Below are 143,517 nucleotides of genomic sequence, written 5' to 3' on the forward strand. Positions count from 1 at the left end.
GTAGTTTCTTTTTTCCTCCCTCTCTCCGCCTGCAAAGGCTGAAGGAAAAAAGGGGGCGGGGCTTCTTTTTTCCCTCCCTCTCTCTGCCTGCAATGGCTGAAGGAAGAAAAGGGGCGGGGGAGTAGTTTCTTTTTTTTTTCCCCTCTCCTTGCCCGCAGTGGCTGAAGAGGGAAAGGGGGCAGGGCGTAGAGTGACAGCGAGGGGGGCGGTTTGCGACGCGGAGGGAGGGAGACGCTTTACGGCGGCGCTTAGCAACCGAGGGAAGGATGAGGCGGTCGCGACAGGTAAGGGCGCGGAGTGGCGTCAGCGGCGACGTCGGGCTACGCAGGGTGGCCCTGAGGGGAATTTTTATGGATAATATTTAAAAACAAAAAACGGAAAAAATGAGGAGGGGGAGATGAGGGTGGCGATCCCCCTCCCCCCCCCAAAAAAAATCGCCCTCAGCTCTGGGCTTTCTGTGCTAGGCCGGCGCTGGCCGAGCTCCTCCCTTCAGACTGCGAAAGGACCGAGGGGAGCGGAAGGGAGAAACGTCTTTTCCCGCTTAAATTCTGTGAGTGGCCTATTAAGAGCATAAGAAAGGCCATGGTGGGCCCATCAAGTCCAGCCGTCTGTTCACGTAGTGGCCAACCTCTAGGAAGCCCCCAAACAAGACGGCTGCAGCAGCACCTAATAGGCATGCTCATCTCATCCTGGAGAGAACAGGGATGCATCATGACCAGTATCCATTTTGACTAGTAGCCATAGATAGCCCTCTCCTCCATGAACATGTCTACTCATAAGAATATAAAAGCCCTACTGGATCAGACCGAGGCCCACCAAGTCCAGCAGTCCGTTCACACAGCGGCCAACCAGGGGCCTCCAGGAAGTCCCCAAACAAGACGGCTGCAGCAGCACCATCCTGCCTGTGTTCCACAGCACCTAATATAATAGGCCTGATCCTCTGATCCTGGAGAGAATAAGTCTGCATCATGACTAGCATCCATTTTCACTAGTAGCCATGAATAGCCCTCTCTTCCATGAACATGTCCACTCCCCTCTTCAAGCCTTCCAAGTTGGCAGCTGTCACCACATCCTGGGGCTCTTTTTAGCAGACAACGGGTAGGAAGTGAAAGGGCTAAGAATCACAAGAAATATAAGAAAAGCCCTGCTGGATCAGACCAAGGCCGATCACATCCAGCAGTCCAACCAGGTTCCTCTAGGGAGCCCCCAAACAAGACGACTGCAGCAGCACCATCCTGCCTGTGTTCCACTGCCCCTAATTTAATAGGCCTGCTCCTCTGATCCTGAAGAGAATAGTTGTATAATTATACTATGTATAAAAAATGTTAGTTTGGCCATAGTTGCGTATTAATTGTGACACAAGTTTTTTTTTTTTTTTTTTTTTGTGGTGCCCACTTATTGAAGACTCGTCCTTAGTTGGAAGATTTATCTTCCCTTATTTATAGTGCTTGACATGTGTGTCACATTTCACCATGTCCTTGACGTGTGTGTCACATTTCACCATGTCCTTGACGTGTGTGTCACATTTCACCATGTTTTTCCTGTGAGGATCACAGGGTATTGTATGTTGTCCTCCCGACTCCTTTTTATCCCCGTGATAACCCTGTGAGGTAGATTAGGCTGAGAGATAGTAGTTTGCCTGGGGTTATTCATTAAGGCAAGTAAGTCTTCTGAACCAGGTCTTCCTTGTCAGACTCTAACCATACAAGGTTGGTTCATGAGCGTGGGTGGGTGTTTGTGAATGAGACAAAGATTTAGGTATGGAGATAAAATAGGGTGGGGGGAATCTTTGGAATGCAAGGAATAACAGCCAAGAAATGTCACAGGCGGGAACTTTCCCACTTCATGGACTTTTGTTCCTATTGTCTGCATTTTCTCTCTCCACCTCTATATATCTGTATATATATCTTCAAACAGAGGATCCACTTCATGTACTCTGGACCCCAAAAATGTTTATACTACAATGAACACATTCATCTAGAAGGAGCCATTAGATTAGTTTTTGGAGTAATTCTCTCTCTGGAGTCCGAATGCAGTTAGATATGGCTAAGCCACTTCATACAAGATTTGCAAGGCAGAAGTTACCCTCAGTACTTGCAGAGTATCTCCGTTTCTTGCCAATGGATAGCATGTTCTTATTTCCTTAGGAATAAAACCTTTGGACGCATTTTATAAAGCATACCTTGATAAAAAAAATTGCTAGGAGCCCAATCAAGTAGCTTCTGAATGGGCTACCTTACGGCTGTCTCTGCTTCAGAGTACTGAGGCCCTCCAGCCGGAATTGTCTCCTTTTTATACCCCTGGCAATGCTCCAGTGTCATGAATAACTTCAGGACAGGTATCTGTCCAACAGGTTCATGCCTCCTTAACGTGGAGACGCAGGAACGACACCAGCTACACAGCACGCTCCCGTTTATGGCCAACTCTGTTGTCCCTCCTACTTTTCTCTTGAGCTGGAGGAAAAGAACAGATGGTGTTTCATGTAATTGGCCCCCTTAGACAATCACAGCTCACCTGTTCATCTGGCAACGGCTGTTTCAAGATGGGGTCCAACTGCAAACCACAAGCCCTCCAAGCAAGGACCTTCCCCACTTTCCTGAAAGATAGTGCAGGTGACACATTGGGGAACTGTGCTCAGAAAAGCCACATGTGGTTCCTGAGCCATTGAGGAAGTATCACCGAAATAAACCGGAAAGGGCCAGCGTGGTGTAGTGGTTAGGAGAGGTGGGCGCTAATCTGGAAAACCAGGTTTGCTTCCCCACTCCTACACATGAAGCCAGCTGAATGACCCTGGGTTAGTCACAGCTCTCTTAGAGTGTCTGTTGCAGGGAGGGGAAGGGAAGGTGATTGGAAGCCGGTTTGATTCTTCCTTAACTGGTAGAGAAAGTTGGCATAAACATAAGAACATAAGAAAGGCCCTGCTGGATCAGACCAAGGCCCATCAAGTCCAGCAGTCTGTTCACACAGTGAACAATCAAGACGACTGCAGCAGCACCATCCTGCCTGTGTTCCACCGCACCCAAAATAATAGGCATGCTCCTCTGATACTAGAGAGAATAGGTATGCAGCATGACTAGTATCCCTTCTAACTAATAGCCATGAATACCCCTCTCCTCCATGAATATATCCACTCCCTTCTTAAAGCCCTCCAAGCTGGCAGTTGTAAAAACCAACTCTTCTAAACTATTCTGATTGCCTATGCCCTTTCTGAGTAGAATCGTTATGTGTTCATTACGTTCATAGTGCTTGTGAAACAAGAACTGAAAGTCCCCCCCTTCCTAATAGGAAGTTTCAAAACAGCTTTGCTTTGCTGTGGGGAAGAAGTAATCCATACAGGAGGCTGCTAGTGACTGGATCTTGGCCATAAGAACATAAGAAAGAACATAAGAAAGGCCCTGCTGGATCAGGCCAAGGCCCATCAAGTCCAGCAGTCTGTTCACACAGCGGCCAACCAGGTGCCTCTAGGAAGCCCCCAAACAAGAGGACTGCAGCACCATCCTGCCTATGTTCCACAGCACCCAAAATAATAGGCATGCTCCTCTGATACTAGAGAGAATAGGTATGCAGCATGACTAGTATCCCTTCTAACTAATAGCCATGAATACCCCTCTCCTCCATGAATATATCCACTCCCTTCTTAAAGCCCTCCAAGCTGGCAGTTGTAAAAACCAACTCTTCTTCTAAACTATTCTGATTGCCTATGCCCTTTCTGAGTAGAATCGTTATGTGTTCATTACGTTCATAGTGCTTGTGAAACAAGAACTGAAAGTCCCCCCCTTCCTAATAGGAAGTTTCAAAACAGCTTTGCTTTGCTGTGGGGAAGAAGTAATCCATACAGGAGGCTGCTAGTGACTGGATCTTGGCCAAAAGCCAAAAAACAGTAACAGCAACCCAATGGCTGAGAGTTGCAGGGAAATTAAGAAAGTGCAGGGGGTGAGGTTCCGTCTGCAGCTATTAATCTGGGCAAGACCTGAATGGTAAGATTTTCCACTGTGGTCTAAAAGGACAGGAACCGATTGCTGGTGCACCGGATCGGCACCGTAATCTCAAGAAGTCAAAGCCACATGTTCCCTTCAAGATAGTCATGTACATGAACAAATAGTAACCGGAAATTCTGTACCCGTGGAGACGGAGCATGCTGGTTGCTGTTTCTCTGGGCAAGGACCAGGGTAACAGGTTGCGTCTGAGCAGAGAGTCGGCTGCGGCTTTTGTTCTGCCTCTGGATTTTCAAGTATCATTCAGGGTCTCTCAACACCAAGGCCCAGTTCTGGAGCTTATCACGTCAGTAAAGTTTGTGCCTTTTGAGTCGAGCGAGGATAGCTTTTCCTTTCCAAGCAGCTCCCTCAGATCTGGGGCTAGTGCTAAGGGCTTCAAACATGTACCCTCGTGCCTTATTTTCTGTTACCATTAGGAAAATGTGATATGACTTTGAAACAATCATGTAGTGGTGGAGCTGGCTGGTTTTCTCCCACCGTTGGTGAATGAAATTCATGGCATCTGAGGGAATCGAACCTGAGGACAGGAAATGGGAGACTTGGCTAAAGAGTGTTGCCCAGTGTCAAGTTTGGGGGGGGGGATAGACTCTTTGGGTAAAAGGTTTGTCTGTTCAGTGTTCTCAAAATCCTATACATCACAACAGTTCCGAACTCCAGTATCAGATCCCAAAATTGCCTACAAACTCGATACAAAGATAACCCGCTGGCACAAAAATGTGGGTGTAGTGGCAAGAGTAGGGAGACCGAGATCTAAATCCCCACTCAGCTGTGAAGCTCACTGGGTGACCTGTGTACCCTACCTCACAGGATCGTTGAGAGGCTAAAATGAAGTGCTGAAAAATTGAAACTGACTTATGGCAACCCTAGCAAGGGGCTTTCAAGGCAAGTGAGAAACAGAGGTGGTTTGCCATTGCCTTTCTCTGCAGAGCCTTTCTTGGTGGCCCCCCACCCAAGTATCAACCCCACTTAACTTTTGAGATCAGCCTATACCATGCCACCTTCCCTCCCGAGGATAAAACAGCAGACAAGATCTGTCTCCCCTGAACACCACGGGGGGGGGGGAGATAAGATACAAATGTGCTAGTTAAAGTACATGCAGCAATAAGAATTGCTTACGACGGAGTCCTCCTGCGGCTTGAAAACACCAGAACCAGCCCTGGCTTCTCCCTTAATCAATCCCAAGTATGATTAGCGGTTGGTTGACTGTAAAGCAGATTATGTCCAGATAACTAAACAACTGAGGGAATCGTAGCTGCCCCCCTTCCATTCGAATGATTGTGGTGGTTTGTTCTTTGTAGGGATAATCAGTCCCATGTGTTTCGGATCATAAGATATTTCATGTCGACATATAAGGAGACTCCTGAATGCAGAAGAGGGGAGAAAAGGCCTGTCTTCATCGCAGAAGTTCCTCCTGATGCTATACGTTTCACACGTGTCGTTTTAGTTCCCTTTATCATACTTTACATCAGTGTTGCTTCATTTTTTACAAGCTTGACACTGCTCACCGGGGTACGCCTGACCTGGGAAAGTGTCTGTGTTTGCTTTGTGCTGTGTTTGTTCAGATATAAATTCAGGGCCGCTCCTTCCTGAAAACTAAAAAAAACCAGCACATGTGAGGGTTATTTTTAAAATGCTGCACTGGATGGGAGCTGCCTTGCTTGCACAGAGTCTAACATGAGTGAGAACATAAGAAAGGCCATGCTGGATCAGACCAAGGTCCATCAAGTCCAGCAGTCTGTTCACACAGTGGCCAACCAGGGGCCTCTAGGAAGCCCCCAAACAAGACGACTGCAGGAGCATTATCCTGCCTGTGTTCCACAGCACCTAATATAATAGGCATGCTCCTCTGATCCTGGAGAGAACAGGTATGCATCATGACTAGTATCCAGTTTGTAAGCTAGTTTGATTCTTCCTTAAGTGGCAGAGAAAGTCGGCATGTAAAAACCAACTCTTCTTCTTCTGGTAGGGGCAGAAAAGCAAGGGGAAATGGTGCATGTGAGAATTCCTAAATGTTGCTGATGACTCCAGATAGGACCGCCGCATTCAGCAACAGTCCTGCCTCCAGCATACAGCCTAGTTCCACCACGGAGGCAGGCTCTGAAAAAAGTTTATTGAGTCCAAGAGAAGGCGGCTGTGGAATTTCCCCCCTCCTTCTGCCGTGGGTTTTCCTAGAAGAAAGACAGTTCTTTAGAACTGCTCGGAAAAGAATCCTGATACGTCACCACTTGCTGGGGGTACATTTCTCTAGCACGTTTGTTATCTGCCAGCTCAGCTTTTAAAAATGTCCTTGATTATTAAAGAGGCCAGGGGATTCTTGAAGAGCCGTCCCTTATGCCCAGGCTTATTTGGGGGGTGCGATGCAGACGTTCGTCATGAATTTGATCTACTTTTCTCCTTAGATGGAGGAAAAGAACAGATGGTGTTTCTGGTTCTTGGGCCCCCTTAGACCATCACAGCCTTACAGATTCACGCAACGGCATAAACTCTGAGATCCGTCAACACCTGCTATTGGCTGTAACTTTCGGCATTTGTGTGGTGTGCTGCCATAGAAAAAACTTTATAGAGCTTTATTTATGCTTTATAGAGCCATTATTCTAATCATATTTCTGTCCATAACACTGGCCCCTCTGGGAGAGGTCATCGCAGGCTCTAAGTGAACAACCCAGTTCTCGGTACTTGTAGGCTATCCGGGCTGTGTGACCGTGGTCTTGGTAGGGACAGCCCAGATAGCCTACAAGAACCGATTAACTTTGACTGTGAAAGCCTTCGACAAACCCAGTTCTCCTTTGAAAATAAATAAAGTCAGCGAGACGCGAGTCTAGCAGCACCTTAAAGTCCATCAAGGTTTGGGGGGGGGGTGTCTCTCCCTGATTTAAATAATTGGCTTGATAAGGTTAAAGAAACCTATGCTTTAATTAAGTTGACGTATTATAACAATGACAACAATACGGAAGAATTGGACACTCGCTGGAATTTTAACAATTTCAAGGATGGAAAAAACAGCGCGGTGTAGTGGTTAAGAGTGGAGGTTTGGAGCGGTTGGAATCTGATCTGGAGAACCGGGTCCGATTCTCCACTCCTCCACGCGAGCAGCGGAGGCTAATCTGGAGAACCGGGTTGGTTTCCCCAGTCCTACACACAAAGCCAGCTGGGTGACCTTGGGCAAGTCACAGCTCTGTTAGAGCTCTCTCAGCCCCACCTACCTCACAGGGTGTCTGTTGTGGTGAGGGAAAGGGAAGGTGATTGTAAGCTGGTTTGAGTCTTCCTTAAGTTGTAGAGAAGGTCGACATATAAAAACCAACTCTTCTTTCTTCACTCTCGATCGTTTTAGGCATTGGCCCCTCCCTCGCTCCGGTGACTCCGCCTGCGTAGAATGGACCCTGTCGTCCTCAGCTACATGGACAGCTTGCTGAGACAATCAGATGTCTCGTTGCTGGACCCTCCCTGCTGGCTCAACGACCAGATCATCGGCTTCGCCTTTGAGTACTTCGCTGCCGAGCAGTTCCGGGACTTCTCTGACCAAGTGTGCTTCGTCGGGCCTGAGGTGGCCCAGTTCATCAAGTGCGCCGCCAGCCAGGAGGAAACGGGCCTGTTCTTGGAGCCCCTGAAGCTGCCCCAGAAGAAAGCCGTGTTCCTGGCCATCAACGACAACTCCAGCCAGGCGGCGGGGGGCACCCACTGGAGCCTCCTGGTTTACATCCGGGACAAGAACTGCTTTGCCCACTACGATTCCCATGCCAGGATCAACTCCGTCCACGCCAGGCAGGTCGCGGGGAAGCTGGAAGCCTTTCTGGGCAAGAGAGGCAGAATCGCCTTTGTTGAGGAGAAGGCCCCTGCCCAGCAGAACAGCTACGACTGCGGGATGTACGTCATCTGCAACACAGAGGCCCTGTCTCGGGCTTACTTCCAGGCACGGCAGGAGCCGAGCCTTCAGCTCCTGACTCCTTCCTATATAACACAGAAGAGGAAAGAATGGAAGGATCTCATTGCTATGCTCTCTAAGAAGTGACTGGCCCTTGCCACCTCGGTGCCTGAGGAAGGGGCTCAAGCTCAGGGTTGCCCTGCAGAGAGATTGCCTTTGCATTTTTACTCCGCCACGCTCTGTTGCCGGTCAGAATAAAGTAGGAAACGTAAATGTCCTCTCTCAGGTGGACAGTAATAGCTTAGGTCGTTTTTTAAATTGCCCATAGCCAGAAAGGCTTCCCGGAACTTCTGTTTCTCTATATGCCTTGTGCAGTCTGTTTTCAGCAGACACGGCAACACCAGAGTATATTTCCGCTTGTACTGAACGGTGAGCAAGGTTTTTAGCGGCCCTCTTCCGAAATCACACCTGAACCTCTGGAAGCGAGATAAGGTGGTGCAGCACTACGCCATCGCAATTAAGCTTGCCTGGAAAAATCACCAACTGAATGACAATTCTTATTGCTCCCCCCCCCCTTCCCCGGAGGATCACAAGAAAAAGGGCCACTTGGTTGTATATAGCGCTTTGGCTGCCTTGCAAAACTGTGCTGATTGCAGAAGGCATGATGCAGCGGAACTTTGGTCAACGTAACGCTCAACAGCCAAGAAAATGTTGCTTTCTGCTTTAGCTGTAGCAGCTTCCTGTTTCTGCTTATTTAACCATCGATGGATTCCAGCACCTCTTCGTAGAGACTGTGATGGAACTCGCAGGGTGGGGTGGGGGGAGAGACAGGCTTTTCACTCCGGTATGTAGAATGGGAAGAAGCAGGAATCTGTACAGGCTGATTAGGTGTGTTTTTCTCTGTACGTCACTCCAAGCACCTTTGGGCTGGGAAAGTGGCTATAACGCGCACTAAATACACGATTCATCCGGAATGCATTGTGTGAGAAGCGAGTCCTCCTAAAAGTGCCTGTGATCACGTTGATAAGCTTTTTTGCCTGTGCTTAGAAAGCAAGAGGACACTTTTGTTCCGTATGCCACTGTTTGGTATGGGCAGGGCTTGATTTAAGTCTTTCGTGGGAACTGCAGGTACACAGCTCTTCGTTCTCGGTGGTTCAGTTCTGCCTCGGTTGTTTCTGGAAGCCATTTGGAGTCCGGACACAGCCACTTAAACAGAAACCTGATTTTAAATGTGATGCGTATAGGCAAGAACGTTCCCATGTGACCTTGTGTGCACGTGCGCATCCTCTTAAAGTGGGCCCTCAGACACTGGTAGGTTTGCTAACCTCCAGGTACCAGCTGGAGATCTCCTGCTATTATAACTGATCTCCACCGATAGAGATCAGTTCACCTGGAGAAGATGGCCACTTTGGCCATTGGACTCTATGGCATTTAAGTCCCTCCCCTCCCCAAACCTTGCCCTCCTCAGGCTCCACACCAAAAACTTCCTGTTGGTGTCAAAGAGGGACCTAGCAACCCTAGAATGGGTGTGCAGTGTTCACAGGCCACAGATCCAAATTATGCCAGCACAACATCCGCCTGACCTAAACCTTGCCCTCTCAGTGGGACTGCATGCACAGTGGCCTGGTTTGAACAGGAAGACATGCGCAGAGGCACATGGCTAAATTCTGCCTAACCTGTGTCCCATTTCAAGGGGACCTTCGATAAGCTGTGGAGCAACCCCAAAAGGAGGCCCCGAGCTCATCAGAATTCTCCTTTTCCCAACCCATCTTCCCTGCTGATCCATTCTTCATATGCTGGATAACACAGGGCTTCTTCCTTTTCGCGAACTGTGTGGTTCTGCCAAAGAAAGTAGCCAGTCCTGTTGGGCAGCATACCACCCCGGGGGGGGGGGGAAGCTGGACCACTTGTTTTTCCAGCTGGCCCCAGTGCATGGTCCCTGTCATCGCTCAGGGATGGCCTCTTAGCCCCACAACCCTCTTCTTAGCACTGGACAAGAAATACATCCAGTGTCCTTTCAGTAGCAAGCAAATCAATCCTAGGCTGTTTTAGCACCATATTAGGCCAGAAGAGCTTTGGTTGTGTTCTCCTTCGCATAGGGCGGGGACATGCATATGTCTTCAAACCTCTTCAGTCCTCCATAGGTCTGCTAAATCCACTCCCACTGCTCAGAGATGTAATGTACTTAGGAGCAAGTAAAACGGGATTGCCCTTACCTGTAACCGTTGTTCCTCAGGTGGTCTTCTGTGCAGGCGCACACAGGACTGTGTGGCTAAGAGTCCCATGTGGGACTGCACAGAAGCCACGAAGATGTAGTGCATTTACAGTCCAACTTAGCATCTGGGAAAGAGGTGCAAGTGAAAGACAGAGAATGCCAATTTAAATCTAATTTGGTTAGAGAATGCCAATTTAAATCTAATTTGGTTTTGTTTTTAAATGAAGAAGAGTTGGTTTTTATATGCCGACTTTCTCTCCCACTTAAGGCAGAATCAAACTGGCTTACAATTGCCTTCCTTTCCCCTCCCCACAACAGACACCCTGTGAGGTAGGTGGGGCTGAGAGAGCTCAAAGAGAGCTGTGACTTGCCCAAGGTCACCCAGCTGGCTTCGTGTGTAGGAGCAGGGAAACAAATCCGGTTCACCAGATTAGCCTCCACAGCTCACGTGGAGGAGTGGGGGATCAAACCCGGTTCTCTAGATCAGAGTCCACTGCTCCAAACCACCGCTCTTAACCATTACACCACACCCTAATTCTGAAATAATTAGCATTGCTGTCTGGCAAGAAGAGAACTAAATCTTCCTCTGAGCCACAGGAAAGAGAATCTTTTAGACAAACCCACATAGGTTAGAGTCCTAAGAACAGTTTCCTGGGAGTAAGCCCTATTGGCTAGAAAGGGGTGTGCTTCTGAGTAGACCTGCTTAGGGTTGCTCCCTCGTGTCCAGACTGGTGGTGATAAACTGTCCAAGTCCCAGCAAAACTATTCACTCAGCAGTAATTTCCAAGTGATTAAGTATAGCTAAGATGGCGGCCTCGAACCGGAGAAGGCAGAATAGCCTGCGGGTGAAATGACTTCATTATCTATCGAGAAAAGCAAGCCACTGCAGAGGCCAGGGCAATAACCTCGTACAGTGTGTGAATCTCATTTTCTATAATGTCTTAGCTGCCCCCCCCCCACTTTAAATTATTCTTCATAAATGTATGTCTACCTACCGGCTTTATCTAGTCTAAGCTTGCAGGAACATGACAGCGGTGCCGAGTGACGTCATTCCCGTAGCGCTTTTAGCTCACTGAGCAGTTTTCAACTCCGCCTTGCTATAAATTGACAGACAACAGTGGCAGAATTCAGTGCTGCTGTGGTTCTCAACGCCTCCCAGTCCAAATTCTCACCCCAGTTTAAACAGTTTAAAAGGGACCATGTCAGAGCTCCGTATCTGGTCAGTATCCCCTTCCATAACCTCACAATAGCTTTGACCTCCCTCCGGTTTCAAACCATGCCGTAAGAACATAAGAAAGGCCCTGCTGGATCAGACCAAGGCCCATCAAGTCCAGTAGTCTGTTCACACAGCGGCCAACCAGGTGCCTCTAAGAAGACCACAAACAAGATGACTACGGCAGCACCATCCTGCCTGTGTTCCACAGCACCTAATATAATAGACATGCTCCTCTGATACTAGAGAGAATAGGCATGCAGCATGACTAGTATCCATTTTAACTAACAGCCATGAATATCCCTCTCCTCCACGAACATGTCCACTCCCCTCTTAAAGCCTTCCAAGTTGGCAGCCATCACCACATCCTGGGGGAGGGAGTTCCACAATTTAACTATGCGTTGTGTGAAAAAATACTTCCTTTTATCTGTTTTGAATTTGTCACCCTCCAGCTTCAACAGATGACCTTGTGATATTGTCGAAGGCTTTCACGGTCAGAGTTCATTGGTTCTTGTAGGTTATCCGGGCTGTGTAACCGTGGTCTTGGAATTTTCTTTCCTGACGTTTCGCCAGCAACTGTGGCAGGCATCTTCAGAGTAGTAACACTGAAGGACAGTGTCTCTGTCCTTCAGTGTTACTACTCTGAAGATGCCTGCCACAGTTGCTGGCGAAACGTCAGGAAAGAAAATTCAAAGACCACGGTTACACAGCCCGGATAACATACAAGAACCAGATGACCTTGTGTTCTAGTATTATGGGAGAGGGAGAAAAACTATCAACGGCTTTGATAACTGGACATTACTCCTGGCCTCCGGTCTATGCATTTGTGGAGCCGTGCCAGAGGACCGAATTCATTACACCTTATTCTGTCCTCACTACACAGCCCAGATCTAAATTTCTCGGAGCGCTTTTAAAGGGCCAAAATCTTTTTTCGGATTCAGAGAAGCTGCTCTTTCTCCTATCAGACGCCAACCCTGATGTTTCCCACAAAGCGTCACTCTTCGCTTTAGCAGCCAAGGAAATCTGAGCTAAAACTCTTTTTTAATCAGGGAGTTTAATGTATTTAATTACTAGCTCCTTGGTGGTTCTAAACGCGGCAGCATTGGACCTGATCCGGGCAACCATGGAGGCGTTGCACAAGCTGGCCCGAACGCCCAAAGGCAGAGCTGTCTCCCGGATTGTATTCTTGTCTAAAAGCATGGAGTATACACTGAAGAATGCAGGCTGAAAGCCATGGGGCGGAAAGTCGCTCCCATTCTCAAGCACATTTATGCATGAGGTCGAACTCTTCGGTGACGATTGTGACGATTGTGCACCAGCCCTCGGAAATTGACTTCTGCACCCGGGGGTCTCTGCCAGGGCGCATGAATGCGTGACGAGTGCCATCTGATGCTTGTCAAACAAGCTACAGGTGGTGAGTGGGACGGGGAGGGGGGAAGAGATTAAGTCTGCATTCCAGCTGAAACTGCTGCTTGCACAGCGTAGCCTGCTGGAAGAGGCCTGAAGGCTGGGAACTTCCCCACCTCGTCGAGCCATTCAGCAGTGGGAAAAGTTGCTCAGGGCAGCTGTGGGATCTCTGGAGGCGTCTGAAGTGAAACTCACAAGCTCCTGGGCAAGCAGAAGCCACAAGCAATGCTTCACTGTTCCAAGAAGCCTAATTTGAACACATGAAGCTGCCTTATACTGAGTCAGACCCTTGGTCCATCAAAGTCAGTATTGTCTACTCAGACCAGCAGCGGCTCTCCAGGGTCTGAGGCGGAGGTCTTTCACATCACCTACTTGCCTGGTCCCTTTAACTGGAGATGCCGGGGATTGAACCTGGGACCTTCTGCATGCCAAGCAGATGCTCTACCAGTGAGCCACATTCCACCGGCTAGGACTCAGACAGGGTCTCCCTTCACATACAAAGCTGGAGAGGTGGTGGATCAAAGAGAAGGCCAGCATGCCTGCACTTACTTCAAATCCCTCCCAGATCTTCTGGGCATGGAGTATGGGTCACTGGGGGTGTGGGGGGGGAGGTCGTTGTGAATTTCCTGCATCGTACAAGGGGTTGGACTAGATGACCCTGGTGGTCCCTTCCAACTCTATGATTCTATTATTCCTAACTCGCATTCCTGACTCTGCACCCCTTGCTCATCTCTGGGGCGTGCCAGCCGGCTCCTCTTGTGCAGCAGCAGGTTGATTGAGAGGAGTTTGCTTTCAGGAAGCTGGCGGAGCAGCCGTCCTCGTCCTCCCGCCCCTTCCACTTTTGTGAATGGATTGTCAAAGCCTCCTCTGTAAACACCGTAAACCCTTGCATGGTGCTTTCGATAGCCTCGCACATTTAACAGCGACCTGTGCTACCAGAAGAACCTGCTGTGTTCTGCCCTGGAGGACAGCTACCATCGCTGAGGCAGCAACGCTCGCTGGGATACGGCTGCAGCCAGAAGGGGCATCTCACACTATTTACACAGAGGCTAAGGAGAGGGGAGAGTGTGGGCCAGGACGGTGTGGTTGTTGGTGAAAGGGAGGAGCCGTAGGGTTGCCACCCTCTAGGTACTAGCTGGAGATCTTCTGCTATCACAACTGATCTCCAGCCGACAGAGATCAGCTCACCCGGAGAAAATGGCCGCTTTGGCAATTGGACTCTATGGCACTGAAGTCCCTCCCCAAACCCAGTCATCTTCAGACTCCACCCCAAAAACCTCCCGCTGGTGGCAAAGAGGGACCTGGCAACCCCAAGGAGCGGGCATCAGCCTGAAAGTGATCGATTAGAGGGCTCCATTTCTCTCTTCCTTTGATTCGGCCAGGGCAGCTTTGCTAGGTGGTGACCGTCGGCAGGGCTGCAGTCAACAGCAGCTTTTCTGCAGGGCGTCCCCAAGTGCAGTTTGGTCGTTGGCCAAAACGAGCAGAAGACATCCTGCTCTTTGTAGCTCCGGAAAGCAAGCTGGATCGACGCTGCGCCGACTGCCAGAAGGTTTAGAGGATGTCGGCAGTTGTGGGTAGATACTGACAAGCCCAGATTGACACAATTAGTGTCAGAAATTGTGTTTTCCCTGCTGTGGAGGATACACTGGCAAATGTTGACAGCTGCATTTAGGTGACTGTCAGGTTTCACCACCTCTGCATTTTGGGGTGTTTGCAAGGTTTGTCTGAGATTGTCGGCATTCGCGTGCAGCATTCACAGTAACAGCCCAGCCAGTCAGCTTTCTCGGTTCAGTCGCATGGGACCGACAAGGAGCCCTTTAAAAAACATGAACACATGAAGCTGCCTTGGTCCAGCAAAGTCAGTATTGTCTACTCAGACTGGCAGCGGCTCTCCAGGGTCTCAGGCAGAGGTCTTTCACATCACCTACCTGCCTAGTCCCTTTTAACTGGAGATGCCGGGGATTGAACCTGGGACCTTCTGCATGCCAAGCAGATGCTCTGCCACTGAGCCATTCCTGCTGGGCTCCCATAGGAAGGTAGGTGTAGCAGTAAGCTTCTGCAGCCTCTGTAAACATACAACCCAACCATTTAATTAATTTATTTTTTTGTCGATGTAATTGCTGTTGCTACAGATGATTCGAGTGTTTTGGGGCAGCGGCAATAGTAAATTGGGGATCGCAATAGAGAACCTCTGAAGGGGAAGAAGGGGAGGGGGAAATGTCAACCCCCCAGCAGGCAGGTAACAGAAGAAGTTCATTGAAATCAGTTGATAATACAATGGTATGTTTCGATCTCATTGATTTCAGCGCCATTTGTGACCCATCTGGGTTTTTTTGGTGTAGGAGCCAGCGTGGTGTAGTGGTTAAGAGCAGTGGTTTGGAGCAGTGGACTCTGATCTGGAGAACCGGGTTTGATTCCCCACCTCTCCACATGAGCGGCGGAGGCTACTCTGGTGAACCGGGTTGGTTTCCCCACTCCTGCACACAAAGCCAGCTGGGCGACCTTGGGCTAGTCACAGCTCTCTTAGAACTCTCTCAGCCCCCCCCTACCTCACAGGGTGTCTGTTGTGGGGAGGGGAAGGGAAGGCGATTGCAAACCGGTTTGAGTCTTCCTTAAATGGGAGAGGAAGTCGGCACATAAAAACCAGCTCTTCTTCTTTTTCGGGCTCTTGTACTTTTGAGTTTAGTTTTTCACAAGGACAGTTCACGTTTTGTGACCTGGGTGCCGTCATTTAACGGCACAAGCACAGCTCCCCCCCCCCCTACCCCCTTTGGGACATGTTCTCCAGCTGTTACCTGAACAACCAGGGCTTTCTTTACTTTCCACCGCAGTCAAGCAGCTTCCAAGCTAGGGGAGGCTGTCTGGACTGCAGATCCGCCCTTTAAGCCCCTTTCCCCTTGCCCACCGCTGTATGCTGCTGCCCTCTAGTGTGCGCCAAAGGGATGACGCGCCTTTTCTATTTAATCGCTTAATCCAGGGATTCAAATTTAAGTCTCCCCTGTCCCAGACAGCCGCCCAACCCGCTATCCCACGCCGGCCTGGTAGCAGATGTAGGCATATGCAAATCGAAAAACCTAATGCCAAAGCTTTGTTTTTCACACGCGCAGCAGGTTCGAAGCAACGGAGCGCAGCCAACTTGCCAGTTTTCTGGCACAGTTGCAAGTATGAGCGAGCAGGAGAAGTCCTGGGGGAAAGACAGCGCCGGTTCGCTCCCTCCTGGGAAGTCAGTCTTGCCATCCCACAAAGGGCTAGACAGGATCAGGACTGGCAGATGTCAACATCTAAGAGGTCCAAAGCAGCGGAGATGCCTCACATCTTGCTGATCCACCACCAGAATACACCACGTTCGTTGCAAGGGTTGCTAACAGGCCTGGAGAAAAATATCCTGTGCCTTTAACAGAATGTGGAGGATTGGGCAGTTGAAGCTTTTCATGGAATGGAGCTGAATAACACCCACCTGTTCAATAATGTCCAATTAAAGCCTTTATTAAGAGGACAGGACTATTTTTTTCTCTCTCCAGGCAGTTAGCAACCCTGGTTACAATAGGTAGGGAAGGTGATCAAAGGAACTCAACCAAACTGCAGACCTTTTAAAGGTGCTGACGTAACCTCCAAGTCAGTCCCTGGCCACCGCATATGTGCTGGAGCACCCCAAACATTTGTGATGAACACATACGAGAGCCAGCGTGGTGTAGCGGATAAGAGCGGTGGTTTGGAGTGGTGGACTCTGATCTGGAGAGAACCGGGTTCAATTCCCCACTCCTCCACACGAGCGGCGGAGGCTAATCTGGTGAACTGGATTTGTTTCCCCACTCCTCCACACGAAGCCAGCTGGGTGACCTTGGGCTAGTCACAGCTCTCTCAGTCCCACCTACCTCACAGGATGTCTGTTGTGGGGAGGGGAAGGGAAGGTGATTGTAAGCCGGTTTGAGTCTTGTTAAGTGGTAGAGAAAGTTGGCATATAAAAACCAACTCTTCCTTCTTCTAACAGTGCTTTAAATGAGAGCAGCCCACCCGCCCCCTCCCTGCATCGCCTCCATAATAATGGGCACACTCGCTCCAGGGCACGATTTATTTCCTCTGGCACCCCAGGTATGGACTGGAGCAGCCTGAATAAAACGATTTTCTCCCCCGACTCTTACTGCTGGACCAGCGTCCCAGAGCCGCTTAACCTCTTTAGCAGCGCTTTTTTTTTTTATGAACGGATGGATTCAGCTGGTTGGTTGTACTGCAGTGGCCATCCGTGGAATGCCCGAGGGGTGGACGGGGTGTGGAAATCTGTGCTTCCGCTAGGATAACCCCTCCCTCACTTCCCTAAGCATGAGTCCCTTACTGGACCGAGGCAGAACATAATGATTTTTGTCAGTATCCTGAACAGTCTTGTCCTTTAAGGGGAGAAAAAGAAGAAGCGGGACTCATGGATCACAACGTTAACGATAATACTTAGTATTTATATAGCGCTTTCCCAAAGTGTGCAAAGCACTTCACGTACAGTATTTCAGCGATCCTTACAACAACCCTGTAAGGTAGGCCGGTACGTATCCCCATATCACAGACGGAGGACCCCCTGCCCCTGACTGAGGGTCAGTGGCTCACCAAAGGCCAACCAGTAAATCCATGGCTGTGCCAAGATTTGAACTGGGGGGAGCTTTGGCTCATAGCTCACGTCCTACGCCAGAGCACAAGCTCCCGGGAGTTACAGAAAAATGCTCCGAAGAGCCATCTTAGTGTCAGGTTCTCTTGGCACTTCCGGGAACGGTTGGCTTTCCCCCCACCCTCATTTACCCTGAACCTCTCCCTCCAGGGACCTGCGACCAAACTGTCAAGACAACTCACCAGTAAACAGAGGACTTTGTCTTAGCCATGTTTCCCCCCCGCAAAAAAACAAACCGGCGACAAATATCACATTTACCCCTCCAACACACACACATACACACAACGTGGGAGGCCTGAAAAGACAGACATAGAACACCTGAGACGTTATTGCTAAACACGAAGTCAACCGGGCCGGCCTGCAGCCCGGCAGACCCTCGGCATGGGCAGGGGAAAACAGAAAAGACCCTCGGGCGGGGTAACTTGTTCAGAACGACTCTTCCGTGCGCAACTGGCCTGAATCGCTCAACGCCCCCTCGCGCAAGGCTCGGTCTCTGTCGCTCGGCAGGGGTCAGACTGTTGTTGAGGAGCCCTGCGAGGCCTCCAATATTCGAACGGGGAGTCCGGACGAGGGTGGAAAAGCCTACCAGAAAAGACAGCCGGGTTGCTGCTGCTGGTCTTCCCCGGCAGACAAAGGGGAGCGTGGGGACACATTTCTGGGTGTCCTCCCAGTTCGTGCGGGACAATCGCCAGGCCCCGCAACCCGCACGAGGCTTTAGGTACTTGCCTGCCTTGGCACATGCTGCAGGATTCTTCTGCGCCGCACAAGCGATGCCGAAGTAGTACAGGGGGTGTAAGTCAATGCAGAAATAAAAGAGTTTCTTGAAGGTAGAAAGTTTTTTTTTTGGTTGGGGGGGGGGAGAAACAACTGCTCTGTTTCCAAGAGGATCCCACCCCAAAACCCAAGCCCCCCCCCCCCAGCCTTGGTTCGGTTGTCCCCCAAAGGACCAATCCCAAGATGATGGGCAAAGATGTGAGAGGGTGTTCACCATTCTCTGGAGGGCCCGCGACCATAAACAGACACACGAAACTGCCTCACTGATTCGGACCGCCGGCCCATGTAGCTCGAGATTGTCTACTCTGACCGGCAGCAGCTCTCCGAGGCCTCGGGCAGAGAAATGTTTTCCCCTGCACCCCAGCTACCCAAGATCCTTTGAGCAGGAGTGCCAGAACAGAAGCTGGGGGGCTTCAAAGTGCAAACCGTGCGCTCCACCAATGGACCGTGGCCCCTCTCCCCACCCTTAAGTCATGCCTTAAGACCTTTCATTCTGACGTCTTTAGTTCCCCGCAGCAATGCTCACAGATATCGGCTTGTCGACGAAGTCTTCTCCCTCCCCCCGGCGGGGGGCCCAGCACCGGCTCTCTAAACCAGCCCAGCAGGAATTTTAGGAGCCCCCCTCAAAAGCTGGTTATTAGCAGCCGCACAAGGACCCTCTGGTTCGGGCGCTGAGGGCAGGTGGATCCTGCCGGCTGGAGTGTCCTCCCTTGCTCCTGACACCGCACAGAGCGATGTGTGGCTCACAGAAACTGGGCCTCGTTCCCTCGCTTTCCTTCTCCTGCGTTGCCTTTCGCCTTCGCTTCAGGGCATCCGGCAGCTTCCTGGAATAAAATGTTCCATAGCAATCGGTTTATATACTCCCTGCCTTGGTTTTCGGGATCTAGCACCAGGCTGCGCTGCCCCTCGGGCAACGGGGACAGACCCACGGAAAGTGCTTGAGTACGTGCAGTTGTAACTTCCTCCCGCGAGAGCCCGCGGGAAGGTTCTGATCCAGAGTGAGTCCACTCTTCCGTTCTCCGGCAAGTCCCAATCCATGAGAGCTCAGGCCCGCCTGGCGACTCCCAGGAACCCCACGCTGAACGTTGCTAAAACTATGGTAACTTGGGGGGGAGGAAAGGACAGTCAGCCCAACGGCATTTCTTAGTCCTACACCGAGCAGGGAACGGGAATCCTGTTAGTGCAAGAAGATTGTTCCCGATGGAAACAATTTCATTCTGTCGGGAAGGGGCAGATTCCAGCTGGCGCCTCCGTCCTTGGCAAAACTGCTCTGTGCTTCATTTATTGGCATTTTGCACCAAAACAAAGATCCAGGGTTTTTCTTCTTCTTTTTTAATAAATCAGGTGGTGAATAAGAATAGCAGTTTGAATAGGAAATGCCCCTAGAACGCAGCTATGGCTCTGGAACTGAGTAAACTCGGGCCCTAGCCACAAGATGGTTTTGCTCATAACGACAGTTTCTCTTCTGGAGCATGGAACCAGGAAGAAGCTGCCGTCCTGGAATACCTTTGGACGCCTCAAAAGAAACACTGTACCCCTCCTTTCGGCGCTCCAAAAGGCAAGCGACGCCCATGTCTTCAGGGGCTGAAAGGGCCTTGAAGGATGTAGCTAGGGGACACCATCCCTGGACAGCCTAGCTCTTGGCAACAACCGCAAGCACCCTTGCGGTCTGGAAGAAGTTGCTGCAGAGTTTGCATCCCAGACTAAGCCCAGGGACTCAGACAGAGACTCTTCTAAGTTTGACTGCTGGAAGCAAAGAACTTTGGTCCAGGAGTGTTGCAGGCGAGGAATCTGCCTTCCCTGTACTCACGGCAGCCAGGTTAGCTAGTTGGATGTGGCAAGGATCCAAAGCCCAAGGCGCCATTTTCTCCATCACCGCCCCACGTGGGACCACAGTCACCTGGAAACAGAGAAGGCTCCAGTTAGCAGGATGTAGACCAATCCCATGGGGAAATCTGACTTCCCCATACATTCCTCTCTGGTCCAGGTGCACATTTAAATGCAGCCTAAAATGCAGGCTCTCCTAGCTCTTTTTCTTTTAAAAGACCCTCCCAAAAAATGGATGGAGTAATTTATCAATAAAGTTGAGAAATTCCTTTGCCCTCAATAGTTTAAGAGTCTTGTCCCACCCCGATCCGTGAAAGAATGAGACATTTAGAAGCAGAATTCGACCTTGCAAATTAAGTAAATTCCTAGCAATGTGCTTAACCCACTACACATGGTCCATCAAAGTCAGTATTTATTGTCTGCTCAGACCAGCAGCAGCTCTCCGGGGACTCAGGCAGAGGTCTTTCACATCACCTACTTGCCTGGTCCCTTTAACTGGAGATGCCGGGGATTGAACCTGGGACCTTCTGCATGCCAAGCAAATGCTCTACTACTGAGCCACAGCCTCTCACTAACAGAATTTTAATCTCAAAGGGACCTTTCACGATCCATGTCCCTGCTAAGTCCAATTCCAGGTGACTAAAGGAAAGAAGGGCAGTGGTGTAGCAGCAGAGCACACACCCTCATATAGAAGGTCCTGGCACCTCTAATCTCAGGCAGCAGATCTCAGGAAAGGCCCTTCTCTGCCTCAGACCGCAGAGAGCTGCTGCCAGTCAGAACAGGATGAGGGGCCGTGACTCAGTGGTAGAGCATCTGCTTGGCATGCAGAAGGTCCCAGGTTCAGTCCCCGGCATCTCCAGTTAAAGGGACTGGGCAATATAGGTGATGTGAAAGACCCCTGCCTGAGACCCTGGAGAGCCACCGCCAGTATGAGTAGACAGTAGTGACTTTGATGGACCCAGGGCCTGGTTCAGTAGAAGGCAGGTTCATGTGTTCATGATGAGCTAGATGGCTTAAAGCAGCTTCACAGGACCAGTCAGGTCACTGACGCAACGCGGCAACGAAGCCAGCGTCTTAGCCCACGTTGCCTCCCTCCCGAACAAGCGAGGGCCATTTCAGTAGCAGCAGCACGGCAAGCGCCACCAACTCCCCGGTTCCCGGGCACCGAGAACAGGGTTCCCGAAGGCGTTTCAGCGTCTCCCTACCTCCGGGGCACGCGGGAGAGATAATCCCGATTCAAGGAGCAGAGCTGCTGTTCCAGGCGGAAGATGCGGAACGCCAGGTAGGAGGATGACACCACCAGGAGGCAGATTCTGAGAATGAAGGCAGAAAGATGCTGTTTCGGTAAAAGCCAAGAAGGAATTTAAAAAGACACTCACACCAGGTGGGGACAGAGGGGGGAGAATAATTTCCCAGCATCAGACTAGAGAATCCAGTACTGGCGTAAAAGCAGACACCTTCTTCGATTGCAGTGGGCTCCACTTCACAAATGGTTTACGTTTAGTTTTCTTTTTGTGTTTTTAGGTGCAGGTGTTGACTGACCTGCACCTGGGTCATTCTTCACCTAGGTCAAACTGGGTCAGTTTTCTCTAACGTTACCCTCGGAAACAGGGAATGGGACGCCCAACTTACAACACGAGGAAGACTTTCAGCAACTGGTAATCCGAGGGCCTCAGCTCGGCTCTGTAGCTCTGCTCCACCTCCAGCTCCTCCTCTTCGGTGTTTATTGCACTTTCTGGAACGAAAGCAGAGGCAGGAACATTATAGGCATACAGCACTGGCAGAGAGATCAACGGCACAAGAAAGATAAGGACGTTTTGTACCCTGTAAAGTTTGTTACTCAACAAGAGGCATATTCATGTTTCACCCAGGCATGCATCTGGGGAGTCTCGGGACCATTCCATTTGTATACCGAACTGGCATTCAAAACCAGGATCCTAAAGCTTCCCCAGTCATTGACTGGGTAAAAGATGCACGCCCCATGAATAAGTTGATTCCTATAGTAGGAGAGAAGGAGGGAAGGGCTGTGGCTCAATGGAAGAGCCTCTGCCTTGCACGCAGAAGGTCCCAGGTTCAATTCCCGGCATCTCCAGTTAAAAAAATACCAGGCAGTAGGTGATGTGAAAGACCCTCTACCAAACCGAGTAGACAACACCGAGCTTGCATGCCGGATGGTCTGATTCAGTATAAGGTAGCTTCAAAAGGAAGGGGCATTAAATCAGATTACATCCTTTATTTCAGGCTGGAACTTATGCATCGCTTCTTTGTCTCCAGCCCTTCCTCCAAGGATATCTGGACAGCGCACGTGATTCTTTCCTCCTCCGTTTGGTCATCACAGCAGTCTTGCAAGGTGGGCCATGCTAAGTGGCAGTAACTGGCCCCAGGGCACCCAGTGAGTTTCATGGCTGAGTCAGGGTTTGAAGGCGGGTCCCCTCCATGGTCTCAGTCCAAAACTCTTAACCACACTGGCACTCTGATTATTTATACCACACTGGAATATAATACACAATCAAAATGGATCTGTTGACATTTTTAAATTTCCTTGTCGGGACACACCCTCCTTGAAATGAGCAGTTAATACTTCCGTAAATGTCAACTGGAAAAAAAAGATAGCGGCAGTTGTTTGACTTGGCTCCCTGGATGCAGGCACTCCCCATTCCAAGACTGGAAAAAACTCAAACCCGCTGCTAGAACTGCGCAGCTAGACGTCTGCCACATCCGAACTGGCTTCATTGTAATCGGCGCCGTCCGCGCTTAGCCTGTCCCCCGGCGCAAGCAAAGAGCCTCTGATGAATCAGAACCACAGGCTGTGACTCCGTGCACCTGCGACAGGAAGCAGAAGCTGGGGTTGGAGGCACTCACAGCCCCGTGCGGCTTGCCCAGTGATTGCTGATTTGTCATTCTCAACCTAACCTACCTCGCAGGACTGGTGTGAGGACAAGGGGGTGGGGGAGAGCCATGTACACTGCCCCTGAGCTCCCTGGAGAAAGGGTGAGATGAAAAAACTGCGACAGTCAGCCAGATGGATCATGAAGAACTGTACCGGCTCAAGAAGCCCATGTAAAACAGACCAATGGATTGATGCTTGTGCAGACAGCCTCCAAGAAAGAAGAAGGAGAAGAGCTGGTTTTTATATGCCGACTTTCTCTACCACTTAAGGGAGACTCAAACCGGCTTACAATCCCCTTCCCCACAACAGACACCCTGTGAGGTAGGTGGGGCTAAGAGAGCTCTAAGAGCTGTGACTAGCCCAAGGTCACCCGGCTGGCTTCATGTGGAGGAGTGGGGAAACCAATCCAGTTCACCAGATTTGCCTCCGCCACTCATGTGGGGGAGCGGGGAATCAAACCTGGTTCTCCAGATCAGACTCCACCGCTCCAAACCACAGCTCTTAACCACCACACCACACTGGCACCAGTGACGTCTTTCCCCAGAGGTAGATGGCTGCTTCGCTGGTTGTAAAAAACTCAAAACCTTCAGAATATATGGTTGGATGTATTGACCCTGATGTCCAATGGAATCTAGTTTTGGCCAATTGGGGGGGAAACTGTATATGCCAGCAACTCCTCTCCTGGAAACAAAGCTCCATAAAACCTTTCCTGAAAGAAAATGCTGTTTATCATACCAGGGGCACTTGAGGAACCCCTTCAACGGAGGGCATTTATGCTCGCCAGGCTTAATGCTCTTCCTTCAGAGGTATTAAATGGTAGGTTTAAAAAATATTCCCTTTGAGAAAAGACTATGCGTATGTGGCTTGAGTCAACACGATACACTACAGCATATCATCTTAAATTGTCACCTGCACGATGGCCCTTGTAAGAAAACAATTCTACCCTTGATCGATAAAATGAAATCTATCCAAGAATCCTCCGTATGCCGGTTTTTGTTGAACGATTGTATTCCTGAAGTCACTTCAAAGGTGGCAGAATTTCTGACGGAAGTCGCCAAAACCAGGACCAAAGTTTAAACTGTATTTAAATTGAAAATGTATGGACAGAGAATTTTGTGCACTGTTTATGCTACGTCTCTGAGTATATGCCTTTAAAGGTTGATTGATCGATTGATTGATCATACCAGGGGTGCACCAACTATGCCAAATTTTACTACAAACCCTCAACTGCAGCTTACGAATCTACTCTCCGCGGGCAGCCTGCAACTGTGCAGTTCCCATGCGTGCCCGCACAGAAACCACAACGTTGAACAGGTCGTTCCTCCCTAGGGCCTTCCGCTCAGGGCAAAACAGTGTTTTCCCACAACCTCCAAATGGAGATTATGACCACCTGAGCATAGAAGATACCACAGTGTTGTCAGGAGGTATGCGATGCGCCAGCAAGAATTGTGGAGATTGGCTCAACGGGGACTGGACCGACACCCTGGGTAGGGCCAAACCATCTGCACCGCTGCCGGCACTGCTGTTTATCAGCCTGAAAATGCCATCAAGAGTGGTCAGCCAGAGGAATGCTAGTGGATACCATAGGGCAGTTCCCAGCCAAGGGTTCTAAAAGTCCTGGTCGTACACATACACACGAATACACATCAGGCTGCCTTATACTGAATCAGACCCTTGGTCCATCAAGGTCAGTATTGACTACTCAGACTGGCAGCAGCTCTCCAGGGTCTCAGACAGCGGCCTTCCACATCACCTACCCGCCTAGTCCCTTTAACTGGAGATGCCGGAGATTGAACCTGGGACCTTCTGCATGCAGAGTAGGTGCTCCATCACTGAGCCACAGCCCCTCCCCCTGCCTCCCCCTGCCCCCTACCTGATATCAGAGGCTCCTCTGAGTTGCACGAACTCTCCTTGGTGCTGAGGCTGCTGATGGAAGCCCGGTGGATGCACTGGAAGCCCGCATCCGGGAGGGCCAGGGAGAGCGACGCGGGCGACCCCTTCCTCCACTTCACTTCGGGGACAATCACCTCCTGGGAAAGCACAGGGTGCGAGTCACCGGCCGCAGAAAGTGACGAGGCTTTGACCAGACCACCAACCCGCAGGCGGAACGTAACAGCAGGATAGTCACTAGTATAGCTTGCGGGGCACCCGTCCTCGTGGTTCTCCCCTCCTGCCACAACGCTGTGCCCGGTCTTGGGAAAAAAGCAAAGCCAGTCACTCTCCAGTACTTTGAGAGGGGAGTGGACATATTCATGGAGGAAAGGGGTATTCATGGCTATTAGTTAAAATAGATACTGGTCATGCTGCATACCTATTCTCTCTAGTATCAGAGGAGCATGCCTATTATTTTGGGTGCTGTGGAACATAGGCAGGATGGTGCTGCAGTCCTCTTGTTTGGGGGCTTCCTAGAGGCACCTGGTTGGCCGCTGTGTGAACAGACTGCTGGACTTGATGGGCCTTGGCCTGATCCAGCAGGGCCTTTCTTATGTTCTTTCTTATGTTCTTATGATCCAAAACTATTAGAGCAGGTGTCCCCGGCGTGATGACGATCAACATATGTCCTGGCGCCAGCCAAGTGTTTTCAGACAGCGAGCAGGGCCACATGGGGCTCTGATTGGCTGGGCAGATGCTTTAAAAATGTTGCTTTGGCGGAAGTTGTTACCACTGGGGTCCCCTTTTCCGAGCGACTTTGTGATTGTGGATCAGGGAGTTTGGACATTGTTTGGCATTTTTTTGTAGACTGTAAAAAGCATGATCTCGCCAGGGTCAAATGGATCACAATATACATTCAGAGGTGGGGACCTGCCCTAAAGCAAGATATAGTTGCAAAGTTATTGGCTGATACTGACCTAAATATACCCCTCGCTTTGGCGAACATTTTATCTATTGTTTTTAGTGATACCTCTTCTTAACTCACAGTGGGTAGCCATGTTAGTCTGTCTGCAGTAGTAGAAAAGGGCAAGAGTCCAGTAGCACCTTAAAGACTAACAAGAATATTTTCTGGTAGGGTATAAGCTTTCGTGAGCCACAGCTCACTTCTTCAGATATCTTAACTGTACTGTTTAGATATTATATTTTTGCATGTTTGGTTATTTATATATTACGGAATGTATTGAATTTGTTTTGCTTATGGCCTGTTGGTCCACAAGCATAAAGAATGGAATAAAGGAAAGGAATAAAGGAATCTGCACAAGGATCTTCACTATCTGACTGAATAAAATATTTTAACACAGTATGTTTATTGATTGCTTGATTGATTTGTAGACCGCCCTCTATCCTGGGCCAAGGCAGCTTGCCTCAAGCAAGCAAATTTTTACAATAAATACAAAAAGGTCTAATCCCAGTTAAAATCGCTAACTTCAATCTAAAACAATTTAAAACAATTCAAGCAATTAAAACATTTTTTTAAACAACTTAAATGGTTCTTCCGCCAACAGAAGAGCCACTTAAGAGGAAGGGAAGTTTCAAATTTTGCTCAAATGGAATTGGTGGAGAGGGGTGAGGGATCCATTCCATGGCAGCTGACGGTGGAAATTGGGGTAGTCTGGTTTTCACACGCGGGAATCTGGGTCTTACCAGCGACACCGTATCCGGCTCTTCCGTCAGCTCTTTCAAGCTCAAACTCTTTTTGCTCGAGACCTGCCGAGGAAAGATGCGAAATGTCACAGCCTGGGCATGACAAAGACGGGTGCTCTGAGGACCGAAAGGCCTGCAGGAGGTTTCTGCCAAGCCAGAAGCGACTCCCAAGTTGGGGGTCTCAGTTGTGTAGCAAACACAGGCTCATTTGGCTCATGTTCAGCAGAGGCGCCTGACTGGGTCATTCACAGCGGATGAATGCTTTGTGCCCCCACATGGTTATAGTGTCAGACTGCCAGGTTCGAATCCCCAGCGTGGTGTAGTGGCTAAGAGCGGTGGTTTGGAGCAGTAGACTCTGATCTGGAGAACCGGGTTCGATTCCCCACTCCTCCGCACGAGCAGTAGAGGCTAATCTGGTGAACTGGGTTGGTTTCTGCACTCCTCCACATGAAACCAGTTGGGTGACCTTGGGCTAGTCACAGATCTCTTAGAGCTCTCTCAGCCCCACCTCCCTCACAGGGTGTCTGTTGTAGGGAGGGGAAGGTGATTGTAAGCCGGTTTAAGTCTCCCTTAAGTGATAGAGAAAGTCAGCAAATAAAAACCAACTCTTCTTCTTGCCTGGAAGCTTGCTGGGTGACCTTTGGCCAATCGCTCCCTCTCCGTCCAACCTACCTCACAGGGTTGTCGAGAGGATAAAACGGAAGAGAGGAGAAGCACGAACGCCACTTTGGGTCCCGAATGGGGAGGAAGGTGGGGTATAAATGAAGTAAATAAATAATTCCTGGTTCCTTCCTAAGGCCCTCTTGACCCTGTCCTCCCTCAAGGTCTCGAAACCCAATGCGATTTGGCCCCAGGGCTCACTACAACAATCCTGTCTTCACAGCAATAAGAATGGTGAGATTCTCACACTGGGTCATGCATGGTTTTGTCACAATTCGGCACGCTACACCTGTTAGCCTCTAAGACCCAGCTGGTGTGCAGAAACATACATTTTAAAAATACTAACTACACTTTTCTTTAGCCCCAGATGTAGGTCAAGGTTATGCTCCATCCTTAATCTACGTAAAAAAGGTGGTTTTTCTGGGTGACAGAATTGGAAATAACAGGGCTACTTTCATTTATCACCAACAAAGCATGCCTAATGGCTTCCCCTTTCCACAAGGGTTCTTTTTTAAACGTGGCATTTATCCCAGAGTCCAAAAGGCTCGACACAGAAGCCTCCTTATGCCAAAACTTTAAGTGTTGCCATGGTGAACTTATAAATAATATCCAGGCACGCCATTCGGGCCCATAAATTCCAATCAGGTCGACTTCACTTCATCAGGGATGACAAATGGTTCCCCATCACGAAGCGGAGCCAGAATCTATTTATCTACGGAAGTTTGGCTGGGCTTTTAAGAAAGCCGGGAAGAGTCTCACGGCCCCTGAAAGGAACAAGGGCCAACAGCTCGGTAGGAAAGCGCACGTTTTGCACGCAGAAGGTGGCTGGTTTGAGCCCCAGCAGGGTTGGAAAAAGTTCTTAATGTCTGGCCACTTGGACTGGTAGTTTCATTCCGTATGCGGCAACTCCTTATAGGCAACACAGGCAAAAATGGTTACATTCATTTATTTTGTCCAGGAAAATGTATATGCCGTATCTTCAGAGACCTGCACAAGGCGCTTCACCGGCAAAACCAATAGAATAAAATTGTTTCCAGGGAGACCTGATGAATTTTATTTTTCCCTCCTCCTTTCAGATTGTTCTAACAAAACCACTTAGTCGGAAGCGACTTGACGGCACTTAACACAATACTTTTTCTCTACCTTTAAGGAGTCTAAGCATCTTACAATCGTCTTCCCCTCCCCTCCCCGCAACAGACACCTTGTGAGGTTGGTGGGGCTGAGAGAGTTCGGAGGGAACTGTGACTGGCCAGAGGTCACCCAGCAGGGTTCATGTGTTGGAGTGGGGAAACCAACCCTGTTCACCAGATTAGAGTCCTCTGCTCATGTGGAGGAGTGGGGAATCAAACCTGGTTCTCCAGATTAGAGTCGGCTGCTCTTAACCACTCTGCCACGCTGATGTAGTTTTGGGGGCTAGGACCTCTGTCTACGGGGCGGGGAGTTACCTGCAGGTGGGTGCAGACTCTCCGCAGCACATCGTACACGCTGTCTCGTGAAATCAGGGACACAAAGATGTACTGGAAATAAAAAAGAAAGCCAGGGTTAAGTAACCACGGTCCAGGAAGGGAGAAGCTGGCAGCTGCTTCCTCATGGTGGCATTCAGCGATGCACCCACCGAAGTTCGGCGCCCCCTCTTCTGAAGGCAAAGTAATAACAAGTTGTTCAGTCAGCAGGGGGAGGGAAGGAGGCGTGGTATAGCCCGATCTTGTCAGATCTCAGAATCAGATCTCAGAATCAGATCTCAGGGTGCCGGCAGAAAAGTTCAGGATCTACTGCAACTATTAACCATTGGGAATTTTTGCCCTGGTGGTTTTTCAGCTTCTTTCTGCTTTTATTTTGTTTTCGTATGCTCTGCCGCCACATAGGTATTTACTGCTTCCCCCCGGTTTTACTAATATTTTTTTAATGTTTTGCTTTTATGCTATAATTTTTGTTTTTATGCCATGACTATTCATTGTTGGTTTTAGGGAGGGGCCGTGGCTCAGTGGAAGAGCCTCTGCTTGGCATGCAGAAGGTCCCAGGTTCAATCCCGGCATCTCTACTTAAAGGGACCAGGCAAGCAGGTGATGCAAAAGGCCTCTGCCTGAGACCCTGGAGACCTGCTGCCGGTCTGAGTAGACAATACTGACTTTGATGGGCCAAGGGTCTGATTCAGTATAAGGCAGCTTCATGTGTTCATGTGTTACCCCTCCTGATTTTTTTACTCGGCTAGTTTCCACACTAGAGTCGGTTTCCATCGTCGCAAGCGGCCTCGATCCTGTCAAGGGGACTGCAGGCAGCAGCCGGATGACAAGTCTATGGCCCGGCACTGGGAAGAGGGCCAGAACCATCTGTTAGGGGGCCAACACCGCAGGGCTGGCATCCAGGAAACTCTGGCTTGGGAAGACTCCTCCCCCCGCCCCAAAATACAGCATTAACCGCCAAAGGCTCTGATTTGGAGAAAAAGGCAGAATTACCGGAGTCAGACAGTCTTTCCTAGACAGATGTTCACAGGCACCCATACCAAGTATAGCCCACACTGCGCACCCCATGCGAGATCAGCTCCTCACCTCCACCCCAGTGCAAGCCAGTTTGAGCCCCGGTAGGGCTGAGTTTCCAGTTCTATCCCTCCCATCTGTGGAGGTGGCTGGAAACCGTCTGGAAAGTTTTATGGGTTTCAGTTTCAGAAAGCCATGAAAGGGGAAAAAAGAGAGTTTGTAGGACAGGAGCCAACCAAAACACAACACTAAGTTTACGGAGCCACCGGTGCCGCGAGTGTGAAAAACCATATTCCATGTTGCTCACCTTTCTGCTCGCGCTGGTGGTGATGGCCAGTCCATTGGGCAACAGCCGGGCCGTTTTGTGCTTTTTGATCAGTTGCACAGAGATGACGGGAATGACCACCTGAAATGTAAAAGAAAAATAATGTTTGATAAGTACACCATGGGTATGTATAGGCGCAACAGTGTAATTGCAAACATTTATTACAGCTGAACAAAAATCGCAATCCCAGGAGAAGAAGAAGAAGAGTATGCCGACTTTCTCTCCCACTTAAGAGAGACTCAAACCGGCTTACAATCACCTTCCCTTCCCCCTCCCCACCACAGACACCCCGTGAGGTAGGTGGGGCTGAGAGAGCTCTAAGAGAGCTGTGACTGGCCCAAGGTCACCCAGCTGGCTTCGTGTGGAGGAGTGGGGAAACACATTCAGTTCACCAGATTAGCCTCCGCTGCTCATGTGGAGGAGGGGGGAATCGAACCCGGTTCTCCAGATCAGAGTAAGAACATAAGAAAAGCCCTGCTGGATCAGACCCAGGCTCATCAAGTCCCGCAGTCTGTTCACACAGTGGCCAACCAGGGGCCTCTAGGAAGCCCCCAAACAAGACAGCTGCAGCAGCATTATCCACCGCTCCAAACCACTGCTGTTAACCACTACACCAAGGCCTTGTGGTAAAACAGAGATCTGTTTCTGAACGCAGCATTACATCAAGGTATACTTCCACAATAGCTGAGTGTTTTGTTCAGCCTCGGATAAAGGAATCTAGCCAAACAAGGGCATTAACAGCCGGTGGCCAATTTATTCTTTCTGCCTGAAGTGGTTTTCCCAGGGGCAGCAGCTTCTCAACACCCTCACTTGCCTGGAGGAACCTGTTTTTCTAGATTCACTTAACTTGTGGGTCAGTCTAGGTCAGGGGTCCCCCACCTTTTTGAGCCTGTGGGCGCCTTTGGGATTCTGACACAGTGTGGTGGGCACAGGCGCAAAATGGCTGCCCCAAGATGGTTATCATATCCCCTCTCAGTCTTCTCCTCTAAACATGCCCAGCTCCGTCAACCTTTTGCTACATGAGGCAGAGCCAGCCGCCAAAAATGGCTGCTGCAGCTTACCTACAGACACGCAGTAAAGATCCTCGTGCTGCGGTGGCAGCTGATGTCCAAGCAACGTTTTTTAAAAACCAACACAGTCCATTAAATCTCCAGTGACCAGTCAGAAGCCTTGCTGGGCAAAAGCCTCACCTGGCCCTGCTCACTCTTTAAAAACACTTGGCGGGCATCAGGGGAGGTGTTGGGGGGACATCATGGGGCCCATGGGCACCACGTAGAATCATAGAATAACTGAGTTGGAAGGGACCACCAGGGTCATCTAGTCCAACCCCCTGCACAATGCAGGAAATTCACAACTACCTCCCCCACACACACCAACAGTGGCCCCTACTCCATGCCCAGAAGATGGCCAAGATGCCCTCCCTCTCATGATCTGCCTAAGGTCATAGAATCAGCATTGCTGACAGATGGCCATCTAGCCTCTGCTTAAAAACCTCCAGGGAAGGTGAGCTCACCACCTCCCGAGGAAGCCTGTTCCACTGAGGATCCGCTCTGTTAGAAAATCCTTCCTAATGTCTAGACGGAAACTCTTTTGATTTAATTTCAACCCGTTGTTTCTGGTCCGACCTTCTGGGGGAACAGAAAACAACTCAGCACCCTCCTCTACATGACAGCCCTTCAAGTCCTTGAAGATGGTTATCAGATCCCCTCTCAGACTTCTCCTCTGCAGGCAAAACATGCCCAGCTCCTTCAACCATTCCTCCTAGGACTTGGTCTCCAGACCTCTCACTGAATCAACTGGGCTGAGAGACGGAGGAGGTTGGGGACCCCTGGGCTAGGGGATGGCACTGACTGCTTCAGAGGCCTTGCGTCTATCCAGCCTGGCCCCGTGCTCTGCCTCATTACCAGGCTGTCAATTTCTGGGCCCCTCCTCGCCTCTATGACTGCAAATTCTACGCTCACTTAACTGCGAGCAAGTCCCACTCAACGCCACGGGAATTACTTCCCAGGAAACCCACCCAGGGTTTGGTGGCACGCCTCCCACACCATCCTTCCAAATTCACGCCCAGTTCCGTGACAAAACCTCCTTTTTCTTTGCCCAGCGCCCCCCGCCGCCAGCTTACCTTGATATCTTTCCCAAAAAGGTTTGCATAGAAACAGAGCCAGTTTGGGGAAATGTAGAGCCGGCCTTGGATGAGAATGTCTCTCTGGAGGGCGCAGGAGCAGACTGCAAGAAATAGAACAGTGGTTCCCAAACTTTCCGGGCCACCGCCCCCTTGGTTCCACAAACTCAACCCCAGCGCCCCCTACCCCTACCCTATAAAAAGCATTATTCAAAACAGGGCTTTGCATGGCTCACTAAAGAAGACAGTAACAATAAAATTTCAAAACAGTAACAATTAATTGCACATCTATTCAAAATCAAATTAAAACTTTTTAGCTGAAATTCATTCAACAGAACTGATGGACTTGATCCAGTGGTACCAGATGTTAAAAGTCTGGGGGGAAATTCGGATAAGTTTCCACCCAAATTTGCCAGCATGGTGCCATGGCTTGATCTATTGTAAATGAGTGAACAACACAGTTCAAGCCCCCCCCCCCCGCTGTCCCCTTGCCTCTTAGTGCCCCCTAGGTAATCCCCCCCAGGGGGTGGCACTGCCCACTTTGGGAACCACTGAAATAGAAGGATCGTGGCAGCCTCAGTCCCCAAACCGGACCCTAAATCCCAGACACAGACCAAAACAATTGCTCAGCTCAAACCGCAGGCTTTTGGGCATCCCCTTCAAGGAATGACTGCGGCCCAGCATCTCAAGCCCCTCATCCCCAGATCCTCCACCTGTCAGCACATGGGACAGGATAAATGCAAGCCCCCAGTGAGTCATTTGTCCACAGATGCATCATTACCTGTGGTGCGCACACCTAATGTAAAAGCCCTGCCGGATCAGACCAACGGTCCATCTACTCCAGCATCCTCTATCACAGCGGCTCAACCAGTGACTCAGAAGGGCCCAAGGTTCTTCCTGATGCTGCCCCTTGCCAATGGTATTTAGAGGTTTTCTGCCTCTGTATATGAAGGTTGCCTTTAGTCCTCTTGGCCAGTAGCTATTAACGGACCTTTCCCTCCACCAATAATCTGTTAAATCCTCTTTTAAAACCATCTGTGCTCATGAATTCCACAATGTAAATACTCGTGGAGTGTTAAAAATGAACTCAATGGATGAATTCAGGATAAAACGGCAACCTTTATATGATCACTACTTATGTGTCATGAATACTTATTTTTTTAAAAAAGAAAGGAATTTAGTGAATTACTCCAGTAACTATTTAACGAGTGGTTAAAGTAACGGTTATATGTTTAAGACGATTTAGATTTGACAATAGTTTAGACTGTGTAATGCTCGGGAGCAGAAATAGATTTGATCCTTCTCCCCCTATTCCCTCTCTGATTTTCTGTACCCCTTTATAAAAATAATAAAATATATTTATATTAAAAAAGCAAATACTCGTGGAGTAAAACAGTACCCAACTCGCTCTCATCTCTCCTCAAGGGTTTTTCTGGTTTCTTGGTGTGCTTTAAAAATCTGCAAAAACCCGTTTGCAGAGACATGACACAGGAAATAAGGGTGCGCGCGCTGGGAAGCAATGGCCATTTCCCATTCACCCCCTCTGAAAATTATCTCCGGCCCGGGGAATGGCTCTGAACACGCACCTTCCTCTCTTTGCCACAAGGGGGCATTCTCCGCTTCTTGTTCCTCCCGCCACCACCACCACTCACCTTTCAGCACGCTCTCCTCGGTGGGGATGTCCTTGAATAACTTGTGGTACTGGGAATTGTACTTATTCGGAGCCTAGAAATCAAACGAGAGACGAGGAGTCAGGAAGTCCCAGCGGTTCCCCCAAGGGTGCTGCCGGTACATGGACGTCAAATGATAGTCTGAGATATTGCTGTTTGAGTTCTTTTCTTCTACAGCAGACCAACACGGCTGCCCTCCGAGACTAACAGGTCTTAAGCAATCCTGAGAATGTGCTCTTACTGAAGAATGTAAGAAATCTCTTTCCCTGAGCCTGAACTCAGAAAGGGCCCCTTAGAGATACCAGCATCAGGCTACCCGATCACGTCGACTTTCGAACTAACTGTTGGAGTGAGAGCATGCCTGGACATTGGGGGTGGTGGTGCTGTGTGTGTGTGTGTGTGTTAAGTGCCGTCAAGTCGCTTCCGACTCATGGCGACCCTATGAATGAAAGTCCTCCAAAATGTCCTCTCTTTGACAGCCTTGTTCAGATCTTGCAAATTGAAGGCTATGGCTTTCTTTATTGAGTCGATCCATCTCTTGTTGGGTCTTCCTCTTTTCCTGCTGCTGGTGGGGGGTGCTAATTTACTCTAAATGGGTTATGGGCCCAGCACGCTTCCACTGCGCAACTCTGCTATATTAACCAAATATATACCCAATACAAACTCTCTAACCCAAGCCACATGATCTTGTCAGAGGCCGTAAATCTTACAAGAGGAGGTCGATCAGACCCGAATGCTAACAGCCTGAGGCCCAAAATCAAACCATCAATTTCCAAACAATCTGCCCTTTCTATGCAAGGATGGCTATTCTGTGGCTTTTCAGGAACTCGGCATCCGCTTGCAAATACATTTTAGTCCTTCCGCAGGAAAACCACATTCTGCCGCAGTAAAGCCGCTGACGCGTGTGGAGTGCTGGGGGGAAAGGTAAAAACGTAGCAGATGTCATGAAGCCGGCCCCCCACAAACATCCAGTCAAGGGCAGGAAGAGGAACAGCAGGAGAGGATATCAAGGTAGCTGCTTTTTGTACTGCAAGGCAGACGGCCTACAGAGGACAGGCACGTAGCAACCCTCCACTACCATATGGTGTTCCTGGAGGCTGCGAAAAGCAGCAGAGGGTCGAGATCCCCACTCCCCCAACTCACCACTTCTCGGTGACATTTCTTCAGCTCTTCCTCCTTGACAGCGTCACTCAAGTGCAGGCTGAAAGGCAAACGGAGATTCCCTTTGAAGCCTTTCTGGCTGCCCAGTAACTCAGAGCCGACCAATGATACTATGTAGGGTGTGTGTAGCCAGTGCCCAATCCATCGAAAGGCCCTGATCGACCTGCAGCCCAGCAACCCACCACAGGCAACCAAGAGTTTGAGGCTTTCAGCAGCAGAGGTTCTGTTCTCCGTGGACAGGGGAGAAAGGAATTCAGCGGCAAAACGTTAACTGTAACGTTAACACATGAACACATGAAGCTGCCTTATACTGAATGAGACCCTTGGTCCATCAAAGTCAGTGTTGTCCACTCAGACCGGCAGTGGCTCTCCAGGGTCTCAGGCGGGGGTCTCTCACCTCACCTACTTGCCTAGTCCCTTTAACTGGAGATGCCAGGGATTGAACCTGGGACCTTCTGCATGCCAAACAAATGCTCTACCACTGAGCCACAGCCCCTCTCCAAGGCTCTCCAGGGTCTCAGGCAGGGGTCTTTCCCTACTTGCCTAGTCCCTTTAACTGGGGATGCCGGGGATTGAACCTGGGACCTTCTGCATGCCAAGCAGATGCTCTACCACTGAGCCACAGCCCTTCCATAGCCCTCTTATGTACAGCTGCCCACTTTGGGCTGGGAAATTATTTTGAGATTTGGGTGGGCAGCCTGGGGGAGGGGAAGGTATCACGCCATAAAGTCCACCCTCCAAAGCAGCCATTTTCTCCAAGGCAGGTGATGCTTTCAGTCTGGAGATCAGTTGTGATTCCAAGAGATCTCCAGGCATCACCTGGAGATTGGCAACCCTATTCCTATATCCGACCCAGGCTACAAGAAGGGATGGGAACAAGGATGCATTTCAGGGACAGTTATTATAAAACAAATTTCTCTGTTAACCTCGTCCAGCTGGAGAACACCATTCAGGTGGCTAGTAAGATACGACCCTAGCAGCAAAGAGAAGGGGTGTGTGTTGAACTTTGGTCTCGAATTGGGTCCTTTGAGATCCAGCCCTTCACACTCACCTGCCGTTCGGAGAATCCAAGCCCTTTTCCTTGTGCAGTGCCTCCGGCTTGTCCGGGCTGTGCATGGGCCCAGTTTTCTCATGCATCGGTTTTGTGCTACAGGCAAACAGAAGGGGGAGAAGGTCAGATCGGCATTGGTTCACTAGGCGGATAAAAGGGCCGTTTGAAAAGGCCGATATCCAGGGTACAATCGCTGCCGCTGGAAACAGAAATTTGGTTCAGCAACAATGAAACTGCAGAGACTCATCTGCAGAAGCTTCCTGTAAGTGCCAAACCACAGATTTCTTGTTAAGTACTGGTACAGCACCTATGTTCACCTGGTGTACACTACGGGGGAGGAGTTTAATATGCAAGCTTTCTTTCTGAGAAACAGGAGTGACTTTCTCGCATAGGGCTAGGCTGATTTCCCCCTCTTATCCTACTGGAGTACAGTACACTCTGGTGCAACAGCATCCCGAGGAAACAAGATTGCTTTGGAAATGGCAAGCTATCAATGGGGGGGAAATGCATCCTCCCAGTCAAGAGCAATGGCATGGACACTAACCAATCAACACCTGCGACTTGGAAGAGAGCCCACCAAGAAAGCGGTGGCAGAGGCAGGCGATGGCAAACCACCTCTGTTTGTCTGTTGCCTTGAAAAACCCTACGGGGTTGCCATAAACTGGCTACGACTTGACAGTACTTTCCACCCCTTACCAAAAAGCGTAAGGACTGCATCAAACACTTGTGCATCAATGCGGGCACACCCAGCCACCATCGGCTGCAGTTTGCTGCTGAGTGCACACGCCAGGGCAAACCTGGTTTTGCTACCATGTAATGTGTGGAAGGGCCCTCGGAGTTTGAAATATTACAGACTTAAGTGGGAAGGGAGCAAGAGTTGGCTCTGAATGACGGCTTGCACTGCGAGGTGTCATGGTTAAGAGCGGTGGTTTGAAGTGGTGAACTCTAATCTGGAGAACCGGGTTGGATTCCCCACTCCTCCACATGAGCGGCGGAGGCTATTCCGGCGAACCGGGTTTGAGTCCCCACTGCTCCACATAAAGCCAGCTGGGTGACCTTGGGCTAGTCACAGCTCTCTTAGAGCTCTCTCAGCCCCACCTACCTCACAGGGTGCCTGTTGTGGGGAGGGGAAGGTGATTGTAAGCCAGTTTGATTCTTCCTTAAGCAGTAGAGAAAGTCGGTGTATAAAAACCACCTCTTCTTCTTTGGTTGTGTCAGAAGTACAGTAAGCATCTCCGTGAACACTTGTCCCTACCACGGAGGCACACCAGTGCGCCACGCAAAGAATAACCTCCGGGAGGCTCAACGGTTCCACCCGTGGGTCTTTTATCCAGCCCACAGCCTGGATTATCAGTTAACCAGCTCGGGCCGGCAGCTGATGGAAAACCCTGAGCAAACAGCGCTCGGGCCAAAAGGTTATCCTGTCGGGAGAGGGAGAGATCGACAAAGCCTTTGAAGGGCTGCCATCTAAGCCCCGGAGAGGGCAGGGAACAGCTCAGAATAGACAAGCCATTTGAGATAAGGGAGGCGAGAGAGCTAAAAGAGGCGCGAGGAACCAAACAACCAGGCTAACCGGAGATCTGGCAGGACTCCGAGGGAGGAGGGTGAGCCCTGCTGTTTGGGCCAGCGGAGTGCTTCCAACTCAGCAGCAAAAGCATCCGGCAGGTCAGACGAAGGAAGGATGGCCCTGGCTTTCTCCTCAGGCAGCTTTGGGGGGAGCAGAGCAATACCCCCCCCCCGTTCAGTGCCCCAGTTCTGCATTTCAGCACCACTTCCCCCATTTGGAGAGCAAAAAACAGACAGGAGTCTTGCAGCGTTAACCGGATTATATCCCGGCAAAAGGCTTTTATGGGCTTTGTCAGATGCAGGCAGCGGGGTCCGCTACAGGCATCTGATGAAGAAGTCTCTACACCCAAATTTGTGCTGGAATAAAATCTGGTTAGTCTTCATCTCCCCATACCTAATACCATTTGCCAGACCTAAATCAATCCCTCCCTGCAAATTGCTATTAGCCCCACTGGCAAAAAAAGAAAAGAATAATATGTATTCCTCCCCGTGCTTCCATCAAGTTAAAAAAGAAGAGGTTGCGAGTTCCAGTCACGGATCCACCATGTAATTTGTAGCTCAAGCCTTATATTTGGGAGGGGGGGAGAGATGACATCAAGATTAGCCAAGCAGTCCGAAACACTTCCCAAGGTCAAGGCATGAAAGAGAACAACATCTCATTGGACTCTGAGCCCCAACTCATAAGAACATAAGAAAAGCCCTGCTGGATCAGACCGATGCCCATCAAGTCCAGCAGTCTGTTCACACAGTGGCCAACCAGGGGCCTCAAGGAAGCCCCCAAGCAAGACGACTGCAGCAGCATTGCCCTGCCTGTCTTCCACAGCACCTAATATATTCGGCATGCTCCTCTGATCCTGGAGAGAATAGGTATGCACCATGACTAGTATCCATTTTGACTATTAACCATGGATAGCCCTCTCCTCCATGAACATGTCCACTCCCCTATTAAAGCCTTCCATGTTGGCAGCCATCACCACATCCTGGGGCAGGGAGTTCCACAATTTAACTATGCGTTGCGTGAAGAAATAAACCCGTCAAGATCCGTCAGGACAGCTCTTTCCTTCTGGGCCTGTTTTCTGGGGGAAATGTGGCCCTAGGAAGAGACAGCTGACCTGGGGTGATCACAGTGGTCTTCCCCACCCACAAAAGATAGGGTTCTGGGGACCAGCCCTCCTTCCCAACAATGGCGGGGTCAGAAAGGGAGGAGGGGGGAAAGGAGTTCAGAGCAGGACGCCAACCCCCACCCCATACACACAGAAGCAAAAGCAAGCTCAGCTGCTCACACAGGGCTACTTCTCTTCAGACGGAAGCATTTCATCCTGGGCAGAAAGGCAGCTCTTCAAGAAAGGCTCTCCATGGAGAACTTTTTAACTACTGACCTCTTTCCCCACCCAACGGCCAGGTTTGCTCTACCTTCTGTTGCTAGACAACAAATTGCTCCATAGAACACTTTCTTTTTCCTTCCCTCTTCTCCTCCCTGCACACAAGGAAGCGACACGCTACGGCTGCCATCCCCCAAGATGGGGCCTAGGGTTCTTCTGGAGTTATAACTGATCTTTGGACCATCGAGGTCAGCTCCCCTGGAGGAAATGTCAACTTCAGAGGGCGGACAGTACGGCGAACACCGCCCCAAAATCTCCAAGAATTTCCCAAGCTGGAGCTGGCAACCTTACCAAATACTATGTGGTTGAGTGGATTGACATCTTCAAAACTGCAGGAGAAGGAGGAGGAGGAGGAGGAGGAGGAGGAGGAGGAGGAGGAGGAGAAGAAGAGTTGGTTTCTATATGCCGACTTTCTCTACCACTAAAGGAAGAATCAAACCAGCTTACAATCACCTTCCCTTCCCCTCCCTACAACAGACACCCTGTGAAGTAGGTGGGGCTGAGAGAGAGTGACTAGCCTAAGGGCACCCAGCATGTGTAGGAGTGGGGAAACCAACCCGTTCACCAGATTAGCCTCCGCCGCTCATGTGGAGGAGTGGGGAATCAAACCCGGTTCTCCAGATCAAGAGTCCACCGCCCCAAACCACCACTCCACGCTGGCTCAGACTTGTTAAATGCTCCTGTTGTAATGCCTGAAATCATTATATGCTATGGGAAATGTATTGGAAATGTATGCTTTTATGCTCAGTCCACATCCTTGCATTTATAAAGATGCTAACCCCAGGATATAAGGGTTAGCATCTAGCACAATACCATCTTTTGCACACATATATAATGGCAATACCCATTGTATAAGGGGTCAAGTATTATTCTTTGGTTCAGATCCACTAGTGTGTGACCACTGGGTTAGCATAAGCTAGCAGCCATTATGAATCAGGTGCTAGTGAAATAATCCTTTCAGGCCTGGTACCGCCAGCCGCCTTAACAAGACCTAAAGCTCTGAATTAAGACACCAGGAGTGTCAGAAAGGAATGTTAAGTTTCGTTTCTCCGTTGCAGATCATGCAGCCACCTAAATCCACGCCTCAAAACCACACTGATAGGCCTATGCTAATCCAACTGTATCCATCATTGGGTCTTTGTGTCTCTACACAAGTGTAACATAAAGCTGCGTGGCGAGGGCGAGGCGACAAAACCGGCTTGGTTTATTCAAAACGGGACAAAATAGACATTTTAATTAAAAAGACCAGGAAATATGACAAGAACGGGACTGTCCCTTTCAAAACGGTACATGTGGTCAGCCTATCCTTAGGCCAGTGGTTCCCAACCTTTTTTTGACCAGGGACCACTAGGACTTTTTTGTTCGGTGCAGGGACCCCAAGGTTCAAAATAAAAATTCAGAGAATTTGAAAATAAACTTTAATCAGAACTGTTAGTGAAACATTAAACGTAGAATAATATTTGAATATATATTTTTATAATAGAGAACTTTTAATTGAAAATATTAATTTATTATGGGTTTATAACTTTGTTTCGCAGACCTTAATTTAGTTCTCGCGGACCCCTGGGGGTCCACGGACCCCCGGTTGGGAACCAGTGCCTTAGGCGGTAGAGAAAGTCAGCACATAAAAACCAACTCTTCTTCTTCTTCCACGGAAGTCAGAGCGGCAGACTTCAGATATGTAGACTGTCTCCTCCCACCCCTAACCAGGCACTGAGAAGTCCCACTCTTTGAACACATGAACACATGAAGCTGCCTTCTACTGAATCAGACCCTGGGTCCATCAAAGTCAGTACTGCCTACTCAGACTGGCAGCGGCTCTCCAGGGTCTCAGGCAGGGGTCTTTCACACCACCTACTTGCCTAGTCCCTTGAACTCAGTGGTTCCCAACCTTTTTTTGACCAGGGACCACTAGGACTTTTTTGTTTGGTGCAGGGACCCCAAGGTTCAAAATAAAAATTCCAAGAATTTGAAAATAAGCTTTAATCAGAACTGTTAGTTAAACATTAAACTTATAAAAATATAGATTCAAATATTATTCTAATAGAGAACTTTTAATTGAAAATATTAATTTATTATGGTTTATAACTTTGTTTCGTGGACCTTAATTTAATTCTCGCGGACCCCTGGGGGTCCACGGACCCCCGGTTGGGAACCAGTGCTTTAACTGGAGATGCCGGGGATCGAACCTGGGACCTCTTGCTAAAATGCAGCCCCAAAGTCTCCATCTGCAGCCCAGAGGCGCCCAGCCCCTTGGAAAGGAGAACACTGCAGCGTCTTCAAGCTGCATCTCTTGGCCCTTCTCTTCTCGCACACCTCCAGTCTAAAATAGGAAGTCCCCGGGGAGAAGCAAACGGGGGGGGGGGGGGGCCAGGGAACTAAAAATGGAAAGCTCAGCCAGAGAGAGTCCAAAGAATGCAAAAAAAAACAGCCGCTTGGCTCCCGGCACTGCCGTTCCGGCTCTCCGCAGAACGGGCGCCAGAAAATCCCTCTGCGAGAATGAAATGTCAACCGTTTTTATTGTACGGCGAAGGCATTTGCCTCGGGCGAGAGGTTGCTTCCAGCCTTGCGCTCAGTTATGGCTGGCCCACGGAGGGAGAGAATCAACCTTAACCCTAAAGCACTGCTACATTCATCTGTAGTCTTTTTTTTGGGGGGGGGGGGGATATCGACCGCACCGCACTAATGTGGCTGGCAGCCTTTAAGTGAAGACGCCGTCTACCTGTCTGGACTGCTAAGCTCCTACACCAGCATCTTTTAGCATAAAAGCCCGTCTTGACCAACAGAAGCAGGCTGTCTATAAAAAGGACCTCCCCTTATCTCCATCCTCTCTGCCAGGAACTGGTGCCCGTCAAATACAGAGCACCTTGTAAACAGATTCAAGATAAGAGATACGGCTGTAGGAAAAAGGCAGCTAGGCTTCTCTCCCTCCGCCTTCCTTCTTTTTTTTAGAAGGCACGGAACCGAATCAGCTCCGTCTCTCTGCTCGGAAAACGTCACGGGGGAAATCCTAGGGTCCTCAGGACATGGAAAGAAAACTAATTAGGCACTTCCATCTCGGCCCCATTTTTTTTTTTACTTCAGTGCAAAGGAAAACAGAGTCCTAGAATCATAGAGTTGGAAGGGACCACCAGGGTCATCTAGTCCAACCCCCTGCACAATGCAGGAAATTCACAACTACTCCCCCCCTACACACACACCCATTGACCCCCTACTTTATGCCCAGAAGATGGCCAAGATGCCCTTCCTCTTATCATCTGCTTAAGGTCATAGAATCAGCATTGCTGACAGATGGCCATCTAGCCTCGAGGGAAGGAGAGCTCACCACCTCCCAAGGAAGCCTGTTCCACTGAGGAACCGCTCTAACAGAAAATTCTTCCTAATGTCTAGACGGAAACTCTTTTGATTTAATTTCAACCTGTTGGCCCTGGTCCGACCTTCTGAGACAATGAACTATACCTATGGTTGCCATTGTCCAGGTAGGGCCTGGAGTTCTCCGGGAATTACCACTGCTCTCCAGGCTATAGAGAGATCTGGAGGAAATTGTAGCTTTGGAGGGTGGGTTCTACAGCATCGCCTCCCTGCTGAGCTCCCTCCCCAAACTCCCCCGTCCCCAGACTCTGCCCCCAAATCGCCAGAAATTTCCCTACCGGCAACCTGATCTTTACCCCTTTTCCTTCAGTCCTTTCCCCCTACTCTTACGGTGGACTCGGATCTGGAGAACCGGGTTCGATTCCCCGCTCCTCCACATGAGCAGCGGGAGGCTAATCTGGCGAAGTGGGTTGGTTTCCCCACTCCTGTACACAAAGCCAGCTGGGTGACCCTGGGCTAGTCACAGTTCTCTTAGAGCTCTCTCAGCCCCACCTCCCTCACAGGGTGTCTTGTCGTGGGGAGAAGAAGGGAAGGTGGTTGTAAGCCGGTTTGGTTCTTCCTTAAGTGGTAGAGAAAGTCGGCATATAAAAATCAACTCTTCTTCTTCTTCCAAATGGAACTCCAGATCCTTAAAACAATTTTTTAAAAAGCTAGACAGCTCATTAGGATACTGAGATCCAGCACACGTCGATTCGAGTCCAGTAGCACTTTAGAGACCTAGAAGATTTTCAGGGTATAAGCTTTCACAAGCCAAAGCTCCCTTCGTCAGATAAGATCCAGCACAGTATAGTACTAAGATTGTCAATTAGGATATCTTGGAACCCCGGGGTTTAAAAATCTCCACTCTGCCATCATAGCAGCCGACCTTGGGCCAGTCACATACACACTCACTCGGCCAGTTCTACTTCACAGGGTCGATGTTAGGATAAAATAGGGGAGGGAGAACCAGGTAGTCCTTTGGGCAGGGTGAAAATGTACTGCACTGATAGACCCTCCCCACTGGGAGCTGCGACTGCATTCAAATAGGAGAATGGGAATTGCTGTGTGAGAAATAGAACTGCCTCCCCAACCCCCAAGTTGTGCCGGCTGAAGTCATCTGCACATATACAGAGTTCGAAGGGCCAGGCACATGGTCTCATTGAGATGCGTTTCCCGTTAACACAGCTGCAGCGTAAGCCGGGAGGCAGGCTTGGACTTGCCGAGTATCACATGCTGCTCGCTTGCATTACCATGGGGACGCTTCAAGCTTGTTCTGGAGGGAACGGCTTGTGGAATGGACTGGCGGGTTGGCATTTTCCACTTGGATTTCTCTGTTCAGGTGACTGAAAGACAAACTAGAAAGACACAGCAAGCGTGCAAACAAAGCCCCGCGTGCGGACACTTTGTCAATGAAAAACAGTATTCTGAAGAAGAAGAAGAGTTGGTTTTTATATGCCGACTTTCTCTACCACTTAAGGGAGACTCAAACCGGCTTACGGTCACTTCCCCCTCCCCACAACCGACACCCTGTGAGGTAGGTGGGGCTGAGAGAGCGCTAAGAGAGCTGTGACTAGCCCAAGGTCACCCCGCTGGCTTCGTGTGTAGGAGTGGGGAAACAAATCCCGTTCCCCAGATTAGCCTCCGCCGCTCGTGTGGAGGAGGGGGGGATCAAACCCGGTTCTCCAGATCAGAGTCCACCACTTTAAACCACCGCTCTTAACCACGACACCCCGCTGGCTGGTTCTGGAGCAGCAAATGGTGGAAGGAGTTACTACACCGTTTTCCCCACCCGCCATTTCGCTGCTCAAAAGCTGCTTTTCCAGAGGTGCATTTCTGAGGTTATGTGCATATGTGCTCACACCTCTGGAACCCTAGTTGCGGGGAAGCGGCATACAAACAAGAAAGGTGGGAATCGCTGGAGTGAGAGAAGGATGAGGGACACGGGAGGCTTTTGGACGAGATCAGATATCACAAGCCCTTAACTTTCACGGTGGGAGGACCAGGAAGTGAAAGGCAAAGGTTAAAACAAAAAAGAAAGCAAGAAAAAACAGGAGGTGGGAAAGGCTGCCAAAGCTATTTGCAGTGCTTTCAGGTACACATGATGCCAGTCAGCTGATGCGGATATAGATCTTAGGTCCTACAGCAGCAATAATAAAAATAGATTGTTAAAACCTCCAGGGATTGCAGCTCACCCTTTTAGTCCCTTCCAGTTGCTCCTCCGACAGTGACGGACGTCCGGGGGGGTGGCGGGGAAGCAAACTTTTAGCGTGACCCATTAAATGATGCAAAACTACATGGCAGGCTCCCACCTGCGGCTAACTTGACACGGTATTATCGACCACAGTCCTCAATCATTTATCCAAGCAACTCTGCGAATCGTTTCGCGCAGTGCAATCCTACTGCCTGCGTAGAAAAGCCCTCTTGAACAGTTCAGTTTTGCAGAGGATCCGAGCCAGGCCCTGTGGGCTTCCCAAAGGGCTTTCGAGACAGAGAGAGAAAGGTCAAAAGACGTCTCCTCTCGAGCCCTGAGCGGTTTTCTTGGAGCTATTTCCGGACGAGCTTTGTCGCTACTTTTAGGTCACCCCCGTTGGCCGCGGTCCTGATCATCCCGGAAAGACCGCGGTTGGCAAAGGGTACCCTGGCTGGGCGTTCTCGCGTTCCTTCCCACCCATGAAGGCAAATCAAAGAAGAGCTCTTTCCCAAGACCGACGTGGTGAGGAGGGAGGAAGGAGAAGAGCCAGCGCTGGTTCCGATCCCCAGGCATCGGGTGTCACGTTCTGGAGTCAGTCGGCGAGGCAAGAACTTTTAGCTATTTCGGGAGGGCAGGTCCTGACAAAAGGTTCACAGGGTGAGCGGCCTTCTCCGGACTGGACAGGTGCAAGGGAGAGGGCCAAGACCCAGGGTGTGTCCCGACGCCCAAGACTTCTATTGGCTCCTAACATGAACACATGAAGCTGCCTTCTACTGAATCAGACCCTTGGTCAACCAAAGTCAGTACTGTCCACTCGGACCGGCAGCGGCTCTCCGGGGTCTCCGGCAGAGGTCTTTCACACCACCTACTTGCCTAGTCCTTTTAACTGGAGATGCCGGGGATTGAACTTGGGACTTACTGCATGCCAAGCAGATTCTTTACCTCTGAGCCATAACCCTTCCCAATCAGCACTGCCTACTCAGACTGGCTCTCCAGGGTCTTGGGCAGAGGTCTTTCACATCACCTACTTGCCTGGTCCCTTTACCTGGAGATGCCGGGGTTTGAACCTGGGACCTTCTGCATGTCAGGCAGAGGCTCTGCCACCAAGCCACAGCTCCTCCTCAAGGCTCTCTAGGGTCTCAGGCAGGGGTCTTTCACATCACCTACTGCCTACTCAGACTGGCAGTGGCTCTCCAGGGTCTTGGGCAGAAGTCTTTCACATCACCTACCTGCCTGGTCCCTTTCACTGGAGATGCCTGGGATTGAACCTGGGACCTTCTGCATGCCAAGCAGAGGCTCTACCACTGAGCCACGGCTCAACTCAAGTGGTCCAAATGTGCATTTTAAGTCAGACTACATGGAACATATTCTTCCTCTCTGCGGATATTTGTGAAGAGCCAGTGTGGTGTAGTGGTTAAGAGTGTCGGAGTAGTATCTGGGAGACCTGGGTTCAAATCCCCACTCGGCCATAGAAGCTCTCTGGGTGACCTTGGTCCAGTCACACTCTCTCAGCCTGCGCTCCTCACAGGGTGGTCGCGAGGATAAAATGGAGGAGAGGAGAATCATGTAAGCTGCTTTGGGTCCCCACTGGGGAGAAAAGCGGGGTATAAACGAATTAAATATATAATAAAAATATTTCCAGTTTCCCACCGAATGGGCACCTGTGGAAAACCATCACCTCTACCCATCACGGTTGCGTCCTGCGCTTCTTCCACGGAGCTGAGGGGGGTATACATGGTTCCTCCCTCCTTCCAATTTATCCTCACAACCACCCTGTGAGGTAGGGAAAGCAGAGAGAGACTGCCTCGAAGTCACCCAGGGAGCTTCCGCGGTGGAACGGGAGCAAAAACCCAAAGCAGCCTGCAGGGTGGGGGTGGTCTTGGACAAGCCCCTCTTTCTTAGCTATGGGGCCATGGTAAGGACAGTACTAAAGGAGGCTATTTCGTAACCTACTGGGAGAGTTCAGAAAAGACGTGTAAAGAAAGGGAGTCAAAAAGGGCTCCTGGGGAAGGGAGAGAGATCATTGTCTTTGCAGGGGGGCAGAGGCAACCTTTTCTATGCCGATTTCCTGGTCTTTGCATTTATTTTTGGAAGTGATGTTCGTCGCTCCAGCGTCAGCTAAGGAATGCGTTTCCAGGGAAGGAGCATTGTTGACAGCTACTTCCACCCAACGGAGGGGGCCTGCAGTCCCGTAAGTGCAAGTACATTCTCTTCCTGCCGCTCTGTTTTTTAAGGACACACAACGCACACAAACATCCTCCCCTTTACTCAGTTAACAACAGCCCAGACATTTAAGCTGATTTCATTGTTTCTCATGTTTTGCCACAGACACCCATGCTTAGAATCACAGAGTTGGAAAAGGGACCGCCAGGGTCATCTAGTCCAACCCCCTGCGCAATGCAGGAAATTCACAACTACCTCTCCCCCACACACACACCCAGTTACCCCCTACTCCACGCCCAGAAGATGGCCCAGATGCCCTCCCTCTCATCATCTGCTTAAGGTCACAGAATCAGCATTGCTGACCGATGGCTTGAGAAAAGCCATGCAACAGCTTCAAAAAGGATGCCTCAAGCAACCTGCCGTTTGCTAGTTTAATGTCGCAGGCGGAGCCTTTCACGTTCCCTGGCCTTTGGACCTTGCAGTTTACACAGTAGTTATTGTTCGTCCTTTAAAAACCATCCTCGTTCACACTCTCCGCTGAAATTTCTGGAGGTAGCTCCGTGGCGCAGAGTGGTAAGCTGCAGTCCTGCAGTCCAAGCTCTGCTCTCGACCTGAGTTCGATCCCGACGGGAGTCGGTTTCAGGTAGCCGGCTCGAGGTGGACTCCGCCTTCCATCCTTCCGAGGTCGGTCAAATGAGTCCCCAGCTTGCTGGGGGTAAAGCAGGGGTGGGGAACGTCAGGCCCGGGGCCCGTTTTAGGCCCTCAAAATCATTTGGTCTGGCCCTTCGTGGGTCCTGGCAGATCTCTAGCACAGAAGGATCTAAGACTGGCGATCCGCCCCCTCCCGCGGACAGGAATAGCCTCCATTCAATGCGGATGTGAGTTTGTTTTGCTGAGAAAAGGAAACTTTTTCCCCCCTTGCAGAAGAGTTGTTAGCTATGGAGCTGCTAGGACCATCCAAGAAACTGTATTAACCCTTATTCACCAGGGACGTGGAGAAATGTATTCCCTCTGTACTACAAGAGGGCTGGGGATGGAAGTGGCGACAATGGAGGGGTTAAAGGGGGCAGGGCCAGAATGTGCTGTGGGGGGAGTTCTTAGCTAGTGTGTCCTCATTTCATCCCTGCAGGCAGAGGTAGCAGGAGCCGGCTGTACAATCCGGCCCCGACCATGCGGAGTAGGAGCAACTCCGGCGTGTGGCTAGATGGCTACACCAGGCTGGTGCAACAGACCATCCTGTGCCACCAGGTGGGTGAATGCACCACCGGTTGGATGCCTGCCTGCTTGCCCATGCCGGGGGGGTCACCTGGGGCGGCTGCCTGATTAGAGCTTGATCAGCTGATTTTTAAGTTGATAATTTTGTATGGCCCGCGAATGATGTTATAAATATGCAAATGACCCTTGGCGGGGAAAAAGGTTCCCCCACCCCTGGGGTAAAGGGCAGATGACCGGGGAAGGCACTGGCAAATCACCTCGTAAATAAACAAAGTCTGCCTAGTAAACGTCGGGATGTGACGTCACCCCGTGGGTCAGGAATGACCCGGTGCTTGCACAGGGGACCTTTACCTTAACTTTTTAGCTTACAATTTAAAGCAAAAAAGCTTGTCAATAGCATTAAAAAAAACCAGCAGTTTAAACGGAGAAGTGTTAGGGTCTGGTACAGGGCTCCATAACAGGGTGCCAAAGGGCACCATGGCACCCACCAGTAATTTCCCTGGAACACGCCACACTTTTCAGACAGGGAGCAGGTCTGCTGTAAAGCAGGGCCCTGCAAGAGGCCAGACTCAAAGATGGAGAGGGGCTGTGGCTCAGTGGCAGAGCATCTGCTTGGCATGCAGAAGATCCCAGGTTCAATCCCCGGCATCTCCAGTTAACAGTGGTTCCCAACCTTTTTTTGACCAGGGACCACTAGGACTTTTTTGTTCAGTGCAGGGACCCCAAGGTTCAAAATAAAAATTCCGAGAATTTGAAAATAAACTTTAATCATAACTGTTAGTTAAACTTTAAACTTAGAATAATTTTTGAATATATATTTTTATAATAGAGAACTTATAATTGAAAATATTAATTTATTATGGGTTTATAACTTTGTTTCACGGACCTTAATTTAGTTCTCGCGGACCCCTGGGGGTCCACGGACCCCTGGTTGGGAACCAGTGAGTTAAAGGGACTAGGCAAGTAGGTGCTGTTTGGTTGTTCCCCAGGACAGTACAACCCCCCCTTCCTTTGCCACTACCAGCAATTGTACACACGGGATGGGGGGGTGGAAGAGAAGAAGCGGCAAGGCCTTAAGTGGATTTGCTGCCCGGATCAGGCAAAGCGGAGATTTGCTCAGACACATTTTAAGCCTGGATTTCTGAAGAGAGGATATAAGGGAAAGATTTGTCCATCTGGGCAAAGGTTGGATTCCACAGCTATAAGAGGGGGCTTCCCGACCAAAGCGACTACAGACCGGAGAGGGAAGGGCAGGATCAGACCTCTGTCTTCCTCGCCCTAATCCACAGCAGGGGGCAGGGGGGCGGGAGGGGTTCAAAGGCAGAATGAGCCCCACTGACCACAACCCACGCAAGGGAGAGCTGTAGGGTTGCCAGGTCCCTCTTCTCCACTGGCGGGAGGGTTTGGGGGAGGGAGACTCTTCAATGCCATAGAGTCCAATTGCCAAAGCGGCCACTTTTCTCCAGGTGAACTGTTCTCTATCGGCTGGAGATCAGTCGTAATAGAAGGAGATCTCCAGCTAGTACCTGGAGGTTAAGAAAATCAGTACAGGAGCGAATATTATTAGAAATCAACAATTTCTTATTGTGACTACAAACATATATTTTACAAAAATAGTCACGTTGACCATCAACATACAAACATACAAACGTAGAAAGATTATTGACTGAAGTGTACTCACCCTATTTATTACGCACCTTTTGCGTCTGATATATGTTGCTGTTGCTGTTTGTATGTTGATGGTCAACGTGACTATTTTTGTAAAATATATGTTTGTAGTCACAATAAGAAATTGTTGATTTCTAATAATATTCTAATAATACTCACTCCTGTACTGATTTTCTTATCCCCCTGATATTTGTACAGAGGTGTCTTTTTTCCTCCTCCTGTACCTGGAGGTTGGCAGCCCTAGCGAGCTGGTCCACCAGCTGCTCTGCGGGAGGCCCATTTTACACCGCTGCTTTTCCCTAGGGCTGCATTCACACATTGTTGGATATCGTACTGTAGTACGGTAGAAGCAATATTTCATTCGTATGGCGGTTTCCGTAGATTTAAAGCAATTCAATGAAAAGTCCGCTAAAAGTCACACCATCAACTAAGAGTTAACAAGTTATTTAACCATGGAGAGAGGAAAAAAGAAAGGGGACACAGGAGTATAAATCTGGGTGGGGATCAAGCCAGGAAGCCCTAACCAGACCAAAAAACAACATAAAACAGCCACTCTCACTATAGTTTAAACATGTTTTCACTCGCTATGTATGCATTTTTACATGTTTTTTAAAAAAGGACCCTGAACATTTGGTACCCAGTTGTTTTCTGTTGCCCCAGGAGGTCGGACCAGAACCAACGGGTTGAAATTAAATCAAAAGAGTTTCCGTCTAGACGTTAGGAACAATTTTCTAACAGAGCGGTTCCTCAGTGGAACAGGCTTCCTCGGGAGGTGGTGAGCTCTCCTTCCCTGGAGGTTTTTAAGCAGAGGCTAGATGGCCATCTGTCAGCAATGCTGATTCTATGACCTTAAGCAGATGAGGAGAGGGAGGGCATCTTGGCCATCTTCTGGTCACTGGGGTGTGTGTGTGGGGGGAGGTAGTTGTGAATTTCCTGCATTGTGCAGGGGGTTGGACTAGATGACCCTGGTGGTCCCTTCCAACTCTATGGTTCTCTATGATACTTTTTTTTCTTTTTGCAACCTTGGGGCCAAGCACCCTAAAAAAAATCACATTGCATCATTGCCCCTCCAGCCAATCAGAAAACCTCAGCGCTTCTGAAACACGGTCCCAATGTCCAACCTGCTCCCTTCCTCTCCATTATGCATGACGCTGAAATGTGGAAGGCAGAAAAATGCCCCGCCGGGGAGCATCCTGAGGAGCTCTGCTTACCTGCCCCACGCCGACACCTGATCCATGGCCCTCCCGCGCTCGCCTGATTCAGCAAAGCTTCAGCCGGCACCCCAAATCGGTCACGCAAGAAGAAAGTCTTTGAAGCAGGAAGCTGGGGCTATTAAAACAGAGCGTTCCTGGCAGGTCAGCATTCACCGCTAACAGCCCCCGAGGTGACCTCTTTAAGCGGCTCTCAACCAGGCAGAAGAGTTCCCGTCCCTTTGGAGGGAAGAAAGCGCCAGATCCCTGAACAGAAGGCGAAGAACAGACACTCTGGGAGGCGGAGTAATTTTCCCTCTTGGTATGGAAGAGGCAGAAAGGATCAAGGGAACCAATGAACGACTGCTGGGATGGCTGATCCCAGGCTAATGCTCCCGCCCGGACGTCCTAATCCCCTGCGGGTCGCAGATCTCCAGCTGGTAAGGACTCCCCTAGCCCGAGATTCAGACTGGTACGCTCACCGGCCAGCGACCCCACAAAAGACGCTAGGCCCACAAACTGCGGCCGTTGCCAAGTCTGAGGCCGCCACAAGAAGTAGGTAAGCGCTAGAGTGGCGATGACTCGAACCCTCGCCCTAACTTGCAACGGACTCGCCGGCCACTACTGCTTGTGCCACAGAGTCGGCCGGCAATGAGCACGAATTAATGAAAACGACAGAGGGTTCGCAGTAGGGAATGAAATCAGGGACCTCTGCCAGTTTTTTACAGCTGCACGGGCCCCCGATTTGGATCAGGACCACGCAAGGAGGAGCCAGCATGGTGTAGTGGTTAAGAGCGGTGGTTTGGAGCGTGGGCTCAGATCTGGAAAACCGGGTTTGATTCCCCCGCTCCTCCACGTGAGCGGCGGAGACTAATCTGGTGAACTGGATTTGTTTCTCCTCTCCTACACACAAAGCCGGCTGGGTGACCTTGGGCTAATCACAGCTCTCTTAGAGCTCTCTCAGCCCCACCGACCTCACAGGGTGTTTGCTGTAGGGAAGGGAAGGTGATTGTAAGCCAGTTTGATTCGTCCTTAAGTGGTAGAGAAAGTCGGCATATAAAAACCAACGCTTCGTCTTCTTCTAGGTGGGATTGATCCCTTCCATCCCTGCATAGTTTTACTAATCAAAACTGCGCTCCCTCCTCCAGTGCTGATACCAGCCTCTCAAAGGGGGGGGGGGAGAAGAGGCAGATACCTGTCCTTTTTCTTTAAGGGGATGTAACAGCACAAGGATGAGCCTGGTTGCAGTTTGTGAAAGGGTGCAGGGCGATGCTGAAACGCACGCTGCCTGAATCAGGGCAAGTGCAACTAAGCGTTAAAAAAGCCACTAGGAAGATCTGTTTAAGGATCTCCCAGCATCTGTTGTAAGGGAGAGATGCTGATCTACGGCTCACAGAAGCGGGGGGCGGGGGAGAATATCGAGGGGAGCAGATTGCTACTAATTTTAATTTGTAGTCATGCCACCCGGAAAGTCAACACCACCTGTTGCCGGAGGTTGCCTGTTCTCAGCCCGTGCCCAACTTCTACTGCAGTCCCATCTGCTAAATTCCCTCTTCCCCGCCCAAAGCATTGCAAAGTCCAGATTGTGTTTGTGGTGGATGCTCCGGCAAGCAGCAGTCCCAACAAACGCCACCTTCGTAGCCAGCCATGCGACAACTTCTTTGGATACACAAGAGCCCCGCATTCTGGTGGGTGACGAGAAGAGAAATTCGGTGAGGGATGCGGTCCCCAAAGGGGATAAGCAGAGGCTTCCTGGGCTTATTTCAAGGTCAGGGAACCAGAGAAGGTCCAGACCCCCTTTCCCAGTGGTCCTGATCCTACCTTAGGACTTCCCCAGGAGACGATACGAACCAGCAGCCTGACTGGGGATACGGCAGTGACGTATCCTCAAAACAAAGAAAGCCTTCCGGCAATGTGTGTGTGTGTGTAAAGTGCCTTCAAGTCGCAGCCGACTTATGGCGACCCTTTTTTTGGGGGGGGGGGGTTCATGGCAAGAGACTAACAGAGGTTGTTTGCCAGTGCCTTCCTCTGCACAGCAACCCTGGTCTTCCTTGGTGGTCTCCCATCCAAATACTAACCAGGGCTGACCCTGCTTGGCTTCTGAGATCTGACGAGATCAGGCTAGCCTGGCCATCTGGAAATAAGACTTAATAAATTGACAGGGTTTCAACAGGATTAGGCAGGAGTAACTTTGCAAAGGACTGTGATGTGGAATTGATCGGGTATCGGAAGGATCGGAGGGGATACTTTCGAAGAAGCATGTGGGAACTCAAGGAGCAGAGAGCCAGCCGTTTTCTTCACTCCCAGACATCATCAGCCTGACATGGGAACGCCCCACAAGGATACCTGTACCACTCAGAGACAACTGCTTGAGTGGCAGAAGAGGAAAATTAATATCCATTTCCTCCTTCCCATTCAATATGGGGGCAAAAAGAATTAAACAATTGACAACTGGTTACTTTTTAATGGTAACCCAGAACTTGAACACATGAACACATGAAGCTGCCTTCTACTGAATCAGACCCTTGGTCCATCAAAGTCAGTATTGTCTACTCAGACTGGCAGCGGCTCTCCAGGGTCTCAGACAGGGGTCTTTCCCATCACCTACTTGCCTAGTCCCCTACAACTGGAGATTCCTGGGTTTGAACCTGGGACCTTCTGCATACCAAGCAGATGCTCTACCACTGAGCCACGGCCCCTCCCCAAGGAGTGCAAGAGAAAGAGTGGCTATGCTGGATCAGGCCATCTAGTCCTGCCTTCTGTTTCCCGCAGGGGCCGACCCCCGGAAGGCCTAAAAGTAGGGCACAGAGAGCAAAGCCTCCTCCGCCAGAGCTGGCATTCAAAGGCACCTTGCCTCTGAACATGGAAGCTCCACCTCCCCCACCACGACCCTGCCTTCTCTAACAGTATGGTCAGTCCTGGTATCACGCCACCTCCTCCCTCCTCCCCAGCTATTTCAGCCAGCCGTCACGGCTGGGCCTCACATGAAGGAATCGACATAAAACCCTTTCAGCTCTCTGCGCCAGCAGTCTCACAGGATAAACCACGGGGGGGGGGGGGGGGAAACGACATATATAATAAATTGCTTCTTTTCTGCTGCTCAAAAGCCCAGAGCATATTGATATTGTTGGATGCCTTCCTAGTTCCTTGCATTTTTTTGGGGGGGGGAAGGTTAAACAGGACCCCACTCACTTTCGACGGCTTTTAGGTGGAGTCCGCGGGACACAGAAGGTTCATTCTCTCTTCCTGGGCAGGGAGCCAGAGACCAGGAGAGATCTGATGCCAGATTTCTACCCAAGCATAATCAGGGTGGCCATATAAATATTGCAGGGAGCCTGGCAGCGTTACCCAGGAGCCGGCGTTGATTCCGTTTGGGGCCGCCTGTGCTTGGCCATCTCTAGTTAAAGGGACTAGGCAAGTAGCTGATGTGAAAGACCCCTGCCTGAGACCCTACAGAGCCATGAGGAGGGGCTGTGGCTTGGTGGCAGAGCCTCTGCTTGGCATGCAGAAGGTCCCAGGTTCAATCCCTGGCATCTCCAGGTAAAGGGACCAGGCAAGTAGGTGATGTGAAAGACCTCCGCCTGAGACCCTGGAGACCCTTCCATACCCTAAGGGTTACTCAACTGGGAAGGGGCCATGGCTCAGCAGTAGAGCATCTGCTCTGCATGCAGAAGGTCCCAGGTTCAATCCCTGGCATCTCCAATTAAAGGGACTAGGCAAGGAGGTGATGTGAAAGACCTCTGCCTGAGACCCTGGAGAGCTGCTGCCAGTCTGAGTAGACAATACTGACTTTGATGGACCAAGGATCTGATTCAGTATAAGGCAACTTCGTGTGTTCATTTCATCCTCACAACAACCCTGTGAGGTAGGTTGGGCTGAGGCTTCCGTGGCAGAGTGGGGTTTCAAACTTGGGATCTTCTAGATCCTAGCCTGACGCTAGGATAGAGGATAATGTTTCTGCTGAGTAGGGCATGACTTCAGCACCCAGTGGGCTACCATCTTGTGGCATGATTGCCTATGCCAAAATTAGGGTTGCCAACCTCCAGGTACTAGCTGGAAATCTTCCTCCTATTACAACTGATCTCCAGCTGATAGAGAAGAGTTCACCTGGAGAAAATGGCCGCTTTGTGAATTGGACTCTATGGCATTGAAATCCCTCCCCTCCCCAAACCCTGCCCTCCTCAGGCTCCACCCCAAAAACCTCCCGCCAGTGGTGAAGAGGGACCTGGCACTCTGATCTGGAGAACCGGGTTTGATCCCCCACTCCTCCACATGAATGGTGGAGGCTAATCTGGTGAACTGGATTTGTTTCCCCGCTCCTCCACACGAAGCCAGCTGGGTAACCTTGGGCTAGTCACACTCTCTCAGCCCCACCTACCTCACAGGGTGTCTGTTGTGGGGGAAGGGAAGGGGGTTGTAAGCCGGTTTGATTCTCCCTTAAGTGGCAGAGAAAGTCGGCATATAAAAACCAACTCTTCTTCCTCATCGAGGGAAAGACGGGTTTGCAGTTGCATCTCAACTTCCGGCGTGCTTTTCGAGGTCACCCGTGAACACCAACGCTATCTCCAAAGCACATCGTGTTTTCCCGAATAAAGCTGCAGAGCTGTAATTGTTCAGGACGTTGCTCCCACACCACCTGAGTCAGATCGGGCCCAAGGATCGCGGACAACGATAATCGGCAGAGACAATATCAAAGCCATTTTCAAGGCCCAGCGGAGAGTACCACGATCATTTCCACGTCAACTCCCTCTGCGGTAGCCGCGACTGGAACGAGACATTACTCAGCGCAAGCACCCAGAAAAACGTCTCTGCTTGGCCTCATTAGCTGCCTACACTTGCATTTTTAGCAAAGGAGCTGCGTGGGTTTCCCAAACTGTCCCTCGCCTGTGCTACTTTTGAGTCCTGGTCTCATTTCACTTCCCAGAACCTTTTCCTTCTCATTGTGCACAGCAGCGCAATCGGCATTAGACTTCTCTGTTTTGGCCTCGCGCAGGTTCCTTCCCCCACGCCGCATATCTTTCGCTTCCCACCTGAGGCTTTTTCCTGCGACCTCTGTCCCGTGACGTCGTGCTTGTGCTACCCAAGACCACCGCTTCCCGCACGCCCACAAACGGATAGGCCTGCCTGTCTCGTGAAGACCCACAACTCTCGGCTCGGAGCCAGGGACGCCGCGAGCGTGCACCCGCGCATTTGTGATTCTGCTCTCCTCCGGTGCTCTTCCGTCTGGACATTATCTCAGACCTGGGCCGGCTGCCTCTGATGCAAGCCGACAGATATCTATCAGCCAGGGCGACATCAAGGGCATCCCACATCTCTCTCTGCCCCAGTTTCTCCATAATGCCAGTCAAGACTATTAAATAAAAGCATTTTAAAGGACATTTTAAAGCCCGGAACACTCACCCAGCAGCGTTCGCTACCCCTAAAACCACCCTAAGCCAAGCGTGACACGGTTACGTAACACAGCAGAGGGATACCGAGGCTTAGATTTACGCAGATATTCCCCCCCCCCTTTTTTTAGAAAACAAGATAATCTCAGTTAGGAGGGGAAACAGCTGTCGGCCTCATGACCGAGGAGGCTGCCGGCACGCACCTTGAACAGTCTGTAAGATGTCATAAACAGCCACCCTTACTGCATCCTCGTTCTCTACACCATAGGCAGTGTGCTGTAGTGGTCAGGGTGTTGGATTAGGACCGGGGAGACCCAGGTTCGAATCTTCACCCTGTTGTGGCAGCTTGCTAGGTGGGGAGGGGCTGTGGCTCAGTGGAAGAGCATCTGCTTGGCACACAGAAGGTCCCAGGCTCAATCCCCGGCATCTCTGGTTAAAGGGACTAGGCAAGGAGGGGATGTGAAAGACCCCTGCCTGAGACCCTAGAGAGCCACTGCCGGTCTGAGTAGACAATACTGACTTCGATGGACCAAGGGTCTGATTCAGTAGAAGGCAGCTTCATGTGTTCATGACCTGGGGCCTCCCAGCCTAACCCCCCTCATAGGTTTGTTGTGAGGATAAAACGGCGGAGTGGGGAATAGCTGTGGCACCCTGAGGACGGGCAGGATAAAATGTACTAAATAAACTCCACCTGCACAACACAGTTCCCTTCTAAGGCAGGGAAACTCAGCCAAACCCTCGCCATGTCTCCACATGGAGACTCAGGGTCCCAACAGAGGCTTGCCCACAGAAGGCCCATCCCAAACCCCAAGGGCTTCCAGTGCGAGACGCAGGCCCGATCCAACCGCAACGACCTCATTCCCTTGCGCCGGGTGCAGCTCCTTCGCCCAGCCTGCCATTCCATTCAGAAATGATTCACACAGGTTCAGAGAAAGCGGCTTAAGACGACACAGAGCGTGTGAGGTCAAGCCTTCGATGACGCCTGATCAGGCTGGCAGAAACTACCTCCCCGGTCACATGGAATTCTTCTTTGTGTGGCGGCAATTAAGACTACAAGTCTTTAGAACAAACAAAAAAATGATATTACGCCACCCCGTCTTTCCCATAACGTTAACAGGAAGTCGGAGGACCGCAAGGACAAAGAATAGATGACAGACAGACAGTGTGATAGAATGGGGGGGGGAGGAGGAGGAGGAGGAGAAGAGCTGGTTTTTATATGCCAACTTTCTCTACCACTTAAGGGAGACTCAAACCGGCTTACAGTCACCTTCCCTTCCCCTCCCCACAACGAACACCCTGTGAGGTAGGTGGGGCTGAGAGAGTGTGGCTTGCCCAATGTCACCCGGCTGGCTTCATGAGCGGGGAAACCAACCCAGTTCACCAGATTAGCCTCCGCTGCTCATGTGGAGGAGTAGGGGGTCAAACCCGGTTCTCCAGATCAGACTCCACCACTCCTAACCACTACACCACACTGGCTCTCTAGAGCTGGGGAGACCTGAGTTCAAATCCCTGCTTGCCAAACATACTGGGCGAGTCGTTCTTTCGCCGCCTAACCAACCTCACAAGGTTGCTGGGAGGATAAAATGGAGGAGAGGACATCCGGGTACGCCATTGCTGCGTTCCTTAGAAGGAGGGTGGGGTAAAAATACACACAATTTCTTAGTCCCCATTACTGGTGCTTCATTCACCGCCCCACAACCCTGCTCTCTCTCTTTTAAAGCCTTTCCCCGTGCATCTGCTTTGTGCAGCTACCACAGCCAGGGATGTAGCAATCGTTCTGAAATAAAGACCTTGCCTTTGGCAAGTCCTCTTCTGCCCTGCGCCATACAGGAAATACCTCCAAGCAAAAATGATGTCCACCTGGTTTCCTAGGTTATGCACAGTTCATTCATTCCACAGAGCAATGGGAACGGCTTCTCCGTAACTGCTTTCATGCCACTAGTGGTCACTCTGTAAACTATACAGAATGTAATGATGGAGCCTCATTGTTAGGCTTCTGCAGCATTCTCTTAGCCCCATCAGTAAATGCAGCAGTGAAATTAACTAGACCACATGGCAAAAGCTTTTGGTCCCGTCAATTTCATTTCTGGAAATTTTTGAAAAATGAAACAGGACGGCACTGTTGGTCAGCAGCCCCAGAATGCCTCACACGCTACTTTAAAAAGAAAATTATAAATGTGAAATAAACATTAAAAATATGGTCTTTGGAGAGCTAAGAGAGCCTTCCTCAGAACTCCATTAAAGAGTGGGATGGAGTAGGGTGGAAAGCAGGTATTAATCGTGGCAGAAAACCATCAGGAAACCGCAAGAGTCATGCCAAAAATATACATATCTGTTGCTGTTGTGCTCGATACACACCTGCGGGCTAGTTTTGGTCTGGCAGAAGTCTGCAAAACTACTCTGTGCATTATCTGTGAGCGACAAAGTTTCTGCAGTAACCACCAAACCCGCTGTGTGGTATTTTTATAGGTCTACATATAGATCTAGATCAATACAGACAGATATAAATATAGATGTATACACAGATAAAATGGCCAGCAGGAAACACTTGGTAAAAAAAAAAGCACTTTAGTGAAATCAGGGCCATTTAAAACAAAATATTAGGTTGGATCCAGCCACCTTTTTTGGCTTTGGCTTCCCCCAGTGCTTCTCCTAACCTCAGCCACCACAGAATCACAGAGTTAGAAGGGACCACCAGGGTCATCCAGTCCAACCGCCTGCACAATGCAGGAAATTCACAACAACCTGCCCCCCACACCATGCCCAGAAGATGGCCAAGATGCCCTCCCTCTCATGATCTGCCTAAGGTCATAGAATCAGCATTGCTGACAGATGGCCATCTAACCTCTGCTTAAAACCTCCAGGGAAGGAGAGCTCACCACCTCCCGAGGAAGCCTACTCCACTGAGGAACCGCTCTGTTAGAAAATTTCGTGTAGGTTTTATTTGTGCAGGTCCCATGATTCCCAGCATGGCTTTCAGAATGGTTAAAGGGCAGGGGGGCTTTCTTCCATCGTCACCTGCAGAAAAGTTGACTGCATCCCCCCACACACACATTTAGTACATAGTGGCCATTGTGTACCCTGAGTTTTGAGAGAAGGCAGCTTGGGGAGACATGATAGAGGTCTATAAAATTATGCATGGTTTGGAGAGAGTGGATGGAGAGAAGCTTTTCTCCCTCTCTCGTAATACTAGAATGCGAGGGGCATTTGCTGAAGCTGGAGAGTGAGAGATTCAAAACTGATAAAAGGAAATATTTCTTTATACAATGCATAGTTAAATTGTGGAACTCCCTGCCCCAGGATGTGGTGATGTGGCTGCCAACTTGGAAGGCTTTAAGATGGGAGTGGACATGTTCATGGAGGAGAGGGCTATCCATGGCTACTAGTAAAAATGGATACTAGTCACAATGCATACCTATTCTCTCCAGGTTCAGAGGAGCATGCCGAATATATTAAGTGCTGTGGAGCACAGACAGGAGAATGCTGCTGCAGTTGTCTTGTTTGGGAGCTTCCTAGAGGTACGTGGTTGGCCACTGTGTGAACAGACTGCTGGATTTGATGAGCCTTGGTCTGATCCAGCAGGGCCTCTTATGTTCTCTTTGGGGAGGGTCAGGAGAGATGCTGCCCATCTAAGCAGCAAAGGGGAGTCCCGTTCCAAGCTTCTGACCCAACGCCACGGAGGAGGCAGTTTCTTGACTCAGCCACGGGAGAAGGCACTATATTCAACGGCAAAAGCCTCAGCACGGTGTTTAGAAACATGCAGTCCGTTTGCAAAGCCGAACAATTCCCCCCTCCCCTTGCATAACATTCCCTGAACTTCAAGGTCATGTGATGCTCGTCTTTCTGCCTTTCTCATTTCCCGGCATCTGTCACTGCAAACACTTTCCATTCAGAAGAAACCACTCAGCAAGCATGGGGGAAAAAATAATTAACATGCCCAAATGTAGCAAATGAGAAAAAAAGGGAGGGAGGGGGGAATCAGACATTCTGTCCTAACTGGCAAAAACAGACGTGTACCAGGGCGACGCAAACAATGCCAGGCCTGTTAGAGGCGAGGGCCAGAGGCCTCCCAAAGACTTTCGCCCAAATAATCCCTCCCCATCCATAAGGCAGAGATTCTGGGCCTATGCAGCAAGGGGCTGGCCCCAGGAGCCGGGTGAATCTGCAGAACACTTCAAGAAGAGACAAACAGACCAAAAGAGAAAGGAGGCAGCCAGGAATCTCCAAATGCCAGCTGCAGGAGGGGGCAGAACGCCCCGCGCCGAATGCAAACTCAGAAGATTCACCCAACTCACCAGCTACAGTGCTTATAAAACTCCCACCTGGGAACCATTAACCTACAGGAGTCTGGAAGCGTCTGCAGCGAAGCGCAACTTGGCTCGTCTGCCGGGTCTCTCCCCGTTTGGCTCGGGAAGAATCAGAACACCAAGGTAGCAAAAACACAACAAAAGAATCTGGAGTAGGGGAAAAAACTTCAGCAACTCAGCAGCTGCTACAGCCAACAAAGCCGGGATTGTAATATGGAGAAATGTCAAGAAACCCACTGGTTCCGGATCTGCCATTCAACCCCTCCCTGCCAAAACGGAGCCGTATGACGCAATTTGAGGAATTGGAAAGGTGTGCGTTTTGACCGCGCGACACTGATCCTCGATCCTAGGTCTTCGGCGAAAGGGAGGAGATTCACGCCTGCAAGTCCCGCTCTCTTGCTTCCTAGGAAAAGCCATTTGCCCCAAGCTAAGCAGCTGAAACCCCATCAATATTTGCTAGTCTCTTCCGATGAGGCAACTGCACCGGAATCCGGACATCGGCTCATCTCTAGCAAAATCAATAAGCTCATCTCAATCCCGCAGGTTGTTCACCCACACATTCCCAACCTGTGCGATCCCCATCCAAATCCTCGAATCTATTGCATGACCTTGAGCGAGTTAGTCTCTTTCAGTCATGGGCAAAAGCAATTTAATGTTGGTATTCTGCATCAGGAGACTCAAAGCTGAAGAGGGAAGTAGAACTCTGGTCGCTTAAAAAAGATCAGTAGTCTGTTATGGCTTACTTTCACATTCTGTGAAATTAGGCATATCGTGAGAGGGAGGGCAAGAAGGGATGCGTCAGTGCTCAGCTCTCGTGGCCCTTTATTACATGCCTAGGGTTTGGCACTCTGGGGTCAGGAAGGGCTTTTCCTCCTGGTCAAACTGGTTTTTTGCAGGATTTACTGGGGGAGTCAACTGGGCTGTCATATAGAGGAGGGTGCCAAGTTGTTTTCTGTTGCCCCAGAAGGTTGGGCCAGAACCAACGGGTTGAAATTAAATCAAAAGAGTTTCCATCTAGACATCAGGAAGAATTTTCTAACAGCTACAGCGGTTCCTCAGTGGAACAGGCTTCCTCGGGAGGTGGTGGGCTCTCCTTCCCTGGAGGTTTTTAAGCAGAGGTTAGATGGCCATCTGTCAGCAATGCTGAGTCTATGACCTTAAGCAGATTATGAGAGGGAGGGCATCTTGGGCATCTTCTGGGCATGGAGTAGGGGTCACTGGGGGTGTGGGTGGGAGAGGTAGTTGTGAATTTCCTGCATTGTGCAGGAGGTTGGACTGGATGACCCTGGTGGTCCCTTCCAACTCTATGATTCTAAGCATAGGTGTCTGTAGCAAAACATAAGAAACAATGAAATCTATGAGTGGGGGAGGGGAAGGTAGTTGTGAATTGCCTGCATTACGCAGGAGGTTGGACTAAATGACCCTTGAGATCCCTTCCAGCTCTGTGTTTCAATGTTTCGGCCTTAGGTTCCCCATCAGTAACACAAGATTTTAAAAAAAGGAAACCTACCTCACAAAGTTCCCTGACCCGGATGGCCCAGGCTAGCCTGATCTCGTCAGATCTCAGAAGCTAAGCAGGGTCGGCCCTGGTTAGTATTTGGATGGGAGACCACCAAGGAAGTCCAGGGTTGCTGGGCAGAGGAAGGCACTGGCAAACCACCTCTGTTAGTCTCTTGCCATGAAAACCCCCAAAAAGGGATCGCCGTAAGTCAGCTGCGGCTTGACGGCACTTTACCCGCACACCTCACAAAGCAGTTATAGAAAAAGAGAAGACGTACAAAAAAAACCCTGAAATAATTCTGCTACCACCACCTCACCTGACAGACGTCTCTCCTGGGGCACAACTGAAGCAAACAGATGTTACAAGCCGTGTGCCAGTTCAGAAGACTTTCTCAGGGCAGTCCCACAGGAAGGCTTGCTTTGCAGCCGTTGGAAAGTGAAAAGAAAAGCACTGCTAGGTCGAAAGCTCAACAGAGTTAAGGGGGGGGCACCTACCCGGCAGGATTATCCTTGTCCTGTAGGCGCCAGGAATGTGCGCCATCCACGGTTCCCAGCAGTTGTCCTGAAAGGCCCGGGGGTTGCCGGCTTTTAATCCGGCCCCTGTAGGTGCGCCTTGACAAGCCGCAATCAGGGGAAAGTTTTGCTCCGGCGCACGGAAAACTTCAGGGGCGTTGAGCCTCTGCAAAAGGCAAACCAGGCTAGGACTGTTCCCAGTGGGTCGCCGTGCTAGTCTGTCTGCAGTAGTAGAAAAGGGCAAGAGTCCAGCAGCACCTTCAAGACTAACAACAATATTTTCTGGTAGGGTGTGAGCTTTGAAGCAGCTCTGGAGAAGGGAGCTGTGGCTCACGAAAGCTCATACCCTACCAGAAAATATTTTTAAGTCTTAAAGGTGCTACTGGACTCTTGCCCTTTTTCTACTACAGGCGAGGACTGGGGTGGTGGTGGTGGTCCCCCCTTCCCCAGCTAGTTGGCAACCCTACTGAGAAGATCCAGCCTGCCCACAGCACGTTGATGAGCGAGTGCCCACTGCAACCTCTGCCTGGCTGGGCAGTTATGCCACCCCGGTCAGGGGACGCAAGGGCAACGTGGGGGAGAGAAGGGGCTCCCTAGATTCCAGCACCGACCCCTCTGGTCCAGCAGCTGCCTCGTGCCCCTAAAGGGGACCCCCTGAGCCAGCCTCCCTGCCTCTGCCCCACAGCTCAGATCCAGGGGGGAAACCACGTGCCCTCCCCAGCCCAACAGGACCAGCAGCGGCCCCGATCCCTCCCTGGGTCTGCGCAAAGGCTGCACGCCTCGGTTCCTGGGGGGCGACAGGGACTCCCCCTCTTCCCCCTCCCAAACCTTGGAGCATCGTCCCCTCCCCCCGCCCGCGAACCACGCGTCCGCCCCGTTCCCACGTTCGCCCCGCGCACGGATGATGTAACCCGCGTACCTGCCCGGCGGTCCCGGCCAGCTCGCCCATCGCCCGGCACAAGCCCCGCCCACCCGCCGGCCTATCAGCGGCCGGGGCCGCCCCTTCCCCGGCGCACTATCCCGTCCGAGCGCTCCCATTGGCCGCTCCGGGGCCAGCCGCGCTCGGCTCTGGAGGGAGGCGGGGGCTGGGGAGATCCCAGGCCGCGCCTCTTAAAGGGGCCGCGTCTGCCAGGGCACCCCCCGCTGCCACCCGGAGGAAAACCCCTTCGCAGCCCTACCCGAGCGCTTCACAATGGGCACTTTCACACACGCCGAAGGATGCGCTTTCAGTCCACTGACAATGCGCCTTTAACGATCGCTTGCAATGGGGTTTTTGTTGGAATTGATCCAGGCCCAATGGATCGTGATTGCGGTTAGGGAAAATCAGGTCAAGCGCACAATAAAACAGAGTCAGAGACTTTTTCTCTTAATCAAACAAAAATCCTGTACTAAAAATCCTAAAATAGGGAGGGTTACATGGAGTAAAAACAAACAACAATCTGGTTCTTGTAGGTTATCCGGGCTGTGGGACCGTGGTCTTGGTATTTTCTTTCTTGTAGGTTATCCGGGCTGTGGGACCGTGGTCTTGGTATTTTCTTTCTTGTAGGTTATCCGGGCTGTGGGACCGTGGTCTTGGTATTTTCTTTCTTGTAGGTTATCCGGGCTGTGTGACCGTGGTCTTGGTATTTTCTTTCCTGACGTTTCGCCAGCAGCTGTGGCCGGCATCTTCAGAGGAGTAACACTGAAGGACAGTGACTCTCTAGTGTCAAGTGTGTAGGAAGAGTAATATATAGTCAGAAAGGGGGGGGGTTGAGCTGAATCATTGTCCTGCAAAAAGTATCAAAGGTAATGTGCTAATCATTTTGCAGGACAATGATTCAGCTCAACACCCCCCCCCTTTCTGACTATATATTACTCTTCCTACACACTTGACACTGAGAGACACTGTCCTTCAGTGTTACTCCTCTGAAGATGCCGGCCACAGCTGCGGGCGAAACGTCAGGAAAGAAAATACCAAGACCACGGCCCCACAGCCCGGATAACCTACAAGAACCAATGAACTCTGACCGTGAAAGACTTCGACAAAATAACAATCTTTCTGTCTAGTTCCCTATAAATCTTGCTAGGAATACTAGCAGGTACCAAGGCTTAAACCCCTTTTGTCTGTGTCTCAGCTCAGGAGAGCTGAGAGCAGGCATCTTGCTTCTGTGAGATTCAAAAGTAACTTAACTCATCCTGCCCCAAGTTTCACACCTTTAACAAAATAAACGATTCTGACTCCTTGCCTTTCTGCACGTTTGCAATGGCGATTCCCTAGGCAATAGAATACTTACATCTTGTCATTTCATCATCACCTTGAGACTATCTAAACTGCTGATATAAACAAGTTAACTCTTTAACTGCCCTGATAGAAATGGAACTCGCGTTGAATCCCTAACAATTTTGCCATTTTGCAGAGTAAAACCCAGCTGCAAAGTGCACTGAGAGTGGATTGAAAGTGCATTATTCGGCATGTGTGAAAGCGCCCTACCACTCATGCAGAGTCCAAAGGACTTGCTTCCCACTATAAGGATGGGGTCGCCATGGGTCGGAAGCGACTTGACGGCACTTAACACACACACCCATAAGGATGCACGGGAGACTGCAGCAGGGGAAACTGATTCAGTGCCTGTTGACTCCTAACTCCTACTTCAGGCTTACAGGTTTCTCCTCCCCAGGAAGTGCAGAGCCAGGCTGCCCGAGCATGTTTACTCAGACATATGTGGTCTGAGTTGTGTTAATCTCCCATGTGGGCATGCAGAAGTAAGCTTCACTGGGCTCCATGGGACCTGCTACCAGGTAAGCATCAATAGGCTTGTGATCTGGAATCAGAATCTGGGGGAAGGGCTGTGGCTCAGTGGTAGAGCCTCTGCTTGGCATGCAGGTCCCACGTTCAATCCCTGGCATCTCCAGTTAAAGGGACTAGGCAAGGAGGTGATGTGAAAGACCTCACCCTAGAGAGCCATGGAGAGGGGCTGTGGCTCAGTGGTAGAGCCTCTGCTTGGCATGCAGAAGGTCCCAAGTTCAATCCCCAGCATCTCCAGTTAAAGGGATTAGGCAAGTAGGTGATGTGAAAGATCTCTGCCTGAGACCCTGGGATAGCCGCTGCCAGTCTGAGCAGGCAATACTGACTTTGAAGGACCTTGATGGCCTGATTCAGTATAAGGCAGCTTCATATGTTCAACAGGCAGAACTCCAGCCTCCGTTGCAGCCAAGCAACCCCTGTCTATCGCAAGCCATGCCCCAGTCCCAAGCCCGTGTGTGGGTTCTGGCTCTGCTCTTCTCTGCACAAGTTCAACAGCATTCTTGCTGTTGTTGCCTCACAAACTGCAGTGCTCACCTAGGCGTTGCAAATTGATTTGGGAGCACCTGGTGCCATCAGTGCCAAAATTAAGCTCTGCCTTCCTCCTCCTATTTCTTGCCAGTCAGCCCCTCATCTCCTTCTCTCTCCCCCCCCCCCCCGGCAGAGTTCTTGAGCTTCTGACAACTGCATGGCAGGCAGAAACTCACCTGAGGAAGTTTCCCCTAATACCATTATGTCCATGCTGTAGAAAAGCTCTGCCTTTTTGAGTGGTAACCGCCCACGGTCCTAACCACCGCAGGAAGTAAACCCCAAGCCCGTCAAAAGGACGTTTGAGGACATTTCTATAGGATCACGGATTTTCTTTTAAATGTCTAGCTCGTTTTTTAGCCTTCCCACAACGCAGCTATTGATTGGTGGCCGATCCTGCGAAGGGGAAGAGGAGGCCTTCCTTACTATGCATGTGCATGCCTTGGCTTGACTAACCATTCCACCTGTGGCTACCAGCCAGGATCCACGCTCTCAACAAGGGCGGCGAGGTTTTCTCGTTCCTTCAACCTGTCATTATGCTATTTGTTTCCACTCCGTGAACATAAACAAGCACCCGGCCTGAGCATTGGGACACCTGCCATGGAAACTCACTTTCACAAGTCAGCGCTGCTGAGCCCACCCTGGCACAAAGTGGACCGACACACCCAGGCAACAAAATAACAGCCAAGGACGAAGGAGGAGGAGGAGGAGTCTGGTGCTCATTCCCCCTGCTGCATGCTCCACAGAGTTTAACTAAACCCCATCAAGGTCCAAACATTATCTCTTTGTGCCCAGTACAAGCTTGTAATGTTAATCAAATTGTCCAATATAGCTGGTTCTCCTTGTGCTGAGTTTTATAAATTGTGAACCTTCGGAGTTAGAAGTATACCCTTCCTATAGCCAGCTCAGTACTCAGTTCCCAGCTCACTGCGGGAACCTTCGTTTAACTCATCTGTTCAGAATTTACCAAAGTACAAACAAAAACAGACTCTTTCATCAGCAAAGCAAGAGTGCCAAAACTTGGTTTGCACATTCAAGACAAAATTATTTGTTTTAAGTTAAAAAAAACACCAGCCGAATCAATCTGCTTTTGTATAGGGAACATATAATATCCTCTTATGATCACTCCAAACCGGTTCTATTTGTAGGAAGGGACTGAGTAGTAAGGCTGATTGGAAGTCAAGAGGTAATACATCAAATAGAGAAGACACTTTTATGCTGTTCCTGAAGATCTTGCCCTGACCTGGATGGCCCAGGCTAGCCTTATCCCATCAGACTGCAGAAGCAAGTAGTTGGATGGAAGACCATCACGGAAGTCCAGAGTTTTTATGTCAAAGTATAATAGGTTTAAGAGCCCCGTGGCGCAGATTGGTAAACTGCAGTACTCCGGTCCAAGCTCTGCTCACGACCGGAGTTCGAGCCCAACGGAAGTCGGTTTCAGGTAGCCGGCTCAAGGTTGACTCAGCCTCCCATCCTTCCCAGGTCGGTAAAATGTGTATCCAGCTTGCTGGGAGTAAGGGGAAGATGACTGGGGAAGGCACTGGCAAACCACCCGGCAAACAAAGTCTGCCTAGAAAACGTCAGGATGTGACATCACCCCATGGGTCAGGAATGACCTGGTGCTTGCACAGGGGACCTTTACCTATATTAGGCTTGACTCACATGTGAATGGGTGTCACTCAAAGTCATATCATTTGGTGTTTTGTCATTCCACAGCTTCCTGGCAAATGTACAAACTACCTCTGTTGGAAAAGTACTGTTTGAGATGGTATGAAGACTCCATGGACAATGTTAGTTTGTGATGCCCATTCCACATGTTAAAATCATCTCCAGATGTTCAGATCATTGAGCAGACCAGTGCATATGACAATCTGGTAAAGCAAAGAACCACTATGCAAGGTTTTCCTACTGGTTCTTAACAGTCGTGAAGTTAAGACTGGAATTAGGGCATGCGATTGCCAGGGAAATAGGTCTGTGGTGGTTGAAGTGATTTCAAGTGCCAGGAAACCAGATGCCTTCACGCATGCCAGGACAGGGCATACTATAGGTTCACACACCCTGTGATCTGGCCTTGCGCCAAGGCAGATTCTCTGGCAGCTGCTTTTCTGTGCACAGTTCCTCAGGCGCGAGCCATATCATCCTGTTTTGTTAAGACCAGCTTGCAGCGTAGCCGGAAATGGTAAAGCAGGCACCTGCCTCATTAAGGGAGCCCAAGGGAGCTTCCTGCACAGCTAATGATGCACTACAACCCTCAGGATGGCAGAACCAGCCAAAACCCTTGCCAAAGCTGATGGTGGTATCCTCCTTAAAGCGCCCCTCCTCTGCCGTCACGCAAAGCACATAAAGGGCTGGTAGGCAAAAATCTATCACTCGCTCATTTCCTGCGATTTTTAAAAAGCCATTTCACAAGAAATGGGGAAGAGATCGGGATGAGCAAAAATACACAGGCATGGATTTGGAATCATATCCCATGCAAAATGACATTCACTAAACTTAGGTAGCCCCGTGGCACAGAGTGGTAAAGTCCAAGCTCTGCTCATGACCTGACTTCGATCCCGATGGAAGTTGGATTCAGGTAGCCGGCTCAAAATTGACACAGCCTCCCATCCTTCCATTTGTAGGCTAGACTTGTCAACTTGACTCTAGAACAGCACAAGCGTTTACTAGCCACACTCTACCTGCCTTCTCCAAAGCTAGTTGGATGTTTTTACACGGTCAGGAGCGCACAGCCACAAACCTAGCTGACAGTTGGTTCCTCCTACCTTTCTGTCTGGCTAACTGGGAACTGACTGAGCTGCAAACACGCCGCAGTCTCCAGCAAGGCTATCCATTTGTTCTAGGACACTTCTGTACTTGCCGCGCTGAAACACGGGTTTTTGTACTTTGGGGGAACCTTTCCTGTAAGAAACCATACCAAGGCCGGTTAAATCCATGAATTTGCCTTCGGACTTGCATTAATTTGATTATGGTTGTATTTATGGTTTTCCCCTCAAAACACAAGGCACTTCCTGGCTCTATAGTGCCATCCCTTACAAACGTCTTGTCTCATTTTATACTCACAACCCCACAAGGTAAGTTAGGCTGTTAACTGGTCCCAAGGTCATCAGCAAGCTTCAATGCTGGGGGAGTGGGCTGGAACGCTAGGCTCAAAGATCCAATACCATACTGGCTGCGATTCTGCTTTTCAGGCAGCATTCCAACAGACACCTGGCGGGGAAGGTTACTAAATAGTACCTCCGGTTAAGTGCTTTGGCATTAAGCGCCTCCAACATTTTGTGGAACTGCTTTGCTCCGTATGAATAAGCACACAAGCTTTTTCTGGTCAATTTCATCTCTTTTAACAAGCGACTGATGAAGAAGTTTGAAAAAGGGCCAGAAACCAGACTTTCCTTTTCGCGTTTTATTTGTGGATGTTGACCAAGGATATACATCCTGTATTTTGAATAATTTTGCGCTCCAATTGTGCATATTGACCTTCTGATATACAATTTGTACACTGAACTATAATTGCCTTGAGCATGGTTATAGCAATGCTTATTGGTTATGGTTGTTGCTATTAGCCTTGCCTTTCACATCCGATGTCTTCAGTTTTATGTAAATAGTCCTACATTGACGATCCCATCAATTACACTTGTGTGATTATTGTTTACATCGTTGGCCACTGTGCGGTTTTCATTTCTTTGCTAAGCTCTTCACAGCATGATATTGGTTTTTTGTGTAACCTACGATTCTGCTATAGCACAAGCCTGTTTTGCTTTTCAGCCTAAGCTTCCTTCCTCCCCAGCACTACACAATTCATCAGTGCCATGCACTCGCCCTACAGGAATTCAATTGAATGAAACCCCCCTCTAGCGGAAAAACTCAGAAATGCATTCCATTGGTACAATGGGCAAACTCCAGCTGCTCGAGAAATGCTAACCCCTCAAAGGCTAGCCCACCCAATTTAGTCTTCAGTCCCCTTTAGATTTTGAAGCTGCAATTCAGGAAGCAGGGACTAGTTTTAGACAGACTCCCCATTTCTGCAGCCTATGGACGGCGCAGTAGGAGTCATGCTATTTTGCATTCAAAGCAGCTAGAATTTCTCGTTCAGTCTGATGTTGCAATGTGTTGATGACGCGGAGTCTGCACCAAGAACAGTAAGACTGATAGTAAGATTCCTTTGAAACGTGGTGTTGGAGGAGTGTTACGGATAACCCTGGACCACCAAAAAAACAAATCAGTGGGTTTTAGATCAAATCAAGCCTGAACTGACCCTAGAAGCTAAAATGACTAAACTGAGGCTGTCGTACTTCGGACATATTATAAGACAAGAGTCACTGGAAAAGACAATCATGCATACCAGACTGCTGGGCTATATAGGTATATGTGACTCATGGACCTACTCTGCATCTCACATCATATTATTCCCCTGATGCAAGACTGAAGCTGTTCTTCAGAAGAGGAGTGAACTGAAGTGTGCTGCTATTATCTGCAAGAACCAGTGTGTGTGCAAATTGAGGGCTTCTAGGGTCAGTTCAGGCTTGATTTGATCTATAACCCACCGATACCATGTCCTTAATGTAAAGTTGTTCCAGCAGAGGCTGCTACACTTTGACTAGCTGCTCAGGCCCTTAAAGGGGTACCGAAGAAACAGAGCCAATTCCAACCGTTACTGCCCAGAAACATGAAAAGCACATTTCAGGGTGACAAGGCTTACCTGGGGCAGAGGCAGTTCATAAGTGTATGCACAGTGGCAATCTTAAGGCCTCTCACCTTCGTGGGAGCAAACAGAATTTGGTAACTGACAGAGCGCCATGAATAAGCACGCCTGGACAGCGTGAGAAAAGGAGGGGGGTGTCATCAAAAGCTTTCTTATGCAAAAGGAAAGGACGTAGTGCACCAGGAAAAAAACCCATAACAAACAATGATCGGTGTGTGAGCTCTGCTTTATTGTTGTACAAAGTTGTACTCTACAACCTGGTTCACCTGTTACGGGAGGGAACGTGTCCAGATGTTACAAAGGGATAGTGCTCTCGGGGAAACACGACTCAACTCGAACAGAAGCACAACAAACAGGCGTACAAGCAGCTCTTAGCAGCTGAAGATGGGGGAGCGCGTTGAGTGGAACAACCGACTACACCGCTCTGCCCTCTAAGTACCGTACACTGAATCTGCCGTGTTTAATTACTTCCCGTTACAGTATGTAACATGAGGTAATCATTAGCTTGAGTGGCTCTTGGAGCAAGATCCCCCCCTAAACCCCCCCCACTAATTCCTATCATTCTCCTTCAGCTTATACCGCAAGGGATGATACAAGGGTCATGATTGAGCTCTGGTTTTCCGGGACTTAAAGGGGTGAGCAAGTATTGCCTTCTATACCGCCTACTGGAGTGTACGTTTAGATAATCCAAGTGATTTGCATGGAAGAGATTAGGTTGCAGTGTACATTTAGACAGCAGTGTATCGGAGCCCTGCCTACTCCGCAGGGACGAGGCAAGGGCAGCGAGAGGCTGCAAGAGCTAGGGAGCCGTGGTCACACGTTGCTCCTAGTTGGGAGTGTTCAGGTGGAGTCCAGACTGCAGGAAGGAGTCTTGGGGTGGGAGGAGGGACGGCAGGCACGACATCACGCCACTGCATCAATGCCCTACCGGCCGGCCAGACCAGCATCTTTGCCGCAGGGCATCTCTGCACTTTGGGGAGTTGCTGGGCAACCAGCGGCCCAAGTTACTAAGCTAGACAGACTAAGGCGGGCTCCCGACCAACAAGGCCGGGTAGCCGAGGAAGGGGAAGAAACGGGCAAGGTTCTGCTTTCCAGAGAACTACTTCAAGTATTTCTAGACTGAGGCTCTCTTTTTTACCCCCGGTTACTGCACTTGGTGGTTTTCGGCAGCCTCTACCCACTCTACAGACAAGGACAATACTGCAAGCAAATGCTGGTCTAATGCAAGGGGAAGGTGCCGAGACAGTAGGGAAGAGATGAGATCGCTGGGCTGGATGCTTAGGGCACTGGCACCACCCGCATGGTGTTGGTGTAGCCGGAACCAGGACGCCATCCTGTGAGTACGATCACCAGATCACCGGTCTTGAAGAATCCACGAGCTTTGCCTAGAAAGAAGGGGGAAAGTAGTGACGATGGGCTCTTGAAGGTTACGAGAGCAATGCTAGTCGCTGTGGGTGAGAAAGAGACAAGCACGGCTCTACTTGCCAAGGAAGCCAATGCCAAATCGAATGAAGGACCACAGTGCTATATTCAGGGGAACATATACACACACACACACACACACACACACACACACACTCAGGGGAGGGGCTGTGGTTCAGTGGTAGAGCATCTGCTTGGCGTGTAGAAGGTCCCAGGTTCGATCCCCAGCATCTTCAGTTAAAGGGACCAGGCAAGTAGGTGATGTGAAAGACCTCTGCCTGAGACCCAGGAGAGCCGCTGCCAGTCTGAGTAGGCAATACTAACTTTGCTGGACCAAGGGTCTGGTTCAGTATAAGGCAGCTTCGCGGGGATATGCCATGGCTCAGTGGTAGAACATCTGCTTGGTGTGCAGAAGGTCCCAGGTTCGATCCCCGGCCTCTCCAGTTAAAGGGACTGGAGCAAGTAGGTGATGTGAAAAGACCCCTGCCTGAGACCCTGGACAGCCGCTTGCCAGTCTGAGTAAACAATACTGACTTTGATGGACCAAGGGTCTGATTCAGTAGAAGGCAGCTTCATGTGTTCATGTCTGTTATATTTCAGTTAGTAATCCTGAAACTAGCTCAAGCTGTCTTGGGACAGCGGAGTCCTAAACACTGGGGGTGCCTACTCTGGACACCAAGCACTATTAGGGAAGATACAGGAAATAACATTTGCAGGAGAAACGTTCTCGTGCAGACTGCAAGCATTCCCTATCGCTCCCGCACAAGTTCCGCCACAGGGCAGCAGAGCCGAGCACGACTACTCACCAACATCCATGCCCAGGTTAACTCGGAGGTCAACATCTTCTGCCCAGGCATCGTGGGTGGGTGCTTTGCACAGCACGGGGAAAATGCCACGGTACAGATGGGCCTGGCGGGCTGTCTGCTCATTACGGGTCACGGCAATGATAGGAGCGCGTGGGCGGAACCTGGACACTAGGTGAGCAGACCTAGAAAGCAGGATACACAGTTGGCTCAACAAGCTTCCAGCTTAACAGGGCTGTGCACGGGCACACAATGAACCCCGGGCACAAAAGCAAAATCAGAAGTTAAGGCAGGTTCTATGGGCACCGGGTGTCCTTCCCTTCCTTCTGCATCTCATCAGCTGTGGCCTTATCTCTGGAAAACGGCTACTACTGTTATTTTAACTGCGTTCCTCGAGAGGTCTCCTTTTAGAGAACATCCAGGCACCATTCAGACCAGCCTCATTCCCAGCCCTGAAGACACCTCTCTATCAAAAGCATATTGAGTAGCATATTGACGGTTTGAGTAGACAATACTGACTTTGAGGGACCAAGGGTCTGATTCAGTATAAGGCAACTTCACGTGTTCAGCAGAGGGCCCAAGATTTCCAGCCGTTTTAGAAGATCATCATGTAGATCTGATCGTCTCCCTTTTGAGTGGCAAAAGGGGCAGTGTGCCCACTTGGGGGCCAAAGCCAAGCGTTACTCAATAAATTATATCAAATAAATTTAGCTGAACTGCTTGACATGGATGCATTTGATAAGATTTTTTTTTAGCCCGTTGAAGCTTTTAGGACCATGTGACAGAAGTCAGTCAGGTGCCACCGTGACTTTTGACACAAAATGTCAAGGAGATCAGATTCTCGATTTCCAAGTGCTGGCGGCTGCCATGCCAAGCCTCATATGAAGGCAGGGGAGCGCTCCACAGAAAGGATCTGCTTTAGAAAGGTGCTTGCACCGTACATGATAATACCTCAATAACTTCCCAACGGCAGGGAAATTCTACTGCTGTGCTGGTTTGCTCACTGAGAGAGTAGAATTTTGAACTAAACAGGGACCACATGCTAAGGTGCCTAAATTTGGACATACAGGAAATGCAAACTAAAACCACCGCCCTGCCCAGTACCTGAATGGCAATAGCACTGCTGTGCCATAGAATGTGAGTAGAAGGCCATGTTCCAATGTGCACATCATGGCTTTAGAAACCACAATATTCACTTTTGTTGATTTCTGCCCTCAAGATTGAAAAAACCCCCACCACACAGCATAAACTAGCACAATCAGTACAAGTGTCAAATCTAAACCGAAAAAAACTGTATCCTTTGTGATTTGCTGGTATCTTCAAGACTGCTGTTCAATAAGTTCAAACACTCAGTACAGTATAAAAAAACCATTGTGGCTCAAAGCGACCCAGATGAAATTGAAACCAGAGCTGACTTGGAAAGTTCAGATTTCTCCAGAAAGGTCATGTATAAGGCTGGCAGGAATCTTTTGCAAGCGAACATTAACAGCACATGGACGCAACTGAGCTGTTGCTGCAACTCAGTGGGGCAATCTGTGTGCAGATTTATGGATAGCTATGGCATAATATACAGCTGTCCACTGACCAGATGCAAAAGTTCTTCCTTTCTCTGTTCTCCAGTTTATTTTTAGAGAGCTTTCCAACTTGTGCAATTGCTACAGCCAGCTCCTTTGGGCAATCCCATGTTTCTGGGTAGTTTGTTCCTCTAACAAGACACAATTTGCCATGAACTCTGCACTGATTCTAGCTCCAAATGGCAAAGACATTCCTGGCCTGCTAAACAGCAGATGGTTATACTGCAGTTCCCACGCATTAGGTGTAACCAAGCTGTACTTCTCCCTGTAGCACTAATTTCTATAGAAATGAGTGCTCAAGTGAAATTCACTCAGTTCTTCAATATAATTGTTCTTAAGTGGCTGTCTTGTATACTCAAATACTTCCAGGATATTATAGAAGCAGCCATGGGTCGGGTTGTTGGGACTTTGGAGGGCCTGATTTTTAAGGACAGCGTAAACTATTTTATTATCCATAAATCCTTTCATCTTTTTTTTCTGCATCTATCGGCTATAAATCTTGCAGAAGCATATCACTGACCAATACTAAGTTAGCAATGCCATGCTACATTTGTGTAAAAGCCAAATAGCAAGTGTTCTAACAGACTATACTGTGGTGCATCTGAACTCCTACTATATGGGTCATGCTCCGATATTCCTTATCAGAAGGCTTTTGGCAATTTGGCCCCACACTCAATAGACACTGCAAGTATCTGACATCCTTTGCCAATAGCCCAGTTCCTCAACTGAAATAGGCAGGCCTCCAGCACCTGTCACAGAATGCCTCCTCCTTTGAACTTCACGCATTTGAGATCTGGGGATGCTCTGCTCCATTTTCATAGGAAGGGAAGTCTGTGGCTGCTCCCCGGATGGTAGAAGTACAGCCTTCAATCCGCTTCCCAAAGGAGTCTGCCTCTTCATGTCACGGTTTTCAGCGCCAAGCTAAGCCCTTTCATTCCACCAGGATCTTCCATGCTTGTTTTTTTCCCCTCCTGCTGGTTTTAGCCCAGGCTTCAACTCTTACAGCCTTGGTTTTTTATTCTAGTTTCTAGCATCTTGGTGATCTGAGCTTTTAACTGCTCATGCTCAGGAAGGAATCCACATGCTGTTAGCTACGTTTTGCGATGAGATCCAATACCAAAAAACCCCACCATTTCATTGTTAAGCTAGGCTGAGACTTGCTTTGGAAAGACAGTATATCACAGCCTCATACACCAACCACCCTGTGGTGCAGGTAAAGCAAAATCAGAAGGCAGCAAACGCAGTTACACGCTCCTCCACCCGGACTCATGAAATCCCAGTTTTCCAAGCTGAGGATGACACTCAAGAGCAGATGGATTTACGTTGCTTATCTGGCCACCTGAGTAACTGAAGTCTGCGTGACTTCTGGCAGAACCTTCCACCTCCTACCTTCCAGACTTGGTGAGCACGATAATGGCCCCACTGCAGCACTTGAAGGAAGCTTCCACAGCGCCGACAGCGGCGGCTTCGGTGGGATCCCGGTTCAGGGGGGCCAGCCGGCGGAGCTCTTCGAACAATTGCCTGTGAAAGATGGCTGCCTCGGCTTCGCGAGCAATCTACAAGAGCAACACGCGTCCGGAAGACGACATTCATGTCAGTCACCACTAGCGGCAGGAGCGAAGGTGGGGAGCTGTACTTGGCAGAGTGCTTGCAAAGAATTCAAGAGCGTATAAACCGAAAGGAACAGCAAACCCAGGTTGGCAGAATGTTAAGGGGCAACTCCAGCCCGGAATCTGGTTTGTGCACCCTCAACAAGAGCAACCAGTGTGTGCTATCTGCATCCACTCACCAAGCAAAAAGATAAGGGAGAAGACTCCCTTGTAGAAGAGAACATCTGCCAAGTCACCCCACTCCATTCATCCTATAATCTTTACACTCACCCATGCACAACTGCCAGTCACTCTTGCTCTGCTTCTACCTACCTCAAATCCTGCTGCGCTAGACAGAATGAAAGCAGACTGAGGATTTTAGTTACGGAAGAATATGAGGATTAGGTTTCCCCGCTTGCAGGAACCGCCGGTCTGAAGCAGACGCTCGATTTTTTTAGATGACCACTTTGGAACAAACGATGGATTATCTTACAAATTCTAGGTATCGGCCTAACTGAGCCCTACCTGCCAGATTCTGTCAAAACTATCAGAGCTGCAGCTAAGCACTTAAAAGAGGCCTCCACAGCGCCTACAGCCATGGCATCAGCGGGGTCCCTGTTGTTAGCAGAGGTGCGGAAAAGTTCTTCAAACAGCTGACGGTGAAAGATAGCGGCCTCGGCCTCGCGAGCAATCTGTAGGCCAGAGTGAGAGGGAGGGAGGAAAAGAAGAGCAACACAGAAGGAAGGAAAGAGATACACCACAGTGATATTGATCAAAGTTAATGGATGATGTGCGTTAATTGCTTATTTATCAGTCTTGCATGCAAAAAGAGTAAGAGGCCGGGTGGTGCCAACGCTTGGCTTGCAAGTTAAAAATCAGAGGTGCCTGAAATGGTTTAGAGTGACAAATCCTTTTACTGCACCACCCTACCCCTTAACAGGAAACCAAGTCTTTTTTTTTGGCTGTAACAGGCACAGGTAAATTCCATTTTAATGTGGCCAAAGATGGTTGCTAACCAATGTGCAGGAATGCCATCAGAGCTACTGATATCAGATATCAGAGCTACTGATATTTGACAATTTAAAATGGTTGTTTTCAGTACAATGCTACAGCTTAAACTGCTGCCAATGGACAGCTCTGAATTGCAACTCACAAAAATTGCAACTCACAATTTTTGATTGTGCTATATAGGTTCTTGCCAGCCAAAACAGAGACTTGCAGAGTTTTAAAAAGCATGCAGAGAATTAAGAATTTTTAGCTAGATATCTAACAGATTAGATAATTTGATAAAAGTAATGTAAGATGAATTTTATAGTACCTTCCATGCAAGGACTGTAATTTATTGCTGTTCTTCAGCCCTATGAGGCAAATTAGGCCCATTTTACATAAAAGGAGCAGGTGTACAGGACAGCATGAACCCAGAAAACCCACTTTAGTTACCTAGATAATCAGAGCCATACAAAGCTCAAGCGTCACACAGCCGCAGAGTTGCTTCGGCAGGCCTCCGCTTTATCAAAACCTCATCCGGGAATCTCTCTACTTCGGGCAGCACACCAATACGGCCTGGTTCTGCCAGATGAGACATTCAAACTGGTTTCTAGACCCTGTCGCTTCAGAATGCAGTGGGCGCATGTGGGAGCTTTTCCTCAGCAAGTAAAACAACTCTTGCCAAAAATGAACTGGCCCGCTGGAAGAGTGTGGTTTCGAGTTCTAGAACCAGTATGGTACAGTCCAGGCACAGGTTATATGGCTTTAGCCGCTTTCCATGAGTACATGATTAGAACGACGCAGAACAAGGGGCATAAAGCCTCAGAAGCAGCGTGCTCAAAACCGAGAGGCCATGCAGCTTTGCAAGGGATTTTGTGCAAACTGACACAGAATACCCACCCACTACTATTTCTCCAAAGGTGCACGTTTGTCAGGCTACGCAAACATACCTCGGTGTCCCACAAGTAGTGGGGATTAGGCAAGGAGTTAAAGTCAGAACTCTTCAGCGACAACGTAATGTCAAGTTTAAACAGTGAGGTTGTCAAACAAATAGGCCAAAGTCTCAAAGAGCCACCCCAATACTAAGCCCTAGTAACAGCTATATTTTCTGGAGCATCTTGGCAACCTAGCCACGGATTTCCCCAAATTTTAGCTTTCCCTGTACTTGATTTATTTGCTGCTCAACTTGCTTATAACTGGGAAGATTGGTTTTAGAAATAAGATTAAGCAAACCCCTTCTTCATAGATCATTACTTTCCCTTGCTAGGGTGGAGCATAGTGATGGGGAGGACCTTGCGCATCGCTTGTTTTTGTTTTTTGTCGTCTCTTTAAGGGTTTCACATCTTTCTCCCATCTGCCAAGGGAGAATGCATCTTACAGTGCAATCCTAAGGAGAGTTACTCCAGTCTAAGCTTACTGAAACGAATGGGCTTAGACTGGAGTAACTCCCCTCAGGAATGCACTGTTAGAGCCTGTAGTGATGAGTGTCATCATGAAGATTAAAGATAAGAGAATCCAAACTACGCAGGAAAACCCAAGTTTATCTTTGGTCTTGGAAGATGCTTGCATACCAACAGTCTTGCTTTCACAGGAGAATGCCAGGACCCCTAATTTCACCCATGCTAATGCCACAAAACCATAAGCACAATTACTTGGAAGTTCCAATACGCTCAGCAGGACTTCCAGATAAGTGTGCGCAGGATTGTACTGAGCACTGCTGAAAGCACGCTATAAAACCTCACTGCTATAGCAAACTACTGAAGGCCACTTCAGAGAAGTCAACTTCTGCTCTATCGACAAAAAGGTTGCTTCAGGTAGTTAGTACCAGGCAAAGATGCCTATCTGCCATTGGTTCAGAGGAACTGGTTCCCACATCTGTCTTAAGTGTTTGCCAGGTTGCAAGAACTGTATGGAAAGTGTTAGAGCCCTCCTCTGTTACTGCAGATCTTGTATTGAATAAGCTAGCTAACTTGAAGTGCAGCTCTTGTACTAGTAGGTTATTAGAGCTGTAATTCACAGCAGGCAGCCCACACAATATCAGTACTTTAATTCTGGTACTCAGTATCAAGTGGTCAATAGGAAACTGGAGAATTCCAAGCAGAGCAGAGAGTTTTCTGGCAGTTTAAACATGTAAAAAATTCAGTCATGCACAACATTTTTTTCAACAACACTGTACAAGGGCCAACAGTTGAGCATAAGGAGGAAATTGCCCCAGTCCAGCCCACCACATCGGAATTCCAGCATCTGATATTACTTTTCTTAAAAGATGAAATTGGAAGTGGGCCTCCCCTTGCCTCATGTAAGACCCACAAGGGGGGGGGGACAGAGGGAGGGGATGAACATGCAAGAGCCCAAGCAACAGGTCTTTAGATTCAGGCTATTCTGGGAGAGGGAAGGCCATGTAACTCCCACCGATATGAAGCCATATAACAGGACTATCATATTTCAGATGCTTTCAAAGCCATTAGTGGCCACACATAAATGGAATCGTTTAAAACCAAATGGTTATCACTTACCAGATGTTGCATACGAACGGCCTCCAGAGGGTAGTCTCCCTTAGCAGTCTCCCCAGAGAGCATGATGCAGTCTGCTCCATCCAGAACAGCATTGGCTACATCACTTCCTTCTGCACGCGTTGGGCGCGGCTTCTTAATCATGCTCTCCAACATCTGAGGAGAACACAAGTAGTTCAAGGAAGCCATTTACTTTAAGAGGAAACCTCATGATAATTTAGCCCTATGCCATTCTAGGCTGCTTAAAACATATATTACTGTAAATGGATGGAGGCACCATAGGTGCCAGGTGAAACAAATCAGGAGAGGTTCTAAAGCTTTTTTCCCCTTACTGAACATTGCAAATGAAGATTATTTCCACTCAGTCACCAGCCAGCCAGGGACAGAAGGCAAAGTGGCAGTGGCTGAAAGAGGGGGAGGAAAGGAGATGGCCCTGCTATGGCTTTCTCCTTCATTTCTCCAGGAAAAGGTGTCTGTGCCTTCTCCTTCCCTATCTGTTGATCTAGCCCATGCCAGTGAGTAAGAGCAAGCAAGTGGGTCCACATTGAAGAGGAAGCAGTGGCGACAGATCCCGACTCAAGTGCAAAAATCTCCATGCTTACCAACCAGTGGCACAATTAAGTTCATTTGTCTCAAGTACCTGAGTAGCACAGATGATTGGCTTGCCAGCCCTGTTGCATCGACCAATCATCATTTTCTGGGCAAGGAAGACTTTTTCAGCGGGAATTTCAATACCAAGATCACCACGAGCTACCATGATGCCGTCACTTGCCTCCAAAATCTCATCAAACCTGTAAGGCAAAAAATAATTCTATTGCATGTGACAGTTATTCCGGGGCACTGACATGTGCATGTGTCTTGTGTGAATTGGGGACATAAATGCTGAAGAGACAGACCTATGCTCCTCAGTGTTTGTAGCAATCATGTTCAGAACTGTATCCCATGCCACAGAACCAGGCAGTAGACAAGTTCATAATTTAGTGCAAAGTTTTAGCTTGATATACGCCAGACATGATCCCCTTTAGCAGAGACTCCTCCTCCTGTCCCGCAAGTAGAAGGGTTGAAGCAATCCCCCAGGGATACTCCAGGTAGTATCTGACAACACAAACAGGCTGCCAAGTATTGAGTATCAACTGTTATTTCCATCCTTCAACAGAGGAACCTCACTATAAATTGTGCTATGTGACAAAAGAGACGATAGAATTTTAGCAGGTTAAATCCGACTCTCAGATCAGTTTTGAGAACAAGTTTTCACTTGGGCAAAGCCATTTCAGAAATGATGGGAGCTACAGGTCTACTATGGTGGGGAGAGCGCACTCACCTGCGCACTCCCTCGTGGTTTTCAATCTTGCTAATAATCTTGATGTTCTTTCCCTTTTCCCCCAGTACATCTCTGACAGCGTGAACATCAGCAGCTTTGCGGATGAAAGAAGCGAACACCATGTCCACATCCTGCTCCACGCCAAATTTCAGATCCTGGATGTCCTTCTCAGAAACAGCAGGAAGGTCTACCGCGGCACCCGGTAAGTTGACTCCTTTCTTGCTGCCTAGCAGTCCGCCGTTTTCGACTTCAGTGAGGACATAGTCGGAACCTGTACAGGATTCCAAGAAGTGGCACGTTAATCCCAATTCACTGCTGATTTGCACAGTACTAGGTCTCCCTTGTTTGATCCAAGGCCACTTCCTCATAGAGTAGGCCAACTGAGCAACAGATAACCAGCTATTGCAGTAGCTATCGCAGCAGTGAACGTGCTGAGAGGTGTTACGCTTTTTCAGCACACTGTTGCAGCTACAACCGAGATCAGCAATTATTTTAAATCTTTTTGCCATTTGATGGAAAGAGACAACTGGACATCGCAGCTGCTCCCGGGTTTATCTCTCCTGATAATGTCAGATATATAGCAACCCCGGCTTCTTGGAAACTAATAAGGCTAGGAGGGCGTTTACATTAGCTAGGTCATACCCTACCCTCTGCAGAACTGGAGGGAAGATTCAAGAAAATCCCATACGAACAGAGATTATGCGCCTGCCCACAAAAAGGAATCGAATCGATAGAGAACGTGTTTTTTTATGCACCTTATATAACAAAATTTGTAGCGACACTATTGGACCATTGCTAGAAAGGTTTCCCAGAAGATCTAATAAAATTAGGCTTGAATATCTTTTGTCAGATAAGAACCACCATACGACACGATTGGCTGCCCCGGTTTTGCACCCTGGTCTGTAATCGCAAAAAAAGTGGGAAGGGCCTTCAACACTGAAGAGTGGCAGTGATTTCAGCTACTGAAATGACCTAATTTTTAGTATTTGCCCAGAAGAGTGTCCAAGTGCCAATTTGTTGTCAGACGTGTGTAGTTTTAGCTACACTATTTTAGCTACATTAGGACTATCCTGTGTTTATTGATGCGTTTTTGTATATTACTTTTATCCTTTGGAAATTACTGTTTCCTTTCTTTATATACTGGTCACGGACTGTAATAATAAAGAACTTGTAGTTTCTACAGAATCTTGTAACGAGCTTTTAAGCCCCCGGTTTGTTAATAGACAGAATGCCTCAAATTTTTTTAACGTTTTCTATTTATTGAACAATCGTTTGCCCCATATATTGGAGACAGTGGCAGTTTTTAAAGTTTTAAAAGCCCGCCAACTAGTTAATTATATGGCAGTATCAACAAACCGCTATTCGATGTAACTGTCTTTTAACTATTCTGTAAAGGGCACTTTTTAATATCGCCATTCCTTTCGTACCCTTCTGTATTATGTTTTTATGCCAATAAAGGAATGATGATGATGAATAAAGAACTGAACTGAAACCTTTTGCCACATCTACATTCAACTTCATATTATCTTTGTAAGCACAGCTGGTTTTTAAATACTTCATGACTGTTTGCCAACCATTTTCAGTACAAAAACATGATTCACATTTATGGTCTGACTTTTTTCTGTTCTAGAGCCCCTCCTTGGCATACCTTTCTCTTTAACCTGCAGGGAAATAAGACCATCATCCACATAGATTTTGCTGCCAATATCTACAACTTTGATGAGGTTCTTGTAGTCCACCCACAGGACGTGCTCATCACATTTCTCCATGTAGGCATTGTCCAGGGTCAGTTTCAGGGCTGCCCCCTTCTTCAGCTCCACTTCCGCTGTGCCGCTCTAGAAGTACACACAAAATCATTAATGGACCTATCCAAAGAGAGCTGCCTCCCATAATACCCCTTCCCCTTACTGCCATCCTGAAAGCTGTCGCAGATTCCTAAGTGCAACAAGGTTCTTAGGAAAGACAGGAATCCTCCAGCCCACAATCTAACCCTGTTGCCCCCTCTCTTCTGGTGTGGCTTTATGGAACGAATCCTTATTTGGTATGGCTCTATTGCCAGTTGAACCAGCAGTGCTGGCCTTGGAACAACAGTCAATCTATAGAGCAGGCCTCTGGGGCTAAAGGGGTAGGGGGAGAAAATGAATGCGAAGTTCAGCACGGAGGTATTGTCTGCACCTTACTTCCCTTGTCTGCAAAGACTAGGACGACGCATAATGTCCCCTGGCAGAAAATGCAAAAGGATCCACATGGGATTTATAAATTGGCACTCCTCTTCCCAGTCCCACCCCCAACCTTTTGTGCTATTTTAGGAAGGGCTGGGAAAGACCCAATTCATATATCCTCCTCACTTACAACAGCAACCTGCATTCAATTGCTCATGAGATTAGAAAGAGAAGGTAAGCCTACCTTAGAACAAGTGAACCCCCCAACGGCTACAGTGGGAAATATGGACAAAGCGCGGCCAACAACTTACACCCTTGATGAGTCCAGTACGAATTTCCGGTCCCTTAGTATCTAGTGCAACAGCAACAGGTCTGTAAATAATAGGATTAGAAGCAAAGCTCTCGGTAGCTTCTCGCACATTCTTGATGGTTCCTTCGTGATACTGATAGGGAAGAATAGCCAGAGGTTACAGAATATCAAGCATCCGTTTCCTTGGCAGATACGGTCTTATTGCTCAAAATGATTCCTAGCCAAACCTACACTGTGTCTTTCTCTTGGTTCAGCAGTGTGTTGCCATGCTATAGTGCTGATGTCTGAACTATCAATATTTCTTATCAGTGTTTACTAGTGTCTGGCCAAACATGAGCCTATACTTAAGTCAATAGTTTTACAGTATAGGCGAGAATGAGTAGAATGACTGTCGCTTTATTCTGGAGACTAAACAGCTTGGATTTCACCAACAAGCCCTGCACCACTTTTTCATCCACTGCTGAATGTTAGCCATGTACTCAACTGGACTTTCAGGCACCTGTATCCATGTTCAGTGCGCCTCATGTATTGACCAAACTGTCAGCTTCAGCAAATACTACGCTCGTAGGTTCCACTGAAAAATGCACACAAAGGACCCTGCTTAAACAGCTGTCAGCTCTGGCCAACCCAATTCAGAGTAGTTCCTCCCTATCAGATGACTTTTTCACAGATTATCCATACAAGAACTGTTTGCTTATCCCGATCAAACAGCAATATACAGTATACAAAGTTCACAATCAAGGTTATGTAAATTTCAACTCACAGTTGCCGGTGGCAGGAAAGAACAAGTCATTCTTGTTCATCGCTACTTTATAGGGCGACTGAACAAGAAAGGATTTGGGGGGGTACAAAAACATTTAGTCTCAATTTGCCAACCGTAGATTGAAACTATGGGACAGAGATCAAGCTATGCATCCAACACAGAAGCTTCTACAGACAAAAACCTCAGTGAGAATAATTCATTACACCAGTGTGGTGTAGTGGTTAAGAGCGGTAGACTCAGATCTGAAAAACCGGATTCAATTCCCCACTCCTCCACATGAGCGGCGGAGGCTAATCTGGTGAACTGGGTTGGTTTCCCCACTCTTACACATGAAGCCAGCTGGGTGACCTTGGGCTAGTCACAGCTCTCTTAGAGCTCTCAGCCCCACCTACCTCACAGGGTGTGTTGGGGGGAAGGGGATTGTAAGCCGGTTTGAGTCTCCCTTAAGTGGTAGAGAAAGTCAGCATATAAAAACCAACTCCTCTTCTTTATTACTGTGTAACATAGAAATGTAACTAATCTGCATTACAACTGTTACTAGTTTCTGAACCGGGGCCCCCAACATGGTGTCCAGAGGCATCATGGAGCCTGCTAACACCTTTCCTGGTAGCCACCAATAACATTTTTAGAAAATGGGTGGGGCCAGGTATAGATTTTGCCCACTGGAGCTTCTGATTGGCCATGTAGAGCTTTAAAAAGTTGCTGCAGCAGCAGCTGCCACTACAACACAACGATCTTCACTGTGTGAATGAAGGTAAACCATGTGTATGCAAGAAAATGTTTTAACAGTCAATGCATTTTAAAAGGCTTCCTGTTAAACAGCGCTTCTGCCTCCATTGTTGAAAGAAATTACACGCAGCAGTACTCCTTGACATTATTTGGCTGACCCCATCTCCTGTAGCCACTTTGTAGCTGTGGTAGCCACTTTGTAGCTGTGGTAGCCACTTTGTAGCTGTGCCCATCACCTTGTGTCAGAACTCCAAAGGAGCCCAAGGGTTCAAAAGAGTTGGGAACATAAGAAAGGCCCTGCTGGATCAGACCAAGGCCCATCAAGTGCAGTCTGTTCACACACTGGCTAACCAGGTGCCTCTAGGAAGCCCACAAACAAGTCGACTGCAGCGGCACTACCCCACCTGTGTTCCACAACACCTAATATATTCAGCATGCTCCTCTGATCATGGAGAGGATAGGTCTGCATCATGACCAGTATCCATTTTAACTAGTAGCCATAAATACTCCTCTCCTCCATTAACATGTCCCCTCCCCTCTTAAAGCCTTCCAAGGTGGCAGCTATCACCACATCCTGAGGCAGAGAGTTTCCCATTGTAAACACTGGGACATTAAGGCAGTAGATGAAGTCTTTGTAAGGGAGACAAGGTAAATAAACACTCTCCACTATTAGAGATTTCCCCCTTTTAAAACAAACAAACAAACAAACAAACCATAAGGCTAGTTAACTTATAAATTAAGATTGTCTCATTTAGGCCTGGCACAGTATTTCAACGCACACTTAAAAGAGAAGGGCAATGTACTCAGATGAAGTTTCCCCCCTCCGTAAGTTGCTGCCCAGATTGCAGCTTGACCTTTAGGAAGTAACAGAAGCCAGCCCACAGGCATTTAGGCACCCTTTAAGGAAAGGTGCAGTCGGAAATGGGAGCCTTCCAGTCCAATGGTAATAGTGAGAAGGCTGTTTTTATTTATAGAACCGCCCTTGCCCTCTACTCCCAGTTACTTGCATTTCTTGCAGCCTTAACCTTTCCCAAGCCCCCTGGCTTTTCAAAGACCAGTGTCCTGTAAGTCGCCTTCCAAAGGTTACTTAGCCAAAAAAATAAACAAACCTGGAAACTACATCTTATCAATGCAATTGCTGTTTCAGCAATATTTACTCCTTACAGATCAGATTTGGCAAGAGGCAGTCAATAAACACCCCCAGACAGCAGCAGCTACCAAGATCTTTTTAGCAGAAGACAGCAGTGGTTTCCAATGGGCATGATATTTGACCAGGACCCAGTTAGCTTTAGCATCGTAGTTTTGTTTATCACTTCTAATAGAAGGAGATTTGTACCTACAGGGGTGAGCGTGATCTAAGTCTTGTTTGTAAGTCAGACATGCATCAGCAGTATCTGGTATCTTAGAGGGGTGACCTTTAGCAGATGAACTGAAATGCACACACTGTCCTCTTATCAGGCAGCAGATATATATTTTTGAGCTATAGCCTCTGACATTTGCTCATGTACGCCCCAAAGGCTGTGTGGCAATTGTGTGCATTTGGATTTAAAGGTGGCTCTTCTTGCAAAGCTGTTTTTATAACATTCTATTTATTTAATCACTAGAGGATTTAACTCTATCAGCATCTGAAAGCTGTTAGAGAAAGGAAACTTCATTACAATGCTTTAAGAGAGAACTTCACTAGCGGGAAGACAAACTGCTACATTTACACACAGGAGGTTATGCAGACGTGTCAAGCACAGGTTCTCACATAACTTTATCCTTCAACCTGTCCTTACCTCGTGGGTTCCATGAGAGAAGTTGAGGCGGGCAACATTCATTCCAGATTTAATCATTTCTTTCAACATTTCCACTGACCGAGAAGCCGGGCCTAGACATTTTAAAGCAAACCTTTGTTAGCAGGGGCCGTTTCACTCTCATAAGATTACGAATTCACAGGCAAGGCAGCAGACACCGAGGCAAAATGCAATATTATGTAGCGCCAAATCTGCAGCATGGGCATCAGCTGAGAACAAACTGCATGGAAGATAACTTCCAGCTTTGGGCCAGGGTTGTCCTCTGCTGCAACTGCACTACTGCAACCCAAGGTTGGAACCAGCTTTGGGTGTGATTGAAGTGCTGTCAGATGAACATTCATGTGCTCCTCCATTTGGGTGGAAGTACTTCCTATAACCTCAGGGATCTTGCACAGGCTGTTACTTGCAGCCTGGAGATTTCTCCCATGCAAAATTCCCTACAGGGGTTACCATGATGCATTGCCAGCTAACACAAGACCCACAGGCATCCCAAGGTACTCTGGGACACCATTCTATAATACTGCCTTTATTGCTCTTCAAAATCCAGTGAAAGCAACAACCTAGAACATAATACATAACACAAAGAAACCCAGCAAACTGCAAGTTCTTAATTCTAACTCTTAATGCTCTTTTTCAGCTTGGCCACTATCTTCAGGTATCCACATCATAACCCTGAGGAAGGAAAGCTTGAGAGGAACGCATGGCCACAGCAACTGCAAGGACATGCTACAATTAAATTCTTAGTCATAAATTCACTGAACAGAAAGGGATGATAGATCATTCGGTCACAGGGTTTTGTTTCTTTAACCTTGTTCTAATAAAAAAGACGGTATTCAGTCACAAAACCATGTACTTGACTGGGTCTGTCTAATGTCAGTCTGTTACTAACTGCAGCTCACTTGTCTAGCTCTCCTTACTGCCATAATTGCAATAAAAGATATAGTTATTCTTTTAAAAAGATTATAATCTGCCAATATTGCTCATCTTTAGTTCATGAGGGTTACCCACCTTAGAGTTTGTCAACAATAAGTAGATGATGATGGATCAACTAGGATTGAGTTCTCAGATAACCAGAGATTACATTTTCCATGTGTAGATTTCCTTGCAGCTTTACCTCAAAAAGTTGCACCAATAAGAAACTGATTTTGCAACCAAAGGCGGCCAATCAAATCCGGGAGTACAGTACAGATATGTTAATGTTATGCTAAAATCCCACTTACCAATTGTGCAGATAATGCCAGTGTTTCTTGCAGTGATTGGTGGAGAATCAATATCCAGGCGACACATGTGTTCCAGGAATGTGTCTGCCATGGCAGCATGCAGCTGCTGGGTCTGGATAAAAGCAGTCCCTGCATCATGGGGTTTAGACATGGCTACTGAATTTTTTTTAACCTAAAAAAGAATCAGCAAAAGGTATTAAGGACCACGTAGCCAAACAAAGTGTTCACATTCTGAGAACCACTGGCTTGTGGGCACGCTTCTACTCTTACCAAGAAGAGTTCTGTTGCATTTGTGTGCAATACAATTTCATTGCTGGTATTAAAATTTTAAAGCCCAGTACAGCTTGGGGACCACCTACTCCCTAGAACTATGCAATTATCAATTTAAAGCCACGTCCTGCATCTGAATAGAGGACTTCAACTACAACCTAGTAGTTTTGTAATACTGACACAAACCCCATTATTGGGGGGGGGGGGCAAATGGAAACTACCCCATCCCACAGGCCCCTTACAACTCAGGTCTTCCCAAGCAAGCCATCTTTCAGTTAAGGTATTTAACAACCATCCAATGCAGCTTTAAGGTAACTTCGTAAACTACTGCTGACTAGTGGAAACTTTCTCAACTTAAACTCTGCTCAACGAGCTGAAACTTTGTTAATTACGCCAAAGTACATACTTCATCTCTGCAGCAGTACTATTCAAAGCAGTTTTAGGCCTTGTGTACTGGCTCTTTAATACAGCCTGGCTCATCCAGAGAAGCTCCTCCCTTTCTGATCAGGACCTCTGCAGTACGTGCAGCTTCCCTCGCAGTCATTTGGATGCCATTTCGGCATATCACCCCGCTTAAATCATAAGGCAGCTCTAGCTCCCGTCTCGCAGAAGGTGCTGACTCACTCCTAAATAGCATATGAGCATCTATTTCTCACAATTCAAGAAATATTTGCTGTAGTGATGCCTCTATCTGTCAGCATATAAAGTACATGTGCGCACTCATGTAACCACATTTGCAGTCTTCTGCAAAACTGTTTAGGTAACTTTAAAACACCACTCCTTCCACATGCCTCAACTCATAACTACTTGCTACTATAAAAACGTGTCTTAACAAGTAGAAACCAACATTTGTTATTTGGGATGGAATTCCAACGTAGCTTTGCAACCCTGCACCAAGACCATCATAAAAGAGTATCAGGGTTGTTAACGCTTTCTGCAGTTATAGCCCAAAGTTCAAGGTTAGTATAGTTTCACATCCACCTTTCACCTTTAGACTAACCGTTATGATAAATCTGCATCAAAAGAAGCCAACATCCCATGGAAACTGTAGCCATATCATATTGCTGTGGTGAATATGTATCATAATTTTCATCACAAACCTTTCCAGAGTTTCCACTGTCTTTAAACTGAAAATGGGTGATAGGAAAGGTTGAGAAGAGGACAAAACCAGAAGACAGTAGAAATCGTGAACTCTAGTACCACTACTTTACAGAATTTGTTTCACATCTGAGTTTCATGCAGCTTTAACACAGCTTTTTCTCCCAAGTACTCACTACCCAAGTTACTCCTGGAAAGCTACATTGTTGCTTTGGCGCACTCACAGCAAGAAAAATATTTTTAAAGCATAAAAATACAAACAAACCTTTTACCATCCAGCCTCCCGAGGTACAGTTAAAAACTAGATCACATTATAGGGTAACAACTCCCTGTACATTAGCAATCAAATTAAACCAAAGTCAAAGGGCAAAACCATTATATACACTGGGTAAAAACAAGTCACAATCCCATGTGCACTCATTAAAAGTGGGTGGGCTCCCCTTCCAAATTCTACTTGCTTCATTAAACCTAGACCTTAAGAGCGGCAATTGTGTAGAAAGAGTGTGACACAGCTGCCTGTTAAATCAATCCACCGAAAGCCAGAACTATAATGGAGCAAACTGATTTTTATCAAGGAGAGAGACTGCAAAGCTCATTTCATCCTTAGCATTTCCTTCACCAAACGGATAGCATTCAATTAACTGATATTAACAGGCCAATCAATGCATGTAAGAAATCCGAGCAGCCCTTTTCTGATTAAAAAATGCAGTAAGCATCAATAGTATACCTCCTCAAGACATAACTGGTCTCTCTGGCACTCCTGGCCTCACCCTCTCTCAGTAGTTCTGTTAGAGAGACTCAATTCACTATTTTTATGCAATTGTTCCTTTTCATCAAGAAAACAGTGAGCCTCCTTCAAGAAATGGAGACCAGCCATTTTAATATACTATGGCCAAAATCCTAATTCTTAAAATGAAAATTGCATCTAGCCTAGCACAAACCCACTGTGATGTACAGGCTACAGGTGGAGATCCACTCGTAATCTGCAACAGGGCAACCTGGGAACTGTATTCTTATCTTCAAAAGTCTTCCCTTATCTTCCAGTTGTGCATAGGAATAGCATCTTATCAAGAAAGTTCTTCATGCCATCTCCATAAAATATTATTTTATTTCTGACCCAGGCAGGTATCTGAAGCTGGGAATCCTTCTGAATAGATTAACTGGCTCTGAAGGGGTCAGGTGGGGCTACAATGCAACCCAACATCAGCACTTTTCCTGAACAAGGGCAGATTAGTTGGCAGGCATAGTGTGTGAGCTATCAAAGAAGAGCTAAGTCACCTGACACGCTTACGGGTCATGCTTATGATGAACAACTGGTTGGTGAGATGGGATAACCTCTGTTTTATGGGTTATGTTGGTCTTAGCCATGATTTAGAGCACTGCATTTCAACTCACTTCAATCCTTTTTGCTAAAGAGTTGGGTTACCGCCACTTTCACTTTTAAAAACACAAGCCATTTAAGCAGTAGTACAGGCCATGGTTAAAAATATTCCCTAAGCAGGCTTGGTACAGACCCGTTTCCATTGAGGGCAGCGCTACCGCCCCCTGGCTCTGCTCCTGCCCTCCACCCCTGGAAGCTTAAAGGGAAGCTGACTCCTGGAAGGAAGTGCTTCATTATATTTGATGGCTGGCTTATCATCTTCTGTCCACGTTGGCAGGTTAAAAGTACCCAAATAATTAAAATTGACATTTATAAACTAGTGCTTCACTAAATACCTTACAGCTTTGATCCCAGAAGATGTCATATACTCTGCTGACAAAGCAAAACAGATGACCGTTTTGCACAGGAAAATGAGAACAAGTTCAAAGCTACGCAGCATCTTTGCTTGAAGGAGCTTTACGGCACACAGACATAGTGGCAACAGATCGCAACTGCAGCCTCGTTTGGCTCCTACGTGCAAGCCATCACACAGCATACTGCAGTAGCTCTGCTGCTTTTAGAAGAGCCTGGCTAGATCAGAATATAAGGCACCGCTCTCCCTAAAACTGGGAGCACAAAGAACACAACTCTTTACATGTGTTACTAACGTACATCCCAACACATTTTCCCCTCCCATTTATTGAGGGTCACCAGTATACAAGGCAGAGTAACAGAAGCAAAAATTGAGGCCTGCTGAAGAATTTGGCAACAGAGTGATTTGTGTAAGCAAATGCCATTATTAATATTTAGATATTTGTTTCTTCTGCAGAAAAGAAGGTTAAGGACCCAAGTCAAAGGGTTCACAAATAAGGTGCCTAAAAGTTACACGTAAATTCTGCTATACTTTACAGTGAGTTCAGTTCAGTGAAATAGCCATGTGCATTAATCAGAGTACTGTGCTATCCCAATGCTAACTGCGCACTGCTTCAGTGAAGAAATATGAGCATAAGACAGCGCTTCTCACCTGAGTTGGAATGTTAGATTTCGACATAACTGTTTAAATTACCCAAAGATTCTTGTCCTAATTAAATTTACTATTCAACCAGTCCCTACATAATTTATTATATTGTGCCAAAATATAATAAACTGTATGAGGCAATATCTTGCTCTCCATACTGTAAAACTACACATTATAATGTGCACTGCATTTTAAAATGACTAAATCCTAAACTGCATTTACAAACAAAGGTAGTGTCAATAACTTCATCACAGGAACCTAAATAAAACTGAGAAATAAGTTTTGTGAAACTTACACCGTTTCCCATTAGCCCTTTAAGAGAATTACAGCTATTTCTTCAGAGACAAAAGCAATCTAAAGATAAGATGGCCCACCAATTTCAAAACCAAGAATACAAAAAACATACGTGTCTGCCAACACAAAGCCAAGCTGACTTCGCCTAAGAGTCGTGCATCTGTAGCTTAGCCTTCAAAAGATTATCTCCGCTGCCAGAAGTCAGCCTGGAAAAGCTTGGGCTGACTACCAGTGTTCCAACTGGCCTTTGTTATATAACAGATGACTCAGCTGACTTGCCATCTCAGGTGTAGGCAACCTGAGGCTTTAATGGCCTCATGCATCTTGCCAAGCCTCCCCCCCCCCAACAAGGGGCACAAGACACCATGGGACAGACAGCATATTAGGAGAATTAGGAGGGTAAACTGGCCTTGTGCTACCCACCCTATGACACAGACCAAGTATAACAGCACAAAATCTTACTAATTTTGAATAAGCCACAATGCCCACGGCATTTTCTAGCCAGATTTCTAGCAAAGGTTACCAAGCTGTGATACCATGCAACAACTAGGCAGCTAGTTTTAAATTCTATTAAATGTGCTATAGTGTATTTGCTTAGTCATTTCCTTTTTTCTTTCTGGAAATTGCAACAACACTGTGAGGATGCCTGCAGTTTCCCCCCCCCCTCACATGCACAATATAAAGATACCTTACAAATGATGCCCACCACTATCAGGTACACAAATACTCAAGCATACTGTAGCACCAAATATTGCCTACAATATTAGTCCCCAGTTAATTCAAAAAGTCAGGCAGGCATCCATTGTCTGAGGCTGCCAGCCACCCCTTTTTCCTTTAGCCACATACTGAAGAGACAGCAGGAAGGTCAATTTCGACTCCTTTACTTCCTTCTCCAAGCTGTCTGAATGGGCCAGAACTCGTGGGTGGAATGCATACCTTCCACCTGGCATGAAGCAAAGCATGTTAGAGAAGGGGTCTCACTTTCACTGAGTATCCAGAGGCAACTTTCTCCAGAAAAATATACAACAGTAACTGAGCAGATCTCTGAATTCAATAAAAGTTTAGTTTGTATTCCCCAATCGATCCACATATATCACTGCATAATTATTTTAACTAAATCCATGTTAATCTGTAATGCCTGAATGGAGAGCTGACTTTTTTTTTTGCTGCCTTAGGCAAGGGAGAGGCATTGCCGATGGTTTAAACCCACAACAATGTTTCAGCAAGTCACAACATGGCAACAGAATTATGCCCACAGCAGACTGACCGCCTCTCTGCCCAGAACAGTTGTGTAACCCTGAAATTTTATTAAGCAAGCTTTTAGGCACATTTGACTTCTTGCAAGATGTAACATTCTTCTAACAATGCTTGCCAAACAGCTGCGGTCATACGACCCCGTCCGACAGATTTGAAGGTGAAACTTGTTTCTACTTTAAAAATGGTACACAAAGGTTTCATTCATGCAATTGTTCCAACACCTGCTGCAAGCAACCACTTCTCTTTGCTCCTACCCAGCAAGTATGGAGCTTCTGCCTGGCTCTGAGCTACAGCAGCCAAGGTCATCCCAGGGAAAAGCTGCCTCATCCTTGGCTAGCTTAAGCAACCCGGCCTTCTCACCGCATATACCAAAAGCTGCTAGATAAGGGAAGGAGGGAAAGTCAATTTCCTGAAAGATGACGCCAGTGGGAAATCAAGTCCAAAATATTCTATATTTCAACAAGTCAGAATGAGCTCCCAATCGTATTATTTCTGACCTTCCTGTGTTTGTTTTCCACCTTGCCAGAACTGCAAGCTCACACCATTTCCTAGAAAATCTGCACAGCATTGGGCCGCACGGCTAAAAGCGCTGAGATAAGACTGGATTGCCTTTCCTGTGCAACCAGATAATGCCCCATGATAGGGCGCTGGTCTCACAGAGCAGAACGCAAGCAGTAGGGGGGAGAAGGAGACAAGAACAACCAGCCAGTCCAGAAATGGCACTAAGTGCAACCCGATCCCCTCAGGGGAGAGACTAGAGAGATTCCAAAGGGGACAGCCCTGTTAGCCTGTCGCAGCAAAAAATAAAGAGGGTTCTTGTGGCGCATTAGAAGACGGACTCAATTTTATTCCAGCATAAGCTTGGGCCAGTGGCTTCCAGGAGGTGCACGGAGTCTCGCGTCCAATGCAGCCGGCCCACCTCATGCAAGCTTATGCTAAGCTAAAATTGTAATTCACAATGGGTAGCCATGTTAGTCTGCTTGTGGTAGTAGAAAAGAGCAAGAGTCCAGTAGCACCTTAGAGTAACATAATTTCTGGCAGAAATTGTGTTAGTCTTTAAGGTGCTACTGGACTCTTGCTCTTTCCCACTGCTGTTGACAGACTAACAGTTCAATCCTAAGGAGAGTTACTCCAGTCTAAGCCCATTCGTTTCAATGGGCTTAGACTGGAGTAACTCTCCGTAAGGAATGCACTGTAACACAGCTACCCACGGTGATCCACCCTAAAATTTCTGGCAGGGTATGATCTTTTGGGCTCCACAGCTCACTTCTTCGCAAAGCTCCTACCCTGCCAGCAATTTGTGATACTTTTCAAGGTGCCACTGGACTCCTAAAACGTTAAGCAGTCTTTACGGTAGCACAAGGCTCCTAGAAAGAGAGGGAAAAGAAGCAAACTTCGGAAAAGAGCAAAGACGCCTCCCTAGTTGGGGAACAAGGGAAAAAATAATAAAGGAAAGTCATAATGGAACCCTCCAGTCTTTCTTCCCTGGTGCATTGTGAGATCTTTCCACTGCCCCCCATCATGCACGTGCAGATTTCCCCTCCCCCTCTCCATCCATCCCACTGCCCCCCACCTCGCACGTGCAAATTTCCTCCCCCTTCCCATCCATCCCATTGCCCCCCACCTCGCACGTGCAAATTTCCCCTCCCCCCTCTCTATCCATCCCACTGCCCCCCACCTCGCACGTGCAAATTTCCCCTCCCCCCCCTCCATCCTTCCCACCCCCGCGGAAAATTTTTGGGGCTGGGGCCATTTTGGCGCCTCGCCACCCTGAAGGCTCCCTTGGGAACCCCCCCCCCCATCGCCTTCATGGGGGGCTTTCCGAAGCCCCCCCCATAGCCAGGCAAAAGAAAAGCTAGTTGGTCCTTGTGGGGGCTCGCTTCCCAACCCCCCCCCCCATCGCCTTCATTTTGCATCGCCTCCCACTGTAGCAGTAAAGCGCAGAGAATATATAGACATATATTTTGTAAGAGTTGGGGGCAAAATGGGGGGTATTTGGCCTGTTTCTACCCCACCCTTTATACAGGCCGCGGAGGGGCGGCACGTCATACGCCAAACCGACGACCCCCCCCTCCTCCCCCCGCTTACCGGCCCGGCTTAACAACGTCAGTCCCCTCGGAGAGTCTCTCCCTCTCTGAGCGCTCCTCGGGCCGGCGCGGCGTCAAGGCGAACGCGCCGCAGCGCCGCCCCCGCTGGATCCCTCCGCCCGCCGCCCCGCCCTCCTCCCGCCTGCCCTTCGGAACGCTGAATGGGCGTGGTCCCCCCGGACTCCTTTCTTCGGCGGAGGCGCAACCTGCAGAACGCGAGCGCGCGAGAGGTGCTGGCACTCGAGAGAAAGTAACGGTCCAATAGGGGAACGGCCAACCGCCCGGCACGCGGGCTGTGAATGATAACGGCCGCGGCGTTTAAAGGGGCAGCGGCGTTTAAAGGGGTAGCGGCTCTTAAAGGGGCCGCGGCCGCAATAAGAGCATCAGGAGAGGCCTGCTGGATTACAGCATCCCGCCCTCCACCATAGGCCCCCCCGTCCTCAATAAAACCGTCTAACCCCCTTCTAAAGCCCTCATCACATCCTCTGGCAACGTGAATTCCACATTTTAAGCATTGCTTCGCTAAAGAAATGCTTCTTAGGGTTGCCAACTCCAGGTTGGGAAATTCCTGGAGATTTGGGGAGTGGAGAGATGGGGGTTGGCAAAGGGGAAAGTCCTCAGCGCTGTATAATGCCATAGATTTCATCCTTCCAAGCAGCCATTTTCTCCAGGGGAACTGATCCCTGTCACTGAGAGATAAGTTGTAATTCCAGATGATCTTAGGGTTGCCAACCTCCAGGTAGTAGCTGGAGATCTCCTGCTATTACAACTGATCTCCAGCCGACTGAGATCGGTTCACCTGGAGAGAATGGCCGCTTTGGCAATTGGACTCTATGGCATTAAAGTCCCTCCCCTCCCCAAACCCCGCCCTCCTCAGGCTCCGCCCAAAAAACCTCCCGCTGGTGGCGAAGAGGGACCTGGCAACCCTAGGTGATCTGCAGGCTGCCCCTGGGGATTGGCAACCCTAACTTTTCTCCATCCTGAAACTGCTGCCCATCAACTTAAATTGGGTGTAGGGTTGCCAGGTCCCCAAGTTTTGGGGGCAGAGCCTGAGGAGGGTGGGGTTTGGGGAGGCGAGTGGCTTCAATGCCATAGAGTCCAAGTCAAGTCAAGTTTATTAATACAGTCAATTTGACCAGCCAGAAGTTAGTATATCACATTGTCCAACTTGATAAAACTGTAAAAACTATTACAAAGTACAAAAATTGATTAAAAAACCGGGTATTAATAAGATATACAAAATTAGTGCATGACACAAAAGTGGCTTGCCAATTTAAGATTACTAAAACATAAGTATAAAAGAGCTTAACAGGTTTTTTCTACCCTATTTTTGTGTATTTTAATTGCAATGGCCAGAATTTGGCAGTGGGGAGCGAAAGATGAGGAGTCTCCCCCATCAGAAGCTTCTTAGACAGGAACTCTGGGACTTATCTGGGAATTCACTGATCAGGCGATCAATAAGTCTAATACGAGCCCCATGATAAAATGGACAGCTGAACAATACATGTTCGATAGTTTCTATGTCACCTGTCCTACATGCCATAGAGTCCAATTGCCAAAGCGACCATTTTCTCCAGGGGAACTGATCTCTATCGGCTGGCGATCAGTTGTAATAGCAGATCTCCAGCCACCACCTGGAGGTTATATCAAAATAGACACTTCTGTGTACAAATACGTTAACCCAAAAAAACACAGAAAATCACTAACATGAAGTTAGCCCAATATATAATGAAAGTCAAAATACAAGAGTACCATACATTCAGTGTCAATATTCCAAAATTGGTGTTTCACTATACTATAATATTACAATCATATACATTAGCAAAGATAAGTATATATCCAATCAAGGTTCTACTACTAATATTCTTATACAAATTTTGTTTTTTTACAGGAACAACATTCTTTGTAACCACACATGTCAGGTTGAAGAGAAATATATTAGCAAAGGTAAGTATACATTCAATCAAAGGTTCTAATACTAATATTGTTATACAAATTTTATCTTTTTACAGGAACAACATTCCTTGTATTCCTTGTATTCCTTGTATTCGCACATGTCAGGCTGAAGAGGAAGACGGACGTTTCTGTTCCTGCATCTTCATCAGTTCTTCTTCCATAATATATATTCATTCTTAGACCATCATCTGTGGCCTGCAGCCTTTTTAGGTTGGTACAATATCCTATAAGATAGGTCCTACTGCCTCAACAGGCTAGTTTCATGTGGTATACAGCATAATGGGGAACCAGCATAATGGGGAACCATTATGCTCTATGCCACATGAAACTAGCCTGTTGAGGCAGTAGGACTAGTACCTATCTTATAGGAGACTGTAAAGGTAAAGGTCCCCTGTGCAAGCACCGGGTCATTCCTGACCCATGGGGTGACGTCACATCCCGACGTTTACCAGGCAGACTTTGTTCATGGGGTGGTTTGCCAGTGCCTTCCCCAGTCATCTTCCCTTTACCCCCAGCAAGCTGGGGACTCGTTTTACCGACCTGGGGAGGATGGAAGTAGGGTTGCCAGGTCCCTCTTCGCCACCAGTGGGAGATTTTGGGGGCGGACCCGGAGGAGGGCATGGTTTGGGGAGGGACTTCAATGCCATAGAGTTCAATTGCCAAAGTGGCCATTTTTCTCCAGGTGATCTGATCTCTATCGGCTGGAGATCAGTTGAATTAGCAGATCTCCTGCTACTTCCTGGCAGTTGGCAACCCTAGATGGAAGGCTGAGTCAACCTTGAGCCGGCTACCTGAAACCGACTTCCGTTGGGATCGAAGTCAGGTCGTGAGCAGAACTTGGACTGCAGCTTACCACTCTGCGCCACGGGGCTCCTTAGGAGACTGTACCAACCTAAAAAGCCTGCAGGCCACAGATGACGGTCTAAGAATGAATATATGTTATGGAAGAGGAACCGATGAAGATATAAGAACAGAAACGGCCATCTTCCACTTCAACCTGACATGTGTTGAACACAAGGAATGTTGTTCCTGTAAAAAGATAAAAATTTGTATAACAATATTAGTATTAGAACCTTTGACTGAATGTATACTTACCTTTGCTAATATATTTCTCTTCAACCTGACATGTGTTGAATACAAAAAATGTTCCTGTAAAAAAACAAAATTTGCATAAGAATTTTAGTAGTAGACCTTGATTGAACGTCTACTTATCTTTGCTAATGTATATGATTGTAATATTATAGTATAGTGAAACACCAATTTTGGAATATTGACATTGAACGTATGGTACTCTAGTATTTTGATTTTCATTATATATTGGGCTAACTTCATGTTAGTGACTACCTGGAGGTTGGCAGCCCTAATTGGGTGCCCCCAAGTTGTAGTGTTTAGGAAGAGGAGAAAAAGTTATGTGTCCACTATCTCTTGCCAGCTCCAAGTTGGGAAAGTCCTGGAGGTTTGGGGGTGGAACCTAGGGAGGACAGGGACCTTAGTGGAGGACAACACCATAGAGTCCACCCTCCAAAGCATCCATTTTCACCGGGGGAGCGGATGTCTCAGCTGCTCATACCTTCAGCGAAATTTAGCTCTTGGGTAGAGTTGCCAACCTGCTGTTACAACTGAGCTCCAGCCAACAGAGATCAGTTCCCCTGGAGAAAATGTAGGGTTGCCAACCTCCAGGTTCCCTTGGAGAAAATGGCCGCTTTGGCAGTTGGACTCTATGGCATTGAAGTCCCTTCCCTCCCCAAACTCCACCCTCCTCAGGCTCTGCCCCAAAAACCTCCCGCCAGTGGCAAAGAGGGACCTGGCAACCCTAAGGAAATGGCTACTTGGGAGGATGGACTATGGCATTACACCCCACCCTCCCCAGGCTCCACCCCCAAATCTCCAAGAATGTCCCAACCTGGAGTTTGCAACCTTACTCTCAAACCCAAATAATTTGAGTGGGTAGAGTATCCTTTTACTCCCCCATTTATGGTTTCAGTGTAGCCAGTCTGACACAGTGCTATGCTGAAAACCCGTATTTATAGGAAGCAGCACCTCAGTTATATCTTTTTGTGAAAGAAGCAAGTTTCAGTCCCCACATACAAGTCCGGTCAGAGAGAGATGCTCAGCTGGGGTTGCAGGTTGCAAACTTTCAGGTTGCAGGCCTTCTTCTCAGTGATCTGGCGGCTGAAGGTCTCATGGGAGAGCCCTTAGACCAAACTACACAATGCACAAACATGTAGATTGCTGTAGATCCCCAATGGCCCTTTCTGAAGAGCTGCCTCTGGAGAGAAATATCCGGAGGGAAGAAGGAAGTAAGCAAATGCAGACGCTCGCTCGTACATTCATATTACATAATACAGTTACACATTAGCTAGGTGTGACCAGTTGAGGGAGGAGTGGAGCCAACAGGCCCTAGCTGAGTGATGGAAAAAATCTCAGCGTTTGCGATAGAAAGGGAGCATTTTAAATGCAGTGCTCCTATTATATTCCCCGCAGAATTGCCAACTCTGGGTTGGGAAATTCTTGGCGTTTGGGGACGGAGCCTGGGGAGGGCAGGGGCCCAAGAGGGATGTGCTGTCATACAGCCCACCCTCCCCAGCTGCCATTTTCTCCCAGGGAAACTGATCTCTGCAGTCTGGAGAGGCTGAAATTCTGGGAGATCTCCAGGCCCCACCTGGAGGAGCCGATCTTGATGGCCTGGAGATCAGTTGGGATTCTAGATCTTTATCCCAACCCACTGTATAAAACAGGATGCTGGGTTAGGGTTGCCAGGTCCCTCTTCGCTATTGGCGGGAGGTGATGGGGGCGGCACCTGAGGAGGGCGGGGTTTGGGGTGGGGAGGGACTTCCGTGCCATAGAGTCCAATTGCCAAAGCGGCCATTTTCTCCAGGGGAACTGATCTCTATTGGCTGGAGATCAGTTGCAATAGCAGGAGATCTCCTGCTAATACCTGGAGGTTGGCAACCCTATGCTAGGAGGAGGCTGAAGTTGGTTCCTTATTCCCAGTTCGTTCCCTATTCCCAGTTCCTTATTCACATTTCCTAGTTCCTGAATGATTTTGAGGACATTACAAAAGCTCTACACCCCAAGATATGGATTGGACCACCACATATCATACACCCCCACATTCAGGGGACCGTGCCCTTCAAGATGGCGCATGCTGGGTCCTGGTCCAAAGTTCGGTTCTTGTGCCAGCGGCTCCCAAGTGGGGTGCCCCAACGACAGATGCCCATACAGGCACTGCACCCCAAAATAATCTTTGGACCACCCCAAATGACACATCCCCACACTCCAGAGACTGTCCCCTCCAAGAAGACATGCAGCGGTGCCCGGTCCAAACACTGGTTCTGGTGCCATTGGCTTCTTTTTGGGTTCCCCCCCCCAGAAACCTGTATTGCAAAGAGGTTTTGAATAAGGAACTGGAGCTCTGCACCCCAAAATATGGATTGGACCACCACATATCATACACCCCCACATTCAGGGGACTGTGCCCTTCGAGATGACATATGCTGGGTCCTGGTCCAAAGTTCGGTTCTTGTGTCAGCGGCTCCCAAGTGGGGTGCCCCCAGGACCAAGGCACATGCAGACCCTGCACCCCAAAATAATCTTTGGACCACCCCAAATCACACATCCCCACACTCCAGAGACTGTCCCCTCCAAGAAGACATACAGCGGTGCCCGGTCCAAACACTGGTTCTGGTGCCATTGGCTTCTTTTTGGGTCCCCCCCCAGAAACCTGTATTGCAAAGAGGTTTTGAATAAGGAACTGGAGCTCTGCACCCCAAAATATGGATTGGACCACCACATATCATACACCCCCACATTCAGGGGACCGTGCCCTTCGAGATGGCGCATGCTGGGTCCTGGTCCAAAGTTCGGTTCTTGTGCCAGCGGCTCCCAAGTGGGGTGACCCCAGGACAGATGCCCATACAGGCACTGCACCCCAAAATAATCTTTGGACCACCCCAAATGACATATCCCCACACTCCAGAGACTGTCCCCTCCAAGAAGACATACAGCGGTGGCCGGTCCAAACACCGGTTCTAGTGCCATTGGCTTCTTTTTGGGTCCCCCCCAGAAACCTGTATTGCAAAGAGGTTTTGAATAAGGAACTGGAGCTCTGCACCCCAAAATATGGATTGGACCACCACATATCATACACCCCCACATTCAGGGGACTGTGCCCTTCGAGATGACATATGCTGGGTCCTGGTCCAAAGTTTGGTTCTTGTGCCAGCGGCTCCCAAGTGGGGTGCCCCCAGGACCAAGGCACATGCAGACCCTGCACCCCAAAATAATCTTTGGACCACCCCAAATCACACATCCCCACACTCCAGAGACTGTCCCCTCCAAGAAGACATACAGCGGTGGCCGGTCCAAACACTGGTTCTGGTGCCATTGGCTTCTTTTTGGGTCCCCCCCCCAGAAACCTGTATTGCAAAGAGGTTTTGAATAAGGAACTGGAGCTCTGCACCCCAAAATATGGATTGGACCACCACATATCATACACCCCCACATTCAGGGGACTGTGCCCTTCGAGATGGCGCATGCTGGGTCCTGGTCCAAAGTTCGGTTCTTGTGCCAGCGGCTCCCAAGTGGGGTGACCCCAGGACAGATGCCCATACAGGCACTGCACCCCAAAATAATCTTTGGACCACCCCAAATGACATATCCCCACACTCCAGAGACTGTCCCCTCCAAGAAGACATACAGCGGTGGCCGGTCCAAACACCGGTTCTAGTGCCATTGGCTTCTTTTTGGGTCCCCCCCGAAACCTGTATTGCAAAGAGGTTTTGAATAAGGAACTGGAGCTCTGCACCCCAAAATATGGATTGGGCCACCACATATCATACACCCCCACATTCAGGGGACCGTGCCCTTCGAGATGGCGCATGCTGGGTCCTGGTCCAAACTTCGGTTCTTGTGCCAGCGGCTCCCAAGTGGGGTGCCCCCAGGACAGATGCCCATACAGACCCTGCACCCCAAAATAATCTTTGGACCACCCCAAATGACATATCCCCACCCTCCAGAGACTGTCCCCTCCAAGAAGACATACAGCGGTGCCCGGTCCAAACACTGGTTCTGGTGCCATTGGCTTCTTTTTGCCCCCCCCCCCAGAAACCTGTATTGCAAAGAGGTTTTGAATAAGGAAGTGGAGCTCTGCACCCCAAAATATGGATTGGACCACCACATATCACACACCCCCACATTCAGGGGACTGTGCCCTTCGAGAAGGCGAATGCTGGGTCCTGGTCCAAAGTCCAGTTCTTGTGCCAGTGGCTCCCAAGTGAAGTGCCCCCAGGACCAAGGCACATGCAGACACTGGGGCTCAGCTGCACCGCAAAATAATCTTTGGACCACCCCAAATGACACATCCCCACACTCCAGAGACTGTCCCTTCCAAGAAGACATACAGCGGTGGCCGGTCCAAACACCGGTTCTGGTGCCATTGGCTTCTTTTTTGGTCCCCCCCCCAGAAACCTGTATTGCAAAGAGGTTTTGAATAAGGAACTGGAGCTCTGCACCCCAAAATATGGATTGGACCACCACATATCATACACCCCCACATTCAGGGGACTGTGCCCTTCGAGATGACATATGCTGGATCCTGGTCCAAAGTCCGGTTCTTGTGCCAGCGGCTCCCAAGTGAGGTGCCCCCAGGACCAAGGCACATGCAGACCCTGCACCCCAAAATAATTTTGGACCACCCCAAATCACACATCCCCACACTCCAGAGACTGTCCCCTCCAAGAAGACATACAGCGGTGGCCGGTCCAAACACCGGTTCTGGTGCCATTGGCTTCTTTTTGGGTCCCCCCCCAGAAACCTGTATTGCAAAGAGGTTTTGAATAAGGAACTGGAGCTCTGCACCCCAAAATATGGATTGGACCACCACATATCATACACCCCCACATTCAGGGGACCGTGCCCTTCGATATGGCGCATGCTGGGTCCTGGTCCAAAGTTCGGTTCTTGTGCCAGCGGCTCCCAAGTGGGGTGACCCTGGACAGATGACCATACAGGCACTGCACCCCAAAATAATCTTTGGACCACCCCAAATGACATATCCCCACCCTCCAGAGACTGTCCCCTCCAAGAAGACATACAGCGGTGGCCGGTCCAAACACCGGTTCTAGTGCCATTGGCTTCTTTTTGGGTCCCCCCCAGAAACCTGTATTGCAAAGAGGTTTTGAATAAGGAACTGGAGCTCTGCACCCCAAAATATGGATTGGACCACCACATATCATACACCCCCACATTCAGGGGACTGTGCCCTTCGAGATGACATATGCTGGGTCCTGGTCCAAAGTTTGGTTCTTGTGCCAGCGGCTCCCAAGTGGGGTGCCCCCAGGACCAAGGCACATGCAGACCCTGCACCCCAAAATAATCTTTGGACCACCCCAAATCACACATCCCCACACTCCAGAGACTGTCCCCTCCAAGAAGACATACAGCGGTGGCCGGTCCAAACACTGGTTCTGGTGCCATTGGCTTCTTTTTGGGTCCCCCCCCCAGAAACCTGTATTGCAAAGAGGTTTTGAATAAGGAACTGGAGCTCTGCACCCCAAAATATGGATTGGACCACCACATATCATACACCCCCACATTCAGGGGACCGTGCCCTTCGAGATGGCGCATGCTGGGTCCTGGTCCAAAGTTCGGTTCTTGTGCCAGCGGCTCCCAAGTGGGGTGACCCCAGGACAGATGCCCATACAGGCACTGCACCCCAAAATAATCTTTGGACCACCCCAAATGACATATCCCCACACTCCAGAGACTGTCCCCTCCAAGAAGACATACAGCGGTGGCCGGTCCAAACACCGGTTCTAGTGCCATTGGCTTCTTTTTGGGTCCCCCCCGAAACCTGTATTGCAAAGAGGTTTTGAATAAGGAACTGGAGCTCTGCACCCCAAAATATGGATTGGGCCACCACATATCATACACCCCCACATTCAGGGGACCGTGCCCTTCGAGATGGCGCATGCTGGGTCCTGGTCCAAACTTCGGTTCTTGTGCCAGCGGCTCCCAAGTGGGGTGCCCCCAGGACAGATGCCCATACAGACCCTGCACCCCAAAATAATCTTTGGACCACCCCAAATGACATATCCCCACCCTCCAGAGACTGTCCCCTCCAAGAAGACATACAGCGGTGCCCGGTCCAAACACTGGTTCTGGTGCCATTGGCTTCTTTTTGCCCCCCCCCCAGAAACCTGTATTGCAAAGAGGTTTTGAATAAGGAAGTGGAGCTCTGCACCCCAAAATATGGATTGGACCACCACATATCACACACCCCCACATTCAGGGGACTGTGCCCTTCGAGAAGGCGAATGCTGGGTCCTGGTCCAAAGTCCAGTTCTTGTGCCAGTGGCTCCCAAGTGAAGTGCCCCCAGGACCAAGGCACATGCAGACACTGGGGCTCAGCTGCACCGCAAAATAATCTTTGGACCACCCCAAATGACACATCCCCACACTCCAGAGACTGTCCCTTCCAAGAAGACATACAGCGGTGGCCGGTCCAAACACCGGTTCTGGTGCCATTGGCTTCTTTTTGGGTCCCCCCCCCAGAAACCTGTATTGCAAAGAGGTTTTGAATAAGGAACTGGAGCTCTGCACCCCAAAATATGGATTGGACCACCACATATCATACACCCCCACATTCAGGGGACTGTGCCCTTCGAGATGACATATGCTGGATCCTGGTCCAAAGTCCGGTTCTTGTGCCAGCGGCTCCCAAGTGAGGTGCCCCCAGGACCAAGGCACATGCAGACCCTGCACCCCAAAATAATTTTGGACCACCCCAAATCACACATCCCCACACTCCAGAGACTGTCCCCTCCAAGAAGACATACAGCGGTGGCCGGTCCAAACACCGGTTCTGGTGCCATTGGCTTCTTTTTGGGTCCCCCCCCAGAAACCTGTATTGCAAAGAGGTTTTGAATAAGGAACTGGAGCTCTGCACCCCAAAATATGGATTGGACCACCACATATCATACACCCCCACATTCAGGGGACCGTGCCCTTCGATATGGCGCATGCTGGGTCCTGGTCCAAAGTTCGGTTCTTGTGCCAGCGGCTCCCAAGTGGGGTGACCCTGGACAGATGACCATACAGGCACTGCACCCCAAAATAATCTTTGGACCACCCCAAATGACATATCCCCACCCTCCAGAGACTGTCCCCTCCAAGAAGACATACAGCGGTGGCCGGTCCAAACACCGGTTCTGGTGCCATTGGCTACTTTTTGGGTCCCCCCCCCCAGAAACCTGTATTGCAAAGAAACCTGTATCATACACCCCCACATTCAGGGGACTGTGCTTTGCACACTAGACATTGCAACTGTTCTAACACAACCTTCACTGGCCACGAAAAATTGCCAGGGACAATGAACTTTTAGATTACCTTTGAACATTTAGTTAGAAAGGACAGGTGATAGAAACAGAGACGCAGAATACCCAGACTATTCGGAAAAAGTACTGTTAAGTATTAGCTATACATTTCCAGATGAGTGAAATGGTTTTGGGTGGAGTTTTCCCAGGAAGAAGGAATGATTCCAAGATCCCTGAATAGAATAGTAATTACTTAGGTAACTGCTGTCAGTTACTAAGTGACCTGCAAGTGGACCTTTAACACATATGCTAAGGGAGCTGATAACTTCTCATTTGTCCTGGAGCCACCACACTTAAGAGCAGCTGGCAGAAGAATTGGCCTTTGTCCCAGGACCCAGCACGTACCCCCTTGAAGTTTACAGTACTCTGAGTGTATGATATGTGGTGCTCAAAACTTAATTTTGGGGTGCAGAAGGCTCACAAATGTCCAAAACATTTCTTCACAATACAAGATTTTCAGGGGCCACCACAAATAGAAACAGGTGGTACCAGAATCAGTGTGTGGACCGAGCACCACTGTATGTCCTCTTGCAGGGGACAGTAGTTCCCTATTCAAAACTTCTTTGCAATACAGGATTTGGGGTGGGGGGAAGAACCAAAAAGAAGCTAATGGTGCCAGAACCGGTTTTTGGACAGGCACCGCTGTATGTCTTCCTGGAGGGGACAGTCTCTGGAGTGTGGGGATGTGTCATTTGGGGTGGTCCAAAGATTATTTTGGGGTGCAGTGTCTGTATGGGCATCTGTCCTGGGTCACCCCACTTGAGAGCCGCTGGTACAAGATCCGGACTTTGGACCAGAACCCAGCATGCGTCATCTCGAAGGGCATGGTCCCCTGAATGTGGGGGTGTATGATATGTGGTGGTCCAATCCATATTTTGGGGTGCAGAGCTCCAGTTCCTTATTCAAAACCTCTTTGCAATACAGGTTTCTGGAGGGGACCCAAAAAGAAGCCAATGGCACCAGAACCGCTGTTTGGACCGGGCACCGCTGTATGTCTTCTTGGAGGGGACAGTCTCTGGAGTGTGGGGATGTATCATTTGGGGTGGTCCAAAGATTATTTTGGGGTGCAGTGTCTGTATGGGCATCTGTCCGGGGTCACTCCACTTGGGAGCCGCTGGCACAAGAACCGAACTTTGGACCAGGACCCAGCATATGTCATCTCGAAGGGCACAGTCCCCTGAATGTGGGGGTGTATGATATGTGGTGGTCCAATCCATATTTTGGGGTGCAGAGCTCCACTTCCTTATTCAAAACCTCTTTGCAATACAGGTTTCTGGGGGGGGGACCCAAAAAGAAGCCAATGGCACTAGAACCGCTGTTTGGACCGGGCACCGCTGTATGTCTTCTTGGAGGGGACAGTCTCTGGAGTGTGGGGATGTGTCATTTGGGGTGGTCCAAAGATTATTTTGGGGTTCAGGGTCTGTATGGGCATCTGTCCTGGGGGCACCCCACTTGGGAGCCGCTGGCACAAGAACCAAACTTTGGACCAGGACCCAGCATGCGCCATCTCGAAGGGCACGGTCCCCTGAATGTGGGGGTGTATGATATGTGGTGGTCCAATCCATATTTTGGGGTGCAGAGCTCCACTTCCTTATTCAAAACCTCTTTGCAATACAGGTTTCTGGGGGGGGGGACCCAAAAAGAAGCCAATGGCACTAGAACCGCTGTTTGGACCGGGCACCGCTGTATGTCTTCTTGGAGGGGACAGTCTCTGGAGTGTGGGGATGTGTCATTTGGGGTGGTCCAAAGATTAATTTGGGGTTCAGGGTCTGTATGGGCATCTGTCCTGGGGGCACCCCACTTGGGAGCCGCTGGCACAAGAACCAAACTTTGGACCAGGACCCAGCATGCGCCATCTCGAAGGGCACGGTCCCCTGAATGTGGGGGTGTATGATATGTGGTGGTCCAATCCATATTTTGGGGTGCAGAGCTCCACTTCCTTATTCAAAACCTCTTTGCAATACAGGTTTCTGGGGGGGGGACCCAAAAAGAAGCAAATGGCACTAGAACCGCTGTTTGGACCGGGCACCGCTGTATGTCTTCTTGGAGGGGACAGTCTCTGGAGTGTGGGGATGTGTCATTTGGGGTGGTCCAAAGATTATTTTGGGGTGCAGTGCCTGTATGGTCATCTGTCCTGGGTCACCCCACTTGGGAACTGCTGGCACAAGAACCGAACTTTGGACCAGGACCCAGCATGCACCATCTCGAAGGGCACGGTCCCCTGAATGTGGGGGGGTATGATATGTGGTGGCCCAATCCATATTTGGGGTGCAGAGCTCCAGTTCCTTATTCAAAACCGCTTTGCAATGCAGGTTTCTGGGGGGGGGGAGGCGCAAAAAGAAGCCAATGGCACCAGAACCGCGGTTTGGACCGGGCACCACTGTATGTCTTCTTGGAGGGGACAGTCTCTGGAGTGTGGGGATGTGTCATTTGGGGTGGTCCAAAGATTATTTTGCGGTGCAGCTGAGCCCCAGTGTCTGCATGTGCCTTGGTCCTGGGGGCACTTCACTTGGGAGCCACTGGCACAAGAACTGGACTTTGGACCAGGACCCAGCATTCGCCTTCTCGAAGGGCACAGTCCCCTGAATGTGGGGGTGTATGATATGTGGTGGTCCAATCCGTATTTTGGGGTGCAGAGCTCCAGTTCCTTATTCAAAACCTCTTTGCAATGCAGGTTTCTGGGGGGGGGGCAAAAAGAAGCCAATGGCACCAGAACCAGTGTTTGGACCGGGCACCGCTGCATGTCTTCTTGGAGGGGACAGTCTCTGGAGTGTGGGGATGTGTCATTTGAGGTGGTCCAAAGATTTGTTTGGGGTGCAGTGCCTGTATGGGCATCTGTCCTGGGGGCACCCCACTTGGGAGCCGCTGGCACATGAACCGAACTTTGGACCAGGACCCAGCATGCGCCATCTCGAAGGGCACGGTCCCCTGAATGTGGGGGTGTATGATATGTGGTGGTCCAATCCATATCTTGGGATGTAGAGCTTTTGTAATGTCCTCAAAATCATTCAGGAACTAGGAAATGTGAATAAGGAACTGGGAATAGGGAACGAACTGGGAATAAGGAACCAACTTCAGCCTCCTTATGCTAGGCTAGATGGACCGCTGGTCTGATCCAGCATAGCTCTTCTGATGTTTTTTATGAAATTAAAAGCCCTTTTCAATCACTCAGACCATCTGCTATTTGGCTCCTGCCCTCCCAGAAGCATCTCTGCCAGCAATTATTTTGTCTGGCCATTATATAACATCTTTATGTCACATTATGGAAGGGTATGCATTTCAGCTTGCTTGCTGTTTCTCTTCCTTCCCAGTCTTTCTTTCCTTTCAGTTGGTTGCCATTCGATTGTATGGCATGGACCTCTCCTTTCCAATTTGTAAATGCTTTGGAATATTTGTCCTGCTTAATACTAAAACACCGAACAGGAACTGGGAACCTCAATAAGTTTTGTACTTGTGGTCCATTCCTAGGCCATGGTGCAGCGGCAGTAGAGGTCTCAGGTAGAGGTATGCAGTTGTTAAGTCTGCGGGGAGAAAAAAACAGAACAGCAAACTATTTGTAACGGGGTGGAGCAGGGAAATAATGGGGCCGGATCCAAAGAGGAAGCAAGTCACTTGACAAGAGAGCTTGATTTGGGTCTTGGAAGCCCGGATTCGAATCCCCACTTTCTGATCTGGAAACAGTGACACTTTCTTAAGCCTAACTTAACTCACAGGGTTAACTCACAGATTGGTCAGAGATCCTGGAGTGGTTTTTTTATTTTATTTTTGGGGGGGGGGTCCACTGGGGATGTGTAGGGAAGATAGTTGTGAATTTCCTGCATAGTGCAGGGGGTTGGACTAGATGACCTGGTGATCCATTCCTAGGGTTGCCAACCTCCAGGTACTGCTACAATAACAAATACACCTGTGAAATAGCCAGAACTGGTTACAGTATAAAAAGCAAACCTTTAAATATGTATGAGAAAGCTAACAATGAAGGGTCCCCAACCTTTTTGAGCCTGCAGGCCCCTTTGGCATTCTGATAGCGTGGTGGGTGCATCCACAAAGTGGCTGTCAAAAAGTGACTGCCGCAGAAGTAGTACAGCCTCCAGGTACTAGCTGGAGATCTCCTGTTATTACAACTGATCTCCAGGTGACAGAGATCAGATCACCTGGAGAAAATGGCCGCTTTGGCCATTGGACTCTATGGCATTGAAGTCCCTCCCCTCCCCAAACCCTGCCCTCCTCAAGCTCCACCCCCAAAACCTCCCGCCAGTGGCAAAGAGGGACCTGGCAACCCTATCCATTCCAACTCTATGGTGTAGTGGTTAAGAGCGGTGGTTTGGAGCAGTGGAGTCTGATCTAGAGAACCGGGTTCGATTCCCCACTCATCCACATGAGCGGCGGAGGCTAATCTGGTGAACTGGATTTGTTTCCCCACTCCTACACCTGAAGCCAGCTGGGTGACCTTGGGCTAGTCACACACTCTCAGCCCCACCTATCTCACAGGGTGTCTGTTGTGGGGAGGGGAAGGGAAGGCGATTGTAAGCCGGTTTGAGTCTCCCTTAAGTGGTAGAGAAGGTCGGCATATAAAAACCAACTCTCCTTCTTCTTAAGATCAAATAGAGGAGGGAAGAAGGATGTCTTAAATTGCTTTGGACCCCAATTGGATATAAATATAGAAAGAAGGAAGGAAGCTTCTCAGCAACAGCAAATCCAGGAAGTTCAAGAAAAAATAATTGGCTCTTTGTCACTTCCCTGACAATTAACCACTGGATCTGACTTTTGGCTATTGTGCTAGCTGCCGAACTTCTCCAGTACCAGGCTGGCCTGTATTCCAAGTGCCGGCCTTGCAATCAATTTCAATTGTCCCTTGCACAGCTAAGCAATTCTGCTGTGGGATCTTGTGCAACTGGGAAAGCGGAACATTCAGTTTCTCCATGAGGACCGGGGCAGAAAAATAATTCTTCCTTGCAATGCTGATGAAACTAAACCACACCCCAAAACCTGGTCACAGCCATCTTGACACAGGACAATCCCCTGTTGCACAGAGGGTTCACTTAAGGTATATCTGCCCTGACCTACTTCTTACCAGGAGAAGGAGGGCCAAATGTCTATAAGACTTGCTCCTCCTTGTCCCAGTTGTTTACTATCCTGCAGTTCATGCTCCCAAAAATATTCTGAACAACTGGAAACTGATATCAGAGAAGGAAAAGGAGATGGACTTATTTGCAAAAGAAGGGCTGACTTTGTTCCCTTTGGCAGCAGGAAATCCTTCTCCATTTGAATTGGTTCAGGAAGAATAAGAGGAAGACAGAAAGGTCCTTTCCACAGCTTTCTACTGAAAGACCACATGAATGGAACATTAATTTGACTTTTGTGGGAATAAGAGAGAGATCCTTTGCGGAGGGACAGTTCTACTCAGGGCTTCAGAACAAAGAGAAACAGGGATGTGGTGTTTTGGTGGGGGTGTTTTTGGAATTGAGTCTTTTGATAGCTGGTCAGGGAAGACTGTTAAGTCTCACACCTTTTTGAGAAAGAAGCTGCCAGGCTGAAAAGGGTAGTTAAAGGCCTCCACTGGAGATGGGAGGATGAATGGATTGGGATAAAGATCTTTTTGTCTTGCAAATACTAACGATCTGAATGGAAAACTCAAAAGAGGATAGCTCCAGAAGCAGTAATGGTCCTGGGGGAAAGCGGTAATGGTCCTGGGGGGTGGGGAATACCTTTGTAAATTGTAAATAGCTAGCAGTGAATCACCATTCTTAACCTGTCTTTTCCAGGAAGAGCTACAGGCCATTTAGATCTTAAACTGAGCACCAGATCTTCTTTGGGAAGGGGATTACTCCTTTGTTAGGCAGATTACTGGAGAACAGTCCAGGGTGAAGTGTGGACATTTTGTCAGTGGGAGGGAACACTTAGGAAATGATGCTGTAATTATGGTTGCCAACCTCCAGATACTAGCAGGAGATCTCCTGCTATTACAACTGATCTCCAGCCAATAGAGATCAGTTCCCCTGGAGAAAAGGGCCGCTTTGGCCATTGGACTCTATGGCATTGAAGTCCCTTCCCTCCCCAAACCCCACCCTCCTCTGGCTCTGCCCCAGAAACCTGGCGAAGAGGGACCTGGCAACCCTATGCCAGGACAATTAGGCTGTTAGAGGATGTGATCTAGGAGACCTGATTTCAAATCCGCGCTCAGACATGAAACTCATCAGGCGACCTTGGGCCAGTCACATTCTCTCCGTCTAACCGACTTGATGGCACTTAAACACATGAACACATTGAACACTTGAAGCTGCCTTATACTGAATCAGACCCTCGGTCCATTGAAGTCAGTATTGTCTATTCAGACCAGCAGCGGCTCTCCAGGGTCTCAGGCAGAGATCTCTCACATCACCTACTTGCCTAGTCCCTTTAACTGGAGATGCCGGGATTGAACCTGGGACCTTCTGCAGGCCAAGCAGATGCTCTACCACTGAGCCACGGCCCCTCCCTAAAATCAACAATGAATAGTCATGGCATAAAAACAACAATTATAGCATAAAACCAAAACATTAAAAACTTATTAGTAAAACTGGGAAAAAGCAGTAAATACCTATGTGGCAGCAGAGCATATGAAAACAAAATAAAAGCAGAAAGAAGCTGAAAAACCACCAGGGCAAAATTTTCCAATGGTTAGTGGTTGCAGTAGATCCTGAACTTTTCTGCCGGCACCCTGAGATCTGATTCTGAGATCTGACAAGATCGGGCTCTACCACGCCTCCTTCCCTCCCCCTGCTGACTGAACAACTTTTTATTACTTTGCCTTCAGATGAGAGGGCGCCCAACTTCGGTGGGTGCATCGCTGAATGCCACCATGAGGAAGCAGCTGCCAGTCAGTATTGTCTATTCAGACCGGCAGCGGCTCTCCGGGGTCTCAGACAGAGGTCTCTCACATCACCTACTTGCCTAGTCCCGTTAACTGGAGATGCCGGGGATTGAACCTGGGACCTTCTGCAATGCCAAGCAGATGCTCTGCCACTGAGCCTCAGCCCCTCCCCACAGTTAATGGCACTTAACACACACAACCTACCTCTTAAGGGTGTTGAGGGGATAAAAGGGGTGATGGAGAACTATACATAGTAGGATAGGGAAGGCAAATCCATGGATGTGGAATGAGAACTCTACCCAAGTCCCTTCCCCGTCATATCTTGGCTCTGGCAGGTTTGGAAACACGTGTTGCTTGAGCATCTGCACCCAGACCTCATGGAAATTAGACTGACAGATTTTGACCATTAGCATTTTTATTTCACTCATTTCTGAACACTTCACAGGAAACTGAGGGCTCGGAACAATATTACCGAGCCTGCCCAGTCATCCCGAGTCTCAGTCAGTCTCTGACTCACCCTTTCATGGCCTTCCATGAGTCTTTTTCTGACTCAACCGACTGACTGCTTTTTCCTCTCGGCAGCCGGTCTGTAGGCTGGAAGATCTGTCCTCTTTCTGCAGAGGATTCTTTTGTGCTGCAGAGGCACGTTTGCGTATGAAGGCACGAAGCAGGGCCTGCTCGTTTTTATTCTTTTTATATGGCTGTAAATTCATATTAGGGGCTCCTCCGCCCACCCCTTCCTCTCACAGAATTGAAGCCATTGGATTGCCTGCTTTGAAGGAAGCAATATTGTATGCAGCAAGGATGATCCGGAGCAGTGTTGCAAAGTGGTTAGTGTCAGATTAAGACACTTGTACACATGAAGCTGCCTTATACCGGATCAGACCCTTGGTCCATCAAAGTCAGTATTGTCTACTCAGGCTGGCAGCAGCTCTCCAGGGTCTCAGGCAGAGGTCTTTCACATCACCTGCTTGCCTAGTCCCTTTAACTGGAGATGCCCGGGATTGAACCTAGGACCTTCTGAATGCCAAGCAGATGCTCTACCACTAGGGTTGCCAGGTCCCTCTTCACCACCGGTGGGAGATTTTTGGGGTGGAGCCTGAGGAGGGCGGGGTTTGGAGAGGGGAGAGGCTTCAATGCCATAGAGTCCAATTGCCAAAGCGGCCATTTTCTCCAGGTGAACTGATCTCTATCTGCTGGAGATCAGTTGTAATAGTAGGAGATCTCCAGCTAGCACCTGGAGGTTGGCAACCCTATCTACCACTGAGACACAGCCCCTCCCTAGGAGACTCAGGTTCGAATCCCCACTCTGCCATAGAAACTTGCTGGGTGACCTTGGGCCATTCACACACTTCCCTAACTTATCCCTCGGCATTGTTTTCATTTTATTTTATTTTATTTTTTATTTACATCATTTATAGTCCACCTTTCTCACTTGGACTCAAGGCAGATTGCGCAGAGTGAGTCAATACAAATCCCCAGGGTGAAGTAATCCCTCTGCCTTAGCATAACCAACCTCTCAGGGTTGTTGTGAAGGTCAGATGGGATGATCCATGTATATATTGCCCTAAGGACCTTCAAAGACAGATGAATGCATTGTATGAGAACAAGAGACAGGAAACTGGGGGGAGAAGGAAAATGTCAGAGTGTGTAAATACCGGCTTTTGTTCAGCCATGAGGTTCAAAAAAGGCGTTTGCAACTTTGGAAGAGGGGGCAGCAATTTGAGCTGATTTCCCCTCCTCCCACTCCACACAGCCAGTTCCCCGCCCCCATGCTGTGGCATGGGGCCACTGACCCCATGCAACAGGAGCAAAATGCCTAGGGGTATAGTTGAAATGTGGGATGTGTAAGATTTTAATTAATTTAATTCTAGCATATTAGAAAAATGTTATTTTTCTATTATATTTGTAAGCTGTGGTTATTTATATAAGTCAGTAGAAAATAGTCCTGTCTAACTTAAACTGAACAAAGCAGGTGATCTTTCGTATCTGGTACAGAATATCACCAAATAACAGATGAGATCATATACATGTGACCACAAAATGAGATCAGAGTTAGGGTGGATTTGAAAGGAGGAGATATTCAAATCCTCTTAGAACAAAGAACTCTGGAAAAGTATAAATATGAAAACTAGGCGGAGTCTGTTAGGAGACTTTCACTTTTGAACCCGAAAAGGGCTGAAATGTCTTCCTCTTTTGCCTGGCAAAATAAAAAAAGCTTTTTTTTCCCTTTGCTTCTTAAACCTGGTGTCGTCTCTACTTTGTGATAATAAATCTGGTCACAGAGGAGAGTGTATATTTACATCCAAAAGATTTATGGCACCCCAGGGGACATCTGGTTGTCAATTGCTCACAGATGACGGGTGTCGAAGTTTTGTAGGACAGGTGCACCCGGCGATTTCGCTGGTCCTCAAGCTTGGCAGACACAGCATCTGGGGGTGAGTGCAATTGCAGAGTCCCACTTTTAAACCGACCCAGGAGAAGCAACGGGCTGGAGGTAAGGAACCGCGGAAAGGAATTACGGGACCTTAATGGTGGGGCAGATCTTAGAGGTAAGCCCTTCTAAGAGGAGAAGGCAGAAGCAACGCCACCATGGATAAGGGGCTCAGTGGGACGCCACTGAGTTGGAATGGTAACGGGGGCTGTAACAGAGGGTTCAGCCAATGGTATTTTATTGTCAGTGTGAAAAGCAAGAGCAGGGATTGTGGAATCCTGTGCTGATCCGGAATTTTTCCAGTTGCCTCCAGGGCACTGGAAGAGGTAAATGCCTAGAAAAGGGAACGTAGCTTTGTCTTTTGTCTTGTCCAGCGTGATTTGTCCTCTCTTATATGTCCTCTCTTTCTGTGAAGTATTTTATAAAGGGTTATGTAATTATTTGACAAATGTTAACGTGTTTATTTTTTTTTATGGGGCCAGCCTGGGATACTGGACGGCGTCAGCCAAAAGGAATTTCCCTCCTCCCTTCAAACTGTGTTGCCGAAAGGAAATCAAATTGTTTGAGTAGTCTGGTTTTGTTGTGTGTGTTGTTGTTGTTTTCTGTTGAAAATCTGTTCTTTGCTGGGAGAAAAGTAATCTGGTTGTCTTCTTTCTGAGGAAGAGACTGGAAGAGAAAAAATCCCCCATGCCCCTCCTTTCTCCGCTTCAAAGTGTTTCTGTTCTTCTTCTCTCTCTCAGACTGGTCGTAAATCAAGGCAGAAATACTGTTTTGTTAACAGAAGATCCTTTCTTTCTCTGAAGTTTAAAATGTGAAACAAAATTAAAAAAAAAAAGGAATTTTAAGTTAACTCTGACTGAACCAGCCCTCTTGCTGAACGCAGGAGGAGGGGCCAAGTCAGAGTGTTTGGAATTTGGAAAGCAGAGTCTTGTGAACTGTATCAAACTTTATAAGAAAAGAAACAGACTGGAAATGCTTACAAGGTGGAAAGGCAATGTGTATTAATATGAGGGAATAAGTAAGTTATGAGAAAGTTAGAGCATGTTTTGAGTGTGTTGTGAAGGGGCAAGTGTTGTGGCTTAAGAGGGCTGAGGAAAGGTGTTATGTATGGTTGGGAAAGACTTTAAAAGAGGAAAGCAGAAGGGTTTATAAAGAAAGAGGATAGTTATGGTTATTCAATGAGATGGATATTGGTGATGCTGGGTGCCTGTTTTCTCCAGGGACGGAGAAATCATGTTAATATATTAAGTGTTTTAAAACACAGTCAAATTAAAGCCAGGGTATTATTGAAAGGCTTTCACGGTCAAAGTTCATTGGTTCTCATAGGTTATCTGGGCTGTGTAACCGTGGTCTTAGAATTTTCTTTCCTGACGTTTCGCCAGCGGCTGTGGCCGGCATCTTCAAAGGAGTAACACTGAAGGACAGTGTCTTTTTATTTTATGTTTTTCTGTTTTTATGTTGTTATAACATAAAAGTGGCATCATTAATTAAAAAAAAAATTATATATTATTTGTAAACGAATGCTGTAAGTGCAAGATGACAATGCAGGTCAGTTGAACATTTCACCCATACAGGTAACCTTTGACTGGGAGTGTAAATGCCAGTTAAAATTACCAGTAGTACAGCAGTTGCTGACAAATGGGAAACAACATCCCTATTCTGGCATTGCCAAAGCCAGGTAGAAAAGGAAAGAGAAGAGGATGGAGATTAGTTGAGGATTTAAAGGAAATTAATGAGATTGTTCAACATGGGCATCCAATGGTGTCAGATCCTCACACTTTCCTGTACACCCCATCAGGACACCATGTATGGTTTAGTGTGACAAATTTGAAAAATGCCTTTTTAGCATTCCACTGGATGCCAACTCTAAGGACCTGTCTCTCCTGAGGTGAAAGAATCCAGATAATCTCTGCAAAAACAGGGAAGCTGGTGTTAAAGGGAAAGATCTCATTGCTGAATTTCTTAAGACAGAAAGAATATAGGGTCTCAAAAGAAAAACTCCAAGTAGCCCAAAGGGAAGTAATTTATTTGGGACACAAAATAACACAGGGAAGACTATTTATCGCATGCCACTCCCTCAAACTAAGAAACAGCTAAGGTCCTTCTTGGAAATATTGAAATTTTGTCATGAGTGGATAAAAGAGTATAGTAAACTAACCAGAGACTTTATAAAAATATGCCATGATGAGGAACCAGAAGTATTGTAGTGGGAACCTGAAAATGCACATAAGTAAAAAAAGCTGAAGCAAGCTTTGATGACAGCACCAGCTCTGGGTATCCCTGACCTGCAAAAGGAGGGTTGCATGGCGGGGGTCCTCACACAAACTTGTGGGCTAACTGAAAGACCTGTAGCTTATTTATCAAAACAGCTGGATCCAGTGGCACAAGAGTGGCCTCCATGCTTGAGGGCAGTAGCTGCAACTGCCCTGGCTGTGAAGGAAGCAAAGGAATTGACTATTGAACATCCAATCAGAGTGTTTTGCCCTCATGCAGTGACTATTTTGTTACAACGGAAAGGAGCCAAGTGGCTTACAAAAATCCTGCTAGTCTGCTGCCTGTAACAACTGACTGTCTACAGACTGTAGATATGTGCACCATGGCACGAGTAGATGAGCCTATCCACAACGCAGATCTCGAAATTTGGATTGATGGATCTTCTCGAGTGGTGAGTGGAAAAAGGCAGAGTGGATACAGCCTGGTGACTGAGTGCAAAGTGCTTGAAGCAAAGCCATTACCAGCGTCATTTTCAGCACAAGCAGCCGAATTATATGCATTGAACCAGGCCTTACTTAAAGCAGCAGGTAAGACTGTGAACATTTATACTGACAGCAAAGATGCTTTTGGAGTTGTACAAGCATATAAATACATCTGAAAAGAACAAAGAGTCCTGACAGCTAGTGGGGAGCTGTAAAGCATGGAAATTTGATTTTACAGGTTTTGGTCAATATTTAGTTACAGGTGACAATAACATCAAACTGGACATACCAAGGAGGCCAAAGGAAATTGCAGAGCTGATGAAATGGCAAAAGTGACTACAGCAAAATCAACATCCTGTGATATGGTAATGACTTGAACCCCAGTTTTTACACTACCACCTACAGGGCCCTGCACTGAAGAAGAAAAGGAACTGGATGGCAAAAGTAGGGACTACAGAAACAAGAGGGGGGTGGTTGAAAAAAGCCTAAGGGTACACATCACACACATCCTCACACAATTACACTAGAATAGTCATCTGGGAAACAGGGTTAGCAAAAATATTCTTGCAATCATACAATGGAAAGGGCATCTATCAGAAAACAAAACACATAGCAAAAGCATGTAACATATCAAAGGGTATATGTAGACAGAGGGGGTTATTTGTTAGGGAAGTTATAGAACAGTTTTAAAAAAAATGAAAATAAAATATAGTTTTTACATGGCTTGGCGACCGCAGTTATCAGGGACAGTAAAAAAAAAATGAATCAGACCCTAAAAAGAGATGTTAATTAAAATTTGTGTAAAAAAACTAATTTAAAATGGTCAGATGTATTGCCTATCACACTGACACGCATCCGTATATTAGCCCGGGGGCCACACAAGTTGTTGCCCTTTGAGGCTCTGTATGAATGTCTCTTTTAGCATTTTTAGAATCAGGGAACACCCAATAAAAAGGTTGGAAACAGATATATGAAAAACTATATAAAAACTTTAAGTGCAGCTTTGAAGGAAACCCAAAAACTGGCTTGAGTTGTACAACCTCTCCCCCTGAACTCTGTTGTCCATTCTTTTTTTAATAGGAGACTGGGTGTTTGTAAAATCTTAAAAGCATACTACTCTCCAGCTCAGGTAGACGGGTCCGTTCCAAATTCTTTTCACCACAGATGTCGCAGTGAAGGTAAATGGAAAGGAAGGCTGGGTCCATTAATCCAGATGCAAGAAAGTGCTACCACCGTGTGAGGCCGAGATCAGAAGGGCAGTAGATGACGTCGTGGCAGCCAAAGCCACTGCAACTGGAGAGAGAGCTCAAGTGCAAGAGGCTCGAAGTGGTTGGTCGAACCTGCAGGCGAACTTAATTTTTATTCAGAAATCAACAAGACTTATGATTGAAAACTTGGAAACCAGAGCACAATTGTTAGCTAAAGAACAAGAGTAGATGTTTGAGACTCTTTTAGAAAGCCATTTTGATGTATTATTTGGTCCTTTGGGTTAAAAAAAAGTGGCTAGGGAAACATTGTGTCTACATTATTGTTTTAAAATTGCAAGTTAATATAATAAAATGATCAAGATTCAAAATAATTTTGATTTTGATCATGAGGGGGGACTGTGGGATGTGTAAGATTTTAATTAATTTAATTCTAGCATATTAGAAAAATGTTATTTTTCTATTATATTTGTAAGCTGTGGTTATTTATATAAGTCAGTAGAAAATAGTCCTGTCTAACTTAAACTGAACAAAGCAGGTGATCTTTCGTATCTGGTACAGAATATCACCAAATAACAGATGAGATCATATACATGTGACCACAAAATGAGATCAGAGTTAGGGTGGATTTGAAAGGAGGAGATATTCAAATCCTCTTAGAACAAAGAACTCTGGAAAAGTATAAATATGAAAACTAGGCGGAGTCTGTTAGGAGACTTTCACTTTTGAACCCGAAAAGGGCTGAAATGTCTTCCTCTTTTGCCTGGCAAAATAAAAAAAGCTTTTTTTTCCCTTTGCTTCTTAAACCTGGTGTCGTCTCTACTTTGTGATAATAAATCTGGTCACAGAGGAGAGTGTATATTTACATCCAACAGAAAGCCAAGCAGGAAAATCCTGCTTCACAAATTATATGGATCTTTGAATATAGGCTGTTCTTTCATTGAGCAATACTTCTGAATTCTAATGGTCTCCCAACAAGTTTGTGGAGTTTATAGGTGTTCTCAGACAAAAGATCTTCTGTAAAGGTAGTTTGTTGGGTAGTTCCCTTTTTCTTGTTGAATTGTAAACCTATGCACACATTGGACTTCCGTCACACTGACAACCATTTCAGATGTAACATTAAATGCAGGAGACAGAAGTAAAACTCACAAGCCTGTGTAAATACATAAGAAAAGTGAAGACGGAAGAGAATACAGCGAAAGGAGAACACTTCACAGTCTAATCCTATGCACGTCTACTCAGAAGTAAGTCCTACTGGGTGCAATGGGGCTTACTCCCTGGTAAGCATGTTTAGGGGGGCAGCCTCAGCCTCTTATATTATTCAATGTAATCCACTTTTCAATCGGGACTCATCTCAGTCCAGCAATCGGGAGTCCCTTTCTTCATTCTTTCCTGTAAAGATGAGAATGTATTAGTAATGATTTTTCAGTATTTCCTATCCTACATTCCCTATATTGGGGAGGGGCCATGGCTCAGTGGTAGAGCATCTGCTTGGCACGCAGAAGGTCCCAGGTTCAATCCCCAGCATCTCCAGTTAAAGGGACCAGGCAAGTAGGTGATATGAAAGACCTCTGCCTGACATCCTGGAGAGCTGCTGCCGGTCTGAGCAGCCAAGACTGACTTTGATGGACCGAGGGTCTGATTCAGTATAAGGCAGCTTCATGTGTTCCCTGTATTAAGCTGGATATCTAAACATCAACCAGTTAACGAAAGACCAATGCTTGTGCTCCCATAAATGCTATGACTTTCCTTTCTGTTGCCAGTGCAGGGCTATTGAGATCCTTGCTGCTATCAATGGGTCTTGGTACTGCCAGACACACCTCTTGGGCAAGTATCCAGTTTTCTTACTTGGAAGCATTGCACGGGTTTCCCAGGTAGCTCGTTCTTATACAAGCAGTCATTCTGAAATCTCCGCTTGACTAAACTCAGCCATGACAATAGTTAGATGGAGGGGCGGGGTGTGAATTTTCTGTGGCCTGGAAATCCCGGGCACCACGTCATCACGGCATGTGGTATTTGAATGCTGGCACCTGGCAGTTAGTCATTTTTATTCAGCCCTCCACCGAAACCACAAGAGTGCTGTTCTCAAAAGTAAAAGTGCTCCAAACTCCACCCACCTGTATTCTCTGAAGGATCACCATATCACCCTTGTACTTTAACCATGTTACCCTAAGCAGGTAAAAAAGGTAAAGGTAAAGGTCCTCTGTGCAAACACCAGGTCATTCCTGACCCATGCGGTGATGTCACATCCTGACATTTACTAGGCAGACTTTATTTACGGGGTGGTTTGCCAGTGCCTTCCCCAGTCATCTTCCCTTTACCCCCAGCAATCTGGGTACTCATTTTACCGACCTCGGAAGGATGGAAGGCTGAGTCGACCTTGAGCCGGCTACCTGAAACCGTCTTCCGTCGGGAGCAAACTCAGGTTGTGAGCAGAGCTTGGACTGCAGTATTGCAGCTTACCTGTCAGGTTCTCAACTGAATGGAAGATCCAGTCAGGCTCTTGACATGAGTTCAGGCCAAGTTCTGGCCACGAGTCAAGTCCATGGTTCTCAGGGCTTTGAAGCTCCTGTGTATACTTTGGTTTGTACTGATTCTCGCAGCTGCGGCATGTTTTGTCTTCACTCATGGGAACGGCTTATCTCGCTGTTGCCTAGCAATGTCTATCTTACTCTCCTGTACTAGTGTTTTTAAGCAAGTAACCTGTAAGGGGTCTCTATTTCTAACCTCGTCTGCCTGTGTGCAGTCAGTTCTTTTATCTGCCTTTTAGTTCCTAATAAAGTCTTACTGCTTCAGATCTACCTGTCTGGATGAGTTTGCTTGAGGGATACTAGGGGCATAAGCCTGAGACTGACATTATCACTCTGCGCCACCCTAAGCAAAGGAAACCCTAAAAAGTCCATTGAAGTGGATGGTCTTGGAAGGGGGGTAACTCTGTTTAGGATTGCTGTAAATGACAGGGTGCTTTAAGGACATAAGAAGCAACTTAAGGAAGTTACTATTTACTTTTTTAAAAGGTTTTCATTATAAATTGGTAATGCTTCTGAATTTATTTACTTAGATGCATTCATTCATTTATTTATATTATATCTTTTTTTCTCCCTTCAGTGGCAATTTAAAGTGGCTTATGATACTGTTCTTTCCTTTTCTATTTGATCCTCACAACAATAATCCTTTGAGGTAGGCCAGGCTGAGAGTAACTGGGCCAAGCCTACCTAGTGAGCTTCCTGTTTGGGGAGGGGAGGGACTTCAAGGCCATAGAGTCCAATGGCCAAAGAGGCCATTTTCTCCAGGAGAACTGATCTCTATCGGATGGAGACCAGTTGTAACAGCAGGAGATCTCCTCCCACCACCTGGAGAATGTTAGCCTGCTGTATGGAATTAGCAGAAATAGACCAGCAGTTTTGTAAAGCCTATAGTATATTAATGTGCATAAAAAGCAACCATAGAATAAACAAAAATTATATTGACATTCATATCATGTTGTTGGGAACATACATTGTTGTCCCAAAATAAGTCACAGAGTTCCAGATATTTTGGACCGTTAACATTGACGGTGGGTTGAACAACAGAGCACCACGTAAAATAGCGCACGTTGACGTCTTGCGTAAGTGGCTCCTAATGTCCGTAACGGGATGCTTCATGTTTCTGCTGCTAATGTTTCTGCCGCTACCACTTGGAGGTTGGCAACCCTACTGCTTTAGCTTCACTGACGTAGAAAAGAGCAAGAGCGTCCAGTAGCACCGTAAAGACTAACAACATTCCTGGCAGGGTATGAGCTTCACTAAAGGTTATGGCATCCCGTGCCCTCCAGTCCGGGCCTGGCAAAAAAAAGGTTCTGGAGGAAGCTGCTGGTTTTTCTATGCACTTCTTTAGAAGCCGTGCCTGGCCATATTGGCAGTTCCCTCTAGCGAGGAAAACGTGCTACTACCTGGAGATTTCCCTCGGACTTTTTCTTCCCCCTCCTCTTGTTCTTCATGCACCACCCCGATAAGCATTTGGGCTTCTTCTTCCACTTATTTCAGCTACTACCCCAGGGATAAACTGCTCATTAGTAACCAGACAACCAACTCACAACTCCCTGGCATTTATAACTGCTGGGGCTCAGCACCTCACCAGTCAGGCAAACCCAATCCACCCAGCACGTGGGGGAATCAGTAGGGTTGCCAACCTCCTAGCTGGAGATCTGCTATTACGACTGATCTCCAGCCGGTAGAGGTCAGTTCCCCTGGAGAAAATGGCTGTGTAGTATACTTTTAAGTGTAGTATAACTCATGCTTACAGTTGGTTGTTGCATGCTATTTGGTTATTATATTTGAGTAGTACAATACAACTAGTGAAGTCTGAATTACAGTGCTGGTTTATTCTTGTTGCTTAGTCTCTAAACAGCACAGGTGGAATTTTGTATGAAGAACCTCCAGGTAGTAGCTGGAGATCTCCTGCTATTACGACTGATCTCCAGCCGATAGAGGTCAGTTCCCCTGGAGAAAACGGCCGCTTTGGCAATTGGACTCTGTGGCATTGAAGCCCCTCCCCTCTAGGGTTGCCAACCTCCAGGTGGTGCCTGGAGATCATCCGCTATTACAACTGATCTCCTGCCAATAGAGATCAGTTCCCCTGGAGGAAATGGCCGCTTGGGCAGTTGGATTCTATGGCATAGCGGTCCCGCCCCTCTCCAAACCCCGCCCTCCTCAGGCTCCGCCCCCAAACCTCCCGCCGGTAGCAAAGAGGGACCTGCCTGTCAGGCCTCTGCCTTCCAGCGGGAGCAAAGGCTCTTGGCGTGAGCTGGGCCAGGCTTGGCTGCGAGTCACGTCCTTGGTTCTCATGTCTTTGAACACCTGTGTACAGTTTCGCTCATCCTGTTGTCTGCTGTTGAGATAATGTTTTGTCTGCCTTTCCTGGGAATGGCTTGTCTCGGGGTTGCTTAGCAATGTTTGCTTTTTCAGTCCGTAGTGTCTTAAGCATGTAACCTGTCTGTATTCCCCATAACTGGCCTCACCTGCATGGTAGGCAGTCAGTTCTTTAATCTGTCTTTTTGCTCCTAATAAAGTATTACTGCTTCAGCGCTACTTGCCTGGATGTGTTTGCTTTTGGGATGCTAGGGACAGATGCCTGATCCTGACACTGCCAACCATAACAATATTGTTGTTTTTATCATAAGAACATAAGAAAAGCCCTGCTGGATCAGACCAAGGCGCATCAAGTCCAGCAGTCTGTTCACACAGCGGCCAACCATTCATTCACTAGTCTTATAATCCCTAGCACAGAGTTTGCCTTTTCACTGCTGCTACACACTGGGTTGACATTTTAACTGAGCTATCCACTAAGCCCTGACCTGGACGGCCCAGGCTAGCCTGACCTCATCAGATCCCAGAAGCTAAGAAGGGTTGGCCCTGGTTAGTATTTGGATGGGAGACCACCAAGGAAGTCCAGGGTTGCTACACAGGCAATGGCAAACCACCTCTGAATGTCTCTTGCCTTAGAAACCCTATTGGTTTGCCATAAGTCAGCTGCAACAGGATGGCGCTTCCCACCACCTAGGGTTGCCAACCTCCAGGATCTAGCTGGAGATCCCCTGCTATTATGACTTATCTTCAGCCGATAGAGATCAGTTCACCTGGAGAAAATGGCCGCTTTGGCAATTGGACTCTATGGCATCGAAGTCCCACCCCTCTTCAAACCATGCCCTCCTCAGGCTCCACCCCCAAAACCTCCCGCCGGTGGCAAAGAAGGACCTGGCAACCCTACCACCACCACATACCATGATGGGGTCTGAACTGGCAATTGGACACATCTTATGACAAAATAGGTGCAATATGATTTGGACTGAGTTTTCCTATGGAGTTCATATCAGTACTCAATTGCCCAAAGCAGAGCTTCCCAAACTTTTTGAGTCATGGAGTACTTTTCAGGAGATAAATTCATCATGGAGAACTAATTTTCGCCTTGCACCTATATGCTAAACGAAATGACAGTATTCTTTTTCTTTCCAATCTCTTCATGGAGCACTAGGAGATGTTTTGCGGAGCACCAAGTGCTCCTTGGAGCACAGTTTGGGAATCTCTGGCCCAAATAGGATTACCAGGTCCCTCTTCGCTACCAGCGGGAGGTTTTGGGGAAGGAGCCTGAGGATGGCAGGGTTTGGGGAGGGGAAGGGCTTCAATGCCATAGAGTCCAATTGCCAAAGCAGCCATTTTCTCCAGGTGAACTGATCTCTATCGGCTGGAGATCCATTGTAATAGCAGGAGATCTCCAGCTACTACCTGGAGGTTCTTCATACAAAATTCCACCTGTGCTGTCTAGAGACTAAGCAACAAGAATAAACCAGCACTTCACTAGTTGTATTGTACATTCTCAAATATAATAACCAAATAGCATGCAACAACCAACTGTAAGCATGAGTTACACTACACTTAAAAGGTAAAGGTCCCCTGTGCAAGCACCAGGTCATTCCTGACGTCACATCCCGACGTTTTCTAGGCAGACTTTGTTTGCGGGGTGGTTCGCCAATGCCTTCCCCAGTCATCTTCCCTTTACCCCCAGCAAGCTGGGTACTCATTTTACCGACCTCGGAAAGATGGAAGGCTGAGTCAACCTTGAGCCGGCTACCTGAAACCGACTTCCGTTGGGATCGAACTCAGGTCATGAGCAGAGCTTTTGACAGCAGTACCGCAGCTTACCACTCTGCGCCACGGGGCTCATACACTACACTTAGGACATAGAAAAACAATCAGGTAAGTCCATTCCACTTTTCAACCAGGAGTCTGATGAATGCTGATGAATGGACTTACCTTTGTGTAGTATAACTCATGCTTACAGTTGGTTATTGAATGCTATTTGGTTATTATATTTGAGAATGTACAGTGCAACTAGTGAAGTTGAATGAATGAATGATTTATAACGGTCAAAGACCAGTAAAACAATAAATACACAATCAGAGATGTTGCATTAAAAAACTGTGACATATATTAAAACAAGCAACTATAATCCATGAAATTAATATAGAACTATGACAGACTCTACCACCTGCAACTAGTGAAGTTTGAACTACTGCCTGGAGGTTGGCAACCCTAGCCCCAAAGCACTGCCACATTAGTTCAAAGCAAAAACAATTCTTACAGAACAGAGGTTTCCATATCATTACAAGCGAACCACAACTGTGAGCGATGTGAGTCCCACAGGAAAATAATGAAGGCTTCCTGCTTGTGAAAATGGAAAGCCTTTCGAAACATGCTCAGAGTGACGTCTGAAGAACCCGAGAACATGGTGCGCAATGTGCAGAGTTGCCAGCAGAGGGTAGACCTAACACATCCTACGAATAAATAGGCCCGGCAGGATTTGGAGACGAGTTTTCCTAGGGAAGATGGGCAAGGGCGAAACGACACACATGGAAATGAGAAAGGGCGTGGGCCCTTAATCACGCCCGACTTGAAAGGGACGCGAGTCTCACTGACATCATGGGACGTTCTGCAAATAAACACGTCTTAAGGCCGAGGTGGACGGATTTCGATGAAACGAGGGCTTCAGTTTAACTTGTTTGCCCGTTCGCGGATTTGCCTATTCGAGGTTTGCAGTGCCAACCTAAGCAAAGCTACACCCTTCTCAGTCGACGAAGTCAGTGGGCTGAGAAGGGTGTAACTCTTCTTAAGATGGCACTGTTAAGGAGTTTTGAAAATGAAAGGGCTGTAGTGTGTTATTATTGCTATTATTACTAGTACTACTAAAGTACTAGTGCTACTAAAGGAAGCCACAGCCCTCCGTTTGCAAGATCGGAGCAAGGCTGTCCAAGATAGGACATTTTGGAGGGCTTTGATTCATAGGGTCGCCATGAGTCGGAAGCGACTTGACAGCACTTCACACACACACACACACACACACACACACACACACACTCACACACACACACACTACTAAAGTGCTGTTGCACCAATGTTCATTTGCCTGGGACTTCACAAGTAACATAAGCAAAACATTTTTCTCTGCCCTGAGGAACTTACAGTCTAGTAGGGTTTATTAAAGGGAGGTAGGAATGCATGGTGTTGCGGTTAAGAGCAGTGGTTTGGAGCGATGGACTCTAATCTGGAGAACCGGGTTTGGTTCCCCACTCCTCCATATGAGCGGCGGAGGCTAATCTGGTGAACTGGGTTGGTTTCTCACTCCTCCACATGAAGCCAGCTGGGTGACCTTGGGCTAGTCACAGTTCTCTTAGACCTCTCTCGGCCTCATCTACCTCACAGGGTGTCTGTTGTGGGGAGGGGAAGGGAAGGTGATTGTGAGCCAGTTTGAATCATAGAATCATAGAGTTGGAAGGGACCACAAGGGTCATCTAGTCCAACCCCCTGCACAATGCAGGAAATTCACAACTACCTCCCCTCCCACACCCCCAGTGACCCATACTCTATGCCCAGAAGACTGCCAAGATGCCCTCCCTCTCATGATCTGCCTAAGGTAATAGAATCAGCATTGCTAAAAGATAGCCATCTAGCCTCCGCTTAAAAACCTCCAGGGAAGGAGTGCTCACCACCTCCCGAGGAAGCCCGTTCCACTGAGGAACCGCTCTAACTGTTAGAAAATTCTTCCTAATGTCTAGACAGAAACTCTTTTGATTTAATTTCAACCCGTTGGTTCTGGTCCGACCTTCTGGGGCAACAGAAAACAACTCAGCAACATCCTCTATTTGACAGCCCTTCTAGTACTTGAAGATGGTTATCATATCACCCCTCAGTTTGATTCTTCCTTAAGTGGTAGAGAAAGTCAGCATATAAAAACCAACTCTTCTTCTTCTTCTCCTTCTTTTCCTTCTCCTTCTGATATCCATAGTCCTCAGCATCTTCCCTTCCAGTGTGGTGTAGTGGTTAAGAGTGTCCGACTAGCATCTGGAGGACCCAGGTTCGAATCCCCACCCGTGCCACAGAAGCTCGCTCACCCTCTCTCAGCCTAACCGACCTCACAGGGTGGCGGTTGTGATGATCAAACAGAGGAGAGGAGGGCAATGTAAGCCACTTTGGGTCCCTATCGAGGGAGAAAGGTCGACGAATTAAATAAGTGAAATAAAATAAAGAATGCTCTTACTACTCTGAGCCCGCAGTGCTTTAGCTACTGGGTCTGAATGTGGGAGAGCCAGACTCAAAACCCCATTTGGCTCTGAAGCGCAGTGGGTGGCCTTAAGGCATCCCTCTATCTTCCCCCCAATCTCCCTGGCTGCCTGTGGGTTGTTGTGAAGGAGCTTAAAAATGCCACTCAAAGCTCCCTGGAGGAGAGTCATTAGGATCGGTATGTCTTGTAGTGCTTTTGAACTGCGCTTCCTGTTTCCTGTCCCTTCACCGAAAACACCCTGTGGCTGCCACCCCACCGATTAAAAGCGTGCCCGAACTATGACTCGGAGGAATAGCTCTCCTCTCGCTTCCTCCGAATTGTCTACTGAGGTTGACGTTCCTCAGTAGGAAACTCACATCCCAGCAAATATGAGTATGGGAGCATTTTGATCCGATTCGATTGCTGATGGCAGCTGTACCTTATGTTTTCTCCAAGAGGATCATGGCAGTCCGGGACACCTGGAGGTATTGTTGCCCTTCTAAGTAGGTACCTTGCCATAGCAATCAGCATCTCTTGGGGTGAGACAGGGACTGTAAAGGGATGACAGCTCTTATTCCTCACCTAGTTCACATGAACACACTGAGCTGCCTTATACTGAATCAGACCCTTGGTCCATCAAAGTCAGTGTTGTCTACTCAGACCGGCAGCAGCTCTTTTGGGTCTCAGGCAGAGGTCTTTCACATCACCTACTTGCCTGGTCCTTTCAAGTAGAGATGCCGGGGATTGAACCTGGGACCTTCTGCATACCAAGCAGATGCTCTACTACTGAGCCACAGCCCCTCCCACTTCAGTGACTTCACCTGCCACTAATGCTGGACATTGAACACATTAAGCCGCCATATTGAGCCAAACCATTGGTCTATCGAGGTCACCGTTGTTTACTCTGACTGGCAGTAGTTCCTTAAGATCTCAGGTCTTTCACATCACCTACCACGTACATATGTGCTGTCAAGTTGCAACCAACTTAGTGACAAGCAGAGGTGGTCTGCCATTGCCTTCCTCTGCAGAGCCTTCCTTTGGAGCGGTGGACTCTGATCTGGGGAGCCAGGTTTGATTCCCCCCTCCTCCACATGAGCGGCAGAGGCTAATCTGGTGAACTGGATTTGTTTCTCCACCCCTGCACACTAAACCAGCTGGGCGACCTTGGGCTGGTCACACACTCTCGGCCCCACCTACCTCACAGGGTGTCTGTTGTGGGGAGGGGAAGGGAAGGTGATTGTAAGCTGGTTTGATTCTCCTAAAAAAGGCAGAGAAAATCAACATCTAAAAACCAACTCCTCCTCCTCCTCCTCCTCCTCCTCCTCCTCCTCCTCCTCCTCCTCCTCCTCCTCCTCCTTCTTCTTCTTCTTCTTCTTCTTCTTCTTCTTCTTCTTCTTCTTCTTCTTCTTCTTCTGCTGTAGTCTGCAGATGAGACGGATTTCCAGGGGATCCCCAGGTCCCAACTTGAGGCTGGCAGCCCTATATGGGAGCGAGGCGAATCAACACAGGGATACCATTTTTGGCGGCAGCTGCGTGTCGAACTCCACATAGAGGTCCACCCTATAACTGGCATTAAAGATGCTTTTTAGGTAGGTGGTATGCGGAGCTTTGTTTTTTTCCGTGAGCAAGCCCTTGTGGTGTGAGTCATGGAACATTCTGGGTTTTTTGTGATCCCCGTGGGCCTTTAGCCAATGCAGTCTCCGAGCAGATTTCTTATCTTATTGACTCAATTTGGAACTCTAGTGAGCTGCAGTTCTGTAACTGGAGAAAGCCTTCCTGCCTGCAATGGAACACCACCTTTTCTTTCTGGTACAACCCTCCCAGGATAACCGGTCAAAAACCGAAGAAAAGGTTGTGTGTGCGTTACTTAAACAAATTAATATGGACGAACAGGTTGCTTAAGACGCAGCTCTCCTGGAATTACAAGTGATCTCCCGAGACCAGTTTCCCTGGAGGAAATGGCTGCTTCAGAGGGGAGACTCTAAGGCAGGGGTGTCAAACATAAGGCCCAAGGGCCGGATCTGGCCCCTTGAGAGCTCTTATCTGGCCCGTGAGCCAGATGAGGTAGCCACCACCCCACTCTAAATCTGGACTGGCGAGGCATGGCCCGGCCCGACCAAGTGACATTTATGTCGTATCCGGCCCTTGGAACAATTGAGTTCGACACCTCTGCTCTAAGGCATCACGTCCCTGCTACACTCCATGCTTACTTTATTTATACCCCGATTTTTCTCCCCTGTAGGGCATCAAAGCGGCTTACAATGTTCTATCCTTCTCCGTTTCACTCTCACAACAACCCTGTGAGGCGGGTTAGGCTGGGAGTGTATGACTGACCCATGGCACAGTGGGGATTTGAACCTGGGTCTCCCAGATCCTAGTCGAGGGCTCTAACCACTACACTACGCTGGCTGTCTGCAGCTTCCTTCCTTCCCCAAACGCCCTCTCCCGAGACACCACCTCCAAATCTCCTAGAATTTCCCAAGCCCGAGTTGGCAACCCTAGACTAAGCTGTGATTTGTTATGTGACAGGCAGATAGTTCAAGAAAAGAAGATGGAGAATGAGTTCTTGGCACTGGCCAGGGCAGTAGAGAGATAAATAAAGCCAGTGAGCCAGTGTGGTTGAGTGGTTAAGAGCGGTGGTTTGGAGCGGCGGACTCTGATCTGGAGAACCGGGTTCGATTCCCCACTCCTCCACATGAGCGGCGGACGCTAATTTGGTGAAGCGGGTTGGTTTCCCCACTCCTGCACATGAAGCCTGCTGGCCCAACCTATCTCACAGGGTGTCTGTTGTGGGAGGGGAAGGGAAGGCGATTGTAAGCTGGTTTGATTCTGCCTTGGTAGAGAAAGTCAGCATATAAAAACCAAGTCGTCGTCGTCTTCTTCCTCTTCTTCCTCTTCTTCCTCTTCTTCCTCTTCTTCTTCTTCTTCTTCTCCAGCTCTCTTAAACCAAGTCGAGCTGTTCTTCTATCAAACTCAGTATTGTCTGTCTTGACTGGCAACAGCTATTCAGGGTCACAGGCAGGGGGGTATGTGTTTTCCAACCCTGAAATTCCTTAATGGGGGTCAAAACTAGGACCCTCTGCACGCAAAATAGCTGTTTGAATACCAAGCCATGGCCCATCCCCCATGATAGCTTAGTGGTGAAGTACGGTTGCCAGCCTCCAGGTGGTGGCTGGAGATCTCCTGGGATTACAACTGACCTCCAGGAGACAGAGATCAGTTCGTCTGGAGAAAATGGCCACTTTGGAAGGTGGACTCTACGGCATTATACCCCATTAAGGTCTCTCCCACAACCCCACCCTCCTCAGGCTCCACCCCCAAAATCTTCAGGTATTTCCTAACCCGGATCTGACGAAGGGAGGTTTCACACAGTGTATTTTACATATTTTCTTGTCTCAACAGCATCAGAAATGCCTGCAGGATCCGAATACTGGTCCATCTAGTCCAGCATCCTGTTTCACACAGCAGCCAGCCAGTTGCCCCGCAGGGCCAAACAAGCAGGGCACAGAGGCCCTCCCCCTGCTACTGCCTTCCAGCACAGGCATTCAGAGGTTTGCTGCCTCTGCATATGGAGGTACCCTTCAGTCAACATGGCTAGTAGCCTCTGACGGACCTCCCCCTCCATGAATCTGTCTAACCCTCTGTCCATGCTCATGGACATCATTCCCTCCACTGGCAGTGAATTCCACAGTTTAATCACTTGCTGAACAAAATAGTATTTCCTGTTCTCTGCCCTGAACCTATTTCTAAACAATTTTGTTGGGTGACCCTAAATTTTAGTATGGGAGAGGACGAAAAACACCCTCTAACCACTATCTCCACCCTATACATCATTTTTCTACACCCCTATTATATGTCCCCTTAAAAAGGTAAAGGCAAAGGTCCCCTGTGCAAGCACCGGGTCATTCCTGACCCATGGGGTGACGTCACATCCTGATGTTTACTAGGCAGACTTTGTTTACGGGGTGGTTTGCCAGCGCCTTCCCCAGTCATCTTCCCTTTACCCACAGCAAGCTGGGTTCTTGTTTTACTGACCTCGGAAGGAAGGAAGGCAGAGTCGACCTCGAGCCGGCTACCTGAAACCGACTTCTGTCAGCCCCACCTACCTCACAGGGGATCTGTTGTGGGGAGGGGAAGGGAAGGTGATTGTAAGCTGGTTTGAGTCTCCCTTAAGTGGTAGAGAAAGTTGGCATATAAAAACCAACTCTTCTTCTTCTTCTTCCTTCTTTGTACTTTTCCCAGTTCTGCAATATCTTTTTTTTAGAGACGGCGATCAGAGCTGTGCACAGTATTCCAAATGAGGCCCACTATAGCTTTATACAATAACTTCAGTCCCATTCCTAATAATTCCTAGTATGGACAACAGGGGCAGGCTCAAACTTGGGTACAAACGAGATGCACAGAATGATGTCCTGAAGATCCCCTCCGACTGAACATCTTTATAAATGAGGAGAAGACTGAGAGGTGATATGATAACCATCTTCAAGTACTTGAAGGGCTGTCACATTGAGGATGGTGCTGAGTTGTTTTCTGTTGCCCCAGAAGGTTGGACCAGAACCAACAGGTTGAAATTAAATCAAAAGAGTTTCCGTCTTGACATTAGGAAGAACTTTCTAACAGTTAGAGCAGTTCCTCAGTTAGAGCAGTTCCTCAGGCTTCCTCGGGAGGTAGTGAGCTCTCCTTCCCTGGAGGTTTTTAAGCAGAGGCTAGATGGCCATCGGTCAGCAATGCTGATTCTATGACCTTAGGGAAATCATGAGAGGGAGGGGATCTTGGCCATCTTCTGGGCATGGAGTAGGGGTCACTGTGTGTGTGTGTGTGGGGAGATAGTTTGGAATTGCCTGCATTGTGCAGGGGGTTGGACTAGATGACCCTGGTGGTCCCTTCCAACTCTATGATTCTATGACTTCCATTCCAATGCCTAAATCTTTTAAAGGTGACGTATTACATTGCAATATGTTTTTGCATTTTTTTCCTTCCCTGCGTTGAAAATAAGTGTGGGAGTGGAGCAGATGTTTAAATCCCAAACAGAGAATTATGCTGTAAACATGTACATTGAGTTTCACTTTGATCTTCTGATATTCAGATCAGACTTCGCATAGCGGCATGTTTTACCATCTTTTCTAGCCGCTTTGAAAGAAAAGCGTAGGATGAGATATGACTTGAAATGGGCAATGGTGTCCTGAATGTGCCACCAACTTCCATTGCTACTATCTTAGTTCTTCAAGGGACGTCTCACACTGTGGTGTGCTTTACATCTTTCCTGGAACACAAGTGCTGAGTTTGGAAACTGTAATTTAAAACGGCGTCCCTAGAGCACCCATTCCAGAATCTTCAAAAGAGATATTGCACTACAATATCTTTTGTGTCCTCCCCCCGTTGAAAACAAATGCAAGAAGCTAAACTGGTATTCATACTTGAAACACGGAATTGTGCCCGGAACATGTATACCAAATTTCACTAATTTATGCCCAATTACATTGTCACTCTTATAAGCAAACAGATTGCCAATCAAACTAAATAATTTGCTTCCCTAGCAGATTAACACTTAGTCGGCATCATGGTGGGACCAGGGCTTTTTATCCATGTTTCCAAAGTGAGATTCTTGTGGAGGGACAGGGGGACTGATCTCTGTAGTCTGGAGATGAGCTGTGACTCACGGGGATCCCCAGGTCCCACCTGAAGGCTACCAGTCCTAGTTGGTATTGCCTGCTCTGACCAGCATCTACATTACATGGTGGGGAGTCTAGTCACAGATTGCCAACGCCTCGGGTTTCCACCTCTAGCTTGAAAAATCCCTGGAGATTTGGGGATGCAGCTTGTGGAGGGCAGAGTTTTTTGGGAAAGGAGGAGGCTCAGGGGGGATACGATGCCATCGAGTCCACTCCCCAGAGCTGCCATTTCCTCCAGGGGAACAGATTTCGGTAGTCTGGAGATCAGTTGTAATTCTGGGAGAATTCCAGACCCCACCTGGAGGCTGGTGACCTCTTCACATCAAGTGTAGTTTGGCTGCTGGAGGGCAGTCATCAAGATTTATTTTGTAAAGAAAAGAACCAGTGAATGCAGATCCTGAAGCCTTTAGGATGAGTCTAGTAAAAGGTCAAGGTAGTCCCCTGTGCAAACTAATCTGGTGAACCGGGTTGTGCAAGCACCGGGTCATTCCTGACCCATGGGGTGACGTCACATCCCGACGTTTCCTGGGTCCTCATTTTACCGACCTCGGAAAGATGGAAGGCTGAGCCAACCTTGAGCCGGCTACTTGAACCCGACTTCCATCGGGATCGAACTCAGGTCGTGAGCAGAGCTTCTGATTGCAGTACTGCAGCTTACCCCTCTGCGCCATGGGGCTCCTAGTAGTCTAGTAGTTCGTATTTAAAAAAAAAACCTTCTGGAGTGTTAACTGTGTTCCTTTCCCCCCATATATTGTGTACTTGGGTGTTCTGTTCTCGTCAGAAATATTATGTTTGTTAGGTTCACCAGTGCCATTCCCTTGGGAATTAAAATAGCCGGGCTATTGTTTTTGCCAGTATAATGATCTAGAAAATGATTAACAGTTAGCAAGCTACCCATCATTACGACAGTTAAGGGGTGTGTATGTGTGAAGGGAGAATCTCTGTATTGCTGTTCTCTCTGGAGCAAGTACAGTGTGTCTCTGAACATGTTGCATACAAAAAACACTCTTTGTACAGTGCATAAGATCCCTGTTGCACCATTTGAAGGGCTTCATTTTTATCCATATGAGTTACGCCACTGGCGGGTAGTGGTTTCCCATGTCAAGCAAGATCATGCAATGACGTCTGTTTCAGAGACCCAGAGTGATTACCTGCGCTTCGATGAGGCTGCCCGTTGAATCTGAGCATGAGTTGCTGTTCTATCTGACTCCCAGAAAACAATCAGCTAAGTTCCATGGAAAAGTGATTCTTATTAAAGGTAAAGGTCCCCTGTGCAAGCACCGGGTCATTCTTGACCCATGGGGTGATGTCACATCCCGACATTTTCTAGGCAGACTTTGTTTACGGGGTGGTTTGCCAGTGCTTTCCCCAGTCATCTTCCCTTTACCCCCAAGCAAGCTGGGCCTCATTTTACCGACGGAAGGATGGAAGGAGGAGTCAACCTTGAGCCGGCTACCTGAAACCAACTTCCGTGGGATCGGACTCAGGTCGTGAGCAAAGCTTTGGACTGCAGTACTGCAGCTTACCACTCTGCGCCACGGGGCTCCTGATTCTTATTAGCCGGCTCCTTTTGGGTGTAAGAGGGAAGCGTACCCCCCAATTTTGATTATAACAAAGTACGCCTCTGCTATCAGAAGTCTGGGAAATGCTGTGTGAACAGTGACTAATCATTTTTGAGTATGAACAGTATTGCAAAATAGATTCTGAAAACAGTTCAGAAGCAAGTCTCCAATATAAACAGCTTGCTCTCACATTTACATGATCTCTAGATTGCAATGCTAATTTAAAATGAAAGAGATGGATGAGCTTATTGTTTCCTGCGTACAAGCAGATCCAGGGCTAGCTGTTTAATTTGATGTCTGTAATCTGATTTAATTCAGCTCTATGGATTCCAGCTCACAGCTCTTACGCTTTCAGTACTGAACCCCTACCAAACGTGTGGCTGAGGAAATTAATATTTATAGTATTTATAGCTCTGGGGTGTGTGTGATTGAGGTCGTGAAAATGGTGTGGGGAGAAGGATTCAACCTCGGGCTGCCAACTCTGGGTTGGGAAATTCCTGGAGAATTGGGGGTGGAGCCTGAGGAGGGGAGGGACCTCAGCAGGGTATAATGCCTCGGAGCTCCCCCTCTAGAGGAGCCATTTTTTCCAGCAAAACTGATCTCTTTAGTTTGGAGGTGTTGTCATTCCGGGAGATCTCCAGATCCCACTTGGAGATTGTCAACTAGGGTTGCCAACTTCCAGGTATTAGCACCCCAAAAACCTCTCTAAATAAGGTTGCCAGGTCCCTCCTTGCCACCGGTGGGAGGTTTTGGGGCGGAGCCTGAGGAGGGCGGGGTTTGGGGAGGGGAGGGACTTCAATGCCATAGAGTCCAATTGCCAAAGCGGCCATTGTCTCCAGGTGAACTGATCTCTATCGGCTGGAGATCAGTTGTAATAGCAGGAGATCTTCAGCTAGGACCTGGAGGTTGGCAACCCTATCCTCAAACCCTGCCTTCCTCTGGGTCTGCCCAAAAAACGTCCCGCCGGTGGCGAAGAGAGACCTGGCAACCCTACCTACGACAGCCTGAGCCGCAGGGCATCCGTCTACCAATTAAAAATGGACCTCCCCTAATTGGGTCTACATAAGAATGGAATCTCAAATTTGGGCTCAACATGATGTAATTTATTGTTACGGCCATTGGCCAGCATAAAGTAACAAAACAGTACAAGTACCTATATGACATTGAATAAAAACAAAAGGAGAAAGAAAAAAGAAAAAAAAGTAAAATAGCCTAAAATAAACTGATAGAGTTCATTATCAGCACAATAGACTCAACATGATGTGTATGTGGGACGAACAGTCAGTTGTGAGGCACAGAGAGAACTGGAGTTAGCTAAACTGGTGTGTGTGTGTATGTGTGTAGCTTTGGAGTAACCTGCTACCATGGCTACATCTGGGAATTTGTGATATCTGCTTAAAGGAGTGAATTTGTCTGTCCCAAATTCTGCTTGTAAATAAAGCGAGTATTAAAAATGTACCATTAACTACCCAGCACCCTTTAGCCCACACAAAACTAAACCAAATAACGCTGCCCTGGAACATTTCAGGGAAAATATTTGCGCCTTATTAAAGTCAATAACCTTCAAGGGCTTCTAGGAAAGAATTGCCCAACCAAGTGGCTTAGCATCAGATTTTTAGGATTTCGTGATATCCTCCTCGGCACACCGCTAATAAACTTTGCGCTGCTGATGTGGTTGGCAAATTGGAGCTATAAACCAACCACAATAGATCTGTAATATTGCCTTGTGCCCGGCCACGTGCCCTCCTCCTGACCGACTCTCTTGAAATACTAATGATCTGTTGGTTTTAATTGAGGCAACATCACTATCAAGCCGTTGCCTTTTTCTGATGGGGGCTTTTAAACAGTGATTCAGCATAGGATCATACCCTTAGTGGCCTTAGGAAACTCACTTCCCGTGAAACTACGCATTATGAACCACACAAGGTGGCAACTGAAAAAAAGACTCTCTTTAGCTCTCCTGTTTCTCTCCCACTCCTTCCTGCGTTGGCCAGGTTACCCTGATGTTATCAGATTGGGGTGTGTGTGGCTCAGTGGTAGAGCATCTGCTTGGCATGCAGAAGGTCCCAGGTTCAATTTCAGACAAGTAGGTGATGCGGAAGACCTCTGCCTGAGACCCTGGAGAGCCGCTGCCAGTCTGAGCAGACAATACTGACTGATGGACCAAGGGTCTGTTTCAGTAGAAGGCAGCTTAATGTGTTCATGTGTTTGTGTGTCTTTCTCCATCCCCCAATTGACTGCCCTGCAAGTGTTGGAAAATGTACAGGATAAGCTGAATTCAACATTATAAATAGTGAATGGGGAGATCAACGCAGGGTTGCCATTTTTGGTGGCAGCCACAAGGTCTTTGTCACGTGGAGTTGCATTACAGAAGTGTTGCTTTGAGTACCACGGAAATGGAGCAGGAAGACTTGTCAACAGGTCCCTGTTGTGGTGTCTTTAAAGGCAGAGAACCTGTGGTATAGTGGCTAGAGTGTCGGACTAGGATCTGGGAGACCCAGGTTCGAATCCCCACTATGCCATGGAAGCTCACTGGGGGACCTTGAGCCAGTCACATACTCTCAGCCCAACCTACCTCACAGGGTTGTTGTGAGGATGAAAGGGATGAAAGAAGAATGATGTGAGCTTCTTTGGGATCCCATTGGGAGAAAGGTGGGGTACAAATGTTAATGATGATGATGAAGACGAAGAAGAGTTGGTTTTTATATGCCAACTTTCTCTACCACTTAAGGAAGAATCAAACTGGCTTACAATCACCTTCCCTTCCCCTCCCCTCCCCACAACAGACACCCTGTGAGGTAGGTAGGGCTGAGAGAGCTCTAACAGAGCTGTGACTAGCCCAAGGTCACCCAGCTGGCTTCATGTGTAGGAGTGGGGAAACCAACCTGGTTCACCAGATTAGCGTCCCCCGCTCATGTGGAGGAGTGGGGAATCAAACCGGGTTCTCCAGATCAGAATCCACCACTTTTAACCACTACACCACACTGCTGCTGCTGCTGATGTAGCTTGAACTATAAGAATTAGCAGGCTGATAAATTAGCAGAATAAGAATTAGTAGGGCGGGGGAAGGGGATGGCCAGTGTTAGGGGAGTGAGTCCGGGAAAATACCCTGTGAAAAACCCTGTTGTTTCGGCAGCCTGGCATTGGGGAAACCTCACAAGCCTGTTCCTATCTGGAAACCCCCACAGTATCCACACTTTTCCCCACACAAAGATTATCTCACTCTAAGAAAAGATGTAACATATGAAGCTCCCACCCCACCCCGGCTCACAAATTTCACAAGATGATTAATAGAATTGCTGTTTGTTTGGTGATTAATGGCTTGAGCAAGATTCCTCCTATGAGCCATCTGATCTTTTATCGACTCAGAGGCTGAAAATCCAATTTCAGGCGAGCATCCCAAATATAAAACACGCTGCAAATAAATAAACCTTCAATCAAGGACTGGAGAGAGAAAATGTGGATGTATATGCAGATGGCCAAACTTACAGATTCTTTACATGGTAAAGATATGGAAGAGTTTAAAAAAACATGGCTAAAGGCCATCGCATTTTGGGAGAAACTGGCGAAAATGAATTTTACAAGTAAAGTTAATGAATTATAGACAAAATGTAATGTTTTTTATAGTAATAATAGTATAAGATAATTTTAAATACTGTCAAAACACTTCTCCGGAAGTCTATTGGTGGTGGGACACACTGTTAAGGTGGGTGGTGGGTATTAGAGCACTGTGTATTTTATAATTCATATGGTATGGGGTAATTTTGAATGATGTATAAGTGCTCTTTTTGTATTTTTGTATTTTTGATGTTATCGTTTTCTTTGTTTTTTATAATTTGTTTTGTTTTTTCTTATTATAAAAATAATAAAAATTATTAAAAAAAGAAAAAGAAATGAATTTTGAAAGTAATCTTAAACATAAAAGAGAGGCCCGTGATTAATGAACGTTTGGACAGAAGAAGGCACGTTAAGGAGAAAGGTGTGTACCCTTGGACGCAAGCCACATGCGCTGGAGTACCAATGGAATCCATGCCATCTGTGGGGGGAGTAAATTTAGACTCCCCGGGCAAATTGAAATGGATTGTCTTTCCGTTAGAATGCCACGAATATCTTGAGACTAGTTTCAGGTGGGTAGCCACGTTGGCGTGCAGTAAAAGAACAAAAGTCGAGCGTAGTAGCATGATAAAGACTCATGAGATTTCCAGGGAATGAGCTTTTGAGAGCCAAAGCTTCCTTCATCGGATATCTTCTCGGTCTTGAAGGTGAAGCTGGGCTAAAATCCTGCAAAAATCTCTTGAAGAATGACCGAGCTGGAAGATGAGGGCCATTGAAAAGCAATGAGGATTCTTGTAGTGAAGTCAAACTCAAGGGTCAAACTCAAGGGGCCGTGGCTCAGTGGTAGAGCATCTGCTTAGCATGCAGAAGGTCCCAAGTTCAATCCTGGCATCTCCAGTTAAAGGGAATAGGCAAGTAGGTTGTGTAAAAGACCTCTGCCTGAGACCCTGGAGAGCCGCTGCTGGTCTGAGTAGACAATTCTGACTTTGATAGACCAAGGGTCTGACTCAGTATCAGGCAGCTTCATGTGTTCAAGATATGGAAGACTCAGAGTGATGCAGCCATTGTTTAAGATCAGCAGTATACCTACTTTGGAACTTAACATGTACTCAGTGGCTTGATACAACAGCAGTGTTGGCTGCCGTCAACATGTCCTGTGAGTCTCTGTCTGTGGGCAGAACTAGCAGAGGGACTGTGGCTCAGTGGTAGAGCATCTGCTTGGCATGCAGAAGGTCCCAGGTTCAATCCCCGGCATCTCCAGTTAAAGGGACCAGGCAAGTAGGTGATGTGAAAGGCCTCTTCCTGAGACCCTGGAGAGCCGCTGCCGGTCTGAGTAGACAATACTGACTTTGATTAACCGAGGGTCTGAGTCAGTAGAAGGCAGCTTCATGGGGACAGGCCATGGCTCAGCAGTAGAGCATCTGCTTGGCATGCAGAAAGTCCCAGGTTCAATCCCCAGCATCTCCAGTTAGAAGGTCTAGGCAAGTAGGTGATGTGAACAGACCTCTACCTGAGACCCTAGAGAGCCGCTGCCAGTCTGAGTAGACAATACTGACTTTGATGGACCAAGGGTCTGATTCAATATAAGGCAGCTTCATGTGTTCATGTATCTCAGCAGTAGAGCACCTGCTTGGCAAGCAGAAAGTCCCATTCAATCCCCAGCATTTCCTGAGACCCTGGAGAGCTGCTGAGGGTGATGGGAGAGATCTTGGTATGGGACCCTGGCTCACCGGTAGAGCCTCTGCCTTGAATGCAGAAGGTCCCAAGTTGCGTCCCTGGCATCTCCAAATAAAACCAGGTGAAGACCTCTGCCTGAGACTCTGGAGAGCTGTTGCTGTCTGAGCAGAACAATATTGACTTTGATAGACCAATGGTCTGATTCAGTATAAAGCAGCTTTTTATGTATGAGTTCATGTCCACCATGGACTATATCTGGATGTGTAGATCAGTACCGAGGACGCAATGAAATGGCAAAAAAAGAAACAAAAACTCAAAGAGCGGTTCTTGCACAAGAGTTGGTCTCTTTTCACAGAGTTATACTGCCTTTGCACTAGACTTTTTTCCAGCCAGAGATAGAACAACTTCCTCCCTAGCAGAGAAAGATGCTGGCAGAGCCTCAAATGACTTCACTGAACATGATCCCCCCTGGTGGGGAATGTAATCCTGTAAACTGCAGCGAGCGAACTGTATAGATATCAAGGACACCCTTGTGAATGACTCGGAGTGGAGTGCCTAATAAGGTTCATCTTACCACCAAGTGCACCTTCTGGGAAGCAGATTCCAGAACGGCACGATTCCCCTGCCTCGAATTTCCACCTCTGGAAAACAGGCTACATCAAAACGGGGCATGGCTATTAGTTAAAATGGATACTGGTCATGCTGCATACCTGTTCTCTCTAGTATCAGAGGAGAATGCCTATTATATTGAGTGCTGTGGAACGGAGGCAGGATGGTGCTGCTGCATTCGCCTTGTTTGGGGGCTTCCTAGAGGCACCTGGTTGGCCACTGTGTGAACAGACTGCCGGACTTGATGGGCCTTGGTCTGATCCAGCATGGCCTTTCTTATGTTCTCATGGAGGATGGGGCTATCCATAGCTACTAGTCGAAATGGATGCAGGCCTATTCTCTCCAAGGGTCCGATTCAGTATAAAGCAGCTTCCTGTGTTCATGTGTTTCATGTGTTTTTTCCTCCATGTTATCCTCACAGCGATATCCTAGTTGAGGTAGGTAAGTTCACCCAGTGAGCTTCCATGGCAGAGGAGGGATTCGAACCGACGTCCTAGTCTGACACTGTACCCACACTGCCTCTCCAGTACACATTATTCAGGATGGTAGATGGGTGCCTGTTTTTCTTTCCTGAAGACTTCAAAACAAATAAAATGAATGGTGACCGCTTCATTCCTGTGCCTTGCCCAGAGCTAACTCACTTGTAATACCATGAAACGGTTACTAGAAACTCCTTTGTTTTGATTGGGCCAGGGCCAGCGTGGTGTAGTGGTTAAGAGCGGTGGTTTGGAGCGGTGGACACTGATCTGGAGAACCAGGTTCAATTCCCTCTACTCCTCCACGTGAGTGACGGAGGCTAATCTGATGAACTGGATTTGTTTCCCCACTCCTGCACATGAAAGCCAGCTGCGTGACCTTGGGCTAGTCACAACTCTTAGTGCTCTCTCAGCCCCACCTACCTCCCAGGGTGTCTGTTGTGCGGAGGGGAAGGGAAGACAATTGTAAGCCGGTCTGATTCTCCCTTAAGTGGTAGAGAAAGTTGGCATATAAAAACTACCTCTTCTTCTTCTTCTTCATTTGAAAGTCATCTCAAGCTTTTCAGCTCCATCGTTTCACTTCTCTGCTTTCTCTCTTTGGATCCCCTTCCAACTGCAATGCTTGGCTGATGGGCAGAACAAGGCCCTTGCCCAGATTTCCAGCCGTGTCAAAACGTGACAACTTGCCTGTGCGCAAAGTTCTCTGCCTGTGGTGCATATCAGCTCCACGTCATCCTTCCTATGGGTTAGACATCAATTTTCCATTTGGAGTCAGTATCCAGCTATGCGCTTTGGCGCGTGCCAAAAGAACGACCGAGGAAAGCACACGGCGTCTGTGTCGACATCTCTTCTTTTTTTTACAAGTTGGTTGGGAGCCAGCAGAAGCAAGCCGCGTTAGGCAGAGGATGGACAGCGACGCGAAAGCCATCTGTCGACACGAGTCGGGTCCATCGACGTTCCAGAAAGAAATAGGATGTCGCCACGGCTCAGCCTCATCAGCATCAGTTGGCTCTGTTACAGCAGCAGGAGAAGGGATTTAAGCCATCATTTCGGCTTGGCTGCTGTGCAAGCAACTTGTCATCAACCTCCTTGTGTACCGGCCTTGCTTCCCTGCTATACTTTGGATTGCTTGCATCCTGACTCCTTGGACTGACTTTGACTAATGCCTCGGACTTCCCTTGCCGGTATTGGGATCTTGGACTTTGCCTGAACTGTGAATGACCTTGGACTGTTCCCCAGACTACGCTTCCAGCTTCCAGCCCTCGCTCCTTGCCTGCACCACGACACGTTCACACAGCTTCCTTGCTCATCTTCGTAAGACTGCTTGTGAGAGTGCAGTTCTTCTCAGTAGGGCACCCTAGGAAGTCCATTGTTCGTTGAAAATTGTTCAGAGAGAGGAATGGAGGTCTTCCTGTAATAATTCCAGATGGGGCAGCCGTTTTAGTCTATAGTGGTAAAATAAAACAGGACAGTGGCACCATAAAGATGAACTGCAACACACAACACAACCCAAGCCTTTATTGGCATATTAAAAGGAAGAACATACATTTGGATAAAACTGCCATGGGGCAGTCCCTGTGAAGTGCCTGGTTGTCTTATAGAGTCCAATGATAGACAACAAGGAGGAGGTTAAGTTAAAAGCAACAGTTCTTTATTTAGCTAAACACAGAGCTGGGGTGAGTTAACCACAGATAAGGCACAGGGTTACCCACCCGAGAACCAAGGAAGGTGAGCATCATTTATGCATTAGAATGGGGCAGGCGCATAGCTGCTTGCAAGCAGACTGATACACAAAAGCACCAATACACGTTCGGTGTCTACGCCATGTTAATTAGCATAGCCTATAGATATTGCCCAAAGGCGTCACTTAGGAAAGTGCCCAATCTTGTGAGCTAGGAAACAGAAACTACATACTAAGGTTAGAGGTAATTCAAAGACAGCTTTCTCTCTACTGGTGAGAGGCAGTACCAGGCACAGTGTATGATTTGTTGGCTCAAAGCCTTTGGATGCCAACTCCCCTAAAGCTTCTATGTGTGTGCATATGAGTACATAGTGTTTTATACCAGCCCTTATATCTGGGCACTACACCTGGAGAATGGGTCCTCCTCAGAGGAGGAACTCTACCGGGAGAATTCAGCCCCAATAGAGCTGCCTCTGACCTGGCAGCCTGAAGTGGGGCCTGATTCAGCACAGCCTGGCGGGGAGGCTGACAGCCCGGAAGCTGGTGACTTTCCAGAGCGGGCACAAGACTTACAGTCAGAAGTCATGGCAGAACCAACCCCGTCCTGCTCAGAGCCTGGACCCGGTGGCCCAGCTGTGAGCCCTCAAACTACTAAGGTAGCAAAGGATGACAGGTGGAGGCAGCAGCAGAGAAAGGCACTGGTGGCTAAAAGACATAGTGCCTGGTTGGAAGCCTACCGGCGTGTGCTGGAACAGCAGCAGAACAGTGAGTCCTCGCTGGCTTTTGTGTCGTTATAAGAT

General features: G+C 48.3%; 3 protein-coding genes across 3 annotated transcripts; 1 reads left to right on the plus strand and 2 right to left on the minus strand.

The window, feature by feature from the left end:
* Positions 1-7,368: 7,368 nt before the first annotated feature.
* Positions 7,369-8,004, plus strand: SENP8 (SUMO peptidase family member, NEDD8 specific). Its single transcript, XM_056865899.1, has one exon. It carries the CDS (start codon positions 7,369-7,371, stop codon positions 8,002-8,004), a length of 636 nt encoding a protein of 211 aa, XP_056721877.1.
* A 13,144-nt stretch (positions 8,005-21,148) lies between these two features.
* Positions 21,149-63,261, minus strand: GRAMD2A (GRAM domain containing 2A). Its single transcript, XM_056866075.1, has 14 exons — positions 63,232-63,261; positions 62,295-62,478; positions 55,636-55,955; positions 37,239-37,300; positions 35,880-35,975; positions 34,811-34,868; positions 33,650-33,722; positions 31,998-32,101; positions 29,858-29,956; positions 28,519-28,590; positions 26,414-26,476; positions 24,711-24,867; positions 21,580-21,682; positions 21,149-21,260 (listed from the first exon to the last, which is right to left on the minus strand). The coding sequence occupies exons 1-14, from the start codon at positions 63,259-63,261 to the stop codon at positions 21,149-21,151; spliced, it is 1,533 nt and encodes a 510-aa protein (XP_056722053.1).
* An 8,217-nt stretch (positions 63,262-71,478) lies between these two features.
* Positions 71,479-94,901, minus strand: PKM (pyruvate kinase M1/2). Its single transcript, XM_056865892.1, has 11 exons — positions 94,896-94,901; positions 87,511-87,682; positions 86,273-86,364; positions 83,004-83,135; positions 82,179-82,365; positions 80,531-80,801; positions 79,850-80,000; positions 79,213-79,365; positions 75,510-75,676; positions 72,550-72,731; positions 71,479-71,706 (listed from the first exon to the last, which is right to left on the minus strand). The coding sequence occupies exons 2-11, from the start codon at positions 87,659-87,661 to the stop codon at positions 71,600-71,602; spliced, it is 1,593 nt and encodes a 530-aa protein (XP_056721870.1). The 5' UTR covers positions 87,662-87,682; positions 94,896-94,901; the 3' UTR covers positions 71,479-71,599.
* Positions 94,902-143,517: the final 48,616 nt, after the last annotated feature.

Source organism: Euleptes europaea, chromosome 20, assembly GCF_029931775.1.
Source record: "Euleptes europaea isolate rEulEur1 chromosome 20, rEulEur1.hap1, whole genome shotgun sequence".
Taxonomy (NCBI): Eukaryota; Metazoa; Chordata; class Lepidosauria; order Squamata; family Sphaerodactylidae; genus Euleptes; species Euleptes europaea.

What these genes read in the sequence shown, in the direction of transcription:
- SENP8 (XM_056865899.1), top strand. Translation starts at nt 7,369, where the DNA reads ATGGACCCTGTCGTCCTCAGCTACATGGACAGCTTGCTGAGACAATCA.
- GRAMD2A (XM_056866075.1), bottom strand. Translation starts at nt 63,261, where the DNA reads ATGGGCGAGCTGGCCGGGACCGCCGGGCAG. An exon ending in TCAGCTGCCGGCCCGAGCTG is followed by an intron (nt 35,976 to 37,238) that starts GTTAACTGATAA and finishes GTTTGCCTGTAG; the next exon opens with CACAAAACCGATGCATGAGA. An exon ending in TTGGATTCTCCGAACGGCAG is followed by an intron (nt 34,869 to 35,879) that starts GTGAGTGTGAAG and finishes TTTGCCTTTCAG; the next exon opens with CCTGCACTTGAGTGACGCTG.
- PKM (XM_056865892.1), bottom strand. Translation starts at nt 87,661, where the DNA reads ATGTCTAAACCCCATGATGCAGGGACTGCTTTTATCCAGACCCAGCAG. An exon ending in AACCACGAGGGAGTGCGCAG is followed by an intron (nt 80,001 to 80,530) that starts GTGAGTGCGCTC and finishes TTTGCCTTACAG; the next exon opens with GTTTGATGAGATTTTGGAGG. An exon ending in CCGTTCGTATGCAACATCTG is followed by an intron (nt 75,677 to 79,212) that starts GTAAGTGATAAC and finishes TTGCTCTTGTAG; the next exon opens with ATTGCTCGCGAAGCCGAGGC.